General features: G+C 41.8%; 1 protein-coding gene across 2 annotated transcripts; it reads right to left on the bottom strand.

The window, feature by feature from the left end:
• Window positions 1–29,620: 29,620 nt before the first annotated feature.
• On the bottom strand, window positions 29,621–121,045 carry LRIG2 (leucine rich repeats and immunoglobulin like domains 2). Of its 2 annotated transcripts, none has more exons than XM_054979643.1 (18): window positions 120,765–121,045; window positions 69,148–69,219; window positions 66,468–66,542; window positions 65,684–65,818; window positions 64,524–64,667; window positions 60,399–60,542; window positions 58,426–58,569; window positions 58,036–58,179; window positions 47,906–47,986; window positions 47,278–47,349; window positions 46,776–46,844; window positions 43,404–43,567; window positions 40,526–40,846; window positions 39,712–39,993; window positions 37,986–38,435; window positions 37,065–37,214; window positions 33,911–34,195; window positions 29,621–33,316 (listed from the first exon to the last, which is right to left on the bottom strand). In XM_054979643.1, exons 1-18 carry the CDS (start codon window positions 120,980–120,982, stop codon window positions 33,090–33,092), a joined length of 3,177 nt encoding a protein of 1,058 aa, XP_054835618.1. In that variant the 5' UTR covers window positions 120,983–121,045; the 3' UTR covers window positions 29,621–33,089. The 2 variants fall into 2 exon arrangements, with proteins under 2 accessions (XP_054835618.1, XP_054835620.1); XM_054979645.1 differs by lacking the exon at window positions 120,765–121,045 and adding an exon at window positions 67,411–67,499.
• Between the last annotated feature and the right edge of the window lie 23,134 nt (window positions 121,046–144,179).

The raw sequence follows: 144,179 nt of genomic DNA, 5'->3' as shown, positions 1-144,179 counted from the left end.
TAGTCAGCCTCAGAGAGGCAGGATTGAGTGGCAGCTATTTATTCTCCGGGAGGAAAATGCAAGAGGCTGTTTTGTGGACACTGCTGAGGAAGAGGCTAATCCTAAAAAGGATGGAAGGAAACATGCCCCAAGCAATGAACTTGGTGGGGCAGAACAAACATGCTTAGGATCAGGCAGTAAATCTCTCCCGAAGCAGAGCATTGCTTACCCTCAAAGAAGGCCGACTGGAGCGAAATATGCTCAGAAGCTCACATGAGCCTTTCATGTTTAATTATTTAACTGATTCATTTCCTGTGGCACACCAGGGGTTCCCTCCAGTCACACTAGCATGCCCTGGCAGGCAGTTTTGAAACAGCTGCCTTCAAATAAAGGATGGCTGGAAAATACAGGCAAACAGCAGCGGAGCCATGCTTGATGCATCTCTGAGACAGTAAAAGGACATTTAAGAGCCCTGCAGAGCAAATGCATTTTCATTGAGTGTCCAGTCACTTCCCTTTGCTAAGTCTCATATGGTTTGGATTATTTTTGCTAGGCTTGGGAATCTCAGTTGTCATTTCACAAACACCAAAGTAAACCTCATGGGTTTTGGAGAAAATCTTAACAGTGCTGAAGAGACATTAAGGGGGAATGAACATATTAGACAGCCCACTCATCAGGAGGTAGAACCCCCTTGGCTAGGAGCAGGGTTGTCAAAGTTTGTCCTCCACCCTCTCATCCCTCCTTTAACTGGGACTCATACATTATGTCACACCCTTTTAAAAAGTCAGTGACCCGCCCATGACACATAACACATAACATAAAAATGCACATATCCTGCTCTTTTAGGCAGATTAGTGCCCCACTCAGAACAGTAAACAAAGCCAGAGTCATAATTATCCCTACAATACAGCTGGGGAGCTAGGGCTGAGGAGTGGCTTATGAAGTTAAATACATAAATAAATCTGCTGTGTTCGTGGTGGTACAGGGATTCAAACCAGACAAGTGCTGATTCACAATATGCTAATAACATTGCTGCAGAATGAACAAAAAATTTCAGTAGGCAAAACTTTTTTCCAGCACTCAGATAAAGTAAAAGATAAACCTTGAATTGCTGACTTCTTTATATAGCTGTTTTGAAACACAGGAGCCCTACTAGAGAAAGAGGTGGTAACTACCAAAAGTTGAAGTAGAAACAACAGGTAGAGTGTTTGTCACAACAGGGGTACACACAGAAGTCTGGTAGAATAGCTGGTAAAAGGTACATCTCTGACTTGGCAGAAGGATTTGGAGTCCGGAATTAGGGCAGAGTTGCCATATCATGCACCTGAAAAGCTACTGTATCATTCTTTCAAAATTGCATAGAAAGGAGAATTTCAGCAGGCTTACAAAAGCAAAACTTGCCAGAATTTCCTCACATTAAGTTCAGAGGTGACATATCAGATTTCAATGGTGATAAACAAAAGAGATTATAGGGAGGAAAGGATTCAGGGCAAGGTTCAAAGACTAACTCTTGGATATTTGTAAATTTAACTTTGTTCTTGATGCTCCTAATTATAGCTATAGTCTTCTTGTTGCTCACATATAGAGCAGATTCCAGATTTTGGGCCCCTAAAGTAAGATGACGCTCAGTGGTGACTGAGCCCCTCATGAAACATGCTAGCCTTTTTTGCTGGAGCAGGATTTCTCCTGAAATTACAATTTATCTTTGGATGACAGAAGAGAAGATGGCTGCTTTGGTGGACTATATGGTATTATACCCTCTGGAGGTCCTTCCCCTCCCCAAACCTTCTCTTCCTTGGTTCCATCCCCAAATATCCAATAATTTTTTAACCCAGAGTTGACAATCCTATATACAGTTGGGGTTGCCAGTCTCCAGATATGACTTGGAGTTCTCCAGGAATTACAACTGATCTCCAGACTGCAGAGATCAATTCCCCTGGAGAAAATGATAGCTTTGAAGGGTGGACTGTATACATTACAGCCCTACTGTGCTCCCTGCCTGCTCTAAACCCTCGCCTCCCTAGATCTTCCCCCAAACCTCCAGGAATTTCCCAAACTAGAGCTGGTAACTCTAAGAGAAATTGAAGTCTTTGAGCTCTCTTTCCTTCCCAAAGTCTGCTGTCCTCATGTACAACCCAAAATATCCAGAAATTTCCTGAGCCAGAGTTGCCTACCCTGTTTGGAATGTCTGATTCCTATTGCTTATTGCCACCACCACTAGCAGGCAGTGCTGCAGCCAGTGTATAGCAGCTACTCAACAATGCTGGCTTATGTCGTCAGAATGTCCACTTGCCACTGAAGACTTGGGCACGGCCCACTCTTACTGTAGGCACAACAGTGCAGTGCAGGTAAGAAAATGGAAGGTTGGGTAGGGAAAAGGGCTACAAGCACAGATCTCTTGCTTGCGCTTCAATTTCGAAGGGGCATTTCCATGTTGCTATACATTCCATGTAAATTAATTATGCTTGGTTTAGAAAGATTTCATCTCTGTGCTTTGGCTTTATGCTTGTTTTCAAAAAAATTTGCTACCAAACCCTATTGTATCTGTTGATTATATTGTATTTTCACTTGTACTGTGTAATCTGCCTTAGATCTCAGTGAGAAAGGCAATTAACAACAACAACAACAATAATAATTTTAGTTAAAAAGTGGTAATTGTGTAATTCTTCCTATGGGAAAGTAAGTATGAAGAGCAAAGCTATAAGGCCAGTTGCACTCTGAACCTCTGGACCTGATTAGAGATGGGCACAAACCCGAAAAAACAAACCATGCGGTTCGTGGTTCGTCACATTTCATGAACCATGAACTTTCACGAACCTGCCCAGGTTCATGAATCGGCTCATTTTGGTTCGTGAAAATGTCACTTCCGGGCCAGCAAACCACCACTTCTGGGGTCAGCAGAAGGTCACTTCCGGGTCTACAGAAGGTCTGCAGGAAGTCCATCCACTATTGCCTAGGAAACTGATTGATCGGCGCCAGGCTGTCTGCAGTGATGAACTGAAAAACAAACCAAATGAACCAGCCTAAAGTTTGTGGCGGTTCGTCAGAAATGGGATCTGACGAACCACTGGTTCACGAACCATGAACCGGCCTGGTTCATCACGAATTTTGGTTCGTATTTCAGTTTGTGCCCATCTCTAGGCCTGATGTCAGTCAGATGTGCATAGTAGGGAGAAGGAGGAGGAAGTAACACTGTAAAGACTAAACCAGCTTAAGTAATCCTCCAGTGAGCAGAGGTGGCAGGAAGGAAAAAGAAGCCTGGTTTTGGCCTGGGTCTTATGAGGGCTTCCAAGCCCCTGCTGCTGGTTTCCAGAACCTGAGTCTCACCCATATGCCTTGTGGGCAAAACTCACAAAGGAATTATGCAGTTCACCTCTCCTGCATGTTCAGCCTGGAGGAAAAAAATGTCTTGCCACTTCAACAGAGGCTTAATGGGTTGTATTTAAGGTTGCCAACCGTGGCCTGGGAAATTCTAGGAGATTTGGGGGTGGAAATTGGGGAATGCAGGGCTTGGCGGGGTAAGGACTTCCACAAGGTATAATGCCATAGAGTCCACCCTCCAAAGCAGCCTTTTTATAAAGATGGTATGTAAAGGTGGGCTATAGTGGAACAGTTCAGGAAAGTGCTTTTATAAAATGAACGGAACTGTAGTCTGCACTACTGTGTATAGTATGTAGTATCTATTTGTTGTTTGTATTCTTTGTTGTTTGCCCATATACGGACTCCCAAATATTTATTTAAGTAGCTTGCATCTGGACTATTTTAATAACTTTTAAAGATTATTATTGATTTTATGGTTTTGATTGATTCACTATGTTTTATTAAGGTTGTTAGCTGCCCTGAGCCCATTTGTGGGAAGGGCGGGGTATAAATCAAATCAAATCAAATCAAATCAAATCGAATCACTCACTCACTCACTCACTCACTCACTCACTCACTCACTCAATCAATCAATCAATCAATCAATCAATCAATCAATCAATCAATCAATCAATCAATCAATCAATCAATCAATCAATCAATCAATCAATCAATCAATCAATGTATTACCCCACTTATTGCTTATTAGATCTCATGCTATCTGATTGTTTTGTTTTATACTGTGTAATCCACCTTGTGTCTAGTAAGACAGGAAGACTATAAATGAGGTAACTAAATAAAAAACAAAAAACAAACGAGTATCAGCCACTCTGAATTTTGCTACGCTGCTGCTGCTGGGTCCTGTGCCATCATGTAGCTAAACTGGTATGCCTAAGGCTGCCTCAAGCTCTCCCTCCTTGGCTTCTGGTATTCATCCCATCAGCAACTTTGCTTCCTCCATAAGCCAGAAGCAGCAAGCTTCATGTCTCTGACCTGCTGTGTTTATCATCAGAGGGATTGCGCTTCTTCTCTCTAGAGCAGGACAAAGTGGCTGTCAGCCAGTGAGATAAAGCACAGTATGAAATGTTATTGGCAGAGAGGAGGAACAGCCTTCCAGCAGCTGTGATTCGGGATCCCTGTGGTAGCGAGAGTGCTGTGCAGAATCGAGATGAGGGCAAATGTGGAGTTGCCTGCGCTAGCCTTTAACAGCTCCCATCAATATACATTTACGGTTTAATCAACATATGTCCCTTTAACAGAGCAAATCAATAGAGACTTGTTGGAAAGAAAATGAGATAAACAACAGCTCTAATGGCATTACCTTCCTCCCACAGTTCCAAATTCCAGAATTGGAGCAAAGCAACAAGGACCTTCAGGATGAGAAAAGCTATAATGCAGGAACACTGGTTTGGTACTTGCCTAGTTTTCTATCACATTCCTTCCATGATCTTCCTTGATCCAAATGAGGTGAAGGAACTGAATCATATGGGTAAGTACTAGATGGACAATGATAATATTTAAGGTTGCAAATAAATAAGATTGTTTCTTTGCCAGCATCTTCTATAAACTTCTATGAGTACAGGGGATTGAAAGCTTTTGGACTGCACAGAACTCTTTGTTGTCTGTAGCATGGAGCCTGCCTCCCGAAAGGATTGCCCAATATCTTTTAGTTTCCCCTTGCCACCATCAGCTGGATCCAGGGGCAGTACCACCAAGGCTGTTACTTTATTACAGGGAAACACCTTGGCTACCTTCCCTTCTGGTTTTGTAAATGGGGAATCCTCTGGCTCTCTGGGTGCATCAAATAGTGGATTCCTAGAAGGGCCACAGGTGAGGCAAATCCATTCTGTGAATGTCTCCTTCTAACACCACTCTTCAGAAACAGAAGTTGAGGAATAGCATTTTACTGAGGGGTAGAAAACGAGAGTCAGTACAAATCATTATATATAAGTTCCAGGGAGTATGGAGACAGCAATCCTAAAAATGCTTTCCTGGGAGTAAGCTCCACTGAATAAAATGGATCTCATTTCTGAGTAACCCAGTTTAGGATTGCTCTCTATTTAAGTTGTACATCTCACGGTTGCAAAGTTACCAAGGCACCATCAAAACCATCTAACTTGTCTAGCTGACTTTACCCTAACCTAGATACCATTTTAGATACCATCTTAGTATTCTTTGTCACCTACTCTCCTGAAAGTTGGAAGCCAGAATCCACCAAGCCTCCACCAACAGACATAAAAACCGTTTCTCCTCAGTTGTGTCACCACCACTGTCCCTGGGCAATAGAATCTTCACTGTTTGATTTACCTAGAAATGACAAGGAGAATTGTTAGCTTATATAGACAGGTTACAAGCTGGTTACAAACATAAATATGATGATTTACCTAGTGCCATCGAAGTGCATGGTGCTCTGTAGAATAACACAAAAAAGCTTCTTGCTCTGAGGATTTTACAATCTAAAATTCAATAAAAGGGAGGTGATAGAGGGAGAGGAGGAAGAGAAAAGGGATGAGGGTCATAAAGGAAGAACACGTGCTGTAGACTGTTGCACAAACTCAGTTTCAGAAGGAGATGAGAACTAACAAATTAAAGCCAAATGTTTTGTGGAAGGCTTTTGTAAATATGGTTAGCCATTTCCAGGAGTGGCCTAATATGATGTCCCCCCATTTATACACAATGAATACCCTAAATACTGTCATTTACAATGACCCAACAACTGTGGGAACCAGTTTATTCAGCTGAAATATATATGACCACTGGACTCACATGATCCATCTGTTGTTGGGCTGTACCGATGTAGTCTGCAATTGGGGGAGGGGGGCTGTCTATCTGAATGCTCCTTTTATGTGTATCTAATATGCTGCACATGAAAAACCAGCACAGCAGAGAGAAGGCTGGTTAGAACTGACTGGAAAGAGAGCAACATCATACGGCTTTGCCTAGAAGTCTCTAGAGCTGGATCTTTATGAGCCATATTACATCAATCATATGTATACTGATCTTCAGGATAAGGTTGTTGTACTGTTTTAAAGATTGATAAACTTCAGATTCAGTTCCTGCAAACTCTATCTGCTTCCTATTTTGTTTTTGAAATATAACTAAACCTGATATTTTCCCAAAACTGCAAGCTGTTCTCAGCTATAGATGTGATAAGAAGCATTATTTTGTGAGGGGTGCAGGGAGGCTGCTGCACAGTTAAGACTATAACAATCTTTTTAACATTTTCGATTTGGGGGATACCATGGGGTTTTTTTTACATTGAACTGTGAAACAAAAATATTCTCCAAGTGCTTATGAAACAAGAGCAGTGCACAAATCTGTTTGAGATTTAGCTTCGCAGCTTTTTTCCAAGCCTCATCTATCCTGAGTTACAAATGGCCTTAGGGGGTGACTAAGCCACTCACTTGGATGACTGTGGTTTATACACATTGTGATAAATGGAACGACGGCACAGTGCAATGATTATGTGAGCTGCATCCAGCATTGGCTCTTCTGCCTCCTGGAGAAGCTTCTTTTCAATACAGGGAAAGGGATTTCAGCCTCAGAAGCCTAGGCAGTGTGTTTTGACATGACTCTCACGACGGGGCACAAGGGCTAGAAAAAGGGTGTAGGCAGTTTGAAGAGAAATTGCAGTTGTTGAGAACTCAAGTGGCAAGTCCTTTTCGGCTGGGTAATCAGGCTGTTGCATGATGGGATTATTTAATCATGGCAGATTAGAGAGAACATGAAGGGCATAGACGGAATCTGCATAAACATGCAAAGGTTCTAGCTATGTTGTGAACAGTACTCTTGTATACTGGGTAAGGAGAAAACAAAAATAGTCAAGCCCACCAGCTGAGATCTGCCTCTTAAGTAGATATTTTGATATTTGTGGGGGGGGGGGGGGAGATTAGATGATACAAAAAAGACAGAACAAACACCTCACTTTTTTTCTTACTATGCAAGCCCACTCACTCACTCACTCACTCACTCACTCACTCACTCACTCACTCACTCACTCACTCACTCACTCACTCACTCACTCACTCACTCACTCTCTCTCTCTCTCTCTCTCTCTCTCACACACACACACACACACACACTCACTCACTCACTCACACACAAAGCAGCTCTTTACAAATACATTTTCTTGCCAATAATTTAGCAGTAATTTAATTGCACTCCACACCATCAACTTTTTCTGACTTGTAAACTTTTTCATGCGTAATGATTACTCAGTTTATGGGTTCCTCCATGGAAAAAAGTGGGAATCCCAGCACTAGAGGTTTGACTCTTGAAAAGTCATCCTCTGGAAATCAAGCTGGTCTCGAAGGTACTACTGGACCCAAACCTTGTTCTTCTAATACAGACCAACATGGCTGTTACCTGAATTGGTCTCCTTTTGAGTAATACAGAGTGGGGGAATTAGCAGCAAGGAAGATGGCTATGCGAGAGGTGATAACTACAGGATCTTTTCCACCAATTTTTACGGAGTCCCTTCCCAGATAGCAGCCAAAACTGGTGCTTTAAGTTAAAAGAGCAATATTTTATTGAAGAGGAAAAACACACACACACAGGAGTAAATAATAAGAATGGTTACACACTGAGAGAGTCCTAGGAAGCTAGCTTGAAATTGGAACAGAGTGAGGGAAGGGAAGTATATCTACCTATCCTGGAGAGTAGTCCATTGGAGGAAGAGAGTAGCTTCAAATGTCCAGCGTCCTCGGCCAAGAGAGCAAGAGGCTTAGGGCAAGCTCAAGGGAACAGTGCTTGGATCCAGTAAGCATGTACACTTTGAATGGGGAAAGAGGGTTAACTCTTATAGGGTTAAACGTACTGTGAGGTGGTAGAATCCTCCCAACCGTTGGAACAGAGACCCCAACGGTCAGTTCCTGGGAATAACAAAGGTTTGATTACCTTGATTGCTAGCTGCTGGGGTATGTAAAAGAGAATGCAAAGTCTCTCCTGGAACTGCACAAAAGGGGCAGTTAGTTAATGGAGTCCACTGGAGCTAAGTTGATGAATTTACCTGTGGAGTGTATTGTTCACAGGAATTAATTATAAGAGTTTATGAATGCTAATTGATTTTCTCCTCAATCATGGACAGGAGATCTCATCATGGGAGGAGAGAAAGGAATGTGCTAAGTGGAAGACACTGCGAGACCTTTGTTGCTCTGGATTCCATTTGGAGCTGGGAAGACTGTAAACTAATCACTGCTGGTCGCTTTGCATTTACATGCGGCATTCTATTCATGCCTGGGTCTCCCGGGTGGGACTCAGCAACTGCTAGCTGGAATTCCCCTGTTTGCAAGCCAAACTGATTTTAATCCAGGGGTCTTGTGATTTTATATCACAGGTAACTATATTAAATAGCTATTAAAGATGGTGGAAATTGGGCCAACTGCTTACATGGCTACCCACTTGAAACTATCTTCATAGCAAGCTGAGTTGCCATTTTGCCAGCCTAGTCTAGCAGATAACTGCCACTTGCTAGGAATTGCACCAAACACAAGGTCTGTGGCAGCAGACAACAGGAAACAGTGGGCATGAACTGAAATGGAGAGCATCTCAGGCCAACGCTGGAAGTCAATATATATCACAAACATGTCCTAAAAATAGTGCCTCACTCATTGAACACTGGTGGCTGTTTTGTGGGATTTCTGACGTCTCCATTTCCAAAATGGATGCAGGCAGCTTTCGTGATGCAGTGAAAACAGAAGCAAAATTGCCTGCATCTGCTTTGGAAACAGAAACGTCACACATTCTGCAAAAAAGCCACCAGCGTTCAGGGAGTGGGGTGCTATTTTTAAGATGTGTGGAAATGGTCTCAGTTAGGCCCAGACACTTGACATAAGCCAAGGCCACTGAGACTTCAGAAAGGTTTGCAGTAAATATAGATGATTTGGTGCTTGTGAACCCCCACCCCCCCTGCTCCTGTGTGGTTGTGGAACTAGTACAACTGCTGGTATTGTTCTGGAAGTGTCTCAGTGTGTAGTAGCTGGAGAAGCAAGTAATACATGTAAAGAGCCCTTCTGGCACCCGTCCTTGGCAGGGATGGTGTTACTCAGTATTGTTCAGCAAAAAAAAAGTTGCTGCAGGAGAGGTTTGAGACTTAGTGAAAAGGTCAGAATCTCCTTTCCAGAAGCACCAATGTGCCATATAAGAGCGTTAACTCTTGCATTTTTGCATTTGGGCCACTAAGTGCCCAAGCAAATGTAATTGCAAGGGCTGTTATATTGGGACCAAAGTGTTAGAGGTTCATCTTTCAGGGAAAGGAAATTTCCAGCCATTGGAGAATAGAGGCTTGAAAGTATCAAGTAATGACATTTCTAAAATAGGGAGGATCAGTAGATTTCCAGTGGCCATGATTAGTGCTCTGTCTTCTGCTTGAAAAAGAACAAATTATGCAACATAAAAATCCAGCTGTTCTTGGAGCAGCATTCCTGTATGAGATAGTCTCATCACCAGGAACAACCCTAGTTCCCCAGATGTCTGACAATAATGGGGAAAATGGCTTCTTGCAACAGTGAGTGGAAGCCTAGATGATGGATTCAAAGTAGCTTCTTCACTTCTGCACTCTCAGTTAACTTCAGCACACCACACATACATACAATGGATTGAAATGCTAACCCACAAATGTACATGTTGCTCTCCTAATGGAGTCAGTCCCTACTAGCTTCTTCACTTCTGCACTCTCAGTTAACTACAGCACACCACACATACATACAATGGATTGAAATGCTAACCCACAAATGTACGTGTTGCTCTCCTAATGGAGTCAGTCCCTACTAGAAATTTGACTTTGACTCCATTCAAAATGCACGTGTCCTTTCCCAACTTTCTCAACTTGTTTGGGTTTTATGCATTTTGTAGCACATTGCTTCCAGATTTTAAAAAATTGAAGGGTTTTTTTTTTCTTCAAAATTGAAGGTTTTGATTCTATGCTGCGGCAGAGATAGGATGGAGAAAAAGTTATGTTCAATATCGTTCACAAGATGCTTTGAAAATGGGAGGTACTGATGATGTTCACTGCCTTGTGGGCCCAAGTCTGTTGGCTGAAAGAGGTGCCAGTACTGAAGAAAAATGAGCCTATATGGCATTCCAGTGTGTACCGCCAGAAAAAAATGCCCTGATTTTGACCATGGAATAGAAGTTATTGGTTATTGGTTGATGCTTTCTGGAGAGACTGATTGGTCAGTGCTTTCTAAAGAGTCAGTGTGATGTAGCAGTACCAAACTAAGATTTGGAAGATCCAGGTTCAAACCTGCACTCAGGACTAGACATGGGCACGAACAGCATTATGAACAGAAAAAAACCACGAACAGCCTAATCTGCTGTTCTCGAACAAGCAGTTCGTGAGGTCCCGTCCTAAACGAACAGGTGGTCGTTAAAAGCCTGGTTCATTGCCTTCGGCAGCCGTTTGGCAAGCCAGACAGTCTGGCACCTGCTGCAATCAGTTCCCTTGGCAACTGGAGACAGGGAGGGACTGAACTCTGTCTGAACTCCTTCTGGCTTTCCTTCTGGCTTTAACCCTTCAAAGTACTTCCAGCAGAGACTCCCGTTTTTGCCACTGTGAAGAGAAAATGACAGCCAACGGGGAGACCCATGGATCATGTCTTTCCCGGGGTGCAATCTCTCTGAAACTTGGGAGGTCTTCAGAGGACAGTGAGGACTATGTCCCCTGTAAATTTGGTGGGTATTGGACATTGGGAAGGTCAGTTTGTGGGGTGTTTAAAGGGCCCTGCCCCTTGCACGTGGCAGGAAAGGGCCCTTTAAACTACCCGCTGGCAGGCGGTAGGGGGGAATCCCCCCTGTCATCTGCCAGCAGATAGTTTAAAGGGTCTTTAAAGGGCCAGGTAAGTGGGTTCGAGGGGAGGGGGGCTAAGTGGGGGGGTGTTGGGGGGTTCTGGCCCCCATAAACAACCAACAACGAACATGTCCGGGAACAGTTCATGTTCATCCATGTTCATTGTTCGTTGTTCATGGATGGCACCAAACGATGAACAGGGTGTTTGGGGGGGGGGTCCATTCGTGCCTGTGTCTACTCAGGACCAAACTAGACAACACAGCACTCCCAGGTTTGCCCTGGGGACTCACTTCCATTTTGTTGAGTAATTTCCTATTGGAGAACTCCTTGGAAGAGCTCTGCATGGACCTCATTCTAGTAGTATGAGGGAAGTAGAGCTCCTGCATTTCTCATATTGTTTTTCTGACCCAAAACAGCACCGGGGGCATGTTGCGAAATAACACCCCCAGTGCCATTTCATGTCAGAGAAACGGCATGTGAGAGGGAAGGCAGGAACTCCTCCCCCCTGTCATAGTGGTCCCAACCAGAATTGGGCTCCTGTGACACTGTTACAAGGGCACCCCAGTGGGCACTCACTGTAGAAAATGGTGGTGTGTACCCAGGGTAAACTTACGGATACTGTCTCATCTTGTTTGTCCTTCAGACAGGAAGCTTACTGAGTGATCTTACTCAGCTTCACCTCTCAAGGGCAGGGAAGAAAACGTTTGGAACGCACCTGGAGAACTTCATCAGGAGAGCTTTAAACTGATGCCGCAAGGGGCAGGGGACGATCGACATGGCGACTTCAATGATGAAGTGAACACAGTGGGGACCCACCTGGGTAGGAAAGGTCAAACAAAGGTACAAGGCTACAAGTGTCTATATACCAATGCGCAAAGTATGGGCAATAAGAAAGAAGAGCTTGAGCTTCTATTGCAAACAGAGGGCTATGATATAGTAGGAATTACTGAGACTTGGTGGGATGATTCCCATGACTGGAATGTGCTAGTGGATGGGTATGAGTTGTTCAAGAAAAACCGGAAGTGTAGAAGAGGAGGTGGAGTGGCGTTGTATGTGAGGAGAGGGCTTGATTGTCAAGAAGTTATGGAGAATGGGGCGGACAGCCCGGTGGAAAGTATATGGGTAGAAATAAGGGGAGGAAGGACAAAGGGTATTATTGTTGGAGTCTGCTACAGACCACCTGACCAGCGAGAAGAAATGGATGCTGCCCTCTTTGAACAGATTGTCAGAGTATCCAAACATCAGAACCTTGTAATTATGGGTGACTTCAACTTCCCTGATGTGTGCTGGGAGACAGGCTCAGCAAAGCGTCAGGAATCATGCAATTTCCTGACCTGCCTGGCCGATAACTTCCTTTTTCAAAAGGTAGAGGAAGCTACAAGGGGCTCGGCCATACTAGACTTGATATTAACCAACAGGGAAGAATTGGTAGATGAGATGAAGGTGGTGGGGACCTTAGGGGGAAGTGACCATGTCCTTCTTGAATTCCAGTTGCTGTGGGGAGCCAAGGAAGTTCATAGCCAGACTCGTAGGTCAGATTTTCGTAGGGCCAACTTTGATGAACTCAGAAGCTTGATGAGAGTCATTCCATGGGGGAGTGTGCTGGAAGGGAAAGGAGCGAGTGAAGGGTGGGCCATTCTCAAACACGAGCTTTTGCAAGCTCAAGCCCTCACTATCCCAGCAAGATGGAAACATGGTAAGGGCTCCAAGAAACCGATGTGGATGCACAGAGAGCTCCAGAATAAGCTAAGGGAGAAAAAGGAAATGTTCAAGAAATGGAAAGAAGGACAGACCTCTAAAGAGGAGTATATGAGGGTTACTAGGTACTGCAGATCAGCCATCAGAGAGGCCAAAGCTCAGTATGAGCTGGGTCTGGCCAGGAGGGCTCGCTACAATAAGAAAAACTTCTACAGATATGTGAGAAGCAAACGCAAGGTAAAAGAGGCAATTGGACCGCTGTTGGGAGTAGATGGAGAAACTCTGATGCAGGACAGAGAAAAAGCAGACAGGCTTAATGACTTTTTTGCCTCTGTTTTCTCCCTGAAGAACTCAGGCACATCTAGAGATAGTAGAAAATGTGGCAGGACACCTGAGTGGCTAATTGACATTGACAGAGAGGTTGTGGAAAGGCATCTGGCTGCATTGGATGAATACAAATCCCCTGGGCCGGATGGGGTGCACCCAAGAATGCTGAAAGAACTTTCCAGAGAACTTGCAGAACCCCTGTCCATCGTCTTCAAGGCCTCCTGGAGGACTGGAGATGTGCCACAAGATTGGAGAAGAGCAAATGTTATCCCAATCTTTAAGAAAGGGAGGAAGGATGACCCGGGAAACCACAGGCTGGTCAGTCTGACTTCTGTTGCTGGGAAGATATTAGAACAGATTTTAAAGGGCTCAATCTGTAAGCATCTGAAGGACCACTCAGTGATCCGGGGAAGTCAGCATGGTTTTGTTCCTAACAGATCTTGCCAGACCAACCTGGTTTTCTTCTTTGATCGAGTGATCAGCTTACTGGATCGGGGGAACTCTGTTGACGTGATTATCTGGATTTCAGTAAAGCTTTTGATATGGTCCCCCATGACATTCTGATGGGCAAACTGGAAGACTGTGGAGTAGACTATAGGACAGTTTGGTGGATAGGGAACTGGTTGGAGGACCGCACTCAAAGAGTGGTGGTCAACGGCGTTTCATCAGATTGGAGGGAGGTGTCCAATAGGGTGCCGCAGCGCTCGGTTTTGGGCCCAGTACTTTTCAATATTTTTATCAATGATCTGGATGAAGGAGTGGAAGGGCTGTTCATTAAATTTGCTGATGATACCAAATTGGGAGTGGTAGCAAACACCCAAAAAGATAGAATTAAAATTCAACAAGACCTGAATACTCTGGAGAAGTGGGCAGCTGTGAATAGGATGCAATTCAACAAAGACAAGTGCACAGTATTACATCTGGGCTACAAAAATGGGAAGCACAAATACTGGATGGGGGATACACTTCTGGGCAGTAGTCTATGTGAAAGGGATCTTGCGGTAAGAGTGGACTGTAAACTGAATATGAGCAGTCAGTGTGATGCAGTGGCAAAAAGGGCTAAATCAATCCTGGGTTGTATCAAAGGGGCCATAGTGTCAAAATCGCAGGAGGTCATAGCCCCTCTCTATACTGCCTTGGTCAGGCCACACCTGGAGCATTGTGTGCAGTTCTGGAGGCCTCACTTCAAAAAGGATGTGGACAAAATCGAGAGGGTGCAGAGGAGAGCGACGAGAATGATCAGGGGTCTGGAGACTGAGCCCTACGAGGAAAGGCTGAGGGCCTTGGGAATGTTTAGTTTGGAGAAGGGGAGGTTGAGGGGGGACATGATTGCTCTCTTTAAATATTTGAAAGGCTGTCATTTGGAGGAGGGCAAAGAGCTGTTCCAGTTGGCAGCAGAGGGTAGGACTCGAAGCAATGGGCGAAAACTACATGCACAAAGGTACCGGCTGGATATTAGGAAAAACTTTTTCACGGTCAGAGTAGTTCAAAAGTGGAATCAGCTGCCTAGGGAGGTGGTGAGCTCCCCTTCACTGGCAGTTTTCAAGAAGAGGCTGGATGAATACTTGTCAGAGATGCTTTAGGCTGATCCTGCACTGGGCAGGGGGTTGGACTAGATGGTCTGTATGGCCCCTTCCAACTCTATGATTCTATGATCGTGGGCCAGTTTCTCTCTTTCCCCTAACCCTACCTGACTTGTGACGATAAATGTACACTGACTCCTCAGAAGGAATATGTGATAAAACTGAGACAAGACAGATTCTAGGTTCTGTTATTTTGTTGTATTGCTACAGATCCCCTACCCCCTAAAACCAATTGGCTACCGCCACATGCACAAGGCTGCCAGATCTGACACCATAGAGATTAACCCCCTTTTAAAAACTATACCTTATTATTTGTGGTACATGGATTAAATATTCCGAGGCAATATGCAGTGGCACGAATTGTTATCTAGATTGTGCAAGTAGAAGCTAACAGATTAATTGTAAATACATTGCATTTTATAATACCACTAGAAGAAAATGTGTGTATGTGTGTTTATGCAAACTTGGTTGTGCAAGCTCCATTTGGCATCAGATAGACAAATGGCCATTTCCTTGTATGTCTAGAGACATGTTTAATAAAAACCATTCCTCAGAGAAAACTTAGGTCACATCTTGCTTGAATAGGCATGGAGCAGAAAGATGAACCGTGAGTGCAGTACCAATAAGAATATTAGCTAAACATGCTTGTTTGGACTTGACATTTTACATACAAATTGGGTTAGGGTAGAAAGGACTACCAATTAAATCCTGTCTTTCCAGATTGGTCAATACTAGAGACTTTCTTTCTAGGCCTCTGCATATGATGACATATTGATGAATGGTTGAAACATCAAAGCAAGGAAGGACATACATAGAAGAGTCCCTGGGGTAAATTGTAGAGAGAAAGCAATTATCATTGTATAGAGAATGGAGCTTTAACACCTTTTTTGGGATATGCAAAAGGACCCTGATCCCAGAAAAAGTTTTGGGCATGTAGACAAAATAATTTGCAATGAATGGAATATAAATTAATTAAGCTAAATCCATAGCTCCTTTCTCTTTGATATCAAAATGCAACATAAGAAATGGAATATATAATTATATACGATATTAGTCACAGATGGAAACTACACTGTGGAATCCCATAGGGATCAGTCTTGTCCCTGATGCTTTTTTAATGTGTGTGGGTGTGCACACGTGTGCATGTATGTGTGGACGCTTGTGTGCGACCTCTAGCAGATGTTATTAGTAAGTTTGAGGTTAGATTCCACCAGTATGGACATCCAGCTCTACCTTCTACTTGATAAGCAACCAGAAGCAGTTATCTCTTCCTTGGCCCAATGCCTGGATGCCATAGTAGAGTGGCTGAGGGATAGCTGGCTGGTTAAATCCTTTGAAAACTGAAGTCCTGTGGCTGGGAAGGACTTCGGCTGTGGAGAAGTTTGTTACTCCCATTAGTGGACAAAGCCCAGCTTTCTGCTGCACTTCCATGAAGTGTTCGGAGGTTTGGCTTGATTCTAAGCTTTCCATGGACAAATGGGTGTCCATAGGGGTTAGGACAGCATTTTTCTGTCTTTGCTGGGCCTAGCAACTTTCCTCATATCTATTTCAATCAGACCTTGCCACATTGATCCATGCAACTGTTTCCGGAATGGGACTCCTTGCAAGTAAGAGAGTGTGGGAGAATTAGCAGCAAGGAGTATGGCTATATGAGAGGGGCGATGAAGCGGAAAATCTCCACCAATTTCTGTGGGGTCCTTTCCCCAAGGAAGCAGACAAGACTGGTGATCTCAAATAAAGGGCAATTTTTATTAACAGAAGAAAACACACACACAAGAAGTAATGCACAAGCACACAAAGTCCTAGGGAAAGCAGTGGTGAAAGTGGAATAGATTTGAGGGCGATAATTACCTATCCACGAAGAGCCAGGGGAGAGCAGTCCACAGAAGAAGAGAGCTTCAAACATCCTGCGTTCTCATCCAGGAGAGAGAGAGAGAGTCTTAGGGAAGGTAGCCCCAAGGGAGCAGCGCTTGGATCCAGAAAAGTGTGCACAGTTTGAATGGGGCAAGAGCCCTGGTTTTTATAGGGTAAAACATGTCTTGATGCTGGAGAGCCCTTCAGCAGTTGGGACAAAGACTGTAAAGGTCAGTCTCTGGGAATAACAAAACTTTGATTACCTCTTGATTGGTGCTGCTGGTGTGTGTGAAAATATCTCCTACTGCCTCACAAAGAAGCAGTTCGCTAATGAGTTCCACCAGAGCTAAGTTGATGAGTTTAGATATGAAAAATATAGGTTCCCAGAGAGAAATTAACTTATCAATGCTGATTGATTGCTCTCAAGCTTGGGGTGGGAAATGTAATCACAGGAAGAGGACATCGGAATGTGCTAATGAGGTGACACAGTGAGGCCCACTATTGTCATGATTAGAGATAGGCACGAACCAGAAAAAAACCGAACCATGTGGTTCATGGTTCGTCAAATTTCACGAACTGCGAACCACAAACTTTCACGAACCTGCCCCTGGTTTGCGAACCGGTTCATTTCTTTTGAGAAAACGTCACATCCGGATCAGAAAATCATCACTTCTGGGGCAACAGAAGGTCACTTCCAGGCCAGAAAAAGGTCACTTCCAGGTCAGCAGAAGGTCTGCAGGAAGTCCATCCCCTGTTGCCTAGGAAACTGATTGATTGGCACCAGGCTGTCTGCAGTCATGAACCAAAAAACCCACAAAATGAACCAGCCTAAAGTTTGTGGTGGTTCGTCAGAAATGGGATCTGATGAACCATGGTTCTCGAACCATGAACTGGCCTGGTTCGTGCTTAATTTTGGTTCATATTTCGGTTGGGGCCTATCTCTAGTCATGATCTCATGCTAGTTGCTGGGAGGACAGTAAATTCAACCTGTTCAGTCCTCTGCATTGTATCTGAGTCAATCTGTGTAAGACTCAATCTCCTGGATAGGTCTCTGCAGTGCTCTGCCCAGCTGGTTTGGAATTCCCCTGATGCGGATCAAGCTGCATTAATTCAGGGGCCCTGTGATTTTTATATCACAGGCCTGTATTAAAGGTATATTAAATATGGCGGAGGCCAGAGCAGACCATTTACACAACAGTCACCTCTCATTTAGACTACTGCAATTCGCTTTACATAGGGCTATCCTTGAAGATGCTTCAGAAACTTCAAGTGGTGCAGAATGCTGCTGCTAGGTTGCTGATCAAATCACCATGGTCAGCTCATATAACACTGATTTTGAAGCAGCTTCACTAGTTGCCAAGTAGCCTCTGGATCCAATTCAAGGTGTTAAAGCCCTTCACGGTCTAGCACCCTCATACCCTCTCCCATTTTGAACCCTCTCACCTGCTTTGTCCATCTTTGTAGGGCTTGCTGGTGGTTCCTGGCCTTGGGGTGGCATGACTTTCGTCCACCAGGAAGAGGGCCTTTACGATTGTGGTGCCCTCCCTTTAGAATGCACTGTCAGAACACACTCGTGCTCAGCAAGACCTGTTGATGTTCCAGAAACTCTGTAAGGTAGAACTATTCCAGCATGCCTCTGGTATCTAATATTAATTTGTGCATTTTTATCTACCTGCAATTTTTATGTTATTCGCAGGGTTTTATAGGCTGGGGTTGGGACTAGAGTGAATTTTAATTATTTTTATTAGACTGTTTTATTGTGAATTTATTGAATATTATAATTTTGTACTGTTTTTAACCATTGTAATTGTTGTGAACCACTTCAAGATCATAACTGAAGAGAAGCAGTATAAAAAATGAATGAATAAATAAATACAAACACTTGACTTGGCCATTGTGTATAAATGTTTAAAGATCCTGCATCCTATGAAACAGGTAAGTTTCCAGTGTAGTGTTCCTGAGGTTTTGGTTGTATTTGTATGTCACAAAGATGTCTGTGATGAGAATGAGCTAGAAATCCTTTGGTTTGCATGATTCCTTCCTCCTCCATCCCTGCACTGTGCCAAGATCAAAGTCTTCCTAACTTCTTCAGTTTTCAAACTAGGAGGACTTCAACCCAGGATTAAACCATGGTTTAGAATTCCCAGACTAGTCTATCTGGGCCCAGAGACCTTTATGAAAATCCATTCTGCATGTTCTTTGTAACATTTTTGTGCTGTAATGCAAGAAAACTGGCATTCTGGGCTCCCATTTTCTCAAATAGGCCTTCAAGCCGCTCCCATTATTTTCAGTGGGCAATCCTGTCATTCCTTTTTGAACATCCCTGGCTGGCTGGCTGCTGCTGTCCTGCCAACTCCTCCTGAGGGCCTCTCTGCACACTTCTTTCAGATGCCATGCTAGGTTTCCCCCCCAGCCTCGGCGAGCCTCTCCTTCTGGGAACCGCCAGGATGCCTCTGAGGAGGCAGCGGGGTGGCAAACTGTTTTGCCCCTGCTCACTTCTTATCCCTGCGTACTGTGTGCATGGAGTACTGTGCATGTGTAGGGATAAAAAGTTAGTTGTCAGCAACACGCTTAGCCTTTTATGTCTTAGGATTCCATTCATTGCAGATTAGTTTGTCTACAAGTGATGTGCTCAACACTTTGAATATAATATTTGTCTGGACAAAGCTGTGTTAATTAATTGCATCCACTAGTTGGGTCTGCATGTTGGCTGACTGTGTGGGGAAGGAGAGTGGGCAGGAGAGCGCTGGCCCCACCCCCACCTCTGCTGAGTGGTCTGCATGGTGTGAATGCATGAAGGACGTGTCTCCGCGTATGCTCCCTCCCCATCATCAGTGATGCTGTGTTCTGGATATTGCTTATCAAGCAGGAGGCACCATATGCATGGACATTTGGTGATCCTGTGGTGGCAGGGGGCATAGCCGGCACAATCATGCTTGCTCTCCCTGCCCATGTGATCACAGATGGTTGCCTGTAAAGGGCTACTCTTTAGCCTTACTCAGACAGATTGAAAAACCTGAGCATTCTCTCTAGCACTAGACTTGTGCTAACCTTGATACATATGATATCACACTCAGAATTACGTTCTCCTCTGCTAACAGGAGATGTGCACTCCAGTGATAGAAAAGGAGCCCCTATATTCAAGGTATTCAAAGTAGGAGATCATCGCAAAAGTGGGAAGCAGTTGTGCAGCAAGGCAAATTAGCTTCAAAAAATTCTGTATTCCAATTGCTATCATTATTTGAATATTATCCAGATGGGTCAATATTTAACAAGTATTCAACATCAGCATTAGGCATCAAGAATTTTGCAGTCGACATTAATATTTTACAGTGTTTGGCAGATGGTTTGCAATAGCATTTAGTAAATTTTGCACTAATTTCAGCTGCTTTTTAACTAATCAAGAAATGTCCTCTTGAATATGACATTTGACACATTTCAGTCTTGAAATGGAAATGTTAAATTATGGGGTCAAAGGCTCACCATAGGCTCTCTCCCCCTAGGTTTTCCAAATTTTTACTACCCTACCTAGCAAGTGTTTGACAATTTTTCTACTTTTAAAAACTAAACTCTACAAATGCTCTACAAATGCTCTCTGCATGAAAGGCACGGTAGAATTTATGGCCTTTGAATGAGCCATAGCAGCCATAAAAGCCACAACATGGCTGAGTGAGGGGGGACAGAGAAGGTGCTGCTAGTCCTCATTCATGTCACAGTTAGGGTTGCCAGCCTCCAGGTGGTAGGTGGCGATCTCCCGGAATTACAACTGATCTCCAGGTCACAGAGATCTGTTCCCCTGGAGAAAATGGTTGGTTTGGAGGGTGGATTCTATGGTATTATATCCTGTTGAGGTCCCTCCCCTTCCCAAACCCTGCCCTCTCCAGGATCCAACCCCAAAGTTTCCAGGCATTTCCCAGTCTGGAGCTGGCAACCCTAGTCACAGTCCCTATCTATTAGATATCTTTGCTAGTTGTATGAATTTATGAACCTTATGAACCAACCTGACCGCTATGGTTATCTTTGGAGCCCTGCTTTGGGTGCTCCCACCTTACATGATTAGGCAGGTGGCAACCTGGGAGAGGACTTCCTCATCTGTGGCACCACAACTCTGAAACCTCTCCCCAGGGCAACTGTACTTGTCAGTTGCCATCTTCTGCCTGTGGGTGAAGACATTTTGTTTTGTTTGGTGTTCCCTTAGTGATCCCTCTTTCCTGTCCAATGTTTTCATTGCTGCTTTTATGTCTTTGTATGTACTTTAATTCTGCTTTTAATCATTTTAATGATTTGGGGGGAGGGGGTTCATTGGTTTTATTGGTTTTAAAATGTGATTTTATTATGTATGTTTTAAGTTGTTAGCTGCCATGGTGACCCTTCTGAGAGCAGAAAGGCAGAATATAAATTTTGTTAAAAATGATGGATATCTTCTGTGTGTCAACTTGGTTTACATTTGCAAGGAAAACCTGAAACACCCCAATAATGGAAACATGCCTTTGAGAAAATGCATCTGAGTCCTATGCAACTGGTGAGTAGAAATTGCATATTTACAGTATGAAAAGCTGAAGAAGCAAATAAGCTGAAGGAAAGATGAGAATGAAATTCTGCAGACAGGTGCTGGGTGTATGCTTTGGCTGGCATCAAGTCAGTCAAAGGCAGCAGAGAGGGGCTTCGGAGCCCCCTGAGGGATGCTTGTGGTGATCAGAATCCTGGGAAATAATACTGCTCTGATCCAAGATCTCTTCAGCAGTGGCAATCATTCCCACCCTCCTGGGCATTAAATGTATTTCTGTTCTCCTGTTGTCTTAATCCCATGCTGCGCTTACCAAAGATGGATGCGAGCTGTTACATAAGAATGGCCATCAGAGTCAAGCTAGCCCTTTGACAGCTGCATCCGTAGTGCGAGTGCGCCATCTAGGGTCACTGAGCTGTACGTGGAGCATTTTTTCCCCATAGGAAAGGGAGGGTACCACTGCCATTGTTATGTTTAGCGAATAGCGATCAACATCATGAGAAGGAGCCTGTTGCTGGCAGACAGTCTCTGCCACCTGTAGAGACTCATTAATTCTAGAGCATTGCTGTTGAGAAGTTTGTGAAGAGGCCACACGCTGTTCAGGGAGACAACATTAAGCTCCAGCAGCCAGAAATTAAGGACAAGAGAAATGGGCTCTAATGTAGTATCCAATTATCTTTCAGCCACCAAAGGATTAAGGCAAGGATCAGACAAAAACAAAAGCACTAAAAGAGGTCCGCTATTAGGGAAGCCCCAGGGATGAAGCAATTGTTTTCCACTGTGCTGTCCCTCCCTCTCAGAGGCCCAGATCTTTCATCTTGGTCACACTTGGCTGCAATGTTAATTTTTAAATATGCTTGGCAAGCTAGGGCTGTTAAATACACATGACCTTATTTTCAGTAGGCTTGGATTTCCTCTCCTATTCTCTTCAGTAGCTGAGCTATGTGTTGTATTTAGATTTAGATGTACAGGCTTTATTGTCTGCCCTATTCAGGGAGGACAGTAAGGTACTCAGAGCTTTCACATGTGATTTTGGAACCCTAAATTTATATAAAACCCATTTTATTATTGTACTACGCATTTATGTACTGCTTGCAGAGTTCACAGGTCTTCACACACAGCTTGTTGTAATCCTCACAATAGGGTAAAAGACCAAGCTCAATTTAGCCTCCAATTGGAAAAGTACTTGAAAGAATGGTGGCTTATTAACTATAAACATTTTTTGATGGGGCCATATCTAGATTCTTTTCAGTCTGGTTTCTTACCTAGATACAGAACAGAAACTGCTTGCCTGTCCCTGGGTATGAGCTTTGCTGGGAAGATAACAGTGGACATAAAATAAGAATTCAGGAGGACTTTAGTAACTAACAAAATGTACTCCAGTATCAACTTTCATGAATCAGAACTAAATTCATCATATGAAGCTTTGCATCATTGCATTTGATGAAGTCAGCTCTGACTCACAAAAGCTTGTACTGGAATAAGTTGTTACTCTGTAAAGTGCCACTGGTCTCCTATTGTTGCTGCAAACTAGCACCATCTACTCATCAGGAATTATTAACAGTGGAAGTGTGGCCCTGTTGTTCTCCTGAACTTCTCAATGAGTTTTGGTAGCATTGACTATGGTATGCTTCTGAGCTACCTGGCTGGGATCGGCTTGGGAGACACTGTGTTGAAAAGAACACAGTGAACACAGTCAGGTTGACAGTGAACACAGTCAACCTGAACTCTAGCCCAACAACTGTTTCATAGAGGGCTTTCCCCTTATGAACTGGAACTGAACCGAAATCTCAAGTCTCTTGAGTGTCCTGAAACAGAACCAAATCTCTTAACAGGCAAAATCATGCTCAGATTGGGTTCAGTATCAAGGCAACAAGGGCATTTTAGGTTTAGGTTCAGTCCTGGTTCAAAGGGAACTAAAGCCTGTTCAAACTCAGTTTTGTGCTAGTATTCAAGTTTGGTTTTCCCTACCCAGAAGTTGGTGTTAGGAGACTACATTGTCCCATTGGTTGATGGGGTGCTACAGAATTCCAGTCTTCCTCCCATGCTATTTCAGAGCCACATGAAATTACTAGGGAAGACTGTGTCATCTGCATGAGGTTGATATCCAGCTCTGCCTCCCAAATGCAAGTGGTGGAAACTGAACAAGAATTAGTAAAAAACTTCATATGGGAAAACAATCTGAAACTTAATACAGACTAGATAGATATGCTGTAGATAGGAGTAAAACTGACTCAGGAATAAGTATGCACTCTGTTGTGTATCTGTTTACCTTATGGTATTGTATTGAAATGTACTTGATACTGATTGTATTAACCTCATACTATGTAATCCGCCTGGAGTCTCAGTGAGAAAGGCAGACTATAAATGATGTAAATAAATAAATAAAAATAAATAAAAATAAATAAATAGCGCTTCCCTTGAAAGAGCAGGCTCACAGTCTGTGTGGAGCGCCTTGATTCTTCAGTGGGTCCATGGATAAACAAAATTGACAGAAGTAACCAGGAATAGGTTTACCAGTTCAGCTGAGACTGTTCTTGGAAAAAACAAACCTGATTATAGATGCACATACATTGGTAACACGTAGTTTGATTACCACAATGTTCAAAGCGTGAGAGCTGCTGTAGCATAGTGGTTGGGCTTTGAGCCAGCACTCTGCTGGTTTGAATTCCACCACTGCCATGAGCTCAGCAGGTGGCCTTAGGTAAACTCCCCTCAGCCCCAACTCCCCAACTGTGTTGTGGGGATAATAATGCTGACTTTGTTCAGGGCTTTGAGTGGGCAACTAATCTGTCTAAAAGCGTGGTATGTAAACACGCTGTTTGGCTCAAAAAGTCTGTACGTATTGAAGTACTTTGATGTTTTTTGTTCAAGTAGGCATCTATAGCCAAACAAAAACGCTTTAAAAAGGGTCAAAAGAATAATTGACTGTATTCTCCTTTAACCAGATGACCTGCTTATAATGATAACAGTGTTGAGGTACATGTGTCAGTCATCCCATGCCAAGGCAACAATTAGCATGTACATAACATGCTAATGCACAACAGCCATGGATTTTGTTGAAATTCAGCAAGGATATTATATATGCTGAAATATTATGCCCCCAGTTTTTCATTTCCCACAAAAGGTATGCCTATTCTTGTTGCTGTCAAGTGAAATATGTTCTGCTTATAACAGTCATTAAGGTGTCATTTTGAAGCTCAAAAATAAAAAATCTCAAAATGCATAAAAATGTTTTAATAGGATTTTTGTATATGCAAAAGTTGTCTCAAGTCTTTTCAAATAGAAAAGCAGAGTTTAAAGTCTCCTAAATAAATAATAAAAGCATTACTGTAAAAGAAATTAGAGAGAGCGGCCTCTTATTTAATTTGTTGCAGAGCAGAAAATGGAATGCGGAAGGGGTGCGCATCTGGAGGACATACCAGCTCCTAAAATGTAAAACCTATTTTCACTAGTAGACAAATGTTTCTAAATCATCTTACACAGGAACACTCACCAAATTCACTATAGCATAACTGAGATCTATTTTGCTGAAGAAATTTGCCAGCAAACTTCAAAATCAAAAGTAAACAAGGACAGCAGTTACATTTTGATTAAATGCTTTCATTTTCTTCTGCCTAAAATGGCTAATCTAATAGCAATCGTTGGTCCATTTGTATATTTTGTAATGAGAATTACATTACAATTCAGACATGGTGATTATGAGTTTCCAATGCCAGCTACTTGAAAAGATGACATTTTTCCTTCAAAAGGGTTCAGGTGCAGCAGGTGAGACCAAATGTGATCTGGCTTGAAATAGCGGTTGGGTTTAGTTCCTATTGGTCTTTGCATGGACAAGGCATATTGAGACTGTAAGGATGCTACCTTTGCACCTAAAGCTCTTAGCAAGTGAAGGTGCAGCCAGTTCCTAGTGAAGGAAGGTCTGTGTGACATCTGGCAGCAAAGCCTATATGCCCTGCATGAATCTGGTCCGGGCCCTCTCACTGTTGGTATGGCTGCAAAACAGTTCCATGGGTGGCCTGGGAACTCAACTTTGCCCCAGCAGCCAAAAGCAGGGGAAACATTCCCAGAGGCTTCTCCTCTTCTTTACAAGCAGCACAAGGCCAAGTGAGTGATGAACTCTCATACATAAACCATCGCTCTCTGCAGCTGTGCCGCCCTGCATTGCCAGAGCTTGTATAGTTGCAACCTGCCACTTTTTAAAATAGGAAATAAAAACAGGATTCTAATCTAGTGTTCAAGCAGAAAAGGCTAGAATAGGTCATCATTGTAGAGTATTCTACACAGTAGTATGGCAAAAGTGAGAGGGAAGAGTGTTCATCTTCAGAATAAATTATAAACCACTTCAGTCCTACTGACATGGGGCAAGTGTCGGTATTTCTGCTGCAGAAAAATACTAAGGAGTCTCTTATTCAAAGTACTTTATACCATTTATATCCCACCCTTCCTCTCAACAGGCATTTTAGTTTATCTACTGGAAACTATGGGAAATGTCCCTGGACAAATGCTATCATTGGGTGACATTAACATGTATTTTAAAAAATTGGACCAGTTTTTATTAAATAAGCAGATTAATTTATTAAATAAGATTAATTCTATGACTAACCTATTCACAGCCTCAGTTCAGAAGGTGGCAGGCATAGACATATAGCTCAGAAACATCTGATGATTTGAACCAATATATGTGTATGAAGACTTGGGTTATTATGGGCCTGAATTTGTGGGCCTGTGGTATTTACTGTCTCTGCACAAGTTGAAGGAGTCCAAAACATTATCATTCCCTAAGGCATAAGGCACAAATGTTCTAAAAATGAATGACTATAGGTGTATCAGCTTGAATTTGATGGAAAGTAATTGGTTGTTCCAGATGGAAGGCAGAGGCTGGAACGAAGCTGTAGTAAATAAATACTCAATTATCAAATTCTGAATGCCTGCCACAGCACATGCATGCATGCAGTTAGCATAAATCTGCAGAAATGGGATCATTCTACTTCAAATTGTGAAACATCCTCCCCATGACAACCCAGCTGTCTTTAGATTTTTGTTGAATTTTCCTCTATGAAAATTGTAGCCCTCAGTGCATCTTTGAAAATGAATGTGATGTCTGCATAGATCTCATTGCTGGCTATTACTGAAGCCCTGTGGCAATGCGGTCCTGCCCACATCTTCTCAAACCCTTCTCAATTCTGCCTAGGTCCTGTTCAATAGCATATTTGCATTTGGTTTTGTGAAGACTTAAGGGTCACTGGGAGGGAGACTATTTTCACTTCCGCTAGCAGCAGGCTTTGGATATAAAGGTGCCCACAGGTCCATCTCGTCTTGATTATTCAAGACTCCAGACAGCAATCTGAGCAAGCTCCAGTGAAAACAGATGCTAGAGCAGAAAGTTCACCTTCTCCTTGCTTCCATGAGGTAGCAGTGCTGAGGGGTCTGCAGGGCATGTGCAGCTATTTATTCCAGGTAAAAGAAATTTATTTGGAATACAAAAAGGAACAAAAGATGGGTGTGTGCATGTTGAAATAAGTACAGATTTAATTAGGAAGTCAAAAAGGGCTCAAAACTCCACAAATGCAAAAATGAAAGCATAAACACGTCAGTTATATATCATCGATATACCTAATTCTCAACATGGCCTCCTCTGTAGATACTTCAGGCCAGAAACTGGGGTCATGAATAAACAAAACAGATCTTTCTACAGGCCTGAGAAAGGCCCCACATTTATAGAAAACTCTGAAATCTAAAAAAACTAGATGGAGGTGTTAACCCCGCCTCCAATAGAAGCGCCAATAGCTTTAAAAAACTAATGCCCTCAGTGGTCATTGCTAGGCAACCACAACAGTATTGCCAGCTGTCAAGGCTTGATTTGTCAGTGAAATACAGGGGGAGGGCAAAGACCTTTTTGAGAGCTGTTTTGGCCTTTCATGGGGGACTTAGCAGGAGCAGGCATCGCAGCAGCAACTAGCAAGTTGGTTGGTGGGGAGAAGGAAGCAGGGAAAATGGGGTTTGCCAGGAGGAAGGAAAGAGGATATAGTGTGAGGAGGAGGATATAAAGAAAGTGAGGTGTCCCCCAAAAGTTTGCAGGTTTGCTATCACGCAATTGGGCTTGGCCCAGTGTCCAGCACTGCACAATTTTCCCAAGAAGAAGATGTCAGAGGAAGGGAAGGCAGGAAAGCTGAACAAAGTAAGTTGATGGTGGGTAGAAAGGAGGCAGGAAAAGGGGAGAGGCTATTGGGGATTTCACGTAATGGAAAGAAGAAATAGTGAAGGAAGGGAACCCCCACAAGTTCCTGCTTATAGATTTAAGAATTGGCACTAAGTCACCTATTAGCATAATTTCCACAGCAAACTAGCAGGAAATCTTTTCACCTGGTTAGGTAAGGATTCAGGGACCAATCTAAAGATGTGGTGGAAACCATTCAGGGAAACCAAGTCATTGGGCTAGATTTCCCAGTTATGTGTACAAGCAGTTATGTGTGTAAGCTGTCAGATGTGGGGGCATCTCTGACCCTCTTCCCTGGATGGGATAATTGCTTCCCCAGTGAAACTTCCTGCTAGATGGCAGCATCCTGAGGACAGTTTCATTTTTGGATACAGAAGAAAAAAGGGATTTACAGAGAGGTTACAGACTATTTACTAAATATTTTTGCCTTTCCTTACAGCACAGGTGTTCTCTCCTTTGATAAAACTGCTAACAGTTAACTTGGAGAAACAGGTTACCTTAGTGCTCAGCAATTAGACAGTTCTGTGAAATGCACGTTCATTAATCTTATGACATATATCAAGAACTCTTCTATAGCCAATGGCTGCAGGTATCATTCTGCAGAACATGGTGAATAAATAGTGAACCCACACCTATTGACATGTGGTTAAATTTGGTAAGTCCCGGCCCAAATTTGGTGGACTATGTAAGATTCTTCATTGGTTGAAATCAGGCTAATTAGCACCCAGAACAAAAATAAAGCAGAGGATACTTGTGGAGTACAACTCTGCTATACCTGCATGCAACACCGAAGGCCTGTTTTAGTTACATGGCAGTCTGCTTTTTCCCTGAATTCCTGTCCACTTGAGTATGGAATCTGGGATAGAGCAAGACCTTGTATGGTGACATCCAGGAGTGTGCACTTCAGGTTTCTGATTCGGGAAAAATACTCGAATTGGACCCGATCTGGCCCTGGTTTGGAAATCCCAAATCAAAGCTTCCCAAAGCAATTTGGGTCACTTTGAGGCCCTTCCTGGGCTTCAACTGGCCTGTGGGGGGATTCTTCCCCTGCAGGCCAGCTGAAGTTCCAACCACCCCACCAAGTTCCACCCCACTTACCTGGATCTTCCCACTGGCTGCTGTGGTAGCGGAGGTAGTGGCTGAGGTCTTCCCTGCCACCAAGCTGGTTATCCTGGCTGCCTCCTGGCCAGGTAAGTGGGGGTGGGGCAAAGCTTCCCCCCCTCACTTCAGTATGCTCTGAATCTCTACAGAGCATATCAAAGCGATTTCAATACTTGAATCCCAAGCAGCTTGCTGCTTCAGGTTTTAGGTAATACTGGAGTATTTTCCCAGGGTAAACGCGAAGCAGGAAACCTGATTTTTTTCCAGGTGCATACCCCTAGTGACATCTATAGTGTGGCTGTTTTCTTAATATTGATCGTTTCAGAGCATTGCACATCACATTACAGCATCTGTGCGCTATAAATCAAATACATTCTTTAATAGACACCCAATTGGCAGGATTCACACAACAGCATTACAGCAAAAGCCTTTGCCGCAGACCTCAACACTCATATAAAGAGACAATAGATGTAAAGTAAAAGTAAACGCTGCACTCGTTTCCCTATCATATGGATTATGAACTTAGATACTAATTATGGGACATCACCTTATTTAGAACAATATCCAGAGTTCAGTGCCCACTGACATGTATGTTTGCAGAATCACACATCCTGGGTGCTTGTAGGCACAAATGAGTAAGCTGCTCTCATCGTCACATACTCATACCCCAGGGAGATTCATCTGCTGCCATCTTCTGGCAGTGGTGAAAGACTCTGTTTTGTTTGGCAGTCCCTCAGTGATCCCTCCTTCCTGCCCAATGTTTTAATTATTGTTCTTATGTCTTTGTACATTTTAGCTTTGGTTTTAATTGTTTTAATGGTGTGTTAGGTTTTTGAAGGGCTGGTTTTAATTATTTTAAAATATAAATCTATTATGAAAGTTTTAATTAGTTAGCTACCTTGGAGGCCCTTGCGATGACAGAAAGGCAGTGTAGAATTTTTGTAAAATAGATAAGTAAATCATGCTAATATAAGTCCACTGCTGCAATATCAGTGACCAATACTCAATGGTTCTTCTGTTTTAAGGCAGCTCACTATCAAGCCACTGGAAAGCAGGAAGGAACTGGAGGGAAGCCTGAAAATGTTAGAAATATTCCCACTGGACTCAGCTAACGGCAGCAGTATAGCAGTAGAACCTGAACTATATATCCTCTTTGTCCTTTAGAAGACTCCCTGCCTTATGTATCTCACAAAAAAGTAAAGAGATTGACTGTGTGTAGTTTTATTGACTGAAGCATATTACAGTAGACAAACATATTACACATGCTATACAAAATATACATTCTGATAAGTGAGAAAATATAAAAACATACATGGAAAGGACAGCTGCAAGCAAGGAACCACTGGTTTGCACTGCCCTAGAAATGTCCAGTAACAATTACTTTGGCATTGTCAAAAAGAGGAACATCTGTGAAATAACTTCCCTCCCTACAAGCTAAGACACAGATCCCTTGGAGGAAAGAGAGATGAAGTTTGTTTCAAAATAAGTGTTCTTGTTCCAATTCTAAACAAAATCCCATTCAGACCCTTTAGCATGGAAGTGCTCACCTATGAAATCAATGTGGCTTTCCAACGCAAATCTGAATGCTACATTTCATAGTCCTGAAATCTTTACCTCCTCATGAACATGAAGGTACCCCAATCTCATAAATGGTCTAAAGATTCAGCCCTACTAACAAATCCATTCCTTCCTTTAAACCTTTGAATTATTTCACAGGATGACCTCTCAGCTATAGTAGGGCACTAAAACACAGTGACAGGGATTTGGGCTGACAAATTTTTCTATCCTTCTTTCTAGCATTCCAGTTTCTAGAGTAAGCATTCCACCACAACTCATACAATGCACACTTTGCATCCTGACACAGTTCACTCTAGAAATACACAAAGATGTAGGATAAAACTCTGCCTTTAACACTGTCCAATTCTGTCCTGTGCATAATGGATTTTCCATAGGTAGCTCTACTTGAGGCTTTTTTCTCCACCAAGTCCTCATTCACAAGAACAGCTTTACATTAGGTAGTAGTAGTAGTAGTAGTAGTAGTAGAATACTTTAACTGTCCTAGAGGCATTCACTGCTGAACATGCAGAATCAGCAACATGAGATTAGCACTGCAGGGCAGTCATCCCTTGCCGTATGATTACTCACCAAGAATGACATCATGATAATCTTTTCACTTAGATTACAAGAAACTGATTAATGCCACACTGCCTTTCCCCCAAAGATGCCAGGCAGGTCAGTTTTAGTTATTGCCTGACTTCGATCCTTAAAGCACTTAATATTTCACAATAGATAGCTTAAATGGCACAATCATTTCTCCTGCACAGCTTGATCACCTAAGTCGAGCAATTGAGGTTGGTCTCGGGCTATCTGGATAATAGGTTGGTTCTTCCCTCTCCTCTCCAATAGTGCATATTCAGCATTTTCTCTATTTCTGCTCTAGATCAGATACAGGCTATCACATACAATAGCAGCAAGCAGCTGGAAGGAAGACAGTCAGCAGCAAGAATACATTCAGTGCTTTGAAGCGAACACGTGACAAAGATGAAGGAAGAAACCTAACCCCCCTGGAAAGAAGAACTTAGGTTTCTTGTGGACAAGCTGATTTTGCTTTGGATGTTTCAGATACTTCTGAAGGCCTCTGCTTTAAAAGGGAAGGAGAACTGTAAGACTTTTGACTCCAGTATAAAACAGGACTAAGCAGCATGCAAGGTGGCATCTTCCACTGCTCCCCCTCTCCCCCTGCACACAATAAAGAACCACAAAAAGAGTTTTCATTTATATAGCTTTGGTACCTGATTGGCTGCTCAGAGTAACTGGGACAAGCCCGATGAGAAATTGAGCATTCATAGGTAAAAAAATTGACATTGTTTCCAGACAGAACTTTCTGCTTCATGTAACGAGACACATACAGCCATAAGAGAACACTCCGCTCTAACAAGAAACTTGCCATTACACTAGGCAAGCCGGACTGAGTCAACTGTATGCAAATTCTTCCAACTGAATGAGATCACAATTTCCCTGGTAAGTCCTTCTGTGTCCGCATCTTCATAGTGTAAAATGATACAGTTCAGATAATGTCTCTTACTGGACTGTGTGGAAAAGATTAGTAAGCCTTTGAGCTACACAGAACTTAGGCCGTGGTTAATTTGCATATATACACATATATAAGTCAGTTTTTACACATTTTGCTGGAAGAAAGCAAAAGGCTAACATAATTGTCTGTGATGCCATAGTTAGTTTCTGGGATGTCTGCATACTGCTGTCCAGAACCCTGAAGCATCAAATCAGCAACAAACTAATAGTGCAGCCTCTCTTCTTTACCCTGAGATTAATCTTCCTTTATCTGCTGCACTTATCCCATAACTTGGTTAGGATTTTGTGCCATGGCTGATGTTTTGCTTTGGGACACAACAGCATGTTATGAAGTGTGACAAATTCCATTTTGCGGCTGCTGTGCATGCTGGGATGACCAGGAGATCTTCTATGGTTAATTCCAGGTGTTCAGTTAATCGGTTCTTGGGGCCACTTCAGACATACTAATACTTACCTTGAATTCTCAGAGCTGCATGTGCAGAATCCACTGAAAAGCACTGAGTTTGAGGCAACTGCAACTGTTGACCTGCAACGGCTCATTCACATACATACACACGTCTCCAATCCGTAGTCATCAAGAGATTAACATGCACATGTGTACTAGCAGTTGCCAAAATACAAACTGCAGGATCTTTGCATACCTTCTAGGCTTGAGCCTCAAAGACAGTGATGTCACACTGCAACCATGATGTTCAGAAAATGACCCCTTGGCCTCAGAATACCAACGGGCCATACAGGTAACCTCCCAACCCATGTGTGTTCCCCCAAGCTGCCATATACCTAACCCTGTTTAGACCATAATGGCTGATGATATGTGAACTCCAGTTCCCATTAACAGTTTCTGTCCATACTGATGACTACAATGTGCAGAGATCCACACAGAATACTGAAGAGGAGACTATGATAATAATGATCACTGTATGCAAAACATGATAGTACAAAGTGGCCATTCAGCTTTCAATCATGAGAAGTGGAACCCTATCCAGTCTCTTGCAGAATGGTTGGCAGATGCCAGAAAGATTGGCCAGGGTGTAATTTTTGGCATAACAGAAAATTTACATTTCAGCCTGACATTTGTATGTATAGTGTATACAAAATTATATTATTTAAATGTATTTACAGTGAAGTCTTTTAGCCAGACAAGGATAAATAAATTTTTGACTGGACACACTGATGCAAGTTCCTGTTAGTGGTCTGAAAGACCAAAAGGTTCATGCTTATGATTACTAAGGGTCTTGGCAATGGGGCTCTTTAAAGTTGGTTTCTTTGGCAGGAAAGGAAATGTGAAGTTTTCATGGGGCTGTTTCCCATGCAACAACGGTAACTTTTATTAGCAATTACTCTGCTAAGAACAGTATTTGTTCTTTCCTGTCTACCATTCAGTTTGCCATGACAGCTGAGCCTGATAGAAGACAGGATTTCTGTTATTACCTGCCCACTCTTTGCTTGGACACTAGTCACTGGACCGCACAGGCTCTGTTGCAAGCATGGAGCATCTTTGGCCATGAGGCAAATCCTGAGGTAGTGAAGGCATTGTCAACCGCTTCAAACTGCTGTTAAGGCTTCTTGCTTGGATGCCATTTATGTAGTTTCATGATATTCCTGTATATTCCGAGTCCTGTTAAAATTGAAATTATGTTCATGTAACCTGTGGTGAGGTCTGGGGGAAATAACGTGCTCATGGTCATTCTCTGTGACGCCCTCGCTTTGAAGAACTTGAGGCACCTCGTGGGTCTTGGCCTGAGGTGAGAAATGATGTGACATCCCCAGATCTTTATTGATGCCCCATAAAGGCAGCTGAAAAGGATCTGGAAAGAAATGAAAAGTCTGAATTTATGATAAAAGTACCAACACCAGAAGCACTGACACTAAGATTTTCCATGCTTTGCAAGATTTTTGGCAGCAATGCACATTCTTAAGCCAAATAGCTTTTACTGAAGTTAATCCTAGTATAGCAAACTATTACCATAACCAGAAAACACGCTAGAATAGTCATTCCATAGACATCACAAGAAGTTCACTGCAGAAAAATATTCTGCTCTGATTTACAAGAGATTTACAAGTACACTGAAGTACTGTGAAGGGTATTCAGTAAGAAACAAATGTTATCTAGGTCATGCTTTCTGCTGCTGAAAAGGCATTTAGGCTAATGGAAGAAAGGGGTTTTCATTGAGTCCAGACTGCCACATTATGCCCTTCTGGGGCTCAGCTGAATGCCATGGCAGTATTTCAGCAGGTATAAAGGAAAGGAGGAGGTAGGGAAGTCCTAGTTTGCAAGCATAGCTCCACCCACAGCCCGCAGAGACTGGACTTATGTGTGATAGGTATATACCATATCCAGAAGAAAATGGAAGCCATTTTAGCATTAAGATATAACAGCAGCAGAATAACACAACACTTACCACTGCTACAGGGTTGGGAGCAGGGTTTCCTCTCAAGCATTCTGTCATGATTGGTAAGAAAGACTGACATGTCTCTGTCAGCTGAGATACTGTCCACAGCAGGGGCTTCATGCGGTGTGCACACTGAGTAGGGCTCTTTGGACATCTGCACCATTAGGCTGGATAGCGTTTGGTCAAGTGGGTCTTCATCAGTGATGTATGCATAAGGACAATACTCTCTGGTTCTGGAGTAGATGTTGGCATTGTCGTAGCAATCTGAACAGATCACCAATGGCCCGGGGCCACCTAATGTAAGTGCAACATTAACATCATGTCAGGATGCTGGGATGCAACACACATCACCACAGAATCTCCTGTAAGCTGCAGGAGCACAAATATCAGCATTAATATCAATGGGCTGGAAATGTATGCTTGGAAAACAACTCTGCAGGCATGAAAGAGTACTGGTAACACAGTTTAGATGAAAACGTAAGAAAAAAGGTATGTTGGCAGCTCTATGAGTAGCAAGAGAGAAAAGGACACGCAAATAAACCTCTTCTCCCAACCAAAGTAAACTTAATACTTAACTTCACATCAGAGGGCTTGGCTTTTAAAAATGACAAAAGACAAAAATAGTTAAGATAGCTAGGAAATCAGCCAAAGAATGGAAAGCAGGGATAATTTAGTATTTTACAATTGTGTAACTTCCACACATGTGTAACTTCCTACCAACTGGGGTGATATCTTCATGCTATAAGCTCTCTTGAGGCTGATGAAGCTGAGAAGAAGCTTTAGGGATGTGGCCAAAAAGTTCCATCTCTCTACTCACAGGTACTCTGATGTTACACAAAAAAGTAGTCCCATGGCAGAAGGGAAACAATACCAAGAATGTGGAAAATGATCCTCTAGACCTCCAAGGGTTCCATGTCCAGGGTTAGCTAGACAGACAAAGCTCTGTGATCTAAATAGCTGAGATCAGCACACTGGGAGGAAGGAGTAGTGTCTAGGTTCTGAGACAAGCTAAGAAATGTGCCAACCCCAATAGCAATATAGCTGCTGTCTTATTTTGATGGGGTTAATTGCTAAAAGTAAGCTAGAATCACAGCAAGCTTCTTGACCCTGAAGCAGATGCTTTTGGAATGAATGCACTCTGCCATCATAAAGTTGTTCTGGACCACCTGTGAGGCATTTGCTTCTGTTTTTTGTTGTGGCCCCTCCCCCTTCGTTGTTGGAGAGTAGGTAGCACAAGTACTTACATTTAAAAAGGTTACAAAGTAGCTTTTAAGGGGACTTCTGGGGGAAAGCTGACAGAAGTTGAGGCGCTTCTGGTTCAACAAGTCTCATCCTTTATGGATGATAGCTTAAATGTTTCAAATTCTCAAGGCAAGGATGGACAAAACTTGGCAAAGAGCATACCAAAAAAAATATCAAATGATAGTTGTTTATACAGACCAAAGAGCCCTAGGAAAAACTGTTCACAAAAAGTCATTTGGAGAAAGATGTAAAGTGTGCCTACATGTTAACACGAAGAGCCTCAGAGTGAATATTGCTGAGGTAATCAGATAAACTTTTCCTTGTTTTAATGTGCTGCATGGGTGTTTTCACTGGTTAGACCAGTGCAGCAAGACTGGGTGCGTCATTCAGACCAGTTGACTTGGTAACAAGCCAACACCTTCTTCTACCTTTCCAAGCGGGGCTTCATTTCCCTCACTCTGAATTGTGGAAGGAAGAGGAAATACTTCCCCTTTGCCAGAACAATCATATTCCCAGTGTAAGACATCAAAGAGTGGTTGAAAGCTGCTTTCTCTCCCTGAACAATTTCATATCCTCTTGAGTGCCTCTGGGAAAAAGGCAGCAGAGGGAAATCTTTTCAGGGGACATAAACAGTTCAAGAAAAAGCTTTGATTTAGTGCTAGTAGAAAGAAAGCAGCTCTGATAATGAATTAGACAGATATATGGTGTTTTTTTTAAAACTGGGTCTCTGATGCAAAAACAAACTCTGGTGAAACCAATGTACATTGATTCTATAAGGCTTTAAGGTGCCCTTTGATGAAAACAAACCAACAAAAACACATCCAGTACTTCTTTACTATGTCACAAGCAGGAAACCGGTCTGGGAGGCGACTGGCTCATGAGTCTCCCCTGCATTTTATCCTCCAGGGTTCCTTTTTTTGTGTAATATAGTTGCTAGCTGGAAGAAGCTATCCAGGGATCTGAGGTATCATCATTCAGCTTTATTTCTCCTTTTCAGCAGATTCAGGAGGTGCAGCAGATTCTATTAAGTGTCAGAAATCAGTGATGGACTGGAGGAAGGCAGAAATGGAAGCCTAGTCCATATAAATAGAGATTAACTGCATTAGCAGTCTGTCCTTTTCCTTCTCTAGATTGGATCAAACTCCCTCCCTCAAGGCTCAGGTATGCAGCTTGGGAAATTGCCCTGGATCTAGCACTTCATCTGGATGTTCAGATAATGACTGCCATGCTGACTGCCGCTGAAAAAAATGTTTTGCTACTGTCACATGTGCCTTTGTAACTAGACTACTGTGACTGTGCTCTACTCAGGAGGAGGTGGTGATTTTTTCACTGAGTCTCACCCATCTCCCCTCTTCACTAAAGAACCTGTTTTAGGTGGGTAGCAGTGCTGGTCTGCATTAGAACAGCAGGATTTTAATCCAGTGGTGCCTTATAGAGACCAACAAGATTTTCAGGGTGTAAGCTTCTGAGAGTCAGCTGTCTGAAGAAGGGAGCTCTGACTCTTAAAAGCTTACATCCTGAAAACCTTGCTGGTCTCTAAGGTGCCATTGGACTCAAATCCTGTTGTTCTACTACAGAACCTGCCTCACATCGGTTTTATCCATGTAAGTCCCATGATCCTCAACATAACCTTTTTGGGTGGTCAAAGGTGACTCCTTTTTCATCAGCAGACATGCTGGTTGGATCTGCCCCAAGATCTTTTCAAAGTTAAGGCATCACTAATCTGTGTTAAAAAATAGTAAGCTAATTCTTGCTTAAAAAGTATCTTACTGGAACACAGTAAGTTCCACCTAGTTCAGAATTCTTTGGAAGATTTTCAAGCAACCAGAAAACACTGGATGAACCACCAGAAACTGGCCAGTGGGCAGAGAGAAGAAAACACTTTGCCTTTTGCTCCTTTAGCCAAAGGAATGAGACTTACCATCTGTGCCTTTGTGCGCATAACCACTGGCAGGTGGCATCAGCTGTTGATTGCTTCCTGCCTCAGAATTACTGTAGCCTTCCTGTGGCTCTGACAGAGTCCCTTGGGAGGATAAGTAACTAGGAATATCAGCAGGCAAATTTACCTCCTCTGAAAGAGAAAAAACAACCACCAAACAATAGCATTATACTATAAATGTTACTATGGCAACATAGCTACTGAGCAAATAAATGTCCATCAAGATGATGATAATAGGGTATTTCTCCCAGGGAATAAATCTTGCAGAATACAAGGAAAGAGAGGTTATTCAGGTAGGATAGAAAAACAAAATTCTTTGCAGTATTTTCTAATGTTTACCTACTGCCACCTTTAACAGCATCAAAAATTATTACACTTTCCCATACAATGCAACATCTCTTTTGTCCAGCCACAATAAAATAGGAATTCTGCAGAATTGTCAACAATGGCAATTCTTCCCCCAAACATCACAGAACACAGTTAAAAGCATGACATACAAGCAGCCAGACCAAGTCTGGCCCATCTGTATATTCACTGATTCTGCAGTCTTCTCTAGTCACCCTTTCCCTGCACTGTGCTCATTTGGGTGCTTAGATGGTAGATGTTTGGAGCAGAAATTACCTACCCCTGCATTTGTACAGAGGTTTTGACATTTGCACATCACACTGTAGTCTGTATAAAAGAATCAGATCATGAGAAACTCACCTTACTTAGGTGCCAGGCACTATGCCAAACCAAACAGTACAAAGAACATCCTGACAACAGATTCTCATACCTGGGCTACTATGTGCAAAATGGGAGTCTCTTCCCATCTTCCTGCAGCATGAATTACCCAGATTTATTAAAACAAAATACACTGATACTAATTAAACAATAAACTAATCTAAGTCTGAAGGCTCCCACCTGTGTTAGTAATGCTGTAGTCTTCACTCTTCCTCCTCATATGGTAGATAACAATAACCCATACCAGAGAGGTGCCCACAACACAGCAAACCACAACGATAATCACAATGCCAACTGTTGTCCAGCCATCATCTTCGATCCCAATGCCATTCTGGGCTGAGTCACAGTTTGGTGGGGATATGACATGTAGATAGATGTGACCGCGCTCTGTACCAAGTGTATTAGATATGACACAGGTGTATTTCCCAGCATCCTCTAAGCCAGCATCTACAATGATGAGCAGCTGATTGGCAGCAGCAAAGAAATGCCGCTCTGTTACGGTCAGAGGCCCATCATCTTTGGTCCAGTTTAGGCGAGGGGCAGGGCTGCCACCAGCAATGCACTGCAACACAGCTGTTTCTCCTCGGGCCACAGTCCTGTCCTCCAAGGGCCTGACAAATGAAGGCGTTTCTAACACAAAGGGGAGACAAATTTAAAGTTATTTAATCAAACAGACATACAATGAAGAAACAGCACTAATACACATATGAAGATTGTGATTTTTGAAGTGACTTAAAAGATTATAGACAAAAGTGATGTGCTTTTGCTTTACAGTATTTTTCACTTTATGCAACTGGATGGGCATATTCTATTAAATTTAACTGGACAAAGCTGAGATGAAGCAGCCAAAGCCAGCAGGGTACTGGATAGAACTATGCGGGAAACCATCAGTACCAGATGAGTTATTTGATTATTTTCAGGGGGGTATCTTATCAATTCTACAATTTTATTTTTCACTGATCCTTTGCATTGCCTACAAAAAAAATGCTCTAAATTTCTCTATTGTTTCCCATGTCATATTTCTGGTCAAAGCAATTACATAAAGCTCCATACGCATCACTGCCTGATGGGAGATACAAACAGCAACTTTGTTCTTCCAGCGATGGAACACAATAACAACAGCATATAAAACTAGGCATTTTTCAAATTGTCCAAGATAAAGTGGGTCAGCAGCAGGCAATACTACAGAGATGCTCTAAAAGTATTTTCCATAGGAATATCATAAATCTGGGGGGAGAAATATTAGACTAGCTTCTTTCTGGACCATAACTCTAAGTTTAAAAAAGGAAGCTTGTGATTGCTTTTCTTTTCCCCCCAAATAACATGGTTAATGTTCATGCTTATTAAGAAAAAATATCAAAACAGTTCACCAAACTAAATCAATTCAATAAATTATCCAGCCTGTTCAACTACTGCCCCTCATAACTTAGTTATTCATTTTATTTATAGCCCACCTTTCTCACTGAGACTCAAGGAAGATCACACAATATAAACAAGGTAATTAGACAGCATAAGACGTCCAGTAAAGTATGCAGTAGGACTAGCATTGCCGAAGTAAGAAAAACAATGCAAAAAGTAGGAAGGTATATGACATATCATAAGGTGAATTTGAGAACAGATCTCAAGCTTTCCCTGATTGTGTGCAGAAGAAAAAGACTTAAGCAATGAGATCTTATAGTTATCTGAATGTCAGATTTTCTTAAATTTAGATACTGAAACCACTAAATAAATAGTTTTAATATTCACGGGTAAGCCCACATTCTGATTTGGTGTCACATTCTACATGATCTTGAGGCCTGTTTCTGATTTCACTGCATATAGAAGAGAGAAAGTAATATCCAAGCAGGCAATACCAATGGTGAAAGTACTATTTAACCACCACATGAACTTCTAATGCTTTGGTTACCTAACACAGTCAAAGTGGCATTTGCTGATAGACCTCCTGCCACATTTTGGGCCATGCAGCTGTAGATTCCCATATCTTCAATCTTCACATTTGCAATGAAGAAGACGTCATCTTCTGGCATCACATGCATGCGTCTTTCACGAGCAGCAGGAAAATCTGTGCCTCCATCTTTCTGCCAGGAAATCTGAGGTGGAGGGTGGCCTTCGGCAGCACACTCCAGTTTAGCCATGGCTCGAGTCCGGATAGTTAGATCCATAGGGGTTTTCACAAAAGAAGGCAGCTCTAAATGAAGAGACATATTCAAATTACCACATTTTGCAAAAAAGGGATAAAGGGCCCTAATTGCCGGCCGTTAGTAATGGATACAAGTTTACTGTTTCAGGGTTATTTCCATGAGGTGTTTTTCTGAAAATATTTCCAATTCCACTGTGTGTGTGTAATTACTTCAGACAGACAGACTTAAAAATACACAATCATGTTACAGCAAACTTGCAAATGATCACAGTTTTATATTCACAAAGTTAGTGGCAGAAATGTCACATTTCTTTAGAGGTGAAAGATAAATCAGTTTTGTCTCCTAGGACCATCCCAACACTCCTTCTACCCATCTAATGTTCTTTAATGCTAGTTAGAATGGCAAAAGACAATGAAGATTTCTTTCTTCAGGCAAAAGGTAGCCTAGTCTAGCCTAGACAACCTCATGGGGCAGATGTAGTTAGATTAAGGCATGCCAATCATGCTATTCTTCTTTATGAGAACCCAGCTGAGATTTGTTTTCCTGAAGGAAAAGAAAAACCAAAACATCACTGCATACCATTGACAGTCAGCTTGGCCTTGTTGGAATAATTGGATCCAAAATGGTTGGTGATGATACACTGGTACAGTCCTTCATCAGTGAAGTTCACATTGAAAACATGCAGGACAGTAGTGTACTCCAAAACTTCACCATCTTGTTGCTGGTACCTGGCAAAATTTTGTATGTCTGCATCATACAGTATCTCACTGTCTTTCCTCCAGGTAGTGGATATAGGTGAATCACTGCTGCTCACTGCCTTGCAAGTCAGGGTAACGTTGGTACCTCGAAGTGCAATGGTAGTCTCAGGATGTACTCTGATCTGTGGCTTGGGAAAGTCAGCTGTGAAAAAAGATCAAGATTACACTGGTTCTCGCTTTTAGCATGTGATGAAATTGAAGTAACATGGTCTGAAGCAAACTGTAATGCTGTTCAGCTTGTGTCATAGGTAACACTTGTTCTCACTGCTGGTTCCACAAACTGCTATCTCTGCTTCTGCACCAGAACTGGCTGTGTGGGCATAAAGCTGTGAAGCAGGACTGCATCAATGTTAGAGATACGCAACAGCAACAAATATGCTCTAAGAAGATGTGTTAGCAGTCAGACCTGCCCTCATGTTATTAAGAAGGCACATTCATATGGCAATATCATAAGCCCCTCTCTGCATGTGTTTTAAATATAGAAACACTGCCTAGCAAGGCTGGAAATGGCTGTCAGATCCTGTCTGGGAGCTGGAAAAGTACTAGCATGTGAGTCTCCAGGTGAGACCAGCTTTCAGCCCCTACACCCTTGAGATGTGCAAAGACAATAGGGCCTTCCAGGAGTTCCTGAAATGATATCTTTAATATACCCTGCTCATCGTCTCCTTATCCACTCTCCCAGTCTGGGCTATTCAGGGCTCTGACAGCCTTACCTATCCAGCCATCATGGATCATCAATCACTGATAACTTTAGTTTCACCCAGGAAGTCTTAATCAAACCTTCCCAGTTTATTGTCTCATCCCAGAAACTGCTTCCCAATCCTCTGTCTCACTCTAGAGACAGCCATTAAGTTTGTGGGAAGAGGACACAATCCTGCCCCAGGGTATGTTCCATGGTTTAACTGGACTACCCCTCTGCCACAGTTGTGTGCATGCCTTCAGAACTGGCATCCAACCTCAGACTCCCATCTGAGTTTCTTGCTTTTTCTGCCTTGAAGCGACGGTCGCTCAATGCTACTCTCTCATGGATGTCCTCTTCTCATCTGATTGGTAACTATCATCTGACTCTACAATTCTCTCTCCAATTTTCCTCCCTGCTTTTCTAGTTAACTCTACATGTATGTGTGTTGTGTGTGCAATTGATCGTTACTATTTTATTAAAAATATTTTGGTTGAACATCTGGCTGTTTATTTAAAGAGTTTTCTAGAGGGACAATCCCTTGTACACACAGGTATATGATCTTGCAGTTGACCGTCTCTCACTGCCTCTCCTTACATGCTAATTCCTCCAACTCACAAGGAGACCCCCACTAGGGTAACAGATGATGGGACTTTGGAAGTGGTCCTTTTATCTCATGTCTGTGGAATGTACTAAAGAACAAATTTATGGAGGCAAACGTCTTGACAGCTTTAAATTACTGGGGCTAAGGTCTGGACAGCTTTAAGCTTCAGGCCCAGTTTGGAAAAATGGTTGATACATACATGGCTTATTCCTTCTTTCCAATGTTTGGTAACTTACTATATGAATAACATCTATCTTAAACAACTATGACATACTGCCCTGGGCAAGATGAACCCTCTTGCTCAAAACTTAAGTATCTACACAAGCTTATTTCACAGGTGGGGGGGGGGAGGGGGGAGCCAGCATCATGTACTGGGACATCCTTTGGTCAAGGTAGGTGTGCCTAAACATTGACCTTTCCTGCACACTTGTTTGACAGAATCACTGAAAGGAAGAAATTTGAACATAAAGCTCCTCTTGATGTCAGAGTTGCCCAATTCTGTCCATATAGAAGACATATTAAGAAATATTCTCGTCATAAGATTTCAAGAAATATCAAGCTATAACTCTGCAGCAATTGCACAATTTAAATCAATGGTTAAAAACAGAAATGTAAGTACAACACAATACACACTAGAGATAGAGGCTACTACACTGAAAGAATGTCCAAAGGGCAGCATTCACAGTAAGGTACAGTCGGGTAACCTTTTGGCTTGGGTGCCAAAGAAGATCTGCAAATTCCACCTATGAAAATGATGGCGTGAAGGAGAGAAGAAAGTTATATAGTACAGATACAGTGAGAGCAACTGGTGTCTCAGTGGTGCTGCCAGCACCTTAGGGGCTTCCTTCAGTACCTTCAGGGAAGAACCAGAAAAGCTGAACTGTCCAGCCTGTTGCTGCTTAGCCACATTACCTCCCTTGTTCAAGCCCCTCAGAAGTATAAACATTTTGATGTAAGGAAGAATCCTGAACTGCCCTATTTAGCACAGCTTCAGTAATTTCAAAAGAGCCTTTTTTGATGTTCCCTGCCTTCAGTTCTTCTCCTTCCCCTTCTCCGCCACCTTCCCAAGGTTTACAGAGTAACTATCATGGCCCCACAAAAAACCAGTTTCCATGGTTCTTGTAAATTCCTGATGGGAAAAGTCACTGTATTAACTTGAAAGGGTAGTCTAAGTTAACCTGTAAGTATGTTTTTTAATACACAAGAAGCAAGGTTATTTCTTACAGCACAATGAATCCATGGGCTACATGCACTGATGGGCATCATAATCCATATGGGAAAAAAAAACATTCAATTCAACATACAGCTAGTAAACCAATAAAATTCCATTCCCTTTTCTCAACTTCCTCACATAATCCTTTTCAGAAGTCATAAAGGGGGATCCATCACATTTTAAATGCCATTAAAAGTACAAACCACAGACGAAGTCCTCAGGGTCCACGCTGAGGATGTTCCGTCCAGCTAACCATTCGGGATGAGCACAAGCAACACTGACAGCATCCTGTAAATGGTGCTGGGTCAGCCACGGGACCAGCCACTTCAGCTGGCAGTCACATAGTAAGCTGCTGGTGTTCAACACCCTGAGAACATAAAAGTAAATGGAAATTATTTACCTTAGTAATTTATCTTATTTATACAGTCACCAAGCTTCTTTACCTCCCCAGGCAGTATACTTGCTGAGGTATTTAAGCCCACCTTAAAGACATCAAATATCTTCAAAACTTGTAAAAGCTTCCATCTCAATAATGCATCTTTGAACTGCACCGTGAAGTGCTCTAGCTATATTTTGAGCACCTCTAGTGTCCACTTCAATATAGCACATCTCCCTTACGTTCCACTTGTTTAACTGCATTCACATACAGTGTATTGTGCCAGATAAGCAACAATGAGTTGGAAAGATTTGCTCGAAAGTAATTTTATATAACTTCTTATAAGCATCTTGTAGAATCACACTTTCTTCCACTGATATTATACCAAGATTTGGGTCCAGTAGTACCTCAAAGATCAACTAGATGTTCAGGGTATGAGTTTTCAAGAGTCAAAGCTCTCTTTGTCAGATACAAAGAGGGGGTGGGGGGGAAGGTAAGAATCTTTCAGTGAAATTCTAAACAGAGTCACTCCAGTCTAAGCTCATCGGTTTTAATGGGCTTAGACTGGAGTAACTCTGTTTAGGATTTCACTGTTTAGAATCCAGGCAGAGGGTGGGAGGAGTATTGCAAATTAGAATGTCAGGAAGCTAGCTATAATGCATGTTGTAATTAGCTTAATAGAACAGGGGTGTGAAGTGCAGAAAATCAGCATCTGTAGTGCAAGAAAAAGCCAATGTTCCAATCCAAGCCTTGGGAGTCCATTGCTCCAAATGTGCAAATAAACTCACTTTTAGCAATCTCCTGTTCTAATTTCCCTATGGAGTTTCTCTGCTTATTATTGTATTACTCCAGGTTTTTATTAAATAACAATAACATTATTGTTGTTGTTGTTATATCATACCAGGAACAGTAGTTTCATGCCAAAAACAAGCAAAGACAGGGTAGAAAAAAAGATATGCACCAAGGAAAAGAACATCCTCTGCTCGGTTAGGACCACAATGTTTTCTTATAATCCAATTATATTCTCTAGGAAGACTAAGAAGACCACAGCCTTGCAATATTAAATACAGATGAATATATGATCAAGAGATACACTCCAGATCCACATTACTTCTAACTATAGCTTCACAACAATAAATCTTAAAATTAATCTTAAAATTGGTTTAAGATTTTAGTTCAATTTACTGTGCAGCAAAACATTACTAATTTGACCTGTCAATCTTAACTGTGATATTGGTGTGAGAGCATACCAATGCTCAGTGATGCATCATGCATATGCCTTTGGTCACTTCTATACTGAATTCACAAAACCTCAAAATAATAATTTTTTGGGAACAGTGAAATGCAGACAAACTGAAAATCTGAGGCTGCAATCAAATTTTAAGATTTCTATAAACGGCTCCCTTTTTTGAGACTAATTTTCTGAATAACTGGTAAAAAGTCACATCACCAACATCAGGCCATTTTAGTTTCTGATCATGACCTCATGTGTAATAAACCCAAGATACAATGAAAGAAATCCTTCCGGTGGATAATATATGAAGGTGTTGAATTTTCTGAATTCCCTGAAGAGAAGAGCCATTTGAGTCAATTTGGGAAGAATCAATTAATTGAAAAGAGTCCAGTAGCACCTTTAAGACTAACCTTTATTGTAGCATAAGCTTTCGAGAATCACAGTTCTGTTCGTCAGATGCATCTGACGAACAGAACTGTGATTCTCGAAAGCTTATGCTACAATAAAGTTGGTTAGTCTTAAAGGTGCTACTGGACTCTGATTTTGCTACTGCAGACTAACACGCCTAACTCCTCTGCATCAATTAATTGAATAACTGTTTTAACCAATCATATTGAAATACTTTTAGAGAGTTCCAATAGCACAGTCACTAATTTCCACAAGACAGTGACAAGTTTAATAGCACTCAGACTCCCACCCCTTCTTAATTGCACAGAAAGCACTGTGACCTCTGTCTGTCTTTTTTAAGCACATAAGGTCCTCTCATTCTCCTGCAATGCGAGAATTCCTTATTTTTCTATTGCAAGCCTCACATTGTCATTTTTGATTGCAGTGTTCTGTTTTTCCCATTTGTGCATTATTGACAGAAACAGAGTCCACAAAAACCCATGGATAGGCTTATTAGATGCCCCATCAGCTCACCAGCTCATTAGATGCCCTACCAGCTCATGCTCCACAACATTCAAAAAGAAGGCCTGCTAGGAATGTGATAAACCTATTCTTGTCTGAAAGCACGTTGTGGTAGATAAAAGACAGCTGTATGAGGCAGAGTTTGGAGAGCAAGGACCCTGAGAAGTGTGATGATATTCTATATCGGGGCAGAAACTGGCATGTTTGAGGATCTTCAGCTCTGATAAACCATCACAACTTTTAGTTGTACAGTTATCATGCCTGGATAAATGCCATATTTTGGGCAGATTACAGAATTGCTAAGAACCACAAACTTTTTCATGGAATGATTCTCCCCCACCCCCGCCATTTGAATTCACCTGTTCTCAGCTTAAAGGTACATGAAAATACTATTTTTCATTTCAACATGTATTCTATAAGAGACCATTAACTGAAATACAGACTTTCAAGAAAAAGATTCAGAACCAATTATAGCAAACTAGGAAAATTCTCAGTCCTGTCATTGTAAAAATAACCAGTATGTGTAGCTTTGAACAACCAAACAGCTGCTTTATACAGGAAATACTACTTTAGATAACTAAAAATCACAACAGATTTAGCATAGTTTATAGTACCAATGAGAAGCCACGATTTAACTGCATTTCTTGGGTCAAAAGCCCCAATTACACCTGTTCCAAAGTATCAGATATGGAAACATACAAAAAGGAAACTGAGATCCAAAATGTTTATGTTGATTCTTAGTATATTTCAAATTAAATATCTGAGACAAGTGGAATGTTTCATAACACATTGTTCTCCATTAGGGGCCAGCTAATCTGCAACTTAGCAAATGACTGGGAAAGCATGTGAGACCCCTCCTACCCAACTGCCTCTCCACCAGCACCTAGCCACTCTACAGAAGAGGGAGGGAGGAACCAAGGCATCATCTATTTTTATCAATTTGCATTTAACATTGATTTTTGATTTATTGTTAGCCACATTTATGTATTATCAAATAGAAAAGCAAGATAAAAATATAAAACATGGGAATGGTAAAAGGTAAGACTAGGTACTTACAGCTCTTTTAGAAGAGGCTGGTCAAAGGCATGTTCTTGAATAGACATAATTGCATTGCTGTTCAAATCTCTGCAAGTTAAACAAGAGGGTTTTTTTCCCCCAATTTTTATTCCGCCCTCCCGACATTTCCAGCAGGCTCAGGGCGGATTACAAGATACATAAAGGTTAAAATATATAAAACAATTATTATAATTAACGATTCTAAAAACATCTCATTTACACAATTAAAATACAATTATAAATTATAAATATCAGCATAGCAGCACAGAATTCGACTGATCAAAAATTTAAAACAACTTCAGAGCACCTCTGCATTAAAAAGTTTTTTTAAAATGGGGGGTATTGGTGGTGGGGGAGGGCCTCATCAACCAGCCAGGGGGGTTCTGCCTAGCACTGCCTGCATGAGAGTTTGTTTTAGATAGCACCTTTGAGAATTAGGACATTTCTATATTTTTGAAAAGAAAATGTCACTAATAGAGAAAAGGCTGCAAGAAATACTTACAGATATTCAAGAGCTTGAAGACCAGAAAATGCTTTTTTTGTGATTGTCTTAATCTGGTTTCCTTGCAGAATCCTAAAACACAGTCCAAAGAAAGCCTTACTGTTGAAACAAGTCACAAATAATTCCTGAACAAAACAGTATCAGGCAGCATGGTGAATAATTGTTCAAGTAGTTTTTCTAGGGGGACGCATCATTATACGTCTCTTGGGATGTTAGTTTCAAGTCCTATTCTTCTATCCCATTCTTTTTACATAAAAGGGGCAGGGAGAAAAAGGAGTGCACACAGAATCCCTTCTTACCACATCTGACTAGGGGACATTTCCCCTATAAACTGAGAGTCAGAAGTCTTTAGAGCAATCTCTTTAAAAAGCAGTTAAACCATTCCTGACAGTTTCCCCTCATCTGGCAAGAACAAGCCTGATTTTGTATGATATTTAAAGAACTTCTGAAGAGATCCATTATTGAAATCTGTGAAGTTTCAGCCTGTATCAATGGATCATGTGAAATGTTACTAAAATGCTTTCAATTCAGACTGTCACACTGATTTACAAAAGTTTTCCTATCAATACACATACATTGCAGACTTTATTCTAGCAGACATGTCAATCTTACCACTTGTCAGACTTACAATTTGTTGAGTCTGTCAAGCCCTATGAATGCTTCATTTGAGTCTTCTATGGCCCAGGAGATCTCATTATTTCGCAGATCTCTGAAAAACAAAAAGAACAAGCCTGAGAACTTCTTTAAAAAACCACAACTCCAGCACCAGATTACTTACTTCTCCTCTGCAGGATCTGATGTTTTTATACAGCTTTTTGAAATGTAAAGTCTTGCAGTTGCATCCCCTCCCCCCGCCCCATTTTATTACCCAATTGGAAAGCTGAGTCTGCTTCATAGGTTCCAGTCAACATATGAAACCTGAAAAAATTGTTTCCATGTGACAGTGCTCCTCGGGAGCTACATCTAGATACAGTCAGGGTATTTGTTGGCCATGTTACTTAGTATGATATCACGTAAGAGCTGTTTTGGTCTGTTTTCACATGGTACTTTTAAAATATGAAGTGCCCCTAAGGTACAAAGACAAGTAGTGGAATTAAACTTGTCACAGAAAGCCAGAGATGTGCTAGGGAATCTGAAGCCACATGACAATATTTCCTTCTTGGCTGGGATACACTGGTTAGACAAGTGAACAAATGACAAACAGACGCCCTCTTGAATACACTTACGAACTGAGTTAATGTTGCTAGCACACGGCTTAATCTTCTTGAATTGCAAGCTTGTGATTATGTTAGTATATTAAGAAATTATATGTAGGCCAGGTGAAGAATTGCTGGGCATGAAAGAGCAATTTTTCAGAGTGAAGTGTGAGTGTTCACAAATCTTGTTATGTGCTAATGGGATTTCTGTCTGACCTGTACATTATACTACAGCCCCTAGAATACAAGAGAACAATAAACTGAATTCAGCAAGCCCTTGTTCATTAAGGCATGATAGATTCAGCAATGCATTTTCTTTACACGACAGGCCATGAATTTATCAGAACAACCACCCTCACTAGCTTTTTATACCTGGGCAAACATAGGAATTTAAAGCTTAGCCAGCATTTTATCAGTAAGAGTGTGCCTATAAAACAATCAATAATACAATTTAAAATACAGGAGAGCAGCACTTTGACACAATCCATAGGCAATGGGTCTTACACCCCCAAAGTAAAGAACAACGTGCCACACTATTAAACAACAACTCCCATTTGTTGCATTAATGCTGTAAAACCAGCAAAACCCAAATGAGAGTTTGGCTTAGAAAGATGTACAGTTTTATATACTTCATCACATTAATTACACAGACATCTGTGGAGTCCAGTGCCTTGTTCATGATGGGCTTCGGATATTGTTCAATAAGTCCTCCAATGTTTGTTACCCACTGAACTACAGGGAGAAGGTAAGACACTCTGGAATTATTCCCTGTACTAGAGGCCAAATCTCTCACATCTGTGTCTGCAGATATCATTTTTTAAGATTTATCTCTTTTTTTAAAAAAATTTTTTTTTATTGGATTAGACACATATAATATTTATTACAATCACATTCCCTTAGATTTTCCAATTCTAACCCTCTCCCTCCCCCCCCTTTTGTTGACTTCCAACAGTTTTCCAACCCCTTATCTATTCTCCCTCTACTCATTTCAAACTTATTTTGCTTATTGTAATACACTTTCAAACTCTTCTAAGCTTATCTGTAGTAACATATTGCTATCTCTAATTCCCTTCCCAAATGGGTAAAAGTAAAACATTCTTAACTTATCTTCTTCAATAATAATAATAATAATAATAATAATCATTTTGATAACCTGTACTCTATCTTACTCTTTCTAATTACTTCAAAATGGGACAAACAATTTGTCCCTCCTTATGCATAACTTCAAATACTTCTATAAACATTGCATACATTTATTATAAATCAGTCGGTTTGACTTATACTCTATATGTTGCTCTTTGCTTTCTTTTACAAATCTTGTCCATTTTAATTAACTAATTTCTCCATTATAAAACTATCCAACAAAAATAAACAATTCATGTACACGTTCAGCATAAGTCTATCAATTAGACCCACATTCTGTATGCTAATGTATATTCATTCTCCACTGTACAGTTATCTACCAGCATAAAAGATTAATTAAATTCTATCCTTATAATCCTTATAATAATAACACTATTAATACCCAACTATACAAACTAATCAAATAAAATAATTGCTTAGAATTTTTCACTTAACTCTCTCCCCCCCGGTATAGTCACTCCCCTCTCCTTTTGTTATATTTCAGTAATTTTCAAACTGCCACAGTCCTCCCACCTCCCATTTTTTCACCAAATATCATTTCAGCTTCTCCCAGTCCGTGTTAAACTGTCCTGGGTCAAGGTCTCTCAATTTTCTTGTCATTTTATCCATCTCCGCCATGTACAGCAATTTATAGATCCAGTCCTCAATAGTTGGCACTTCTTGTACTTTCCATTTCTGCGTGTACAAAAGTCTAACTGCTGCTGTCATGTAAAATAACAATGTCCTGTATTGAGCTGGAATGTCTTCCATTCCCAAGTTCAGTAGCAGGAGTTCTGGGTTCTTATTAACTTGAAATTGTAAAATCTCACTCATTACTCTTTATTATTTCCCCCCAGTACTGCCTAGCTACCTCACAAGTCCACCACATGTGATACAAAGATCCCTCATGCTTTTTACATTTCCAACATTTATTAGACGTATTCAAATTCCCTAGTGCAATTTTCTTTGGTGTCAAATACCAACGGTAAATCATTTTGTAGAGATTCTCTTTAATACTGGTGCATGTCGTAATCTTAAATGTATTTTTCCACAAGTATTCCCACGCCTCCATTGTTATTTCTTTATTAAAGTTTATAGCCCACTTCACCATTTGCACTTTAACTACTTCATCTTCCGTGTACCATTTTACCACACTTTGTAAATCTTAGAGATTTCCTTTTTATCTTCTTGTAAAATTACTTTCTCTAAGTCTGAATTCTCCATTCTTATCCCTCCCTTCGCACAGTCCGAGTAGTAAAGATCTCTAACTTGTCTATATTGAAACCAGTCATAATTTGGAGACAACTCTTGATGCGTCTTTATTCTTATTTTAGAAGATTCTATTCGCGTTATCTCCTTATACGTTAAGCACTGTTGTTCATTGTCAACCGTTCTCGGATCTATTACTTCATATGGAACCACCCAGGAGGGAATTCCTTCTTGTAGGTAATCTTTGTACTTCTTCCAAATTGTGAAGAGGCTTCTCCGAATGTAGTGGTGCAAAAACATAGAATCTGCTTTTACTTTGTCATACCATAGGTATGCATGCCATCCAAATAATTTTTTATATCCCTCTAAGGCCAGCAATTTGTGATTTTTCAGCGTCATCCAATCTTTCAACCCTACCAAACAAATTGCATCATAATAAAGTCTCAGGTTGGGCAGTTGTATTCCACCTCTTTCTTTTGCATCCTGTAATACTTTCATTTTCACTCGAGGCTTCCTGCCTGCCCACACAAATTCCGATATTTTCCTCTGCCATTTGTCAAACTGCTTAGAGTCCCTAATAATTGGTATTGTCTGTAACAGAAACATCACTCTTGGCAACACATTCATCTTAACTACTGCAATTCTTCCCAGCCATGACAAGTTCAATCTATTCCATTTAATCAAATCATGCTCTATTTGAGTCCATAATTTCTCATAGTTATTCTTGAATAGATCTATATTTTTTGCAGTCAGTTCAATTCCCAAATATTTCACCTTATTTGTTACTTCACAGTCTGTTACTTCCATCAATTGCTGCTGTTTTAACTTAGTCATATTTTTGCACAGTATCTTTGATTTCTTTTTGTTTACATAAAAACCTGTCAAATCTCCAAATTCTTTATTTTTTTCTATTACCTTAGGCATATTTTCAATTGGATCTTCCACAATTAACATTATATCATCTGCAAATGCTCTGACCTTGTAGGAAAAATCTTTTATCTTTATTCCCCGGATTGCATTGTCTTCTCGAATCTGTATCATTAGAATTTCCAAGACCAAAATAAACAACAGTGGAGACAACGGGCAACCTTGTCTGGTACCTTTGCCAACAGTCAGTTTTTTGGTCAACTCATCATTCACCACAATTGCTGCACTCTGGTCTCTGTAAATTTCTTTCACTGCTCTTATGAATCTTTCTCCCATTTGTAGCTGTTCCATAGTGGCAAACATAAAGTCCCAGTTCAAATTGTCAAATGCTTTTTCAGCATCTACAAAGAAGAAGCCAACCTCCTTGTCACAACGCCTATCATAATATTCAATAGCATTTATAACTGTCCTTAGATTGTCTCTGATTTGTCTGTTTGGTAAAAAACCTGCTTGTTCTTCCCCAATAACTTCGGATAACCATCCCTTTAGTCTCTCTGCCAAGATCTTCACAAAGATCTTGTAGTCATTGTTAAGTAAGGAAATAGGTCTATAGTTTTTAACATTAGTCAAGTCCTGTCCTTCTTTAGGGATCAATGATATATTAGCTTCACTCCAAGTGTCTGGAATTCTTTGATCTCTCAAAACACCATTGATCACTTCTTTTAAAAATGATGCCAGCTCATTAGCCATTACCTTATAAAATTTAGCTGTAAGTCCGTCAGGTCCCAGCGCTTTCCCCAAATTTGTTGACTATATTGCTTTCCTTATCTCTTCCTCTGTTACTTCACTGTTCAATTTAGCTCTCCAATCATCCGAGATTACTGGAAGCTTAATTTTCCCCAGATATGTCGCTATTGAATCTTTATTCACTTCTTTTTTATCATACAGTTTAGCGTAAAATTTGTAAAAAGCTCTACTAATAGCAGTCTGTTCCAAATGCACTTTGTTGTCCTCACATATTTTGTTGATTGTCTTTTTCTCCTTTCTCTTCTTCAGTTGCCATGCCAAATATTTCCCAGGTTTATTTGCACCTTCAAACGACTTTTGATTCATTCTTTTAAGATTCCATTCCAATTCTTTATTATTCATTGCCGTCAACTGCTCTTGAAGGATTTTAATATCTTGATAGATTTTCTTTTTCCCTGGTCTTTTCTTTAATTGTATTTCTTTTGCTTTTATTTTTTCCATAATCTCCTGTCTCTTCTCCTCTCTTTTCTTTCGAGCTCTTCCATTTAAGTCCATTAGTATGCCTCTGATTACTGCTTTATATGTGTCCCATACCTTATTGGTTGGTACTTCTCGATTCATATTGTACTGTATGAAGAACTTAGTTTCCCTTCTCAACATCTCCATATTTTCTCCCTCTTGTAACAAGTCCTCATTTATTCTCCATCCTTTCCTCTTAGTTCTTTTTCCAAACTTCCACATTATTGGGTTATGATCTGAGCCTACCATAGGCATTATTTCTACATCCTTAGTCCAAAGCACTAAGTCCTTTGAGGCCCAGATCATGTCAATTCGTGATAGAGTAGAATGCCTTGCGGAGAAAAATGTATATTGTCTACCTGTGGGATTCTGCATTCTCCACACATCTTCCAAAGTTTCCTGTTGTATTAATGCGAAAAAAGTCTTTGGTAATAGTCCTCTTTTCTTTTGTGCAGTTACTGATTTTTTATCTTGTTCTAAATTTGTAACTTCATTGAAGTCTCCTGCAAGGATTATCTGATCATAAGAAAGTTCATCTAATTGCTTCCTTAGATCCTCAAAAAAGCTCTCTTTTGCTCCATTTGGTGCATAAATTCCAATCACCAACACTTTCTTTAAATTCCATGTGCATTCCACTGCTATAAATCTGGCTTCCACATCTCTAGTCATTAGCTTTGGCTGTAGCTCCTCTCTTATGTATAATACCACTCCCCTTTTTTTCTTTTTTGAGGCCGCTACAAACTCGTTGCCCAACTTACCCAATTTAAGATATTTTACATCCTGATTTCTAATATGGGTCTCTTGCAAGCACACAATATCACATTTTTGTTTTAATAGCCAGTGGAAAATACTTTTTCTCTTATGAGGTGAATTAAGTCCATTTACATTCCAAGATAATACTTTACACTCCATATTCATAGCCCTGTTGTTGGTAAGTCTTTTTCATTGTCCCTCATAAACTTTTCCATCTCAAATTCAGATCTGATGCGCTTTTTCACTCCTCCGAATTCAAAGGATATCCCTTCCGGTAATTCCCATCTGTATCTTACTTTCATGTCCTTCAAATTCTGGACTAAGACTGTGTATTTTTTCCGATCAAGCAGCACCGATCTGGGTAACTCTTTCATGATGATAATCGTCTTGCCATCAACTATCAATGGATCTTGAAACTGCTTACTCACTATCATTTCTCTTGAATTCCTTGTCGTAAATTGCACAATCACATCCCTTGGTAATTTCCTCTGGGTCGCAAATCTGGAATTTATTCGATACACCACATCAAGGATAGCCACAACCTCCTCCTCCTCCTTTCCCAGGTATTCAGCTAACACCTCTATAACCTGTTCTTGTGCTGTCTTTCCATCTATCTCCGGCAAACCTCGAAACCTCAGCTGCTTCTCCATGTACTTACTCTCCGCAACTGCCATCCTTCCCCTCATCGCTCTCATATCCGTTCGTTGCATCTCTGTGAGATTCTCCACCGCCTTCTCGACAACATTAACTTTTTGCTGCGCTTCCTGCAAGTCATTTTGTATTGTTTCCATTCCCTTCTTTACTTCTGCCAGTTCATTTTTTACTGTCTCTTTGACATCTTTAACTTCCCTCACCAACTCCTGTTTTGTCTCCTTCAATTCCTTTAACATTTCAAAAAATTTTTTATCCAGGTTCTCTATAGCCGTTTGCCACTCTTTTTTCGACATCGTGGGGCTTGGTTTACCTCGCTCCCACGAGTCTGCACGTTTCCTTAACTCTGTGGCGTTTAAGTTAGTATCCCTTTAAATTAATTTAAATGCCCCGATTCTTAAAAAAAAACGAAAGATGTTTAAAAAATCCAAAATGTCGGGCGTCTTTTCTCTATGGTTTTTCTATAGTCTTTTTGTAATCCAAAATGTCCTACTTCCGCTCCTGTTGAAGTCAAAGTCCTTCCCTTTTCAAAAATGGCGATTCCCTTCTTCCTGTCCTCCAATAAGGGCCATCTCTCTCCAGCAGCTCTATCACTATGACACACTTCCTGTTTCCCGTCTCTCCACTGCAGCTCTCGCGATGATAGAAATTTTCTCACAGCCTGCTATCGCTTTCTGACCACAGGTATGAAAAACAATTATCCAATTTCTTTAATAACTTCGTTTAACTTAGTCCTTTTTCTAAACTATTTCTTGCCGAGTCTTCCCCTCATTATAATCCATCTGTTGCAGTTTAAAAGTTCACTTTAAAAGTTCGTTACTTTAAGCAATCCATCCCGATTCGATTGATAGTGATCTTTACCTTTTCAAGCATCTTTCTGGGTTGTAATCACTGCTTCGATCTCAAATTCTTTTCTACCTTCTTTTCCCCTGTTGAAGCTTGGGCATGTAGGTCTTATGCCAGCCGCACTGGCCCCGGTTCTGCCGCAGAGATTTTAGCCGACCTGTCTTAGGGTGGGACCTCAAGGGACGAGAGTCCTTAGCACAGAACCCCCCCTCGCCCGAGATCAACGCGCCCTGAGGTTCTTGAGCGTTCTTTGCCTGTTCTCCGCCTGAGAGCAGGTGGCCGTGGGCTAGTTGTGCCCCGCCGGCCGCTGAAACGGCAGCCCGGTCAGCTCTGCACTTAGAGCTGCGTTAGACCTCCATGGATCCCAAACCGGAAGTCCATTTTTAAAGATTTATCTCTATCCCACTTCTCTGCCTGAAACCCGACCTTCTGCGGTAGCTTATGTGAAACATTACATATAAGGGCCACCTGTCTGGACTTCAAAATCATCAGATTTCTGGATCATTTGGTACTATCAGAGCAGGGACAAATAACCCTCAAAACCCAAAGAAGAACCTTATTGAGCAGACCTATGCAGCTTGCTCATTATGCTTGGTTCACAAGCAACAAGTCCGGAAATATGCAATTAATGCTGACTTTTATATAAATGTTGCAATAGTGCAAAGTGCAAATAAATAACATGTAATGAATACAATAAATATAGTTAATACAATTCAGTTGTCCAAGTCATAATATAAATGTCCGAAACAGACCCACAATGGGGATATACTAAAGAGGAAGTCACAAGGCAGTCTTATGGTGGTGGCTCAAGTCCAATGAGATGTAAAATCCACAGGTGCCTGTACTCCTCACTATCCGGTTTTCTCCCCTTGTTTGGCTTACTTCATTATGCTTGGTTAGCTATGAATGCTTAAGATTGTATTAAACACTTTCACCCCAAAGTCTGGGAAACAACAAGCAATCCTAAACCAAGAATCATGCTTATGAAATACCCAACATCAGTTAAGATTCCAAAGTCCACTAATTTAGTGCTCCTTTTTCAAGCGATTCATTAAAAGCTTGTCCTACGGCTAACAGAAATGACAATTATGTTGCGTTCTATGAAGACAATATCTATTTTGGCATGCTCTAAAGAAATTGACAGATTTAAAGGCATTTTCATACACTTTCAATGTACTTTGCAACTGGATTTTACTGCGTGAAATGGCAAATGATAACTAAGGTGCATTGAAAGTGGTTTGAAAGTGAATTATTCAATGTGTGAGAAGGCATCTTTAAGGTTACATATGCTAAAACAAAACAGAAAATGGTCAAAGTCTGCAAATAAAATCAAAGAATGCTACACTGATTGTGCTGTTCCCTCCAAATTGCACAAAAGTGAACTTGGTTTGACTTGAACACGATGCACGAAATTATTCACATTAAATTTCGCCTTTTAATTTAAATCTGCTACTTATCTTGTTCTCTTTGATTACCAAAAACAAGTAGTTGCACGCTTTCAATTCTGTCTTAACATTTGAAAATTCAATTTCTTTCAGCTATTTCCTCTTTGTGGAACATAGTGTTTTTCAAAATTTTCAGCAATTTTACGCTCAAAATCTTTTATCACTTCCATAATTCTTCCACAAGTCTCCATCTTATCAAACTGCTGAAAGCCTGACCAGAGGGTACCTGGTTTACTGTAGCTACAGATTATGTTCCTAGTAAGGTAGATGAAAGTTGTCATTATACATTCTGCTATCTCTACATTTATTTAGCATTTACTCAAATAATTCACTCAAACTATTTCCCACCAAATCTTTGCTGTTTAGCCTTTTAAGTGCTGATTCAAAGCAACAACACAATATCCAATCCACTAAAAATAATGGACTGAACTGAAACTGACTAGGCCAGGGCCCCCCCAATGTGGTATCTGTGGGTGCCATGGCGCCAGTCAACATCTTTCTTGGTACTCATCAAATATTTTTTAAAAAGTGGGTTGGGACATGTGGGGCCTCTGCCCAGCAGGGCTTCTGATTAACCATGTTATTTCATTAGCTGAGCAGATTAAATCAACGTTGTTTTAGCTGCAGCTGCTGCCAGAGTGTTGGTTTTATTTTCTCTCAACTCCTCCTTTTTAAAATTACCCCTCTTCTTCCCTACACTTTGGCTTCCTTTGTGTGTATTGTTCACCTCCTGCAGCAGCCACTTTCAACTGCATTCACCTCCCCACCCCCATGTCAGAATTCCAAAGGCGCCCACAAGGTCAGAAAGTCTGGGGAGCCTTGGACTAGGCCTAAGGTAAATTTACAAACGCTTTCTCAATATTTCCATTATTACTAAACTCTTAACGCAAAGTTCTTACTATTAGAAAATGTACAAAGCGATGTCCTGCCTTGAGAACCACATGTTACAGGACTCATGAGAGCAGGCTCTTTTCAGATAAAGTTACACAAGGGTGAACATAGAAAAGCTGTGTTCCTGCTCAGGGACAATGCAGGCACTAACAAATCTCAACACAAACTTACGTAACCCATAGCAACCTAAATTGCAATTGTTCTGCTTGCAAGAAGGGAACTCAAAAGATGATCTTTCCAAAAGATGACTGCTCTTGTACAAGAAAAAAAGCAATTGTGTATGTGCTGCACTATAAAACTGGACACTTGGAAAATAGTAATTTCTAGGCAATATTGCCTGGCTACTTCTTACACAGAGCTAGTACCTTGTACCATTTTAAATAAGCAGTAATCAGACAAGACAGAGATCTTTCTAATGGCATAAGAATATTGCAGCTCTCTATTGGGAGACTGAAATTATAATTTCTCTAGGTGAAATTCTTCATTTTTTCCTCTAAATTATGTGCACTTACAAAGTTTGCAGATTTGAAAGTCCCTTAAAGACACCATCCGCTATGTGACTGACTCTGTTGTCACTCAAGTTTAGCCTCGCCAATAAATTTAGTCCAACAAAAGCAGATTCATCCAGGCGGGTCAATTGGTTGTATGAGAGATCTCTGAAATAAAACATACACAATAAAGAGAATTTAAAAAACCAATGGGATCAGAATGTGGAAATGTGAGGGCACCAGAAAAATCAGTTTTATTCTAGAAGAAGAAAAGGAAGTTTGTTCAAGACAACTGCACAATATTCTCTATCCAGGATTCAAGAAAATCACTATTGCTACTATAATTTTACTTCAGTTTATTATGAAAAAAGTCCAGTTGCAAAAAAGAAAAAGAAAAAAAAGTCTAATACTCACAGTTCTGAAAGCTTTTGGCAGAACTCCCATGCATCTGGACTGATCTTGTTAATGGCATTCTGGCTGACATAGAGCTGCTGTAATGTCCTCAAACCATACAGCCAGCCCTTGTTTACTTCAGTTAGGTTATTGTGCTCCAGGTCTCTGGAGAAACAAAGGAAATGTTTTATACAACGCTTCCAATGAATACTACAGCATTTTTTATGAGGACTAAAAAGTAATTTACAAATACTAAGACCTTTAAACACAGAAGCCACATACAAGAAATTGTTAACTAGAAGAGCAACAGCCAACAGCAGAAGTGTTCAGTGTTTCTTTTCAATGTTGTCATTCTAGGCTTTAGAGAACCCAAGCCTTTGTTCTTTGAAAACTCAGAAGTTACATACAGGTGCTGAACATAAGCACACTCTCCAGCAAAACAACAAGCCAGTATGGCTCAATATAATCAGCACTAGACTTATGTTCAAATTCCAACTTAGCCAGTATCAGAGCTATTCACATCTTTCTCTCATTTCTGTAAACTAGAAATACCAGCAACCAATTTCACAACATAGTTTGGGGCATTAATAAGGTAAGGACAGTAAGCAACCAGCACTGTACTCTATTCCACTGTTTACAGTATTATCCTACTCTTGCCACACTTCTACTTATACAATTCCATTTTCTGCACTGGTTATGATACATCACATCTGACAGAGTGCTGTTTCTAATTTTTGTAATCCTAGTCATATTGCATTGTTTATTGAATGTTTCATGCTATTTGACCTCATTGTTTTACACTGTGTAATCTGCCTTGGCTATCATCAAGACAGATGGGCTATAAAGAAAATAAATGAACAAAAATAAATGTTACGTAGAAAGTAATTAAGAAGAGAACTTACTGCTAACTGAAAACCCAAAATTCCCATGTTCCCTTTGTAAGCTGCATAAACTAAATACTTTTTTTAAAAAAATTAAAATTTTATTTGAAAGTAAAGAAAAACTATAAACAAAGACAATAAAGAATGGATAAAATAATATAAGCAAGATATATAACAATACTCAAAAACAATAAAAACAGAATACATAACATCCTATTATACTACAAAACTACTTCTCCTCTCCATCTCTTTACTTACATAAACTCAATAGTTATAATCAAAGTTTTAAATTGTTAATTGTACAGTCGGTCTACTTTAATAACAGCTATTCTTAGTTTTTCTTAATTTTCAGCTATGTAATCAAAAAAGTATTTTCATTTTTTCTGGAATTCTAAGATTGGTCTATTATGTATATAAGAAGTTAATGTGGCCATAGATGCATATTCATACAATTTGTTCATCCACTCAGTTACATCTGGGCAAGATTCTGTCTTCCATCTTGCTGCATATATTTCTCCTGCTAACGTCACCATATATTTAAAAAGTTCACTTTGTGTTTTTAGAATATTACTAGGTTAAACATTTAATAACATTTTTGGGAGTCAGCTCAAAGTGAAACTTTAGTATCTTTTGCATCTCTTCATGTATTTTTGTCCAATATTTTCTTGCCTTCTTACACATCCACCACACAACAGAATGTTGCATCAGTATATTGACATTTCCAACACCTTCTGCTGCAATCCTTATATAATATAACTAAATACTAATTCTTGTTATACCCATAATACACTACAGCAATAATAATTAATTTTAGGAATCAAAATAAGAAAGGATTGTACGATTCTATGAAATGCTAGTACCAACTTCTATACTAGGGATGTTAACTTGTTCTAGGACAGAAACTAGCAGAGGGGGATGAGCAGAGGTCTCTAGTTCTGTGCTTTCTCGTTAAAATTGTGTTGCTAGTTTCCTAGTACAATGTGAAGACAAAAACTCCAATGAAACGATGAGGAACCATAACTACAGTTACAAGTCAACCCAATTTCATCAGTCTACGAAGCACTGTATCATTCAGGATCTTTAATGAAGAGATCAAAACAACGAAGTACTTACAGTTCTTCCATATTATCCAATCCAAACAAAGCACCATCCATCAGCCTGCTAATCCCATTGCGCTGCATTTTTAGTGACTTTAAGGAGTCCAAGCCTTGGAAGGTAAGGCTTTCGATTACTTTAATTCGGTTTCTTTTGAGTTCTCTAAGAAAAGCCCAAAAACATATTTTAAGTATTTTTTGGTGTAATCAAGAGATTGCCTATATTTCTTCTATGCTTCTTCTTCTAAGGGACAAATAGTATTACAATTTTTACCTGATGTGAAGGATGTCATAATCTGCTATCCAACAAAGGCAATTCAACAAATGAACAAAGGTCAGATGCAAGTGACATCAAAATCCTACATGCTACTGAAAGATGCCTATTATTTCCTCTATGCTACTGCTTCTAAGGGACAAATACTATTTCAATTCGGACCTAATGTGGACATCATAATTAGCTAATCAACAAAGGCAGTTCAACAACAACTGAACAACTGGATTCTAATGACATCAACAATTCATACTCTACTGAAAAATAGACATAAATCTCTAATGAGCATTAAAACAATAAACTTGACCTCAAATGACTCTATACCTAGTGTGATCAGTCCTCGTTATTTTCTCCTCATAAGAATCTTGTGAGATGCAACTAGTACTGAAGAAAGAAAAGTCTTATTGTCTTTTATATGTTCTTCCTAAGGGTTTTTAGAGTGTTGTCTTTGGTAGAAAGAATGCTATAACTACATAAAGTCATACTTGTAAAATTAATCAATATGTTTTTTTTTAAATTTAAATCTTTTTACACCTTGATTTTAAAGATTATTCAACTAAAACAATGTATCATCAACTTGTACATATGACATTTACTAAGAGTTTCAGGTGAGTAGCTGTGTTGATCTACAGAAGAACAGCAAGATTTGAGTCCAGTAGCACTCTGAAGACCAACAAGATTTTTACCTTGAAGACCAACAAAATACCCAGTATCTGAAGAAGGGACCACTGACTCTTGAAACCATATGCCCTGAAAGTCTTGCTGGTCTTTAAGGTGCTACTGGACTCGAATCTTACTTTTGAAGGGGATGCTCTGAACACCTCTACCTGAACAGCAGCTCTGTGTACATATTTGTTGTTGTTATTTATTATTTATTTAAAACATTCATTAGCTGCCCTTCTGCTTTGCAGGAACTCAAGGTGGCTTACAGTATGAATAAAATAAGAATCATAAAATGAATAAAAAAACCCAAAGTTTAAAGGCACAGTATAAGACTGCCATTAAATAAAGATGCAAAGCAAATTAAAAGCAGTCCTAAATAAAAAAAAAATCTTAAGCTGCCTCCTGTGGACTAGCAGTTATGGGGTGAGGCACAGCTCCCTGGGAATGCTATACCAGAATCACAGGATTGCCACCAAAAAGTATGGTAACGGTAATGGACTGATTTATCTATACCTCATTAGAGCTTCAGAACTATCCAGTATAGACATTTAATTCACAAATCCTGGATAGACCCAGAGTTTCAGATAAGGTCTGAAAACAAAGATCTCTCTTTAGAGAATCTGCTTCTCAATACACATTATTAAGACTTCCTTAGATTTTAAATCTTTATTTTTTATTGAAATAATCACTAATATTTTTAATTGAGCAAGATACTAAAATATAAATACATATTAAAATAACTCTAACGAAGAACTTGTGCATGCAATAAAAAGTCAAAAAGAGTCCAGTAGCACCTTTAAGACTAACCAATTTTATTGCAGCATAAGCTTTCGAGAATCAAGTTCTCTTCGTCAGATGCATGATACAAACTGGTCAAATACAGAAGAGGAGGGGGGAGAGGGGAGAGAAGGAGAGGAGGGACAAGATGCAATTAGGGGGGAGGCAACCAAAACATTCCTTTGCTAGTAAATGTAAACATCTCCTTTTGGTGTGTAGTCAGTTTGCCGTGTTAGTTTGCAGCAGTAAAAGCATCCAATTTCTATGTAGTATAAGCCCTTGATAACCACAGCTCTCCCTGCCAGATGCAACAATGTCCTTCTGCTCTGTACATTGGACAAACCAGCCAACCTCTACGCAAAAGAATAAATAGACACAAATCTGACATTAGAAATGGAAACGTCCAAAAACCAGTGGGAGAACACTTCAATCTACCAGGACATTCCACCAAAGACTTAAAGGTCGCTGTGGTTCAACAGAAACCTTTCAAAACCAAAATCCAACAGGAGGCTGCTGAATTGGAATTCATATGCAAATTTGACGCTGTCAAGCAGGGACTGAATAGAGACTATGAATGGTTATCACATTATCACAGGTAACAGATTTCCTTTACAGCGGCGTGGTCTGGGGGAGCTCAGTGACGCCTGGTGTGGGCTTTCGGGGACCACGGTTCTCTTTGTCAGATGCATCTAGCAGGGAGAGCTGTGGTTATCGAGGGCTTATACTACATAGAAATTGGATGCTTTTACTGCTGCAAACTAACACGGCAAACTGACTACACACCAAAGGGAGATGTTTACATTTACTAGCAAAGGAATGTTTTGGTTGCCTCCCCCCTAATTGCATCTTGTCCCTCCTCTCCTTCTCTCCCCCCTCCTCTTCTGTATTTGACCAGTTTGTATCATGCATCTGACGAAGAGAACTTGATTCTCGAAAGCTTATGCTGCAATAAAATTGGTTAGTCTTAAAGGTGCTACTGGACTCTTTTTGATTTTGCTACTACAGACTAACACGGCTAACTCCTCTGGATCTTTGGCAATAAAAAGTAAATCTCTTTTATATTTCTCAATCAAAACTATGAATGATTTAAAATTCGATCATTCTTAGTCTACAATGACATGTGTTGGAATTTTATAAACACATAGACATATACATTTCTCACCCAAAACCTTCTGCTAGAGATTTCCTTTGTCAAAATTCTAGTTTATCTTGGTAACATCCTTTTATACTAAATGACATTTGCTATATATAAAGACATCCTTAAGATCTTTTATATATGATAATAATATAAAAATGTGATTGGCTTTATATTTAGTTGATTAGTTATTTAGCTGACTGTGTGTGTGGTACCCTCAAGTCATAGCTGACTTATGGTGACCGCCCCCGGTGTGGTTTTCACGGCAAGAGACTATCAGAGGTGGTTTGCCATTGCCTGCCTCTGCAACCTTGGTCTTCACTGGAAGTCTGCCATCCAATTACTGACCAACGCTGACCCTGCTTAGCTTCTGAGATGTGACGAGATCAGGTTTACTAGGACCATCCAGGTCAGAGCACTTAGCTGATCAATTTACAAGTTTTGCTAAAGCCAATTTATGATGCCATTATGTACCTGCATAGCTAAGACGCTTTAAAAGATGTGTAAAAAACTACTACAAGCTAGATAAACAGATTACATTTAGTCTTTTTTAGCAATTAAAGAACCATTTATCTACTCTTATTCCAACTACCTTTAACTGACTGCCAAAGATAAAAGAACATGTGTAATTTTCCACAACCTGCTAATGCACTGTATTAAAGATCACACATGGGTATAACTAGAGTATATATGATCAAACTCATATCTCTAGGACAGAACCTCTCTTGTGTACCCACCAGATTAGTTGATGGGACAGTAAGGAGGGCCCCTCCCCATGATCTTAATTCCAAAGCAGGAAAATACAGAAGAATACAGTCCTTTGGATACCCCAGTCCCAAGCCATGCAGAGCTGTAAAGGCCAAAACTAACATCCTGAATTGTACTTGGGGGGCAGATTGGCAGCCAGTGTAATTGCTATAATATAGGGGTCACATGCTCCCGATAGCTGTCCCCAACCAACAGTCTAGCTACAGGCAGAATCACTCTGAACCACAACAGCCTGAGGTGACTGTTGTGTCAAGCAGCACTTCCAAGCTGCAAACCTGGCTTTTAAAGACATGTACAACCCCATCTAAGACAGGAGAGATCTTAAGTTCCTCATCTGCTCTTCTACTTATCCAAAAAATCTGTCCTGTAAGGATTCAACAATGCTCTCATTGTATTTCCACACTATTAGTTGGCCAAATGAAAGCTCCATCACTTGCTCTGTTGATATAAATATTAAAACAACCCTTATACTGACTGCAATCAACATATTCAGCGTTAAGTTTCTGAAATCATTGGGTACTGTCACTTACAAGAATTGCACATGATGCAGTCTGAAGGTCTTTGATGGAATCATGTTGATTCGGTTTCTGTTTAGTTTCAAAACAATTAGTGAGCTGGATATATTATCAAAGCAGCCTGCTTCCAGTGTTGCTATTCTATTGTTGCTCAGATTCCTGTAACAGAAAGTTTTTTTTTAATCTTCAAGTGCTAAAATTTGTATTTGACAAACTAAAGGAGAACTTAAAAGGAGCTAATTTTGGTTTCAAAGTTTTTTCCCCAAGCAAAATTCAGCTTTAGAACACAGGAAAGTTATGACAGGTTATTTCCTTAGTAGCTATGGTAAGACCTGATTAAGCAATTAAAAAGAAACACAAGAGACTGCGTACACAGCCTGTTAGATGGCAATTATGCAAGGATGCTGAATCTTTAACTGCTAATGTTCACTTTTGCCACAAGGCATAATGATACTTTTAAAAGCCTGAATGATAGCATAGGACGAACTAAATCAGATAAATTTGTTAGGAAAAAAAGAAGAAAATTTCAAGTTGCTGTCACATACTGAGTAAGCAGTAACAATGCCCCAATGTCTGCTTACAAGATCTTGGCTTATTAAAACTTTTGAATAAGCCCCCCAAGGTGGGACCTGTGGCTGCCATGATACTCACTGACATCTTTCCTGGCACCAATCAAGTGTTTTTAGAAAGTGGGTGGGGCCAGGTGCAGCCACTGACTGACCACTGCAGATTTGATTTACTGTTCAGATTTTTTAAAAGTTGCTTCAGCAGTAGCTGTCACCAAAGCATAAATTGCTTTACTGTATGATTGAAGGTAAGGAGCATGTGTGCAAGATAATATTTTTTAAACAGTATGCTATTTTTAAAAGACACCTTCTTAAACAGAACATCTGCCTGAAATGCTGAATAGTTACTATGAGAGTTATGCATGGCCTCACTCAACTGGCATCTTGTGGTTGACGCTGTCATTTTTTTGGTTGGCTCCAGCACCTGTGGCAGCTTTTTTGTGGTTGTGCCCCCCAGTCAGTGTCAAAATTCCAAAGGTGCCTGCTGGCTGAAAAGGGTTGGGGGACCCCTACTTCAGAATCAGAACAGTTTTATAACCATTTAAATAGTTGCAAGCACTGTTAAAAATAGACTGCAGATTGAATGTGGTGCAGAACTCTCCTACTTACAGGTACTTCAGTTGCATTCGTGGGAATGAAGAGGCTTTGATTTCAGAAATTAAGTTAGAGCTGAGGTCAAGGTTCTCCAAGGAAACATAAAGCTGAAGCTGTTCAGGGATTATCTCTGGGACTCTATTATGTACTCTAAAAACAAAAGAAAGAAGAACCATAAACGCTATCACTAGGCCTCACAGAAGTTCAGCTGCATTATAAGCTATAACTAAAATGTCTTGTGCTGCCATACAAAACATGGCAGCATGTTTTCATCCCACCCCTTACAGAACTCAAGATAGCTTACAGAGGATTCCTGGAAGTCCTCCCATCTCAGCCACCAATCAGACCCAGATCCTGCTTAGCTTTGGTTACTGTATCATGTGTCCCAAAACTATAACCTGTTTTATCTTCACACTGACCGTAATCTGCTCTAAGAGCTAAGTGAAAATCTGAACCCCATTCTACGGCTGAGACTGTCCAAGGTTAGAATTATTCCATTTAGGAAATGTGGTTCCAGAATAGGCTTCCCCATTGACTGTGTGGACTGTTGCCCTGATGGCATGATTAAAAATCAGTTATCACAGGGTGATTTAAACATTTCTGAACACAATGCCTGTTACTAATTGATCTCTCTTTTGTTCTGCTCAGAGGTATTTAATAATCCATTCGAAGACTTGCATGTAGTTTTCAAATATTAATTCATACTTCATTTCCCTTTAACAACTTTCTCACCAGAAGACTTTTCCTACATTATTTAAGATAAACAGTATTTTTTTAAAAAAACTAAATATTTACATACAGCGAGAGAAGTGTGATGTTAGAAGTCAATTCACCAAAGAAGGGAATGTCAGTTAGCTCGTTGTAATTCATCTTCCTGAAAAAGAGATTTCTTTACTAGTGCTATGAAAACACAGGTCAATGAGACAAGTAGAACATTTCACTTGTGTTTAATGAATATTTCAGCTTAGTAAATGACATCTGCAAGAAAGAAAGCTGGAATATTCCTCAAAAGTTAACAGAAGTCTGAATAGTCAAACAATTATAACGAAGAGGAGAGTTGCTTTACTGAAATGAGCAATACCAGTTTTTTTGGTCATCCCAGTTAGGCGGGAAACTCAGGTAGCAAGAGATGACTGAGATAAGGAATAGTAAACATGATTCCTTATATAAAGAACCCGAGGATGAAGCTAAAAGATTACTATTTGAGTGTATTGCCTTTCACAATGATAATTCCTAAAACAGGAGACCAGTAGTACCCTGAAAACTAACATTTATTCCAGCATAAGCTTTGGTTAGCCAGAACTTACTTCATGCATCTGATGAAGAGAGCTCTGGCTCATGAAAACTTGCACTGAAATAACTTATGGTGCAGTAGTCATGGTGTCACCAGAATCCTGTTTTATTTTTAATTTAGATGACAGATGATCTACATGGTAAGGAAATACAGGTAAGCACAGGATCTCCCACTGCTAGATAGATAGGAGAGCTGTATTGTTGGGAGGGGTTCTCAGATGCTTCGCTAATGAGTTAGGGACTATACACTTCACCACTATGTTGCCTTACATACTATCTGTTGGCTTTAAGTATGTGCTTCTATGTGCTACCTGTGTTTCAAGTATGATCCTACTTGGTAATTATATGTTGTCATCAGTCCTAGCATTGCTTATGCTGTTTCAGTATTTCTTCAACCGTGTATTGGATTCTTACTAATGCTATGTCTTTGTAAACTTGTATTTATTTACCTTATGCCATTACTTATGGAAATGTCCTTGATATTGACTGTACCAATCTTGCACTGTAATCCGCCTTGAGTCTCATTGAGAAAGGTGGACTATAAATGACATAAATAAATTCGGCTTAATGAAACTACATAACATGTTAACTGACTTGTTGATTAATAATCCACTAAGATTCTGCAGCCTAAACAATGGCTGTCACTAGTACTTCATTAGGATGTGGCATACCTGCAGCGTCTCAATAAGCAAAACAAGAACTTTCTGCAATTTAGTGCATTGGCATAGATCTGCACATGGTTGGCACTTGGAAATGATAAGAGGTGACCAGTGACCAGTAATCCCTTTCTGTAAAGCACCTCTAAGAAGCTCTTTAGTTCCAAAAGCATCTTTGGCTGCCATTCACTTTGTATACTGGTTAATGCAGCAGCCCACCTACATTGCTAACAGAGTAGTGATATATTGAGTGGCTTGGAAGTCACATGCAGCTCTTTGACATGCCGCCCATGATTCTTCTGAGGACCATTCAGCAGTCTCGCACCGACCCTATGTTTCAGAAAGGTAGGCAACGCTCTTGCCTGGGGAAAACTATAGTTGTCAGTTGGTTCTCATCTTGAAACAGATGCCACTAGAAGAACAGAAAAGCTGCAAGCCTCTCTGAGTTGCAGGCCTCATGCTAGGGATGGAAGTAAATGTGGCTCTTTTTTGAGGGTAATTGTCAATGTGGTTCTCCATGAACCATGGAGTGAGAAGTAATGCCTTAGAGATTTCATTTTCTTTTTTTTAAAAAGCCTTGTATGGTTCCATATTGAGCCACATTGGGCTCTAGAGCCACAGGCTGTTTACCACTGCTTTAACTGATGCTGCTGCTCACAATGCCCACTCTGAACATATATTATATTCAATGACTAAAAGACTTCAGCCAAAGATTTTGCTAGATATTTCCTATTAATATGAGAAGTACAGTCTTTTTCATCTCTACAGCTTCTGGCCGGTCAGTTTACAAGTTCTCCTTTCCTGTTAGAGAAAGATCAAGATAGGTAGCCACGTTAGTCTGTCTGTAGCCATAGAAAAGAGCAAGAGACCAGTAGCACCTATAAAGTCTAACAAAATTTGTGGTAGGGTATGAGCTTTCGCGAGTCACTTCTTCAGATACAGCTAGAATATGAGTCCATCTGTCCTGGAGAGTGGAGTGATTTCAGATGCAGAACGACAATAGCAGGTAAACGACAATAGCTGGTGAATGATAATAGCAGACTTGATTGGATAAGGTGGGGTATGCAGAGGAGTAGTGGGTGTGGAGATATCAGCATTGGTAATAAGACAGGTCTTGATTCAATCCAGGTGGATGCATTGTCTTGAGCTTTGTTACCAGTTGCAATTCAGCACTCTGTCTTTCTAATCTCCCTTTGAAATTCCTCAGCAGAATAACTGCTACTTTTAGGTCAGCAACTGAATGTCCTGGAAGGTTAAAATGTTCCCCCACTGGTTTTTGAATGTTTTGGTTTCTGATGTCAGACTTAGGTCCATTAATTCTTTGTCAAAGGGATTGGCCAGTTTGTCCAATGTAGAAGGTGGAAAGCCATGGCTGACACGTGATGGCATAAATTATATTAAGAGGATGAGCAGGTGTATGAACCTGAGATGGTACAGCTGATGTTGTTGAGTCTATTGATAGGTCAGTTAATAACTGCCTGTCACCATAAAATCCCATAGAACATAATGGCACAGATAGCTTACACTTACACTTCTTGTAGAGCTTGAACAGATGAACCAATGCTCCAGTTAGAGGATAACAAATGATTATGACTTAAGTCTCTGTAGAATAAAAAGAAAATTACAAGTTATTTTGAAGGTCTGACTAGTTCAATAAGTTTAAAATTGGACTAATAAAACAGCTCTCTCTGAAACACTGAGAGAGGCTATTCCAGACTTACAATTGACTTTTGAATCAGATTTGCACCACACATACCAATATTATTCCATATCATGGACTCTAATTATCTATCACCCTTATTCCTTACTTACTACAGACTGACTGTAAGCATGCATTTAAAAGGTTGCAAAAATTCATACAAAACCTCTGCTGACCTCTGCTCCCTACATCTCCCCGCCACCCCCCCCCCCCCGCGCTATAGTCCCTCAAAGGCCTCATCCAGTGCTGCTCCTGGGGAACAGAGAACCCCCCAGAATAGCACAAGGAAGGAGTAGGAGGTCTGCAGCAAGAGGAGGGAATCAATACAAATCACTTTCCCTCCTGGGCAACAGAAGTCTTCAGCTGGATCCAATCCTTAGTTTGCTTTCAACATATAGGGCATGATTCTGACATGTGGATTAAGTATAGCAAGTAACCAGATACTTGAAGAATGTAAGATACAAGGCCCTTGATATCCGAATTGGTCTCAAATTGAAGATTAGGCTATCAGGCATAACTGAAGTTATGTTATGGATCCATATTTATATTGTTCACAGTCGACTATGTTAAGCTATACAAAAAACAAAGACTGAAGTGTGGACTACTTCTGTTTAAGTTTACAGGATAAAGTCTACAGCATAATTCCTCATACATAATTATTTAGAACACTTATAACTGTACCTTTTCTCACAGAAGACTGGGATTCACAGTGAGTAACAGCAAAAAAATAAAAATAATTCCGAAGTCAACAAAATTAAAGCTGTCAAGAAGCTGACCTTGTCTAGTCCGATTATTTGCTTTTCTAAATTTTTGGTTCAGGCTTTGGGCCTAGTCATGCTGCAGGAAGAGAAATCTCTGGAAATTAGCTGTACTTTGAGCTAGCAATCTCAGAGAGATAAGATAAAATACAGGTGCAAGTGAAATTATGGGATCAGCGGGTTTCAAGACGACAGACCAGGATGGCTCTCTACTGCCTTCCATCTCATCTCAAAGAACACTGGAAGCAGCAAGTTGTTTTGAATGCAAACATGTCTCAGCTGCAGAGAAACGTAGTCACATGTTCTAGTAACACCCCGATTGGTGGAGCAGGATCTGGCCATGCTGCAGGCAGCCTGGCATAAAACAAGGATCTTCATCCTATCTTGTGAGCTGTTTGTGGATACTAGCTGCTTATAAGCCACCTTGAGCCTTTGGACCGTCGGAGTTTTGTTGGACTCTGTGGTTTGACCTGACAAGGTAACATCTGTGGTAGGGAATCATGGCCTGTACGGTATTTTAGGATAGTTACATAGTTTTCTTGTTTTCTTGTATATTATTGTAATCTTTTGCACTATTCTTAATAAACTTTGTTGATTATAATTCTGTGGTGTTATTTGGGTTTGGGGGCTTCAATCTAAAACCGGTACCTCAGCCTAATTTGGCTAAAGCTACCAAGTAATTGTTTTGTTGAACTCAGCATGCAGGAGTCGAAACTTTGCAGGGCTGACTCCTTGTTTAACACCCAGTAGAGATGGAGACTTGTTCCTTCGTCTCTAAGCTCAGGGCTAGTCAAGAGGGACTGGTGGTGGCTCCCATTACCTTGAGAGGTGAGGCTTTCGCCCCCTAGTATTGAGTTTTTGCTCTTGATCTCCTCTCCAACCCGCTCCCCCTGAGGACTCAAGTTGTGACAAAAACCATCTAAAAAGAACTTTAAAATTCAAGGCACACACAAAGCAATCATCTTTAGGAGCTGAAGCCTCATCTAAAGAGTTTTGTTTCACAAGCCCTCCTAAGCAGCAAGAAAGATGTAGATCTTCTAATTTCCTATAGAAATAACTTAACTCTGGAACAGCCACAGAAGAAGCCTTCAGACAGCAGCAGAACATACCCTTGCAGGGGTTGGAACAGCCAAAAGGCACTGCTGCACTAACTGAAGCGAATCTGATAATGAAATCATATCCAGAATGGCAGTTTTTTATGTACGAGGATCCATCTCTTAGGGTCATGAATAGCACACTGAATTGGACTCAGAAACTTTTTTTTATTCATTTATTGTTGCGGTCCTTAGACTAAACATATAAAAAGATATACATGCTTAAAATCCACATTTAGATATAATAACAAGAATATAAAACAGTCACATTACAATCTAAATAATGTAAAATTTCCTTAGCCAGAGTACTGCCATACAGCAGCGGGCTACTTGGTAAATAATCTTGGCATCTCAATCAGAAAGAAGAAACTCAAGTCTAGCTTTTTCTGAGACGCCCGGTTTTTTTCAGAACAACAGGGTAATGATCTCACTGCGTGCTGCCTTATAGTATGGGCATATAAAAAAAAAACGTGTTCCATGGTCTCTATCTCCCTTAAGTGACAGATACAGAACCTTTCAGTAAAAGGAATGCTCTTGTACTTGCCTTCAAGTTTGGTAGAAGGAAGGGCAGAGCACCTTGCCAAAGAGAAGGCTCTTCTAAACCATTTTACTTCAAGAGTTGTTAAATAATTTGCCAGTTCTGCAAAGTATTTAATGTTTACCCAAACCTTGGTGTTTTGTAGGCTGGAGCAGTTGGTTTGTTCTATATCGTCAATTCTTTTCTTAACTGGGGTGGGGTTTTTTTTGCGTGCTCCATTTCACAGGATAGGAGCATTTGAGGTGAGAGACAGATTATCAGCACACAACTTTGAACAGTCTTTAACTGGACCTTCGGACGCTTACCGTGAAGGGTCCTTCTCCTCTGAGGAAAGGAGGACATCTTGGGTGATTCCCACCATCCAATCAGGAAAATCACTAATTTTCTTCCTCTTCCTGTCTGGCGTGTGGGACACCCTCTCAAGTTTAGGCGACTCCACAAAGCAGTAACATTGAATTTATCATTCAGCAACTGTCAATACTAGGAGAAAAAACACCTGTTGCGTTAACATGTACTGCGAATAAAGCATAACCCAGAAGAGGTAGAAGAATGAGACAGTAGGGTAGAGGAGGAAGAAGACACGAGGAGGGCAAGATGTCCTCCTTTCCTCAGAGGAGAAGGACCTTTCACAGTAAGTGTTCAAAGGTCCGCTCTTCCTCTGAAACAGAGGACAACTTGGGTGCTCCCAAAGCAGTTTCCACTTTCTGGTTAGGTTGTGGTCTTCGTCCAAGATCATGCTCTACAGAACTTTTCTACTTCAGGTAGCGTCCGCTGAATCATATAGATTTAATTTGTAGCGTCTCATCAAGGTCAAGACTGACAACTATGTCGCTGCCTTGCAGACTTCTTTTACAGAAGTGTTCCTGTGTAGTGCTCTATTGGTAGCAGCGCTCCTCACAGAATGAGCCATTATTCCATTAGGAACCTCAACAATGAGAGCTTTGTGAGCTTCAACGGTGTATGTTTTGCTATTGGCACCTACAGCAGCTGAAGGATTTTCTTCCCCAAATCGAGGGGAGATATATTGATGAACACTAAGTCTGACTTTCTGATTTGTACTGTTTGGGGCAGATAGGCCTTGAGCTTCCTTCTGATGTCTAGGTTGTGTCAGAGCCTTTCCCTAGAATATTTAGGGTACAGGTAGAAATATGGTAGCCTTATCTCTTGCAACCTACAGAATTTGGAATAGACTTTTGGAAGAAAGGTGGAGACAGTACCAAGTATCACCTTATTGTTGTGAAAGATACAGAGTTCAGGTCTGACTGATGGTGTGCGTAGGTCTGAGATTCTTCTGACAGATGTGACCACAATGAGGAAGATGGTCTTCATACTCAGCCTTCTCAGAGGAACATCCTTGACTAGTTCAAATGTTTGGTCAGAGCTATGTAAAATGTCCAGTGCTTCCCTCCGGCCCCACTGAATGAGGACTTTCCAAGATGAATTGTAAATTCTGACCAGGAACTGTTTTCTGGGATGTTAGGAGTCGGCCACCTCTCCAGAATATTCCCATCTTAGGAAGGTTTTCCTTTCTATTTCCACACAGTTAAGCAGAGTGAGTCTAAATGAGAGTGCCAAATCATTCCCTGTTGTAACATGATCGGAGAGGTCAGTAGGATGAGGGGTGCAGATATCACTATCTGTTGGAATGTGGAAAAGCACAGTTTGCAGGGCCACCAAGAGGCAATCACTAGCACTTCGCTCCCTGTTCCTTGATCCTTCTCAAGAGTTTATTACTGGTAAGGGTGGTAACGGGTAGAGGAGGCCTAAAGGCCACTGCAATGTCAGGGCATCTGCTTGTGGGTGGAACAAATCTTGTCAAGTACCTTGGTAGTTGATGGTTGTGTTGGGACGCAAACAGGACCTTGAGGCGTTGTGAAGTGGGATGTTATCCATTAGATGAGATCTTTCTTAAGGGACTGTTCCCCTTGTTGAATGGTCTACCTGCTCAGCCAGTCTGCCTGGATATTGGATATGCCTTTGTGTGTTAAGTTCTGATCAAGGCTGGGTGACCTTCCTCCCAGGTAAGTATCCTTGTTGCCTCTTTGTGCTGCCTCGAGGTCTTGGATCCCCCCTGCTTGTTTACATATGTCTTGTCTGCGACCTTGTCCATACAGATCAGTTCACTATCTGATCTCTGAACTGGAACAGGACCAGACAAATTGCTCACATTTCCAAGACATTGATAGGAAGACGTGACTAACCTGCGATGCTTGCATCTGTAAATATTTGTTGTCCTCAAAGGGTCATGAATCTTTTGATCTGAAGAGGTACCTGAATGGGAAGATCTGTTTTCTCCATGATCTATTGTTAATAAGATCTGAGAAAGGTCCGAAGTGGTCTTGCATGTAGACGATCCCAAGGTATCGCATTATTGTTGGCCACTAGCAAACCCATCAGTTTGAGTAGCGAGAAGTGATTTTGCACTCTGATGACAGTCTTCGCCAGCTGTTTGGTCTTCCGGACCTTTTCTTTGGTGAGGGATAGACAACACTCTTTTGGTGATCATACCCAGGTGTTCCAGCTTTGTAGGAACTGAATGGTGAACTAAGTGTTGTGGTGAGATTTTTTTTTTTACTTGATCTGATCAGGGGATCATCTGGGTACAAGTGAACCTGACTACCTCTCTCTCTGAGACATACGATGGGGTTGATCAGGAGCTTTGTGAACACTCTTGGCGCAGTGGACAGGCCAAAAGAGATGGCTCAGAACTGCCAATTGATTTTTTTTCCCCCACGGAAAATTTTAGGTATTGTTGATAGGCTGTCAGAATTGGTGCATGGAGGTATGCTTCCATGAAATCTGTAAATATCATGTATTCTTCTGGTTGAATGGGCTCTGTGACTGAGTGCAGAGTCTCTATTCAGAAGTGACGCAATTTGATAAACTTGTTCGAAAGTTGAGGTCTAATAATGCCCTCCAGTCCCCATTCTTTTTAGGGACTATGAAGATAGGGTAGACTCCCTCATCCTCTTTCGTTGTGGGGAACATGCTCCACAGCTTGAATGCCCAGAAGGTGTTGGATTACAGTTTGAGTTAAGATTTTGTTTAGGGGAGAGATGACAAAACATTCTGGTGGGTAGCTTTTGAATTGTATGGAATAGCTTTGTGAGACTATTTCTTTTTTTAAAAAAATATTCTTTATTTAATTTTAAAGTTACATAAAGGATCCAAAAAAAAGCTCCAGTAACAAATTCGTGTACAAGACATCATATCATCAATGCATGAATATAGAAAGCCACTACATAGACATTTAATACCTCTTGTTCCTTCAATCTTCCCTTTTAAGCTCTCCAATCAGTTATTTTATTTCAGTGCTTTTTATCCACTTATCCTATTTCTCATTTCATTTCTCATAATTCTTTCTTTTACATATATTAAGTATAAATCACATTTCCAATCCCTTAGATTTTCGCCAGAATAGTTAATCCCTTAATCAGTCCAGGAGTAGAGGATAAGATAGAAAAACAAAATAAAAAAGAGGAGACAAAAGATATAAACGGAAAGATTAATGCGTCTTACTATATATCAATATAACAATACATTTTATATCAATCTACCCTCATTCTTTCATCAGTTTATACAAGCCATCTAACCTTATATACTGGAGTGAGGCTAGAAAAAGAAAACCAAATAAATATATAAAAAACTTTGGCTTAAACAGTAATTTATATTCTAGAGAAGATAAGCTAAAATCTAGGAATAGTTGAAGCACTCCAAAGATCCAGTTATCACATAATCTCAAGTCTTTTAAAAGTAAATATACAGTATCTAACATGTTATAAAACATCTAGGCTTAAAATAAGTATGCATTACATATCATTAAGCATAGAGAGGAGATTTAAATCATAATCTATGCTCCTCCTTCTTTCTCTCTTTCAAAAGACGCTAATAAAACCAGAAGGCTCTAAGGATCTATCCATCCCCCTCCCTGTTATCCCTTCAGAGCACACTAATAGTATAACATGTTAGAAAAGAAGATAGACATAAAGGATTAAGCCTATACTGTTGGATCATAATTTCAGTTTCATTCCGATTTCTTCTTCTTTCTCCCAGTAGAAAGGTGGATCATTTTCTCTTTCACACTAGATAGCCAACAAGAGCTTTTCTTATTTTCTAGCCAGTTCTGGAGGGGGCCAGTAAAAATATTGCTGTTTTTCTGTTCACTTCTCTTCCCGAAGATACGTTGCACAGTTTTTCCATTGTCCAGAAGCAGCATGCTAAGTTTTCTCATCATAGCTCTGGTTGGTTGGCCCTCCCCTCTCTTCTCTATGACTTGCATTTTCAGAATGGGGTATTGGAATGTTCCTCCATCTTGCAAAGTAACTTTTTTTTCATTCCGCTCTAATTTCCTTTCAACTAACTCTGTCCCTTTAGAAATTTTTTCTGTATCATTTTTCACAATGCCTTTATTCACCTCCACTCCAAGGATCTGATCTGCTTTACTTAACAATTTAGCCATCCAATTAACAATTACTTGTAAGCTGGAAAATATTTTCTCCAAAGAAGCCATTTCAGAGTTGCTTGTAGATATTTTGGTAAAACTCTCTTGAAAGTGGTGAAAAGCTTCGCTTAAAGTATTTATGGTTTCGAGAATGTATTGCTTTCCAGTCTCTTCTGGGAGAGTTTTCTTTACAATCACTCCTTCATCTGTTTCCCTCCTCCCAGAACTTGTAGGGGTGGCCGCTTTGCCAGAGGTTAATAAATCACCTCCTAATGAAATTGGTTAGCTCTCATAAAGTCATAAAACAATCTCCTTACTTGGTGGGAAGATTCAGGTCGCTTTGTTCAGTCTTTCAAACGTCTTTGATATGTCTTGCCAAGAATCTGCTTTGTTTATTCGCTAACCAGACTTCGGCTTCCGCATCTTCGTAGCCATATTGGCTTCTTCCCCGGACCTTGCCTTTCAAGCCAGCATGGGGTCTTCCAGGGGGCTGCCGGTCCCCTTGAGCTCCCTTGCCTTGCTCCAGCCTGCCTCCCCTCTCCGTGGGGGGGTCTTGGGGGCCCGAATTCTCAGGTCCCAAGGTACCAGGAAGATCACGACAGAGAGCTCATAACTCAACTGTCATGCCTCACTGCTTCATTTCCCAGAAGTCCCATGAGACTATTTCTAAGGTCCAGGCGTCCACCTGTGTGTCGACCCAGGCTTGATGGTAAGGAGTAGTTGGCCTCTCACAGGGATGGCTTGCAAGCCCTATCTTAGAGAGCTTAGTATCAAGGTCAGATCTCTTTCCATGTGTGAAGAACTGTCTGTTTGATCTTGGGACAAAGTAAGCATTATCCCCCACAATACAGCTGGAAAGCTGGGACTGAGAGGAATGGTTTACCCAAAGCCATATGTTAAGTTCATGGCAGTAGTGAGATTTGAACCAACAGAGTACTGCATCACAGTTCAGTTACTTAATCACTATACTACAAATGGTTTTTTTAAAGGACCCTCCTTATTAAAGGGATGTCTAGATTAACCCCAGGATGGTTGCTTGGAATCCTGCCTAGACCTTAGTAAAGTGTGTTGTGAATAAAATGGCTGAGGGCCAAGGGATTGCCTCTCAGATTGTTTTGAGTGTTTTTGGCAACACTTCTTTTGTCCTCGGTCTCAACCCAGATCTTTCCCAGGGCATCCCCAAATAGCTTGTCTCTCTGAAAGTGGTAAGCCAGGATGATATTTTTAGAATGTAAATCTGCTGGCCATGCTCTTAGTCAAGGGTGCCTACTTGTTACTGCTGCTGAGACCATAGTCCTGGAAGAAAAGGTAAGTGCATCCAGGATGGTGACTGCCTTGAAGGTACTAGCCTTTAAAATTCTGTTTGCCCCTTCAAGGGGGGCATCTATTGGAGTATGGGAGAAGTGGGATCAGTTTTCTGATCCATACTCCTGATGCTCTGGAGGCAATGGAGACAATGACTGTAGCCTTAATAGCCATGGCCGTGGCCTCATGAGCGCTCTTCAGCATGACCTCTCTCTTCTTGTCTAAGATGTCTCTGACTGATCCTTGCCCATCCTCTGACAGGAGCCCAGACGACTGAAGTGTAGCCACTAGAGTGTCGATCGCAGGTACCTGCAACATCTCATAGCAAAGAAAGTTAGTGAGTACAGGTGTTGTTGTTTTTTAACCACATTAAGGAATTGCTTATTGGCTGATGGTTTAGACCACTCAGTCCTGAGCTGTCTCTCAAAATATTCTGGAAATGAGAGGACCTTTTGTCAGGTCTGTTGCCCACAGTCCCTCCATATTGCCATCCTGCCCTGTGTATGTTGCAATAGCCTGTTTCCGTTCTTCCCATCCAGTTCCCTGGACGGCCGAGCTCTTTTCTTTGATGGCTCACCGCAGGGGCCTTGAGACAGCTCCTTCTCTTCCCTCAGGACTGATTGTGCCCAGCTGGATGGGCATGGAAAGTGGGGGGGGGGATTGTGTAGCAGGGTTGATATAAGGTATCATGTACTCAATGCGTCATTCTTAACAAGGGACCTGTGTACAGCCAGATGCCTTTGCTTGCTTCTGTGTAACCTATGGACATATATATGGTGAAGCTACGATACCTTATTAAAACCCTTTTACTCAAGAGAGCTTGGATTTCTTGCTGAAAGGGGTGGGAGTCATCTTCAACATATCCTGTCTTCCACAGACTGACATATTGTTAAGAATCTACCCTTCACCTCCGAACCTGTACCCCAGAGAGAGGGCTACCGGCTTTTTGTCAACTGAGCCACTCGACCTGGGAACGATGGATGCGGAAGACCTTTGCCTCCAACTGGCCCGGCCCCCGGACCCAGTGCTGACAGCTGGATGGACTTCTGTGAGACCGGGGGTGATTCCCTGGAGTGGGGCCACACAGCTATCGTGGTCCTCCCTACCCACCCCGAGACAATGGACCCCTCGGCCGAGGGAGAAGAAAGAGCGGCGCTGCGGGACATTGTTTGTGCGCTACTCCATGGGGACAGGGCTCAGCAGCTATCCGGACCCCCAATTATCAGCTATACCGGAGACACAGCCGGGGCAAGAGGCCGGAGTGGATTATAGTTGGGAGACATTCCAACTCTCCTTGGAAGTGGAGGGCCCAACTAGTGGCGGCCCAGAGTTATGGTGGGATGAGGCCGCGGGCCATTACGTGGAGGCGCATTATGTGGTCCGTGGGAGAGCTCAGTCGCCTGGGAGCCCCCTTTTTTACCCCTGACTGGTTCAAGCTGGGTACCCCCGCAGGAGCTCCGACAGTGGGAACGTGTTTATCCGGAGCAAGGGCTGCCGGAGCCATCGGAGGGTGCAGATCAGCGAAGGGGGACTGTTTGGATGACCTCATGCAACAGGTCCAGGTGCTGCGATATGACCTGCTAGCGGTGACTGGCCTAACAAGGGGCTGGGGGGATAGTGCCTGCAGTGCTCAACGACTCCCCACGAGCTTGGGGACCCCACGAGTTGGTCGAGCTTGCGGACCCTGGATTATTCACTGCAGCACACACACACCCTGGAGGCAGCACAACTGGTGCTGCCAGATGTACAAATACCTGGAGTCGTGGAGTACGCGAGCGAGGGATCCCAAGAGTCCCGTTCCTCCAGCTTGAGTGAGTAGATCTGAAGGGGAAAAGCCTGCTGTGGAATCTCCAGCCAGGAGGTTGGCATAGGCACATTCACTGTGGCGCTGGAGCTGAGGAGATTCCTGGTGTCTTTTCCCACCAAAAGCCTGGGTTGAGGTAACATGCTGACTCCAGATGCAGAGCAGGAGCATGCAGATGCTTCCATCTCCTGCTCAGTAGGGATGGGCCTTTTGAAGCTCTTCTGTGGCTCTGAGGCTGACTTGTAGCCAGGAGACCACACAGACCACGCAGAGGCATGTTGGTGCCGACTTGTTACCAGGAGCACGTACAAGCCAGGAGGCATGTCAGCACTGGTTTCATCAATCCCCACCACGTTCAATGCAAATACTGGAGAGCATTCCTCTCTGTTGTCTACGAAGCTGTCCTCAGAATCCCTGGCATCCATCTTGTAGGCGGATGCTGTGATCCTCTCAGTCAGCCAGGGAGAGTAGTAAGAGACAGGAGAGGACAGCAAGAGGATATGGAGAAACTATGAAAGTTTAAGTCAACAGAGTTTGAAAGACAAAGGAAAGATTAGAGGAAGAGAAGAGCAAAGGAGTAGGAATGGGAAAGTGAAAGTGAAACCGAAATCCTAATAAGAAAATGGCAGAGCTAGTCTGCTACTAGACTGCTCTCCCTGGAGGCAGGAACAGTATTGAAGAGAGGGTGTCCCACATGCCAGACAGGAAGAGGAAGAAAATTAGTTCCTGCCTCCCTGATTGGATGGTGGGAATTACCCAAGATGCCTTCCACCTCAGAGGGAGAACAGTTAGATTGAAAGTTGTCACAAAATATCAGGGGGAATAGACCCTGCAGGTTAAAATGTCCCTTTAACCACATATATATGGATGAAACACAGACCTAGACTTCGACTTTCAAACACACGGTCTTCAATCTCACCCTTGCATTTGACACACACCTAGGAACCTGTAGAATGGTTCTTAGGAACTTAGATTGGACTCTTTCATGTGGTACGAAACTCGTGCTGGGTGGCCCCATAAAGGAACCATATATCACTTGGGCTAAAGTCATGGCCTTAAATAGTTTAAGAGCTTCAGGGACAAACCAACCCCCTTGAGATTGATAAAATTTTGCAGTACTATTTGCCAATCTGTCTCCTTGGTCCGCAGCGTAATTACTATGTTGGAGCTTAGATTCCGAGGCCTACAGACTCAGAAACTAATATGCAACCAATTGCAAAAATAGCAAAATAGGTGTAAGAGGGGAGGGGGGGATGAAACTTGCCCAGGTGGTATTGTGGGGAGCCACACCGGGCTCCCTTCCTTCCCCCCCACCTGCCCCCATTTGTGTACCTTCCCACAGGCTCATTGCAGAGGGTTTACTCATTTTCACCCAGTTTGTAGCTCCCAGGTGGTGGTCAGGCATCTTGCTGTCCGGCCTCAAACGGTCTCAAATTCTTGTGCAAAGTGATTGAGTGGTGGCTAGGCAACTTAAGGGATTCCTGGTTTCAGGCCTAGTTAGGTGACTGAAACATCCTTGGTTACCCAGGTGCATGAGCTGTGCTGAGAAGTAGGAGGAATGTAACCTTTCAGCGGCTTTTGATACTAATGATCACGGTATCATGCTTGACTGCCTTTTGGGGTTGGGACTGGAAGGCATGGTTCTGTGGTGATTTTGGTCCTACCTCAAAAGTAAGTTTCTGAGTGTGGTGCTGGGGACACTGCCATTCCACCCCTTGACTTCTGGTCTGCGGGATCCAGCAATGTTCTGTCTTGTCCTCCATGCTTTTCAACATGAACATAAAGCAGCTGAGAGGGATCAACCAGAGATTTGGGCTGAGTTCCCACCAACATGCGGATGACACCCAGCTCTATCTTACACTCTGAGCAGATGCCAGGGAGGCTGTGGATACGTGAACCATGAAAACTGGAGGAAGTTTTGGAAGGGATAAGGGCTTAATCCCAACTAATTGGAGGTATTCCTGGTGGGAGATATTGCCTACTCTGGATAGGGTTGCTCTCCCCATAAAGGAGCAGGTTCATAGCTTGGGGGTGCTGCTGGACCCATGTTTCCTGTTGGATAAACTGGCGGTAGTGGTGGCCAGGTGTGCCTTTCACCAGCTTTCCTGGGCAGGACAGATCTTGCTAGAGGTGTCCACAGGTTTCCTGCTTCAAGATTCCCGCTTCAGGTTTGCCCAAAATGGGAAAACAATCCAGAATAATGGTTGTTGTGGGTTTTCCGGGCTGTATTGCCGTGGTCTTGGCATTGTAGTTCCTGACGTTTCGCCAGCAGCTGTGGCTGGCATCTTCAGAGGCGTAGCACCAAAAGACAGAGATCTCTCAGTGTCAGTGTGACACTGAGAGATCTCTGTCTTTTGGTGCTACGCCTCTGAAGATGCCAGCCACAGCTGCTGGCGAAACGTCAGGAACTACAATGCCAAGACCACGGCAATACAGCCCGGAAAACCCACAACAACCATCGTTCTCCGGCCGTGAAAGCCTTCGACAATCCAGAATAACCTGAATCCCGAAGTGGCAAGCCGCGATGACCAGCTGGATGGCAGGAGGGCCCACCGCCGCTGCCACGATGACAGCTAGGTGGTGGCAGAGGCCGCCACTGGCCCCTGTCCTTGCTCCAGCTGACTGATGGAGCCCATGATGCTGTGCCAAAATCAGAAATCCTGAATCTTTGGGTCTGATTTGAATATTTATCTTGAACGGGAAACCTGAATTGCACACTCCTAGATCTTGCCATTTTGGTGCATGACTTGATAACATCTGAATTAGATTAATGCAATGTACTTTATATGGGGCTGCCTTGGAAGACTGTCAGGAAACTACAGTTCATACAGAATGCTGTAGCCATAACGCTGATTAGAGTGGGTCAAAGGGACCATATCACTCAAGTCTTGTTCCACTTACACTGGCTCACAATTTGCTTCTGGGCTCAACTCAAGGTGCTGGTATTGACCTTTTTTTTTTTTTAGAAAATTTTTTTATTGGGTTAGAGCATTATTATTTTTACATTACATTCAATTTTCCCCTAATTTTTCGTTTCTAACCCCCTCCCTTTCCCCCCCTTTTGTTGACTTCCAACAGCTTTCCTACCCTCTGTCCCTTTTCCCTTACTTCTATTAAATTCCTCTGTCTAAAACAAATATACATTCTCCATTATATTAAGCAGTACATCTTTGACTCCTTTACTTATTATACACCCAAACTGTACGTCTTTAAATAAACAATTTATCCCATTTTCCAGTTTTGAATATTTCTATATATCATAAACCTATATATCATAAACCATAAAAATTTCCCATATTTAAATCAAACAATTTGATTTGTTCTCTATATGTTGCTCATTTCATCTTTTTATGGTAATTCTATATAACTCATCACATAATCAATCAATTTAACTCTTCTATGCATTCAGTTTGGTGCATATAAATCTTATCAAAGAAAGAAAATATTGTTAATTACTCAATCCTCATGTTTAAACCTTATCATTAATTATTCTCTATCCATATTCTATCAATTAATCTTTACATATCTATATATATCTCAATCAATTAATCTAACTGCTTATAAATTCACATTTCTCTTCCTCCCACGGTAAAGTCACCCCTCTCTTTTATACTTTTATTATACTTCAGTAGTTCTCAAACTGCCACAGTTTTCCTCCCACCTCCCATTTCTTCTCCAGATATTGTTTCAGCTTCTCCCAGTCTGTGTTAAACTGCCCTGAGTCCAGATCTCTCAGTTTTCTTGTCATCTTGTCCATTTCAGCCATGTACAGCAATTTGTAGATCCAATCTTCAATAGTTGGCACTTCTTGTACTTTCCATTTCTGCGCATACAAAAGTCTAGCTGCTGCAGTCATATAAAATATCAACGTCCTATGATGGGCTGGAATTCCCTCCATTCCCAAGTTTAGCAGCAGGAGTTCTGGGTTCTTATTTATTTGAAACTGTAAAATTTCATTCATTTCTCTTATTATTTCCCCCCAGAACTGCCTAGCTACCTCACACGACCACCACATGTGATAGAGGGAGCCCTCATGCTTCCTACATTTCCAGCATTTATTTGAAGTGTTCAAGTTCCCTAGCGCAATCTTCTTTGGTGTCATGTACCAACGATAAATCATTTTGTAGATGTTCTCTTTAATATTAGTACATGTCGTTATCTTCATTGTAGTTTTCCACAAGTATTCCCATGCCTCCATTGTTATTTCTTTATTGAAATTTATAGCCCATTTCACCATCTGTGTTTTAACTATCTCATCCTCAGTATACCATTTCAACAGTACTTGGTATACCTTGGATATTCTTTTCTTGTCTTCTTTAAAAAGGGTCTGCTCTAGTTCCGAGTTCTCTGTTCGTATGCCCCCTTTTGCAGAGTCCGAGTTGTATAAGTCTCTAATCTGTCTATACTGGAACCAATCATAGTTAGGTGATAGTTCCTCTTGCGTCTTTATTCTAAGTTTAGATACTTCAATTTTAGTTATATCTTTGTATGTTAAACATTGTTGTTCATTATCAACAGCTCTCGGGTCTATCACCTCATACGGAACCACCCACAAGGGAGTTCCTTCTTGTAGGTAAGTTCTATACTTCTTCCAGATTGTATATAAACTTCTCCTTACAAAATGATGCAGGAACATCGAGTTGACCTTTACTTTGTCATGCCATAGGTATGCGTGCCATCCAAAAATTTTTTTATATCCCTCTAGGGCTAATAGTTTCTTATTCTTTAGTGTCATCCACTCTTTTAACCAAACTAGGCAGATTGCATCATGATAAAGTCTCAGGTTGGGCAGTTGCATTCCGCCTCTTTCCTTTGCATCTTGTAAAACTTTCACTTTCACTCGAGGCTTCTTGCCTGCCCAAACAAAATCTGATATTTTCCTCTGCCATTTTTCAAATTGTTTAGAGTCTCTGATGATTGGTATTGTCTGTAGCAAAAACATTACTCTTGGTAGCACATTCATCTTAACTGCTGCAATCCTACCCAACCATGACAAGTTCAATCTATTCCATTTGATCAAGTCTCTCTCTATCTGAGTCCATAATTTTTCATAATTATTCTTGAACAAATCTATATTTTTTGCAGTCAGCTCAACTCCCAAGTATTTCACCTTACTAGTTACTTCACAATCCGTTGTTTCCATTAACAATTGTTGTTTCTGCTTAGTCATGTTTTTGCATAATATCTTTGAGTTCTTTTTGTTAATGAAAAAACCTGCCAAGTCTCCAAACTCCTTGATCTTGTCTATCACTTTTGGCATGTTCTCCAATGGATCTTCTACAATTAACATTATGTCATCTGCAAATGCTCTGACCTTATATGAATAGTCCTTTATTTTTATTCCTCGTATTTCCTCATCTTGTCGTATTTGTATCATCAGAATCTCCAATACTAAAATGAACAACAATGGAGATAATGGGCAACCTTGTCTTGTTCCTTTACTAATCGTCAATTTCTTGGTCAGTTCATCATTCACTACAATTGCTGCAGTCTGGTCTCTGTAAATTTCTTTAATTGCTCTGATGAATCTTTCTCCCAGTTGTAGCTTTTCCATAGTGGCAAACATAAAGTCCCAGTTTAAATTGTCAAACGCTTTTTCAGCGTCCACAAAGAAGAAACCAACCTCTTTATCACAACGCTTGTCATAGTATTCAATAGCATTGATCACTGTCCTTAAATTGTCTCTTATTTGTCTGTCTGGCAAAAAGCCTGCTTGTTCCTCCTCTATGACTTCCGAGAGCCACCCCTTCAGTCTCTCCGCCAATATCTTCGCAAAAATTTTATAATCGTTGTTAAGTAATGATATAGGTCTGTAATTTTTCACGTTAGTCAGGTCTTGGCCCTCTTTTGGGATCAATGATATATTCGCTTCACTCCAAGTGTCTGGAATCCTTTGATCCCTAAAAACTCCATTCATCACCTCTTTTAGGAATGGTGCCAGTTCATTGGCCATTGTCTTATAAAATTTAGCCGTAAGTCCATCTGGCCCTGGCGCCTTTCCTAGATTTGCGGATTGTATTGCCTTATTTATTTCCTCATCAGTTACTTCACTGTTCAACTTATTTCTCCAAACTTCCGAGATTTCTGGAAGTTTGGTTTTCTCCAAATATGATGCTATTGATTCTTTGTTTACTTCTTTTTTATTATACAGCTTAGCATAGAATTTATAAAAGGCTCTACTAATGGTAGTCTGCTCCAGGTACGTTTTATTTTCTTCACAGATTTTATTTATTATTTTCTTCTCCCTTTTCTTCTTCAATTGCCATGCCAAATATTTCCCAGGTTTATTAGCGCCCTCAAACGCTTTTTGATTCAGTCTTTTAAGGTTCCACTCCAATTCTTTATTACTCATTGCTGTTAGCTGTTCTTGAAGAATTTTGATTTCCTGGTATATTTTCTTTTTTCCTGGTCTCTTTTTTAACTGTGCTTCTTTGGCTTTTATTTTCTCCTCAATCTCTTGTCTTTTCTCCTCTTTCTTTTTCCTTGCTCTGCCATTTAAGTCCATTAGTATGCCCCTTACAACCGCCTTGTACGCGTCCCAAACTTTGCTGGTTGGTACTTCTTTATTCACGTTGTATTGTATGAAAAACTTTGTCTCTCTTCTCAATATTTCCATATTCTCACTTTCCTGTAACAAGTCCTCATTTATTCTCCAGGCTTTCCTTTTTCTCCTTTTTCCAAATTTCCACATAATTGGGTTGTGATCTGAGCCTACCATCGGCATTATTTCTACCTCCTTAGTCCATAACGCTAAGTCTTTTGAGGTCCAGATCATATCAATTCTTGATAATGTAAGATGCCTTGCAGAATAAAAAGTAAACTGTCTGGTTTTAGGATATTCTCTCCTCCATACATCTTCGAGAGTCTCTTGTTGAATCAACTAAAAAAAAAGCTTTGGCAATAGTCCTCTTTTCTTTTGTGCTGTTGTAGTCTTTTTGTCTAGTTCCAAATCTGTCACTCCATTGAAGTCTCCAGCAAGAATTATCTGGTCATATACAAGATCGTCTAAGTGCTTCCTTAAATCCTCAAAGAAGCTTTCCTTTGCACCGTTAGGTGCATAAAGTCCGACTACCAACACTCTCTTTAAATTCCAATTGCATTCCACTGCTACAAATCTAGCTTCCACATCTCTCATAACAAATTTTGGCTGCAGCTCCTCTTTTATGTACAACACCACTCCTCTTTTTTTCTTGTTGGAGGCCGCTACAAATTCTTTGCCCAATTTTCCAGATTTTAAGTATTTTACATCCTGTTTTCTGATATGGGTCTCCTGCAAACAAACAATATCACATTTTTGTTTTAGTAGCCAATGAAAAATATTTTTCCTCTTATTCGGTGAGTTTAGTCCATTTACATTCCAAGATAATACTTTACACTCCATATTCATGGTTTTGTTGGTAAGTCTTTTTCATTGTCCTTAATAAATCTCTCCATCTCCCGCTCAGATCTGATGCGTTTTTTTGCCCCTCCAAACTCAAAGGACACTCCTTCCGGTAACTCCCATCTGTACCTGATATTCATGTCCTTCAAAGTCTGAATTAGCACTTTATATTTTTTCCTGTCCAATAACACTGATCTGGGCAGTTCCTTCATTATGATAATCGTCTTGCCATCAATCTCCAATGGGTCTTGAAATTGTTTTGTCACAATCCTCTCTTTCATGTTTCTAGTTGTAAACTGCACAATCACATCCCTTGGTAATTTCCTCTGGGTTGCAATTCTCGAGTTCACACGGTACGCCACATCTAGGATAGCCACAATTTCCTCCTCCTCCTTCCCCAGGTATTCAGCCAACACCTCAGTCATCTGTTCTTGCGCTGACTTCCCTTCCACTTCTGGCAGACCACGAAAACGAAGCTGCTTCTCCATGTGTTTAGTTTCTGCAACTGACATCCTCCCCTTCACCAGTCTCATCTCTGTTTGTTGCGTGTCTATTAAATTCTCCATCGCGTCTTCTACTGTTTTGACTCTCTGCTGTGTTCCTTGTAATTCACTACTAATCGTTTCCACGCCTTTTTTCACTTCTGACAGCTCCGACTTTACTGTCTGTGTAACTTCTTTAACCTCCTTAATAAGCTCCAATTTCGTGTCCTTAAGTTCTTTCATCATGTCTACAAGTTTTTTGTCCAGATTCTCTATTGCCGATTGCCACTCTTTTTTCGACATCGTGGGGCTTGCTTTAGCTCGCTCCCACGAATCTGCTCTCTTCCTTAGCTCCGTGGCGTATAATTAAACGTTTTCCTTTTTTTCAAATGTCCCAATCTTTGCCAAAATTAAATTTTTAAGTATCCAAAATGTCGGGCGTCTTTTCTCTATGGTTTCTCTATGTTGTTGTAATCCAAAATGGCCTACTTCCTCTTCCGCTGAAGCCGCGACCCTTCCCCTTTCAAAAATGGCGATTCCCTACTTCCTGTCCTTCGGCAAGGGCCGCTTCTCTCCAGCCACTCTATTGTTGTTACGCACTTCCTGTCTCCCGTCTTCCCACAGCAGGTCTCGCGATGGTGTCTTTTTCCCACAGCTCCAAAACCACAGGTATTCAAAACAATAGTCCGATTTTTGTAATAACTTCTTTAAACTTAGTCTCTTTTAAAATACAACTCCTGCCGAGTCTTCACCTCCTTTTCACTAGTCTGTTGCAGTTTAAAAATCTACTTTCTTTCCTCTCTGTTTTTGTCAATCTGTCCCGTTTCAAGAGATAGCGATCTTTACCTTCTCTTCAACTTTCTCGGGTTGTAATCGCTGTTTCGATCTTGAATTCTCCTCTCAACTTCCCTCCCCGATCGAAGCTTGGGTATGTAGGTCTTATGCCAGCCGAATTGGCCCCAAAACTGCCGCAGAGATTATAGCCGACCCGTCACAAGGTGGGACCTCAAGGATCGGGGGGGAGACTCATTGAGTAGAGCCCCCCCTCGTCCGAGATCTAGCTCACCCTAGGGTCTTGAGCGTTCTTTGCCTGCTCCCCGCCTGAGAGCAGTCGGCCGCGGGTTATTTTCACCCCTCCGGCCGGTTAAAACGGCAGTCCGGTCAGCTCCGCAAATGGAGCTGCGTTAGACCTCCATGAATCCCAAACCGGAAGCCGCTGGTATTGACCTTTAAAGCCCTATACAGCTTGGGGCCAGCAAACTTTAAGAACCATCTTCCATCTGAACCTACTTGCCCACTCCAGTCATCTTTGAAGTCATTGCTTCAGGTGCCCCTGCCATCTGAGGCTAGACTGGTGGCATTTGAGAAATGGCCTTCACAGTTGTGGTTCCAAGACATTGGAACTCCCTTCCCATGGAGATTCATCTGTCTCCTTCTATCATTGTTTTCTACTAGCAGGTGAAGACTGTCTTCTTTGGCATACCCTAATAACCTCCCTGGTTTTGGCCCACTGCCGCTGCCACGATGACAGCTAGGTGGTGGCAGAGGCCGCCACTGGCCCCTGTCCTTGCTCCAGCTGATGAGTTACAGCCATTCCTCAAAAACATGAGCTGGCTATGATGATTTATGCTCAGATCACATCCAGTTTAGCTTACTGTAATGAATTTTGCACAATGCTTTCTTTTAAAACAGTTTAAAAACTTCAACCAGTCCAAAAAGTACCAAACTACAGAAAATATATCACCCTTGTGCTAAAAGAACTGTACCAGCTGCTCGTCTGTTTCTGACCAGATCGGGGCTTTTTTAGTGGTAGCACCTTGTCTGTAGAATGCTCTTCCCCTGGAGTTTCATCTATCACTTACTCTACTGCATTTTAGGCATCAAGGCAAATCATTTTTATCCAGGCTTTTAATTAATGGGTTGACCTTTTAGCATTTTAATAGTCTGCTTCTAGCCTGGGAACTGTTTCATGAGACTTGTTTTAAGCTGTAAAATGTTTACAGCACTGTGTAGCACAGAGGTTGTGTAAATAAACCAACAGGCTGTGGTATCTGTCACCAGCTGTGACTTCCAGATTACACAGATACCATTATAACTGAAGTATCCACTTATCAGAAAGCAGTGCCCAATTAAGACCTACAAACACTAAAGGAAAATTTCTACATCCAGGGTCAGTATCCTTGCTTGACATAGACCTCTTAAGGCTCATATGCAGCCAAAAAGAGCACTGGGAAGCGAACGAGAGACTGAGAAGCACCTGGAAGCTTCATGAACTCAGCATTTCATATTATGAAAGGGACACTGATGAAGAAAGACACTGACAGTGGAAACAACCAAGGGTGTCACAAAAGGAGAAGGAAGGCTCATGATCATCTTGAGGCTACAGAAGAAAGAGGAGATCAACATCATTTTACTTTTTTTCCCTTTCTTTTTTAGAAAATACGAGTTTGCAAAACTTTTCAAAACTATTTTTAAAAGCCAGACGTTGATGGGAGGCACTTTCTGGTGGAAAAAGAACTTACTGGGTGAATCATTCAAGTTCTGACAAAATCTAAATTAAAAGTTGTCAGCTATTTGAAAACCTTTCAGTTATTATTAATGGTTTAACATACCAATGATGTACATGTTTTATAAAGTACAAGAAAATGGGTCTCTGCTTAAAGAGGCTTTCACTATGAACACTGACAATAAAGAGACAGAAAGGGAGGGGAGGAAGCTAGTCATTAATACAGTAAGAAAGTATGCTCAATCTATTTACATATGCTTAAGCATAGCTTCTATAAGGAAGGGGACTGAGCCGAAGGCTTCATGGAAAAGGTGAGTTTTGAGGAGAGATTCAAAGGGAGTGAAGTGTGACAACATACCATTATTCTGAATAACAACTCCAGGTTTATAAAGAAGCAAGAAAGAACTACAGATGTGAAGGCCTGGAAAAATTAGGGGGGGGGTCCCCCTCATTTTCTCCTGAGGATCTTTCTTTATTTTTTCTGATTGACAAGAAAATTGGGACAGCACTGAAAAACTCCTATGAAATATTTCATCTTCTAGAATGAATAAAATGCTTCTTAAAGCAAGATTTTCACACCCAACATGTGTAGCATTAAAACGTTTGAAGCCTTTTAAAAAAAATTCGATGGAAAAAAACTCCTATGAAATAATTATCTGAGTGAGAAAAACCTTGTTCTATAAAGCATTTCACTCATTCCAAATGTACAGCATGAAGATGTCTGAGGACTTTCTCAACTTTTCTAATGGAAATCATTGAGAAATTTGGTGATTCATTGAAAAACTCATACTGTAGACATCTACAACCTCAGTGATGGGAGCCCTTGCTTGCTCCAGGGCTGAAGAGGGCAGAAGGAAAAGAAGGGGGATGTGGGGAGGCAGGGATGTCCCATCCATGGTAAACCCTGCATGGCCCCTCCTCTTTCTGAGACACCATTAATCATCATGTTTGCCCTCTTCTACAGTTCTTCCAGCTCTACAATGTCTGTTTTGAGATATCGTGACCAGAACTGCAAACATTATTCCAAATGAGGCCACACCATAGATTTAAACAGGGAAATTATAATGTTGGCTGTTTTACTTTCAATTCCTTTCCTAATAATCCCCAGCATAGTGTTTTTAACTGCTGTAGCATATTCCATTGATGCGTTCATTGAGCTATCCACTACAACTCCAAGGTTTCTTTCTGCTCAAGTCTCAGCAAATTCAAGCCCTATTAGCACATATTTGAAGTTGGGATTTTTTGTTCCAATGTGCATAATGATTTCCTCACAGAAGGCCTCATAGACAGTCTATAAGAGAATCATCATGATTGGACAGAGCTCTTTCTTCCTATATATTGTCGAAGGCTTTCACGGCCGGAGAACGATGGTTGTTGTGGATTTTCTGGGCTGTATAGCCGTGGTCTTGGCATTGTAGTTCCTGACGTTTCGCCAGCAGCTGTGGCTGGCATCTTCAGAGGTGTAGCACCAAAAGACAGAGATCTCTCAGTGTCACATTGTGGAGAAGATGTTGGCAGGTAGTTTATATCTACTCAGGAGGGGTGGGGTTGAGCTGAGTCATCCTGTAAGAGTTTCCCAGGGTGTGGAATGCTAATGGAGGGAGGTTTCACTGTATCCTGAGGAGGTTCTTTTGCATATGGATTGGTGCTTGATGTACTAATCTTCTCTGCAGGGCTATTGTCGGGTATAGAGTGTTTTGTTAGCCTGGTGTTTTTCAGGGCTGGAAACCATGCTCTATTCATTCTTAAAGTCTAAAGTACTGAAAGTTCTAAAGTAGAGACCCCCTCACCTCTGCAGGAGTATACCGTATACCCTGCAGCTGTGGACACGTTTACATCGGGACCACAAAGCATAGCATCCAGACAAGAATAAAAGAACATGAAAGACACTGCAGACTTGGCCATCCTGAAAAATCAGCAGTGGCTGAACATAGCCTAACTCAAACAGGACACAGTATCCTATTCCAGGACACTAAAATACTGGACAACACTTCCAGCTACTTTGTCAGACTGCACAGGGAAGCTATTGAAATTCATAAGCATAAGCACAATTTCAACAGGAAAGAAGAGACTTTAAGAATGAATAGAGCATGGTTTCCAGCCCTGAAAACACCAGGCTAACAAAGCACTCTATACCTGACAATAGCCCTGCAGAGAAGATTAGTACATCAAGCACCAATCCATATGCAAAAGAACCTCCTCAGGATACAGTGAAGCCTCCCTCCATTAGCATTCCACACCCTGGGAAACTCTTACAGGATGACTCAGCTCAACCCCACCCCTCCTGAGCAGATATAAATGACCTGCCAACATCTTTTCCACACTGTGACACTGAGAGATCTCTGTCTTTTGGTGTTACACCTCTGAAGATGCCAGCCACAGCTGCCGGCAAAACGTCAGGAACTACAATGCCAAGACCACGGCTATACAGCCCGGAAAATCCACAACAACCATCTCTTTCTTCCTAATTTTCTGCCTGTCACCTCTTCTCCCTCTTTCCTTCCTTTCTTCCAAGACTACAAAATGTTCGGGAAAAAGTTTTTGCAAATGGCTGCCAGTGAGTATGTGCCTTCCTTCTGCTGACAGGTGGATTCTGCTGGGATTCTCTGGTTCTGTTGGGCTTTGTTAGTTCTTTTTCGGTAACTGGTTGCTCTTTGTGGGTTAGCGTTGGCTTCTCTGTCCAGAAGAAAGCAGTGGACACCCCCCCCCAATAATAAACAAGGTAAAGTGTTTGGGGGGACCTTGTTCAGGGGCCTGCAGAACTGGAATCTTGACCTGATCTTTTTTAAACTTGGGAGGTTTTGAGAGGATAGCCAACATTCACTCTGCTGCAATTATGGCGTACTTTCCTCATATCCCTCACAGCCTCCCGGAAAGATTCCCTCATAGGGAATAATAGCGTCAGTTATTTCTGAATATATTTGGAATTAACTAGGAAGCCAATATCAGTCTGAGATTCCTGGATTTGATTGGGCTTCCTAAATATACCAGACTAAGTATACCAAACTGCATACCCCAAGTGAGAAAGGAATGAACTGCCCTTACTTTTCTCTTCTGCCAGGTGAGCTTTTACTGGCACAAGTCATGCCTGGTATAAAACAAGGAAAGAAGGTACTTCAATCAGCTTCTCCTCCTAACTTTATCCCATAGGTCACATGGGCTTCAGTATTTATAGATCTCATGACTTTCAGCAGCACCTTTTCAGGCTTAGTGAGGTGCTGGTGGAAGGAGAAAGTAGGAAAAATCTGTGTTGGTAACCATGTTGATTGGAACTTTCCACCAACTAACATTATCTGTAGGAGAAAACCATTCTGTGTTCTGAAAGATGGATAATGCCAGAACTGGCCTTTTATTTTGTCCCAAAACCTGCTTAGAACTTATACATTATTTGGAAAGGGGAGTAAAGTACTTTTGATTCATGCAAGAGTCATCTTCTTTCCTAGCACCCTGATTTCATAACTGGAGCTTCTAGAACAATTACAAGCAATCAAGACTACTTTTTACCTTGTTAATGTATTTGGCTCTCCTCCAGAAGGGAGATAAAACCCACAATACTTGTACTGACAGCTCAAGCACAGAATGAGAGAATAGGGTTGGCACCTAGAGCAAGTTTTGAAATAGTCCAGATAGCAGAGATGGCAAGCAGTTTATCCTGTGAGCAAACTATTGTTTGGTGCTTGCATATTTGAACAATGCCTCCATTAAAACAGAAAATTCTGCCTGTTACCTAAAGTCATACCTATCTACCAGTGAAGCATTAGCCACTTTCCCTATGTTGCTGTTAGCCACTTTCCCTATGTTGTTCAATTAGTAGAGTTCAGCGGATGTCTGCAACAGCTGCTTGCATTTTCTTGTAGCTTTCTTATAAAGAAAAAAATTACTTTTTTCCTAAAATTGAGGTGTCACACTAACATCAGCTTTTCATTCAAGAAGGAAGGCAGGCATACCAAACATGAAGTCTCACCTTTAAGTTTTTCTGATTTGAACAGTCTCAAGATGGCAGGTTCAATCTGCTATGAATCAGGGTGGATAAAAATCAATGATTTTTTTAAAAAAATCAAAAAAATCAGATTTTTTTTTAATTTAAATCAGATTTTTTTAAATAAAATGCTTTTTGAGGAAAATATATTACTATCCAAAGGTTATTCCATCATGAAATAAAGATTAGTTTTTAATTATGTAGAATAAGGCTGTTTATGTTTAATTTTTTTGGTAAATACATTCCATTAATCCATTCACAATGTCATGCTCTTCCAGAGGTTTTTGTAAGATTATTGGGCAGTTTCTCTGCCTACAAGATATTATCACAGATGCTTGGTTTTGCAGTTCTCAAAACTGAATTTGTGTCAGCTCAGCAGAGATCACATGCCTCTTCTTCACAGCAAAAATGTTATAACATGAACAGAGTTGAGAAAAAGACCTTAATCCTATTGTTCTACAAACCTATGAAGACAGAATCAACCCCTCCAGTGCTAAGTTTCAAGAAGTTCAGTGAATAGAAACAATATTTTTCTGATTGTTTGGAGTGGAATAGATCTGTACAAGAAGAAATTAAGTGTGAGGAGGGAGGGGCAAGCAGTACAAAATGAAAGTGAAACTTTTTGAGCACAATACTGCACAAGTCTTTGGATCTTTTGTGTGTATGACCTGAGGTTTATCACATTCTTTCCTTGGAGGAAAAAACCTATAATGGCAGCAGGCCGTAAAAGAGACCCAGTTTGGGAATGAAGTTCCTTTACCTATCAGTAAGGCAGGCATCTACTTGCATATTAAAGTTATACCAGCAAGAATTAGTCTTTATGTAGAAAACTATGATTTAAATCAAGCCTTAATGACTAGTGATTTAAATCGTGATCTAAGTCGTGATTTAAATCAGTTTGATTTAAATCAAATCCACCCTGCTATGAACTGACATACAGAATGCCTGTACTACATACCTTATAGAAAGGGAATAGGATTGTAAAGGAATAGGATTGCAGTTTAACACACTGTTTATTGTACGTATTATCTTGCTTCTACTACATTTTTTCTACATTTGTAATCTATTTTTTGTGTGACTATGGCATGCCAAATCTTATACTGTTTTTTGTCTGTGTGTGTTTTTCTCTGATTATATAATGCTAATATAAACGCATTGTTTATTGGGTGTCTGCTGTCTGAGAGCATTGTTTTTGTATTTTGTAATCTGCCTTGAATCTCAGCAAGGAAGGCTATAAATGAATGAATTAAGGGAGCCTAGTGGACAATCAGTGCCAGTGTGAATAGTTTAATGCTAAAATTAGGGATGAAATCTATTTGGTGTTTATTTCCTTCTCATTTTTTTAATTATATAAACTCTAGGATGATCAGTTTCACATTCTGTATCTAAAACCTGCTTGGGTATTATGATGTGACACTATTACTCCCTGGATAAAATCAACTATGAACAGATCTTCCTAAGTTTAGCTTCACTACTAGTACTGCAATAGCAAAGTACATGTCTAATTAATCCACAAATAAAGTAGCTGCTTGCAATCTCTTTTGATTTTTCAATTCAGAATGCTCTTTTATTTTTTAAAACCATATATTCAGCCTTTCCACTTTAGAAGTATTTAAGGCAGTTTACAGATAACATTTTTTTAAAAAATCAAACCACCAACACAACAAAAAGTCTATACAAATTCAGCAGTGGCAAAACAAAAAAAATATCATTATTATTAAAATTCAAACCAGACAGACTGAACTTGGGTCTAGAAGACAGCAGTGATGGTATCAGGCAAGCGTCGCTAGAGTGAAAGTTCTAAAGCTGGGTCACCATTTCCACAAAGGCTACCCACCTAGCTTTAGAGCATGACAGTGCTTGGTATACGGCCTTGGAGAAAGGTGTTAATTTCTTGGACAAGTTCATGCATGAGAAGATTTTCAGATATCTTGATGTTATGTCATTTTAGGCTTTATAGGTCAAACACAGAACCCTGAATTTTGTCTAGAAGAAAACTGGAGGCCAAACAAGCTCTTAATACTGGGGTGATATGATTACTACAGCACTAACAACCCTCAGCCAACAATCTGGTCACCATAGTTTGAATCAGATGAAGTTTCCAGACACGTCCAAGGGCAGCTCCATGTATAATGAATAGACATGGGCATGAATAGCATTACAAACAGAAAAAAACCACGAAAAGCCCAATTTGCTGTTCGTGAGCAAGCTGTTCGTGAGGCTCCATCCTAAACCAACAGGTGGTCATTAAAAGCCTTGTTGGTTGCCTCGGCAGCCGTTCAGCAAGCCAGACAGTCTGGAACCTGCTGCAATCAATCTCCTTGGCAACTGGAGGGAGGGACTGAACTCTGTCTGAACTCCTTCTGGCTTTAACCCTTTGAAGTACTCTCAGCAGAGTCCCGTTTTTGCCACTGTGAACAGAAAATGACAACAAAGGGAAGGACCCATGGGTCATGCCTTTCCCGGGCTGCAATCTCTCTGAAACTTGGGGGGTCTTCGGAGGACAGTGGGGACTAAAGGGGGAGAGCCATGAATCATGCTTTTCTGGGGTTCAATCTCTCTGGAACTGGGGGGGGGGTCCTTCGGAGGGCAGTGGGGACTAAAAGGGGAGGGGCATGGATTATGCCTTTCCCAGGGTGCAATCTCTCTGAAACTGGGGGGGGGGAGGGTCTTCAGAGGACAGTGGGTATTGGTGGCTATTGGACATTGGGAAGATTCTCTCGGGTGCGAGAGGGACGGGGAGAATCTCCCCACCTCTCTCGCACTGAGCAGGCAGCCTGGCTGTGCGACTGCTCTCCTGGCCCTTTAAACTATCAGCTGGCAGTCGGCAGGGGGAATCTCCCCTGCCGCCTGCCAGCTGATAGTTTAAAGGGATCTTTAAAGGGCCAGGTAAGTGCGTTTGAGGGGAGGGGGTGCTAAGTGGGGGGGCTTTGGGAGTGGGGGTGGTTCTGGCCCCCACGAACAACGAACATGTCCGGGAACAGTTCATGTTCGTTGTTCATTGTTCATGGACGGCACCGAACGATGAACAGGGTGTTCGGTTTTTTTCCCCGTTCATGCCCATGCCTAATAATGAATAGCAATAATCATATAGATGTAACAAAGCATAGGTAAGTTTGACCAGGTAAGTTCTAAATGGTATTGTTAGCAACTTCTTCCAACCAAACTACAAAGTAGTTGAACCTGAAATTACTGGAGAAGGATGGAAATCAAGTACCCAGAGTAGTTGTTTTTAGAAGAAAAATGTTCAGTTGCACGAAGCTCTCAATAACTGTTATTAAAACCAAATTGACAACCATATTCAAAACATGTCAAAGCTTCCAAAATCAAGCTAGGACAAGTGTAAAAATTCCTAGTAAGCACACATGGAAACAAAAGCTGATTATGGTCTTGCAACTTCACTATTATTTAATCCAATACTTCATTTGATATTTATTTTGTCATTAATTGCAACCTGTGACAAACGTAGGATATGAATCTGGCAAAAAATCATTTTTTCACACAAGTAACTATCCACAACATTTATCTCTGGGTTGTACTGAAAGGAGAAAAATAAGACAAAGGAGGCTGATACCAAGAACTAACTGTATGATCAAGCAAACATATACTGAGTTTGTGCTATGGTAAATAGTGCTTAAACGCTGTATAGAACACAAAAAGAACTATTATATTTATTAAAATCTAGTTCCATATCTTTTCAATGGGTAGATAGAAACAGTTAAGAAAAAAAGAATTTAATGAATGACATGCAGAGAATATCTTCTTTCTTAAGGAGAATGCTACTTCTCCATCACAAACAGGTTTTACTATATAGGAAACAAACCACAGAGGAAGAAGGAAACCAAAATTTGTTATTATTTAATGGAAATCTAACACTATCTGGCACACAAAGATTAACATAGACTGGTTAATATTCTGAATATGCTTGGACATAGTCTAACTATTCCAGGTAAGTTTCCCTCTTATAAAAGAAACTGATCAAAATCAGTTTATAAATAAATAAATTAGGTTATATTAACACTCCTATTAAAATGTCTGTGCCTCATCCCAATGAGTTTACAATATTAATGAGAAAAACATACATCAGTTGCAGAAGAGAAAGAAGAAAGTCTTACTACAGTTATAAACCAAGCAACCACATATGCTAGTCTACAGGGATTCTGTTGCAATAAGCAATAAATTATTTAAAAATACTAGGATCATACAGTCAGAGGTGCTGTTTATGTAGCTCTCCAGTGCCATTAGGCTTTAAATAATTTACTGCAGATAAGCAGAATCACAGCATGTTGATGAACAAGAAGTTAGTCCTGAAACTTAGGCCAAATTCCATGAGAAACTGAGAGATTGGCTCTTCTGCCTTTAAAAAAATGTTATACAAGATGATATATCTTCCAGTTTGTCCCTAAAAGTAGACAACTGTGTATATTATATTGTTTCCCTTCCTGGCAAAGCAAAGATGTATGAAATCCCCTCTAATCTTCAAATATTAGGTTAGCACATTTAGAGCACTAATTGCATGTTAGTGGCTCCGTTAAAATATTTATGCAGAGAGGTACTTGTAACAATGTGCTGCAACATGGAGGATTTGTAAGCGGTAAACTGGGATTCTGTGTCTGTACTCCTTCCATGTCATTAAACTGCCACTGAAGCTGTCCCTTCCTTCTATTTTTTACACCAAAGAGCACTGCAGACAACTAGAGACATATTCATATGTATGCCTCAGGCAAGGACAGAGGAAACAATAGTCAATATTAATCTGGATACTGGTAAACCGGCATGTGTCTCTAAACATTGCTTCACAGGAAACAGGGTAAAAAAACACACACAAGCCCCATCCACCCAAAATAATCTGACGTAGGTTTTCCGGGGTGGGGTGGGGGATATATTTATTTTGCCTTATTGAACAAACAAAATGTAAAAGTACTCCATGTTAGTTTATGCCTCAAAAGCAACAAATGCTACATTTACAGTGAAATCCTAAGTAGAATTACCCCAGTCTAAGCCCACTGAAATCAATGGGGCTTAGACTGAAGTAACTCTGCTTAGGATTTCACTGTTAAAAATATTTTATTATGAAAAAATCAAGCATGGTCTCAATATTATATTCAAACAAATTCAAAGCTTCAGATGGGAATTATTTTTATTAGAATAACACTTTCAAAAATGTAAAGCTAATATGGCATGTACTTATATCGTTTACATTTAAGGGGAAAAAAGATACTGAAAAATGCTGCCACGTTAACAATGTAATCTTAAACAGCCTTACAGCACTCATTGACTCAGAAGTGCGTAAAATCTGCTTAGGATCTTATGAAAAGCGACTCCATTCTAAGTCCATTTAAATCAACAAGCTTAGACTAGACAAATTCCTTACAGGATTGGCCCTGCAATTTAAGCACACCCAAAGAACCATAGGCCCTCCATTTTACTGTCTCTGTCCCTGTTATCACTTGAGGTACTTGTTAGTTCCATATGAGATTAATGATATATGAAGGGAGACACATGAATAAGAATTTTAGTTTTGGTTTCGACTTGACCTGCAGAGCTACTCAGGTGGGTTTAAAAAAACCGATTATACATATTTGCATTTTATATTCCCTCCACTGGGTTTACCAATCAATAGAACATATATGTACTTTCTCACACAATTATTTGGGATAATCAATCACCCGAGAAACATTACTCAAACAGGCAAGTCTTCTCAATGATAATGACAATGGCATCCATTTATCGTTATTAATTTTATTAAACAATCTTTGGAAATGATTTTTTTTCCACTGAAAAAGAAAAGCACTGAAAAATGTGCCACATGGCAATATAATGTTCTGGGTTCAGTGCCACAACTTGATGAAATACCTGCATTTGCAACAAAAGTTCTAAAGGACATCTACAAAAATGCTTCTCTTGAAGCCAACTACACCTTTGTTCCATCAATGCTACTAATGTACTTTAAAGTTTATTGTTTCTTATTATTTCTTTATAATAAAGCAACTCTCAGCATATAAATTCCTGAGGCAGCTTCCAACATCAACAATAAAAGAACTCCAGATGGGTAGTTATGTTATTTTGAAGCAGCAAAATAAAATAGGAATCCACTGGTCCTTCCCTATTACAGAGCTCACTACATCAGATGCATGAAGATTCATTAAGCCAATTCAATGCATATTAAAAGTTTGTAAACAATGGAAAGTCTGGAGGGTCAGTTTAAAACTTAGGCTGCCTAGGGATGTGGCGGGTTCTCCTTCATCAGCAGACTTCAAGGAGCAGCTGGATGAATACTTGTTGGGGATGCTTTAGAGTGCTGCTGCATTGGACAGGGGGTGGGACTTGACAGTCAGTCAGGCCTCTTCCAACTCTATGATTTTATGAAAACAAGATGCAAACGCAATCATGAGTAACCAATCCATTCAGAGTGGGTGAAGACCATTCCTAATTGTTGGCAGGCAGGCCAAGTGATATTGATGTCAGGATGTCTCCTGTCATACTCTGCAAGGCCTGTTTGATTCTGTGTGACTCTAATGTTAGAAGCTGTTCTCTGCCTGGAATGTGACAGCCTGCTGTTATCTCCTTCTCAGCCTGCGGTTACTCTTTTGCCTGAGAAGCGGGGCCTCATGGCCTTGGAGTTTCTCATACATCATCTCTGCTGTGTTCTGCTGCTCATTTATTAAACTTCACAAACTGCTTCCTAAAGTGGGGTGGGAACCTGGGAGCTGGGCTTAGAATCCTATATATGTTATGTGCTTGTAGAACCGCCATTCCTAGAAAGGATTGTAATAGAGAATGAACTAGTAGCTTATCAAATAAAATGCTTTAACTCATGCAGTTCCTGGATTCATGCAGTGAAGTGTTTGAGAGTTACTTGACAGAACCTCACAATTAACATGAAATCTAACTAGAAAAGTGCAGGAGGAAACATGAGAAGCCAATCTAATTAGAAAGTTACAGAAATATAATAGCTGAACTAAACATATCTTTAATGAGCAGGCTATGAAAAAGGTATTAGCACGTATAGTAAAAGCAGTAACAAAGTCCATGTTAAAACAAGATGTAGCACTGAACATCTTGATGAATGCTAATGCAAAAGTGTTTCTTGGATTCTCCCTTTGAAGTTCATTTATAAGGAGAACAACAGCTTTCAGAATAGTGGCAGAATGCCCTGGAAGATTAAAATGTTCACATTTTTTTTAATATGATGGTGATCTTTAAAGTCAAATTTGCATCCATTTATGCTTTTGAATAGAGACTGGCCTGTTTGTACAATACAGTAGAAGGGCATTGTAATGGAAGAGGGTTGTAGTCTACTTCAATGATTATTGTTGGAGTCACCAGCTTTTACTGCATTGTCTTTACCCTGTTTCTGTATTGCCTTAGCTAGCTCACTGTGCACATTTCTTCCTAATTCTGCAATCCTAGTCCTATTTGCATTGCTCACTGGTTGTCTTAAGATATTTGACTGCACTGTTTTATATCCTGTAATCTGCCCTGAGTCTCAATGAGAAAGAAAGGCGGACTATAAACAAAATGGAAAAAAAATAAAATATTACATTGAAGGATGAGTAAGTGAACGAATCTGGCACAGCATATGTTATTAGGTCCTGTAACTGTACTGTTTGAGTGTAATGTAAGGGACAAAGCAGGTATCTAGTTTTGTTAGAGGACCTAACTGCTGTTTATCTTTGTATTAGGAGATCCATTGTTGCAGAGCAGAACACTAAAACCAATTATTAGCAAAACGAGAAAGCCAGCAAGAAAACTGCTCTGAAGTTTCCTTTTAAACAAGGAGAGCCAGTATGATGTAGTGTTTACAGTGTCAGACTAGGATCTGGAAGACCCACGTTTGAATCCCTGTTCAATCATGGAAGCTTGCTGAGTGATCTTGGGCCAGTCACAGACTCTCAGCCTAACTTATCTCACACAAGTTGTTGTAAGAATAAAATGCAGGAATGGATAATGATGTAAGTCACTTTGGGTCTCCATTGGGGAGAAAAGGTGGGGAACAAACAAACAAACAAACAAACATTCTTACAGCAGTAAAATCAATAAAGTGAAATATAGGAACATCTCTGTTAGTCAGTAAGTTTATTCTACACTGATGATGGCAGTGAATAAACATTTCTCCCTCACCATTGCATCCGTACCAGCAGGACTCTTCAAGGTAGTCGGGGGGCCTATTATGTTCTGGCCTACACGCGGTGGTGGACTGCTCTGCAGTTCACTGCAATCATTTTACTAAACACTCTGTGGATAAAATCTCTCATATCTGCTCCAACTTGGATTCTACATTAGCAGTGACAGGATCAGATGGTCCCTGGGTGCCAAGTTGTCCACTCTGTGGAAAAACTTTCACCTTGTTTAGTCTGTGGATGGGGACAAGATTCCGGAAAGTTTGAGATCTGCCACCTGCTTGTAGTACCCTTGCCTCTTCTGGCTGTTTAAATCTGGGGGAGGGGAACAAACTGGGTTTGGAAGACAGTAAATGTCTCCCTGAGTTTGGAACTTCCTCTCCTGCAGGGAGATTTGTTGGTCTCCTCCTATCATTCTGCCAGCAGATGAAGATTTTTTTTTGTTTAGACAACTTCCAGTATCTGTTGTTGGCCCTCCTCCCTTATTGTGTTTCTTATATGCGTTTATATGTTTTTATTAAATTGTTTATTTTATGCATTATTTTAAATGCTGTTGCAATGTGTTAATGTTTTGATGTTTGCTGCCTTTGGGACCCTGTTTGGGTAGAAAGGCAACACAGAAATCTTATAAATAAATAAATAAGAAGGAAAATCAAACACCAAAAGAAGTCCCAGTTCCCTTTCACACTTCATGAGTTCATCCAAAAACTACAATATATACAAGTGTAAGCAAGGTTCAGAGATTATCTTGATCATATGGAAATTCTAACTTTCTTGGCAATTTCCTGTTGTCAGCAGCATCTACAGTGATTAATAGATTCCGCTGCCTAATATCAAAATCTACTCTTTCACATCCACCACCATGGGTTTTTAACATTAACAGCCAGCCAGCAATAGCAAAGCAACCTGCCTGACATATGACATTAGATTAGAGCTAACATAAATGGCTTTCATTTCCAGACCTAACATAAATGACTTTCTAATAACACATTTTCAAGTCAGTGATTGCTGTAGTTGCCACAGAGATGTTATTTTACTATAAACGGGGCAGGGCTTTGAGATAATCTTATTAAGGAGCTGTCTGCATTATGAACTCTGAGAAAGCCTGTTATACAGCATTCATTACATGGCCTTACGAGTTGCTGGCATAATATTCTTCCTTGTTCCTCTGACTTGCTGTGTTATTCTTGGCACTAACAAAAGAATGAGAATGGAAAGCCTTGTGCCTAGGATAGGTATCTTTCACATATCTAGAGATTCATGTGCTACTACAGGAATGCAGGCTAATTTCAGTTTACAACGAAATAAGCTTTTGTGGAAATTTCTCAAGCTCTAGTAGTACAGAACTACCATAAAATAGTTGCTGGGTGCTCGTTGTTTCTGTTCAGCTGTTCACTATATTTAAACTTTCAGATTCTACTTACCCATGTCCATTTTATTTTGATACTAAAGACAATGTAATTTTGTATTTACTGAAAACAGTGCCAGCAGTAGTCACAAAGAAAGATAAGTAATAGCAGCAAAGAAAATGGGATTCAATTTGAGCATGTTTAATATCCCAGTACCCAGCCCTAGTCTTTGTTCTTCTCAGCTGCTGGAACAAACCACCCCCGTGATAGTATCTAACTTGCTGTTCTCAGGACTGAAACATTCATCACTCACGGCCAAAAAATGCCAGTATGTCTTTCAACACTGCCAGAAGAACTGCCAACAAAATCCCTTGCTGCTTTGTTCTGCAAGCTGCAAACTAATGGACAGATATGTGAGGGGCAAAAACAACTCTTAGAACCGAAATTATACTGAGAAGCAAAACATCTGGAAACTCATTTTAGTCTTTGAAAATCAAATATTTGCAGTTCAATTAATGAAATATTAATGCTTGGCATACTGTAACTGGCTATTTGGATCCAGACCAACCATGATGGCAGAGTCCTAAAGAACTCTGCCTGCACCTCTCACACACTGTGTTATAATCCTGCTCAGCTACAGAGAACATATGGATGTGATGATAGTTTACAGTACTCATGAGCTTGTATAATTCTGCAAAGCAATGAGAAGTCTTGCTTCCCACTGTGTTAGCTGCTAAGCGTTTCTCTAGTCTCATCTTGGACAAAAGTGCTTTTGGAAGCTAAAAACCTGCCCTCACTATACAAGTCAATGAAAGCTTATTGTTTTGTTTTCCTGTACAACACCTCAAATTATTCTTCAAGAGGGGAACAATTTTGTATGGTATAATATTATCTACAGATTCTATACTCTGAAAAGATCTGAAATGTTTGTTGCGTTATAAATGTTTAGATAGAGGATACACACACACAGAGACTGAAATGACAATACTTGTCTTTGTAGTTTTCTTTTTTAAATACCCTTTCCCCCATTTTTTATCATACAGGAGAAAACCCCATATGTAGCATATCATCTAACCAGTGTGTTATGAATGGCAGGAAGGTCTGCCTTAATGTCAATAATTTTAAAATATAAGTTTGTAAGGCAGCACCCGTGCAAGTTGCAGTTCTACATCTCCTGTTGTGAAATTCCCACAGTTTCTATAATGAAATTGATTCCAAATGTGGAAATGTGTGAGACTTGTGAAATCCTTTTCAGATGGTTTTTAGAGACTTAGAAATAAATTGAAATATGTTACTATGTATTTGTCAAAGAATTGTTTGTAAATATTGAAAAGCACTGACAGCAATTATCTGTCTGGGTTAATCTGCCTGCTTTATAAAGTGAAAATTAATGCCAGACTATCTTGCTGTAACACAGCCTACGCACAGGGCAAGTTAACTCGGCATGAGGAATTGTTAAGCGTTCGTTAGCCAATGGTTACTCAAGCTTAGTACTGAGGCAATCAACCTGAGTCCAGATGAATTACTTTAGACTGCAGGGGGCTCACATTATTCAGTGCTCCTCTGCACAAAACTTCTCCTCAACACAATAAACGATGAATTCAGAGTTCAAGGCCAGCCTTCTCCTTGACACATTTGATAATAGAGGAGCATTAAAACATGCAATCCCCACTTGCAGTTTGAAGCAGTAAAATCTGTAACAGATTTGCCACCACAGGGCCAAACTACACATAACACTGGAGATCTATAAATGGGAAAAAACCCTCCCAATATGTTATTTTGTCCAAAAAACAGCCACTGGAGGGGGGGGGGGATAAGAAAAATCTGGATTAGGGTTCAGGTGGGTATCAGTGTTGGTTTGTAGTAGAAGAGCAAGATTTGGGTCCAGTAGCACCTTAAAGACCAACTAGCGAGCTCTGACTCTTGAAAGCTCATGTCCTGGAAATTTAGTTGTTCTTTAACATGCTACTGGACCCAAATCTTACTGGATTAACAACAACAACACCCGATTTATATACTGCCCTGCAGGACAACTTAACACCCACTCAGAGCTGTTTACAAAGTATGTTATTATTATCAACACAACAATCATCCTGTGAGGTGAGGTAGGCTGAGAGAGCTCCCAGAAGTGGTGATTGACCCAAGGTCACCCAGCTGGCTTCAAGCAGAGGATTAGAGAATCAAACCTGGTTCTCCAGATTAGAGTCCTGCCGTTCTTAACCAATACACCAAACTAGCAGTCAATCTTTCTTCCAGAAAGATTTAAAAACTTTGTAGTTTGGGGAGGGGAGGAAGAAATCATTATCAATCAGAGAAATGGTTTAAGATCATTAAACGAGCCCCGCTGAATCAGACAAGTGGTCCACTGAGTCCAGAACCCTGTTACACACAGAGGCCAACTAGTTGTCCTATGAGAGTTAAACAGGGCATAGAGGGCTTCTCCTGATGTTGCTTCTGGGTCCTGGGTTTCAGAGACTTACTGCCACTGAATGTGGAAGTTTCCTTTAGTCTTCATGGCTAGCTAGCAGCCACTGAAGGCCCTATCCTCCATGAATCTGTTCATTCTCCATAAATGTGAACCTCCCCTCCTCAACACTGTAGCCTTGATCCAGGCTATCATGGCTCCTTTTTTCAGGCCCAAACACCATTATCAGGGTGTTCTAATCAACAATAATAACTAGACTGCAGACTGCCTGTGATTCTCAGGTAGTTAATTTAAACAAGATTGTGGAAACTTAAAATGACTCAAAAATCTTCCGTTCGTGTGTGACCAAGATAAACAGCAAAAATGTTCATTTAGAATCAACAGTAACACACGGACCCCCCCCTTCATGTAACCTGGCAACATTCTCCCATTCTAGAGGGGAAAAGGTTAATTTATGTGGTTGAGATGTGAATCAGCACTCTGCTGGTTTGAATCCCACTACTTCCATAAGCTTAGTAGGTGGACTTAGGTAAACCACTCCTTTTAGTTCAGTTCCCCAGCTGTATTGTGGGTTAATAATAACACCGACTTTGTTCACTACTCTGAGTGGGGCACTGATCTGTCTAGAAGAGCAGTATATAAGTGGCTATTATTATTATTTATTATTAATTACACATAATTTTAGATAGCCAGTTTAATTCAAAGTTCAAACTGGCATGTCCATTTTAACATGTCTCCATCCAAAGGATTTCCACCCAAGGGATTTCAAAGTCTTTCAACTAAAGACTTTAGAAGTACCAAACAACTGAACAGCGTTATAATCCCAAGCAAGTCAGAATGACAAAGAAAAGAGGGATACATGTTTCAGAGCACCTTGCTGTGCCCTATGGACAAGACCAAGCTCTCCTTGGACGTTTTACCTACCCTTTTTCCAGGTAGCCCTGCCTTCTCCTATACAGGACACATTTTCTTACCAGGAGAGTTGGGTAAATGCAGTAATTAGTACAACGAGATGACCTGTGCCAAACATCTAAAAACAACAGAACAATGACTGCTGCCAGTCTCAACATCCTCTCATATGCTTCTTGAAACTATTTCCAGCATTGTTTTATGAAGAGAAGAGTAGCAGTTGCTGCCACTCTCTTCTGCTGCATAAAAATGAGTACAGGAAACATAGCAACGATGCTTCTAGTTATAGAAACATGGTACAGGATCTTGGCTTGCTGCATATTCAGGCCCCACATGACAAGAGAGAAAGAGTGCTCCTGGTGTGGCTGTGCTGGTGGTATGGCTGTGCATGGATATATCTTTTTACTGTCCAAAACTGACCCAAAGCTGGCCAAACACCGCCAATACAGCAATATTAATAATATTTGATAGCATATTGAACAAAGGTAACACAATTAACACTACTAGGCAGTACAAGGTAATATCACGAGCAGTACACCCTGCTCAGTGGAGCTTTTCTTTAGTATTTTCCCCTTCTCAGCTAACTCACAAGAAGATTGTTCCTCTCCAGTGCAGCATCCTCAAAGAAGGCTGGAAATTTACCAACATGAACTGTTAACATAAGAATAGTTAAAAATTTATTTACTTAGAAAATCTACTGCCATTCCAGAGAACCTACTTGATGATCTGTTAATCTTTGCTGCCTATTTAGAGGACAGTTATGTATTTATTTGCCACGAGACCCATAAGAGCCAGTTCCCATTGTTACCAATTATGTCTTTAAGCACACATTTAATTTATTCTGTGTACATGAATTGCTGCCACTTATGCCTATGGGACAAAATAAAGTGTGCATTCAAGCACACTGCTGAGTTACTGTGGTGTTCACTACAATGGTCAGGTATTCAATTAGGATTGGAAAATCTGGGTTCAAATCCCCATTAAATTTATCAGGTGATTTTAGGCCTTGTGAAAGAAACTCCAGAAGTTAGTGAAGTATGCGATATCGAGAAGGAAAGCAACAAAAGCTGTGGATGGGAGAAAGAAGCAGGAATGTTTTTGAGATGAAGATGCTGAAGAACTCAACCTAACCCCGTCCCAGAAAATATACTGAAAACTTTAATGACAACAACAACATTTGATTTATATACTGCCCTTCAGGACGACTTAACACCCACTCAGAGCAGTTTACAAAGTATGTTATCATCATCCCCACAACAAACACCCTGTGAGGTGGGCGGGGCTGAGAGAGCTCCAGAGAGCCATGACTAGCCCAAGGTCACCCAGCTGGCTTCAAGTGGAGGAGTGGAGAATCAAACCCAGTTCTCCAGATTAGAATCCTGGACTCTTAACCGCTACACCAAACTCTGCCAGTGTTATGTAGTGGTCAGAGAGTCAGACTAGGATCAGATTCGAATTCTCACTCTGCCATGGCAGCTTGCTGGGTGATCTTGGTCGAGTCATATACTCTCAGCCTAATATACCTCACAAAGTTGTTGTGAGGGCAAAATGGAGAAGCTGTTTTCAGTCCCCTTGGAAGGAGAAGATATAAATCAAGCAAATAAATTGTATTTAATATTTTCTGCATGTATTGTATTTGAATCATTTGTATTTAGTGGGGGAGGGGCAGTGAAGATCTACAACTGCCTGTACCCTCTGTTGATAGATCACTGGATCCAACTTCGTATATCTAAGGGTTGCTTCTACATCTTTTAATTCCCTCGATTTTTGCAGTCATTTTAACAACTAAAATTGCTAAACTGTTTTTTAAAAAGAAGCATCGCAAGGATTTCTCCGACATTTATCAGCACAGTCATACTATTATTGCCACTATCAGGTTGGTGATTTATCAGGCCACTTATTGGATAAACAAACAGGGGACCAAGGGGAAGTCCCTTCAATTTCACATTAAGTAATTGTAGTGCTCATGACTAAGATTGATATTAGCAACATTAAAATGTAATTAATTTTATTCCGGTGGCTTTTAATGGGCAAGTTAATACTTGGCTGTAATAAAAACTATTAGACTAGTGTGACCTAGTCTAATGCCAAAAAGTTAATATATTTTAAGAGTTCTTGTTCACCTTCTCATAATTTAATTCACCCTCTTTTTTCAGTGAAACAAGGAAAACACACACATAGGATTGCTGCCTTGGTTAATATGCACCCTAGTACCCTGCCAAAAATGTTGGCCAACATAATTATCTCTTTCTGTGAACTTTGGGAAGGGGTGGTTTTGCGTCTGATGCCATGTTTCCAAGAAGATATGAAACATGGCATGATTGCAGGAATAATTCCATATCTTTCTTTGCAGCTTCAAGGTGTTTTCTACATGGGGACAGGTATGTGGAGTTTTCCTGTTACTGCATCGGCTGCCAATAAACCACAGCAGCAAGGAGGCTTCCACACAGCAAGTTTCTTCTAAGGACTTATGTGTGTGTGATGTGCTGTCAAGTCACCTCCAACCTATGGCGGTCCTATGAATAAGAGACCTCCAAAATGTCCTATCATTAACAGACTTGCTCAGACCCTGCAAACTGGAGGACGTGACTTCTTTTATTGAGTCAAGCCATCTCATTTTGGGTCTTCCTCTTTTCTAACTGCCCTCCACTTTAAACTAGCATTATTGACATTTTCAGAGAATCTTGTCTTCTCAAAGGACTTATGGCAGAAGCCACTTCATTTCTATCCTTTTCTGAGTTTGCCTTTTTGAGTGACACTATTCAGCAAGATTGTTTCAGGTGGGTAGCTGTAGTGGTCTGCAGTCGAAGGTCCAATAGCACCTTAACAATCAACTAGATTTCCAAGATATGAGCTTTTGAAAGTCAAAGCTCCTTTTGTCAGATAGGAGGAGTGGAAAAAGTAAAGAATCTTTATAATTCAGACAGAGGGTGGGAGGGGTATTGTAAATTAAGAGTGTCAGGAAGCTAGGTATAGTATATGATGTAATTAGCTTCATAGAACAGGGGTGCAGCAAACTGCAGAAAATTAGCATCTGTAATGTAAGGAATTCGTTGTTGCAAAATGGCAAATAAACTTAATTTCAGCAACCTCGTGTTGTAATTTCCCTTTGAAATTTCTCTGCATGAGAACTGCTAATCTTAACTCAGCAGTGGAATGTCCTGGGAGATGAAAATGTTCTCCTACTGTTTTTGAATGTTGTGATTTTTTTTAGATCAGATTTATATCCATTTACTCTTTTGAGAAGGGACTGACTTGTTTGACCAATACAGAGAGGATAAGAACATTGCTGACACTTGCTGGCATATATAACGTTGGAAGATGAATAAGTGAATAGTGTGTCGTCCCTCAGGAGGCGATACTCTCTCCAATGTTATTTAACATCTACATGTGCCCCCTTGCCCAGCTGGTGCAGAGTTTGGGGTTGGGTTGCTGTCAATATACAGATAACACCCAATTTTAAGATGACCTCCTATTCAGATGACCAGTGTAATCCTTTGCAGAGGCTAGTCTAAACCCACTGTAATCAACAGTAACAATGCAAATTATTGGACTGCCATGTTATACTGAAGCTTATACTGAATCAGTCCCTCAGTCCAACATGGTCAATATTACCTGCTCAGACTGGCAGTGGCTCTCCAGGGTCTCACACAGAGATCTTTCACATCACATCCTTTTTGATACTTTTATCTGAAGATGCTGTGGTTTGAACCCGGGACCTTGTGTGTGCCAAGCAGATGCTCTACCTCTAAGCTAAGACCCCTCCCGAAATTCTTCCATCCTGTTGCAGACTTACAATCCCCCCCAACAGTATTCCTCAGAATACAGTATTCCCCAACAGTATTCCTCGGAAAACATGACCGGGGGGGGGGGCTGCAGTGAAAGGAGGAAGGTGCCTTTCTCTAGCGTGACTCTGCTGGCACAGCTTAGGATCCAAATCAGAGTCTCAAACATTCTAGTAATGAGCAATCTAAAATCAAAAATTTTATTAAGCCATTTGGAATGCAAGATGGCATCCTATGTGGTTTCCTTATACTGATTAAATAAAACCTATACTTAGTAGCACATTTTCAGAAAGAGGAACCATAAGCAATGATGGCACTTTCCAAAGGCACTAAAAGCAAAAGCCTTTTTTCCAATTAAATTTAAAGAACAGCTGGCAGCTGTTCAACAGATTTACCGAATCAAACAGGGCAGAAAGTATTTATCATGCTGTGCTCTTATGGCTACAATTCTATGCACACTTACATTGGAATAATTTCCACTGAGCTCAGTGGGACTTTTCTTCTAAGTAAATACACACAAGACAGGCTTCAAATAACCTATTCAGAGCATCAAATGATAGATTTTAAATCAGTCATATGCAGGGCTAACATATATCTTTCTGTAAGCATAAGCATTGTCTATGTAAAAAAGTAATCAGGATTCAGACACTTACTTTGCAGTCAGAGGCCACTTCTAGAGGAAATGATATGTTGCAAAACAAATCACAATCCCTTATTCAATAGCATATTCTAGACAAGTCATGTTAGTTTGTTACAGCAGACACACAAAGAATTGACTTATGTTACTTTAAAGACAAAAGATTCATTCCAGCACACAATTTTGTGCACTAAAGTCCATTTTGTCAAATGTATGTAATGTTATCTCCAATTTGCAAATATGGATACAGAGTTAAAAATTATAAACTATGAGGCCAAAAGACATTTTCATGCAAAGAATATTCTCTAAATCTTGCACAGAAATGACACAGCCTTTTATTTCATGGCCTTTTTACACAACTATTTACAATTCCCCCCCTCACACACACACACGCATAAAGCTTGCATTCAAGCTGATAAGAGGATGCACAAAGGATATGCAACACTTACACCAGAATTGTTAAAGTGCCATGAGACACTTTCTTATTTAGGAGGTTACTTTAGCCTACCCAACAACAACAACAACCACCTATTTATATACCACCCTTTAGGACAACTTAACGCCCACTCAGAGTGGTTTACAAAGTACGTCATTATTATCCCCACAACAAACACCCTGTGAAGTGGGGCTGAGAGAGCTCCAAGAAGCTGTGACTGACCCAAGGTCATCCTGCTGGCTTCAAATGGAGAAGTGGGAAATCAAACCTGGCTCTCCAGATTAGAGTCCTGCACTCTTAACCACTACACCAAACTGGCTCTCTGTTCCCTGATCAAGTTTAGAGGCATAACAAGCGGGGACGCGTGGAGGAGGGAATTTCAGGGAGCAACATTGGGTTCCCTGCTTCCCCACCATCACTGGCACAGCTGGAAACCCCTCACCCCAATTCTTGGATGGGAGACTCACTGACGCCGCAATGCAGCATGGTGGTGGATCAACCATATCACTTCAGCGTGAGTATCACAGAGAGAGGGGTGGCTCCTGGCATCTACCACTAGGCCCAGCATGGCTCCCAGCCGTAACATCTTCCCTTGGTGGCAATAACATCTCACCAACTGTCCACCCCCAGCTTTACCCCCTCAGCAGCAGCAGTGATGACAATGACTCCTTCTGCATCCTTCTTCCAGTTAACCTTGCTGCTGCTACTGAGGCTGAGTGTTTTGTTGCTACAGCTGGTCACCTTCCTCCTTGCCACTGTCACCCCAATATGCTTTCTGCCCCTTCCCCAGGCAGAGGGTGGTCAAAAATGCTCTCCTGAGCTCTAGCACCTGTGTGCCTGACTTTACTGATTCAGCAGCAGTTCCCTTTAAGATAGTGATGTCAGTGCAGGTGCAAAGAGTAGCAGTGTATCTGAAGGGTTTTGAAAGCCCTCCTCCATCTTTGCCTCTCTCTCTTAATTTATTTCATTCATATACTGCTTTTCTCCACAATGGTGACCCAAAGCAGTTTACATCATTCTCCTTGCCTCCATATTATCCCCACAACAACTCTGAGAGGTAGGTTAGGCTGAAATTCAAACCTGGGTCTTTCAGATCCTACTCTGAAACCACATTACATTGGCTTTTCAGGGAGTGCTGGGTGAGTCAAGCAAGTCATGTGGTATCAAATTGCCCTGACGAGTTCAAAGGCCAAAACAACCCTAGAAAGGGTCCTACCCCTTCCCCCCTGCCTTTTAGTGACAGAAACCAAGCCTGGAATACTGCATAAACTGTTATGGTTGCCTAGATACAGCACTGAGGGCACCTGGTTAAAGCTTACAGGTGCTTCTTTTATCCTTTCAGGTATTTATTGAACCCTTCAAGTTGTTTTTTCTTTAAGATTTCAGATTTTTTTGAAAATCAGGGGCATTTTTCAGGTGTGCAGGAAGATCGGTCTTGTCTATTTATGGTTCCAATCTCTGGATTTAAGTATCCTCATATGAGGGCCATGTCATATAAAATGATAATAAAAACTACAGTCACTTGGTTTGACTAACATTCCCAGGGAATATCAGATTTGTTTGAAATCTAACTAGCAACTAACTTCTTCAGTTTGTGGCAGGAGAAAAAAACATTATTAAGAATCAGTCTTATAGTTTTTTACATCACTTAGCATATTTGATCCTATTCATTAAAGCGGAGTATAAAAGTTCAGGAGTACAGGGTCCATGACATCTATCTAGACAGTATCACCAGAAACAGATTAATTGACAAACAGCAATCTGCAGGAGAAGTATGAATACCATGTAACACAATAGAAAAAGATTTCATCCTTCAGTGGTGAACAGATACAAATACACTAATCTACACCAACACTACTGTACACTAGCTTCCTGTACCATATTTAAAGACATTATTCTGTATTATTCAATAGTACTTAGTGTATGACTCTTTTAACCACTAATGAGACTTCAACATCATTCACAGAACAGGTAAAACTCTGGGCACATACTAATTTAACAGTCATTTCCTCTCCTCCAGGGAATCCTAGGAAAAACAGGGTTTCTCACCTGTAACTGTTGATCGTCGAGTCTCTTCTGTGCAGACACACATTGGGACTGCGCAGGCGCAGGCCAGCCGCGGAAAAGATTTTTCTAGCTCTAAGAGATGTGAGGGGGACGTTCGGATCCACCGCGCATGCGCGCCGGTGTTCCCGCCAATTTTGAATGCATATATATCCGAACGTCCCCGGCATTCCCTCAGTTCACCTGAGCCGCCGGAGAAACAATGGAAGAAACCAAGCACTCACAGCGGGGCAGGCGGGAGGGAATGTGTGTCTGCACAGAAGAGACTCGACGATCAACAGTTACAGGTGAGAAACCCTGTTTATCGTCTTCGTCCTTCTGTGCAGCCCCACATTGGGAGAGTAACTAGCATCTCACCAATGGGGGCGGGTGTGAGTGTCTACTTGAACAAGGACTGCAGGACAGCTGTGCCCACAGCCGAGTCACGTCGTGCATGCACATCCACAGAATAGTGCTTGATGAAAGTGTCTGCAGTGGACCATGTCGCAGCTTGGCAGACGTCCCGGAGCGGCACTCCTCGCAGGAAGGCAGCAGAAGCAGCTTGCGCTCGAGTGGAATGAGCGGTAACCAACAAGGGACACTGGACTCCAGCATGCTGATAGCAAAGTTTAATCGTAGACACAATCCAGCGAGAGATGGACTGGGCAGAAGCAGGTGAGCCCTTGCGAGGGCCAGAGTAACACACAAACAGGGCAGGAGACTTCCTGAAACATTTGGTGCGGTGCAAATAAAACAATAAAGCACGCTTTACATCCAATGTGTGTAGTGCTCGTTCCCCTGGGGATGAAGGTGTTGGAAAAAAGGAAGGGAGGAACACCTTTTGCTGTAGGTGAAACCTTGAGACTACCTTGGGCAGAAACTCCATGCTAGTGTGGAGCATGACAGTACCAGGGAAAAACTGCAGGAAGGGAGGGTCACACCGCAGGGCAGACAGCTCTCCCCAACACGCCTAGAGGACGTGATTGCTACCAGGAAAGCCACCTTCTGAGTGAGCAAAGGTAGGGGACAAGAAGATAGAGGCTCAAAGGGCTGGAGCATCAGCCGGGAGAGAACCAGGGAGAGACTCCATTGCGGAATGGGATGGGCCCTAGGAGGGAAGGTCTTGAACAGGCCCTTCAGGAACTGCTTGGAAAGCCAGTGAGTAAAAACTGTCTTCCCATCAATCTGCTCATGGAAGGCAGAGATTGCAGCCATGTGGACCTTAACACTGGAAAACGCAAGGCCCTGGGAGCAGAGTTCCAGGAGGTAGTCCAGGATGACAGGAAGCGGGCAACTAAAGGGAGAAACCCCCTTCAGGGCCAACCACCTGGAAAAACGTGACCACTTCCTCTGATAGGACAACCTGGTGGACGGTTTCCGGGCATTCAAGATCACCCCAAGCACTCCAGAAGAGAGGCTCACTCCCGGGTGCCCAGAAGCCAGGCAGTCAGATTCAGTACAGCCACATCATGATGCCACACCCCGTCCCTGGTTAAGAGGTCCGGGGCGTGAGGCAGGGGGAGGCATCGCCCCTGGGACAGGGAAAGTAAAAGGGGGAACCAATCCTGGCGAGGCCACCGAGGGGCAACGAGGATACAGTGGGTTCGGAAGGCCCTGACCCTGGAAAGAACCTTGTACAGGAGCGGGAAGGGCGGGAAGGCATAAAAGAGCCCTGGGGACCAAGGTATTTGGAAGGCATCCCCTAGGGAGTGGCGGCCAATGCCGGCCCGGGAGCAGAACAGCGGGGCCTGTTTGTTGCGGGCAGTGGCGAAGAGGTCGACCAACGGCGTGCCCCATGTGCGGAAAACCTGGTCGAGGTAAACCCTGTTTAGGGACCACTCGTGCTGAGGCAAAAACACCCTGCTCAGCGCATCCGCCGAGGTGTTGAGATCCCCGGCAATGTGCACGGCTCTGGGAAGGACGTTGTTGACCATGGCCCAATTCCATAGAGTCGTTGCCTCCTTGCAGAGCTTGAGCGAGACCGTCCCTCCCTGCTTGTTGAGGTAGTAGCAGGCCGTGGTATTGTCCGACAGGACCTGAACCCTCCTGTTCCGAATGGCATCTGCAAAAGAAGCGAGGGAGTAACGGATCGCCCTAAGCTCAAGAAGGTTGATATGCATGGATGCCTCAGATGGGGACCAGATGCCCTGAGCCGAAAGCTGTCCACAGCGCCCCCCCCATCCCAAGTTGGAGGCATCGGTATAAACCGTGACCTCAGCTAGGAAGGGGCCGAAAGGACAACCTTCAGACAGGTTCCCAGGGACAGTCCACCAGGCCAGAGAGCGCAGCACCACCCTGGGGATGGAAAACCTCTGGTGCTGACCCATGGTGAGGGGGTTGTACCTCCGGACAAACCAGTTTTGCAGAGGCCTCATACGCAGGCGCGCAAAGAAAACCACCCCTGTGGTGGAGGCCATAAGGCCCAACAGAGTCTGAACCAAAAGGGCAGTCTGATACCGGCAATGCATAAAATGCCGGGCCAAAGCGGAAAGCCTGGCCAACCGGTCTGGGGGCAGGTAGGCTCTACCCAGCAGGGAATTGAAATGGACCCCAATAAACCTAATGGCCATGCCTGGGGTCAGGATAGACTTATCCCCATTAACCACCAAGCCCAGCCTAGCCAGCACGGACAAAGTGAGGGCAATATGGGCCTGGAGAGAGTCAGGCGAGGGTCCCACCAGGAGCCAGTCATCCAGGTACGGATAGATAAAGCAACCCTGGGACCGCAGGTATGCCACTACGGTGGCCATGCACTTTGTGAACACTCTGGGTGCAGAGGCTAGCCCGAAGGGCAACACTGTATATTCATACACAGAATTCCCATACACAAACCGCAGGTATTTCCTGTGGCCCTCAAATATAGAAATGTGGAAGTAGGCATCCTTCAGGTCTAGAATGGCCAGCCAGACGCCCACTTCCAGGAGTTCCATGACTCGCGCCAGGGTCAGCATGCGAAACTTCTCAGCCTTCAAATAACCATTGAGGCCTCGAAGGTCTAAGATAGGCCGGGAACCTCCACCCTTCTTATCCACAAGGAAGTATCTGGAATAAAATCCCCATGGGGAAGTAGAGACATTGACCACCCGGACAGCACCTTTGGTAACCAACTCCATAACATTATTGTGTAACACAACATCACAACATGGAGAACAACGGGGAGGGAGAGAGAGAGGGGGTGCATCCGTAAACATTAACTTGTAACCATGGGCCACAATGGACAGGACCCAAGCGTCAGAAGTAACACGTTGCCAACAGGGCAAAAAAGGTCGAAGCCTGTCCAGAAACTGGGCAGCAGAGGAAGCACCCTCGGAGGCCAACGGGGGAGCGTTCAGGCGCAGTCAGAAGACCGAGGGCTTCTGCGCCGAGGTCGAAGGCTTGGGTGAAGAGGGCTGTTGCCTGCCCTTGGACCGGCCGGAGCGCCTGGAAGGGTGACGCTGCTGGGCAGAGTAGGATCGGTGACCGTAGGACTGGCCCGAGAAGAAGCGCCCTTGACGCTGCTGGTAAGGCTGGTAAGGGGTCTGGTAGGATCGGAACCGACCATAGCGATACCTCGGACCCGACGACTGGGCTGAGGGGGCGACCCCGAGGGACTTGGCCGTCTGCTGATTCTTCTTCATCAGGGAGAGGGACTCATCCGTCTTCTCCGAGAAGAGCTGGGGCCCCTCGAACGGGAAGTCCTCCACCTTCGCCTTCTTCTCTGGAGGCAGGGCCGTGGACCGAAGCCAGGCGTGCCGACGCAGGACCACCGAAGTTGCCATCGCTCGCGCTGCAGAGTCGGCGGCGTCCTTGCCAGCTGTCATTTGCTGTTTTGACAGCTTCACGGCCTCGGCTTGGAGGGCCTTAACCAGGTGGCGGCGATCCTCCGGGAGGTCGGAGAGGTAAGAGGACAGCCTCTTCCACAGGAATAGATTATAGGATCCCATTATAGCCTGGAAGTTGGCAATACGGAATCCCAGAGACGCGGATGAGTAGAGTTTCCTGCCCACGCCATCCAGCTTTCTGCCTTCTCGGTCCGCCGGGGCCGACGAGGAACCGGAACGGAACCGAGCCTGACCCTCCTCAGCCACGATCGACGAGGGTTTCGGGTGATTGAAGAGGTACGGGCAATCATCTTGCTTTAAACGGTAGTACCGTTCCACCTTCTTTGCCGTCGCGGACAGGGACGCCGGCGTCTGCCAGAGCGCGAGAGCGTTATCAACAAAATCCTCCACAGGGGGAAACGCCACCGACGCGGGGGACCCGGAATACAGCGCCTCCAGCAGCTTACTCTTGGGCTTGGAGGTCGTGGAGGAGACGTCTATCTCCAGCGCGGCGGCCATCCGCACCATTTGTTCGGAGAATAGCCTGTAATCGTCATTCGGGGACGATGAGCGGGGCCCACCCACGGTGTCATCCGGGGAAGGATCCGAGGCCGCGTCTGAAGAGCACTCCGACGGTGACGCCAGACCTTCATCATCCTCGGAATCCGAAAACTCCGGCGAGGTTTGCGTCGGAACCGAAGACCGGTGAGCGGTCGGGGCCGACGGATAAGTTGCAGGAACCGGCGGTCGCAGAGGCAAGCCCAGAGGTGGAGGAGCGGGTGCTGGGAGCACGACTGGCTGAGCCGGAACGGAGACCATCGGAACCGACGGATGTTGCAGGAAGGGCAGCGACTGCTGGAACCACGCCACAAAATCCTGCCAGGAGGTCATGTTCCCAACCCCCGCGACCGGCTGGCAAGGGGGCAGAGGAGCAGGCACCGGGGCAGGCCAGCGAAGAGGCATCGGAACCGACGAGGTAGACGGCAGTGGAACGGAGGCCTCTGAAGGCGCCGGGGCGGACGGCAGGGAGCGCTCAAAAGATTGGAACGGTTCCGGGAAAGGCGGAAACGGCATAAATTCCTCGGGAACCGACGGAGGAGGCGTGCAAGGAGGCGACGGGGTGTGGAGACTCACCACATCATCGGGTATCAGGACTGGTTCGGCCGGAGAACCAGGCAGCACAGCCGGAGCTGGGGACAATGCACGGCCCTTGGCCCTCGACTTCGCCTTGGCCTTCTTGGACGGGGGCTCCGAAACAGCCTCCGGAACCGAAGGCTTGGAGGAGGACTTCGGCTTGGGCGCGGAACGCTTCTTGGCCTTCCGGCTCGAAGGACGATCCCCGGAGCCGGAATCAGGTCGGGCCTCCGGAACGGGTTGCCCCGTCGGTTCCGAGGGGAGCGGCTCTGGCGACTTACGAGACGGCGCCGGTGATGGAGCGGCGGAGCGCGGCCTATCTCCCGAAGAGCCCGATGGCTTGGGGGGGAGAAGGTTGGCATCCCACAAGAAGGCACGGAGCCTGGCCTTCCGATCACTCCTTGCCTTCGGAGTGAAGGACATACAAATGGAGCAGCGCTCGACAACATGCCCCTCGCCCAGGCAGATGAGGCAGAGCTCATGGCCGTCCGAATGGGTCATCTTAGTGCCGCATTTATGACACTTTTTAAACAAAGATGTCTGCGACATAATGAACGGTATCTCCCGACAGATGACAAGGGGAAAATACCGACCAGCAGAAGAAACGATCCAAAACTCCGAAGAGACGCTGGAAACGAACGCTAGACAATAAGAACCTTTTCGACGGCGGCGAAAAAGGAACTGAGGGAATGCCGGGGACGTTCGGATATATATGCATTCAAAATTGGCGGGAACACCGGCGCGCATGCGCGGTGGATCCGAACGTCCCCCTCACATCTCTTAGAGCTAGAAAAATCTTTTCCGCGGCTGGCCTGCGCCTGCGCAGTCCCAATGTGGGGCTGCACAGAAGGACGAAGACGATCTGTAGTTTTGTGATGGGGATTAGAGATCTAACAGAAAATTAATAACACCTTTACTAAACTACAGTTCCCAGGATTCTCTGGGGAAAAGCTTAGACTGCATAAAACATTGCATGACCAATCACTTGGATATCATTTGAAAAGCAGTATAGAAGGAATATGTTTCTTTCAAAAATGCTTTAAAACGTATCTTTCAGGGACATGGAGTCAAAAAGGGGCTTGAATTAGAACCTCACAAGTAGAAGCACTGAGTGCAGAACAAGGCACAAGATACTTTATTAAACATTCTTTAAAGGTTGGAGCAGGGGAAGAGACCATGATCTATACCAGTATCCCATTAAATAAGACATCCTATGCCTGAAGTGCCAGTAACTGATGGTATATCTAACCTGCACTCCAAGTCGTGTGACAGACAAGAGCCACTGTAGCAGTTAGTGTCAGATTACAACCAGGGTTCAAATCCCCACACTACTGTGAAGCTCATCCAGTGACCTTGGCCAATCACAGACTCTCAGTCTTAACTTGCCATAGCCACCTAGGGTTGTTGTGAGGATAAAATGAAGGGGGAGAACCATGTTACCATCCTCAGCTTCTTGGAGAAAGGCTTATTTAGGACATTTGTATGCCACCTCCTGCTCAAGGAAAACAACAAGTCAATGATACAGTGCCCTACTCAAGCAAAAACACTGTATGTGGCGAGTGAGGGTGGTCTCCACGCACACGCACACACTTTCACAACCCTTGCCACCCATCCCAAACCTCCCTCTTTACAGGTTTGGGGCTTCCAGGCAGTTAAAGGCCAGGAGTCCACCGCCACACATTACCAGTCTAGCCTCCACTACAGCAGAGAGAGAGCCCTGACTCAGATGCTCACAGGGCCCCCCTCTGCTCTTCCAGAGGCTCCACCATAGTACCTATTTAACTAGTTGCCAAGCCTCAGATGACCTAATATACTTCAGAGTAATAACCTTACCGACATCCAGATACAAACACATTATTTGTTCTGACCTCTTATACTTGACAACAAAGTCACCAGGTAGCCTCGACTTACCACTGACAGCTACCAACCAATAGTCAAATACTTCACAACCCCGCAGGAAAGAACAGCGCGTTTAATTTCAGGATACACTACATCTCAAATCAGTGCCAACAAGCCCACCGTGCATATATGATCTTTTACAGGGAGTGATTGCAACCTGATCGTCTGAAAGGTTCCAAAGAGCAATGACAGATGGATACAACACAACTATTCTGTTGCAACATATTCAAAGACTGCTGGATTATTAGAACCTTTCAGATAAACTAGTTTAATTTAAGCACCCCCCCCCCCTCAATGCAGAACGAAAGGAAGGCTCCATTCTTTCGGAGAAAGTTGTCACCTGGCACTAGCTATCTTACCCTCGACACACCGAGGCTTTATCCGTACAATTGCCTACTTGCTGTGCAGTGTGTATGAGCGCAAACACACACACTCCTCTTCCCTCAGTCTTGTCCCCCAAGCGAAGACATCAACAACGGTCAGAAGGCTGTTTCACTGACCGCGACTCTGCTTGGTTGGGAACGGCACCTGCCGTGTTGACGCAGCCCTCCAGGTAAGAATCCCAGCGCCTAGCCCAGCCAGAGGACAAGGGACCCGCGGCTGGCAGGAAAGATACTCACAAGGCGGTCGTGCCGTGAGGCAGGGACGAGAGCAGGCCCGGTTCCAGGCTCCGGCCCGACAAGCGGAGACGGCTACAATCCAACAGCCCGCGCCGGCAAGAGCAGGGAGAGGCGGTGGCGCAGGGCTCCCCTGCCGCCTCCCGGAGGAGAAGCGGCAGCAGCAGCGCCAGGAGCGGCGGCACGGGCACCCCCAATCTGGACCCCGAGCCCAGCCGCATCTTCGCTCTTTCTACCCCGCACCGAAGGCCCAGGAAGGCCTCAGAGCTCGCCTTCGGCTCCGGCTCCGGTCCCCGCCCCCTGCCTATGCGCAGAGCGAGCACCGAGGGCAAGAGACAGCCAGGACCTGGGCCGGTTCTGCGCACGCGCACCAGGAAACGGTAGACGGGATCGAAAGAGAACGAAGGTGACCGTGGGAGTGGTTGAGGGAAGGGGCGCGGCAAGGCGAATAGGGCCGGGGCGTGGAAAAGGGGGAACGTTCTCGGAAGGGGGAGAGATGGGCCAATTGGCGGGCCTTGTTGTAGGGTCTGCTGCTTGCATGTTTACTCGAAAGCAAAGTCACCATTTTTGAGGAGCCGGTCTTCGTGAACGCTTGCAGAGGACTGCAGACCTATTTTTTCTAATTATATATTAAGAAGGAGGGTTGGTATAGTTCAGGGGTCTCCACGCGTTTTGAGCTTGTGGGGGTCTTTGCAATTTGGAGAGGAGGTGGTGAGTACTGGCCATCCCAAAATGGCAGTCGCAGGAGATGGAGCTAAACCTCAAAAAGTTACACCAGGAGGTAGAACCAAACACACTATCTTCCTCTACATGGTCCTGGAAGGAAGGGGCGCCTGAAGAGGAATAGGACCATACACACTGGTTGAGAAATACTAGGTGCTTACCAGTCCTTTAGGCTAGCCCAACCTTCCCTAGCCTTTGTGTAACTGCCCTAGAGCTGCTGTTCTTCTTATAACGGACATTGGAGGGTGCTAAACTGCTCAGGTTTGTTCTTCAGCCTAAACGTAGGGAGAGAAATAATGGAATCAGTTCAATGCGTCAATAGAAAAGATGGGAAAGTTGTCACCAAGCATCGTATTTTTAAGTGAGCCTTGTTACTCTTCTGTTGTAGAGCCGTGGAGACTTGTAACACCTTGGTAGTAACCGAATGGTAAAACTTTTCATGGCCCAGAGCCCCAGTGCAATAAATTTATTAGTAATTAAGGTTCTGCAAGACTGTTAGGTTGGAATAAAATCCAATTGAACTCAGGTGGGTTTGCTTTATACTGGCTTTCTGCCCAAAGGTGCTTACACTCTTCTTCACTCTATTTTATCCCCATAACAATCACCCTGTGAAGTAAGGCTGAGAGTGTGTGATTGGTCCAAGCTTCCATGGCAGAGTTGGGATTCAAACTTGGGACTTCCAGTTCCTAGTGCAACACGTAACACTACATCACATTAGCTGTCTGAGTAAACGGTTGTAGGATTGGGTTGTTGGAATCAGCCTGCACTGCTTGTCTTAGCCATACTTCAAAGTCAGGCAGCTGATCCTAGAGAAATGACTACTTGGTTAAGTTGCGTTATAACAAGCAGAGTCATGTAGCTCTGGTGTTTTCACTGTTATTTGCTCTGGATGCAAGCAGAAGGTCAAAGTTTGTGGCTTTAAACTAATGTTGTAATTATACTTTGCTGATGGTGAGAAATACTGAGTGTACTCAAGAAACATGAGACAGCCAGTCATTGTCCCTCATACTATAGGCCAAGGAACCTACCCAACAAATGATATTGTCAACTCCCCAGTCTCAGTGGTAGCTGTCCTTCAACCATGCCTCAAACCAGAACCTTCTGTACTCTTCCAATACAACAGATCTTCAGAGTTGGTAACTGTAAGGAAGCTGCCTTGCACAAAAGTGCCGTGCTTGTTGCTTGTGCTCTGCCCACCACACTAGACTTATTTAGGCTTGGATCCACCAGAGATTTCTGTGGATGGAAGGGATGTTAAGCCATGGGGTCGGACTTCCCCACCTCCTGCTTCTTCTACAGCCCTGCTTCTTCTATCACCGCTTCCATTGTTGGATGATGAAAACACATCCAACAATGGGATTGGGAGGAGTTCCAAAAGGACCTTCTCAGACTAGACAAAGACACGCACAGTCAGCAAAAATCCCTTTTTACATGTATGCTGATGTTGGCTGAACTAGTGGTGACAGACCAAGAAAAAGACCTTGGGGTTCTGGTTGGTATCTTTATGAAAATGTTAATATGCAGTGTCAGTTTTGAGAATAAAACTGTTGGTATAAGAAGGCTCTCATACAAGGTGTCATTTGTAAAAGGGGTCATGTGGGGACTTGTCTGCTATGGGTGCCCCCTCCCAAGGGTCCTTCAGCCCCTCCACACCCTTTTCCCTTCTCCTCCCTTCAGCAAGCACAGGCTTACAGGCTGCCACCACTCTGGTCTGAGAGCTCAAGGAAGGTAGTGTATGCTTTGTAGCTCTGGGTCCCAGGTTCGTGACACAAGATATGACCAGATTTAGAATACTGTGTATTGTTCTCAAAAAGAATATTGAAGAGAGAAGAAAAGTGCAGAAAAGGGTAACTGAAATGATGATGAGGTTGGAACGTCTACCCTCTGATGCAAGGCGTAAAGCACCTGGGATTTTAAAATTGTATAAAAGGGTTAATGAGGACTGACATAGAATCATAGGGTTGGAAGGGACCTCTAGGGTCATCTAGTTCAACCCCCTGCACAATGCAGGAAATTCACAACTACCTCCCCTACTGCCCTAGAGACCCCCTCTCCATGCCCAGAAGATGGCAAAACACCTCCAGGATCCCTAGCCAAACTGGCCTGTGGAAAATTGCTACCCAACCCCCAAGGTGGTGATCAGCATTACCCTGGGCATGTAAGAAGGCCACGAGAACTAAGCACTGATATAACCTATTCTGCCCTCCACTCAAGTTCACAGGATCAACATTGCTGTCAGATGGCCATCTAGCCTCTGTTTAAAAACTTCCAAAGAAAGAGAGCCCACCACCTCCCGAGGAAGCCTGTTCCACTAAGTTCTTCCTAATGTTTAGCAGAACACTCTTTTGATTTAATTTCAAGCCATTGGTTCTGGTCTGACCTTCTGGAGCAGTGGAAAACAACTCTGCGCCATCCTCTATATGACAGCCCTTCAAGAACTTGAAGATGGTTATCATATCACCTCTCAGTCGTCTCCTCTCCAGGCTAAACATTCTGAGCTCCTTCAACCTTTTCTCATAGGACTTCATCTCTCCAGACCTCTCACCATCTTCATTGCCCTCCTCTGAGCATGTTCCAGCTTGTCTATATCCTTCTTGAATTGTGGTGCCCAAAACTGAACACAATACTCTAGGTGAGGTCTAACCAGAGCAGAGTAGAGTGATAGCATCACTTCTTGTAATCTGGACACTATGCTTCTGTTTATACAGCCCAAAACTGCATTTGCCTTTTTAGCTACCATACCACATTTCTGACTCATGTTCAGCATATGGTCTACTAAGACCCCTACTACTATTTATTTATCCATTTGTTTGTTTGTTTATAGTCTGCCTTTCTCACTAAGACTCAAGGCAGATTACATAGTGTGAGATCAGTACAATCAGTAGCAAGGATGAGGGTAGGCATTTCTATACAGTGTCAAGGCCATTTCCATAAACAATGTCACAGGGTAGATGAATACAAGTTTACAGAGAAATAACATTACCAACGATCCAATACAGGGTTGAAGGATTGTTGAAACAGAACATAATCAATTCTAGGATTGACATTAGACAACATGAAGCACAAGCAGTATATACGAGTACATATTCAAAGCAACAGATAATATGTAAAGCAACATAATGGTGGAGCCCAAGGTTCCCAACTCATTGGCAAAATATCCGAGACCCCCCTCCCTACAATACCGCCCTCCTATGAGCGAAACATCCAAGACTCCCTCCCTACAATACCACCCTCCTATCTGAGTAAAAAAGCCTTTCTGAATAATTCAGTTTTGCATTGTTTGCGGAAAGCCAAGAGCGTGGGAGCTCTCCTGACCTCCTCAGGCAGGCTGTTCCATAGGGTAGGGGCCACCACAGTAGCTGATAAGTAGCCAATGGAGTGACTGCAGGATGGGAGTCATGTTCATGTTCCTGCTTGTACCTGCTAACAGTCGAGCTGCAGCGTTTTGCACCAATTGGAGCCTCCTAGTTAATTTAGATGGAAGACCAATATATAGTGCATTGCAATAGTCAAGTTTTGATGTTACCATAGCATGGATCCAGGTGGCCAGGTCGGCTGTGTCAAGATAAGAAGCCATCTTCTTATCTACTGTCAAGACTACTACTACTACTGCCAAGACAAGCCTCCCCCATCCTATAATTATGCATTTGATTTTTCCTCCCTAAATGCAGAGCTTTGCATTTGTCTGTTGAAATTTTGTTTTAGTCCAGTTTTCCATCCTATCAAGATCATCCTGTATCCTTACTCTGTCTTTGAGCATATTTGCTACCCCTCCCAATTTAGTATCATCTGCAAATTTAATAAGCATTACCTCTATTCTTTCATCCAAATCATTTATAAAAATGTTGAAAAGAACAGGTCCCAGGACTGATCCCTGAGGAACTACTTGTCACTCTTCTCCAAGAGGATGAGAAACCATTAACTAGTACTCTTTGGGTGTGATCTGTCAACCAGTTACAGATCCACCTAATAGTAATAGGATCAAAACCACATTTTACCAACTTGTCAACAAGGATATTATGTGGAACCTTATCAAAAGCCTTACTGAAATTGAGATAAACTATGTCTACAGCATTCCCCTGATCCACCAAGGTAGTAATTTTCTCAAAAAAAGAGATAAGGTTAGTCTGACATGACCTGTTCTTGAGAAACCCATGCTGGCTCTTAGTAATCACAGCCATCCTTTCTAAATGCTCAAGGACTGACTGATGATTTGTTCTAAGACTTTTCTAGGTAGAGATGGAAAGCTGATTGGTCGGTAGTTACCTGGATCCTCCTTTTCCCCTTCTTGAAAATGGGGACAACATTTGCCCGCCTCCAATCTTCTGGCACCTCGCCTGATCTCCAAGAATTCTCAAAAATAGTGGACAGAGGCTCAGAAATTACATCTGCGAGGTTTTTTAAGTACCCTTGGGTTGCAATTCATTTGGCCCTGAGGATTTAGTTCCATTTAAAGAAACTAGGTGTTTACATACTACCTCTATGCTGATCCTAGGCTGTAACTCCCTTCCCCCATCATGTGTTCTGTTATTGCCATGTTGAGCACCATTTTCCTCGCAGGAGAAAACTGAGGAAAAGTAGGAATTGAGCAGTTCTACCCTCTCTTCATCGCCTGTTATGATTTCACTGGTCTAACCAGAGCAGAGTAGAGCGATAGCATCACTTCTTGTAATCTGGACACTATGCTTCTGTTTATACAGCCCAAAACTGCATTTGCCTTTTTAGCTACCATACCACATTTCTGACTCATGTTCAGCATATGGTCTACTAAGACCCCTACTACTATTTATTTATCCATTTGTTTGTTTGTTTATAGTCTGCCTTTCTCACTAAGACTCAAGGCAGATTACATAGTGTGAGATCAGTACAATCAGTAGCAAGGATGAGGGTAGGCATTTCTATACAGTGTCAAGGCCATTTCCATAAACAATGTCACAGGGTAGATGAATACAAGTTTTTTTTTCTTTTTTTTTTGAAAAATTTTTATTGGGTTAGAATCCATTATTTCCACATTTACATTCAATTTTCCCCAATTTTTTCATCTCTAACCCCCTCCCTTTCCCCCCCTTTTTGTTGACTTCCAACAGCTTTCCAACCCTTTGTCCCCTTTCCCTTACTTTTATTAGCTTCCTCTATCTAAAACAAATATATATTCTCCATTATTCTAAGCAGTACATCCTTAACTATTTTTAACATTATATGCCCAAACTGTAAGCCTTTGTTTCCATCTTAGATAAACAATTTATCCCAATTTTTCAATTTCAGGTATTTCTATATATCATAAACCATATAGATCATACATTCGTTTATATCAAACAATTTGACTTATTCTCTATATATATTACTCATTCTATCTTTTTATAATAGTTCTATATATCTCTCCTCACGTAGTCAATCAATTTGACCCATCTATATCTTCAGGCATTCAGTTTGGTACAAAACTTGTCAGAAAAAAAAAGAAAATATTGTTAGTTAATCGCTCCTTATATTTAGTCCTTATAATTAATTATTTTCTCTATGTTCTGTTTGTTAACCTATATATATCTATATATATGTCAATCTATTAATCTGACTGCTTATTAATTCACATTTATCTCTTTTCCCCCCGTTAAAGTCTCCCCCCTCTACTTCAATACTTCAGTAGTTCTCAAACTGCCACAGTTTTCCTCCCACCTCCCATTTCTTCTCCAGGTATTGTTTCAGCTTCTCCCAGTCTGTGTTGAACTGCCCTGAGTCCAGATCTCTCAATTTTCTTGTCATCTTGTCCATTTCAGCCATATACAGCAATTTGTAAGTCCAATCTTCAATAGTTGGCACTTCTTGTACTTTCCATTTTTGCGCATACAAAAGTCTAGCTGCTGCTGTCATATAAAATATCAACGTCCTGTGTTGGGCTGGAATTCCCTCCATTCCCAAGTTCAGTAGCAGGAGTTCTGGGTTCTTATTAATTTGAAATTGTAAAATTTCACTCATTTCTCTTATTATTTCCCCCCAGTACTGCCTGGCTACCTCACACGACCACCACATATGATAGAGGGAGCCCTCATGCTTCTTACATTTCCAGCATTTATTAGAAGTATTCGAATTCCCTAGCTCAATCTTCTTTGGTGTCATGTACCAACAATAGATCATTTTATAAATGTTCTCTTTGATATTAATACATGTCGTTGTCTTCATTGTAGTTTTCCACAAGTATTCCCATGCCTCCATTGTTATTTCTTTATTAAAGTTTATAGCCCATTTCACCATTTGTGTTTTAACTATCTCATCCTCGGTATACCACTTCAACAGTACTTGGTATACCTTGGATATTCTTTTCTTATCTTCTTTAAGAAGGGTCTGCTCTAGTTCCGAATTCTCTATTTGTATACCTCCCTTTACAGAGTCCGAATTATATAAGTCTCTGATCTGTCTATACTGGAACCAATCGTAGTTAGGTGATAGTTCCTCTTGTGTCTTTATTCTAAGTTTGGATGCTTCAGTTTTAGTTATTTCTTTATACGTTAAACATTGTTGTTCATTATCAACAGCTCTCGGGTCTATCACCTCATATGGAACCACCCACAAAGGGGTTCCTTCTTGTAGATAAATTCTGTACTTCTTCCAGATTATGTATAGACTTCTCCGAACAAAGTGATGCAGGAACATCGAGTTGACCTTTACTTTGTCATGCCATAAATATGCGTGCCATCCAAATATTTTTTTATATCCCTCTAGGGCTAATAGTTTCTTGTTCTTTAATGTCATCCATTCTTTCAACCAAACTAGGCAGATTGCATCATGATAAAGTCTCAGATTGGGCAGTTGCATTCCGCCTCTTTCCTTTGCATCTTGTAAAACTTTCACTTTCACTCGAGGCTTCTTGCCTGCCCAAACAAAATCTGATATTTTCCTCTGCCATTTTTCAAATTGTTTGGAGTCTCTGATGATTGGTATTGTCTGTAGCAAAAACATTACTCTTGGTAACACATTCATCTTAACTGCTGCAATCCTGCCCAACCATGACAAATTCAATCTATTCCATTTAATCAAGTCTCTCTCTATCTGAGTCCATAGTTTTTCATAATTGTTTTTGAATAGATCTATGTTCTTTGCAGTTAATTCGACTCCCAAATATTTCACTTTACTTGTTACTTCACAATCCGTTGTTTCCATTAACAATTGTTGTTTCTGCTTAGTCATATTTTTGCATAATATCTTTGACTTCTTTTTGTTAATGAAGAAACCTGCCAAGTCTCCAAACTCCTTGATCTTATCTATCACTCTTGGCATGTTCTCCAATGGGTCCTCTACAATTAACATTATGTCATCCGCAAATGCTCTGACCTGGTATGAATAGTCCTTTATTTTTATTCCACGAATTTCCTCATCTTGACGTATTTGTATCATCAGAATCTCCAATACTAAAATGAACAACAATGGAGATAACGGGCAACCTTGTCTTGTTCCTTTACTTATCGTCAATTTCTTGGTCAATTCATCATTCACCACAATTGCTGCAGTCTGGTCTCTATAAATTTCCTTAATTGCTCTGATGAATCTTTCTCCCAATTGTAGCTTTTCCATAGTGGCAAACATAAAGTCCCAGTTTAAATTGTCAAACGCTTTTTCAGCGTCAACAAAGAAGAAACCAACCTCTTTGTCACAACGCTTGTCATAATATTCAATAGCATTGATCACTGTCCTTAAGTTGTCTCTTATTTGTCTGTCTGGCAAAAAGCCTGCTTGTTCCTCCTCTATGACTTCCGAGAGCCACCCCTTCAATCTCTCCGCCAATATCTTCGCAAAAATTTTGTAGTCATTGTTGAGTAGCGATATAGGTCTATAATTTTTCACATTAGTCAGGTCTTGGCCCTCTTTTGGGATCAATGATATATTCGCTTCACTCCAAGTTTCTGGAATCCTTTGATCCCTTAAAACCCCATTCATCACCTCTTTTAGGAATGGTGCCAGTTCATTAGCCATTGTCTTATAGAATTTAGCCGTAAGTCCATCTGGCCCTGGCGCCTTTCCTAGATTTGCAGATTGTATTGCCTTACTTATTTCCTCGTCAGTTACTTCACTATTCAACTTATTTCTCCAAGCTTCCGAGATTTCTGGAAGTTTGGTTTTCTCCAAATATGACGCTATTGATTCTTTGTTTACTTCTTTTTTATTATACAGCTTAGCGTAAAATTTATAAAAGGCTCTACTAATGGTAGCCTGCTCCAAATACGTTTTGTTATCTTCGCAAATTTTATTTATTATCTTCTTTTCCCTTTTCTTCTTCAATTGCCATGCCAGGTACTTCCCAGGTTTATTAGCACCCTCAAACGCTTTTTGATTCAGTCTTTTGAGATTCCACTCCAATTCTTTATTGCTCATTGCTGTTAGCTGTTCTTGAAGTATTTTAATTTCCTGGTATACCTTCTTTTTCCCTGGTCTCTTTTTTAGCTATATTTCTTTGGCTTTTATTTTCTCCTCAATCTCTTGTCTTTTCTCCTCTTTCTTCTTTCTTGCTCTACCATTTAAGTCCATTAGTATGCCCCTTACAACCGCCTTGTAAGCATCCCAAACTTTATTGGTTGGTACTTCTTTATTCACGTTGTATTGTATAAAAAACTTTGTCTCTCTTCTCAGTATTTCCATATTCTCTCTTTCCTGTAACAAGTCCTCATTTATTCTCCATGCTTTCCTTTTTCTCTTTTTTCCAAATTTCCACATAATTGGGTTGTGATCTGAGCCTACCATAGGCATTATTTCTACCTCCTTAGTCCATAATGCTAAGTCTTTTGAGGCCCAGATCATATCAATTCTTGATAATGTAGAATGCCTTGCAGAATAAAAGGTAAACTGTCTGCTTTTAGGATATTCTCTCCTCCATACATCTTCAAGAGTCTCTTGTTGAATCAACTAAAAAAAAAGCTTTGGTAATAGTCCTCTTTTCTTTTGTGCCGTTGTAGTCTTTTTGTCTAGTTCCAAGTCTGTCACTCCATTGAAGTCTCCAGCAAGAATTATCTGGTCGTATGCAAGATCGTCTAAATGCTTCCTTAAATCCTCAAAGAAGCTTTCTTTTGCACCGTTAGGTGCATAAAGTCCGACTACCAACACTCTCTTTAAATTCCAAATACATTCCACTGCTACAAATCTAGCTTCCACATCTCTCATAACAAATTTTGGCTGTAGCTCCTCTTTTATGTACAACACCACTCCTCTTTTTTTCTTGTTGGAGGCCGCTACATATTCTTTGCCCAATTTTCCAGATTTTAAATATTTTACATCCTGCTTTCTGATATGGGTCTCTTGCAAACAAACAATGTCACATTTTTGTTTTAGTAGCCAGTGAAAAGTATTTTTCCTCTTATTCGGTGAGTTTAGTCCATTTACATTCCAAGATAATACTTTACACTCCATACTCATGATCTTGTTGGTAAGTCTTTTTCATTGTCCTTAATAAATCGCTCCATCTCTCGCTCAGATCTGATGCGTTTTTTGGCCCCTCCAAACTCAAAGGACACTCCTTCCGGTAACTCCCATCTGTACCTGATTTTCATGTCCTTCAAAATCTGAATTAGCACTTTATATTTTTTCCGGTCCAGTAACACTGATCTGGGCAGTTCCTTCATTATAATAATCGTCTTGCCATCAATCTCCAATGGATCTTGAAACTGTTTTGTCACAATCCTCTCTTTCATATTTCGTGTTGTAAACTGCACAATCACATCTCTTGGTAGTTTCCTCTGGGTTGCTATTCTCGAATTCACACGGTATGCCACATCTAGGATAGCCACAACTTCCTCCTCCTCCTTCCCCAGGTACTCAGCCAACACCTCAGTCATCTGTTCTTGCGCTGACTTTCCTTCCACTTCTGGCAAGCCACGAAAACGTAGCTGCTTCTCCATATGTTTAGTTTCTGCAACTGACATTCTCCCCTTCACCAATCTCATCTCTGTTTGTTGCGTGTCTACTAAATTCTCCATCGCGTCTTCTACTGTTTTAACTCTCTGCTGCGTTCCTTGTAATTCATTTCGTATTGTTTCCATACCTTTTTTCACTTCTGACAGCTCCGATGTTACTGTCTGTGTAACCTCTTTAACCTCTTTTATCAGCTCCAATTTCGTGTCCTTAAGTTCTTTAATCATATCTAAAAGTTTTTTGTCCAGGTTTTTATCCAGGTTTTCTATTGCCAATTGCCACTCTTTTTTTGACATCGTGGGGCTTGCTTTAGCTCGCTCCCACGAATCCGCTCTCTTCCTTAACTCCGTGGCGTAAAATTTAACGTTTTTCTATTTTAAATGTCCCGGTCTTCTTATAAAAATTAAGTTTTAAAGAGTCCAAAATGTCGGGCGTCTTTTCTCTATGGTTTCTCTATGATTTTGTAATCCAAGATGGCCTACTTCCTCTTCCGCTGAAGCCGCGACCCTTCCCCTTTCAAAAATGGCGATTCCCTACTTCCTGCCCTCCAGCAAGGGCCGCTTCTCTCCAGCCACTCTATTGTTATTACGCACTTCCTGTCTCCCGTCTTCCCACAGCAGATCTCGCGATGGTGTCTTTTTCTCACAGCTCCAAAGCCACAGGTATTCAAAACAATAGTCCCATTTCTTTAATAACTTCTTTAAACTTAGTCTCTTTTTAAATTCGATTCCTGCCGAGTCTTCCCCTCCTTTTCACTAGTCTGTTGCAGTTTAAAAATCTACTTTTTTTCCTCTCTGTTTTTATCAATCTGTCCCGTCTCAGAAGATAATGATCTTTACCTTCTCTTCACTTTTCTCGGGTTGTAATCGCTGTTTCGATTTTAAGTTCTCCTCTCAGCTTCTTCCCCCAATCGATGCTTGGGTATGTAGGTCTTATGCCAGCCGAATTGGCCCCAAAACTGCCGCAGAGATTATAGCCGACCCGTCGCAAGGTGGGACCTCAAGGATCGGGGGGAGACTCGTTGTGTAAAGCCCCCCCTCGTCCGAGATCTAGCTCACCCTAGGGTCTTGAGCGTTCTTTGCCTGCTCCCCGCCTGAGAGCAGTCGGCCGCGGGCTATTTTCACCCCGCCGGCCGGTTAAAACGGCAGTCCGGTCAGCTCCGCTAGTGGAGCTGCGTTAGACCTCCATGGATCCCAAACAGGAAGTCGGTAGATGAATACAAGTTTACAGAGAAATAATATTACCAACGATCCAATACAGGGTTGAAGGATTGTTGAAACAGAACATAATCAATTCTAGGATTGACATTAGACAACATGAAGCACAAGCAGTATATACGAGTACATATTCAAAGCAACAGATAATATGTAAAGCAACATAATGGTGGAGCCCAAGGTTCCCAACTCATTGGCAAAATATCTGTGTGAATGAGTTTGGATGAAACAACTAGAAGAACTAAGAACTACTTTTATGTAACCAATACGCTTCTTAAAAAATAAACTTTTATTTTGTTTTGTTATATCCCAGAGTAGCAGTCATTGTTATCTCCCATTCCTATCCTCAGGGCCACATAGAACCACGAAGGAGCCTGATGCATAAACACGTTACCAAAGGGAAAACTTAAATAAAATATATTGGAATTTAATATTCCTGGTGGCAGCTAACTACCCAGAGGGTGTGAAGGGAAAGATTAAAGCAAAATCCACCCTAAAGAAAGTATAGGTCATAACAGTGAGTATCAAGTCCAAGATAGCAGAACCCTGTTTCCCTCTTTCTGAAAAATGGAGTTGTCAGCAAGACAAATCAGGAATTTATTTGACCTTTCATTTTTAGCAGAGTTAGACTTCCAACAGATATCTGGGTAATTGAAATATCCCATGACCACTGTGTCCCATCTCTGTGAACTTTGTAATTTGTTCTAGGAGTTTCTCATCCAAGTCTTCTGCTTGGCTTGGTGGTCTATAGCAGACCCCCACCATAGTTTCACGATTATTTCTTATTCCTTTTATTTTTACCCAGAGACTCTCAGTTGACTTCCATGCTCAGATACATGTATTTCCTCACAAGTATATACATCCTTTACATATAATGCTACTCCTCCCTCCTTCCTTATTTGTCTCTCTCTTTTGAACAAGTTGTATCCCTCAGTCCAAGTATTCTAATTGTGAGTGTTATTCCACCAATTTTCAGTAATGCCTATTATGTCATAGTCTGGGGGAGTAGCTCTTGATCTAGTGGTCCAGAATCAATATCTATGGGGAGATCCTGGAACCAATTGCTTAACATCAGAGGCTCAGAATGTCTCCTGATGATCCTGCTCCTGTGGGTTACTTTCTTCCGTGTGCCCGCCTCTTGTATTGAGTGCTCTTCCAAATCCTAAGATACCTTTCCCTTCTCCTCATGTTGCCCTCTGAAAGGTGCTTTATGTGTTCTATCCATGTACTCTTCACCTTCCATTATTAAATTGAGTGTGGACAAGCATGACTCAGGTCCCTGTATCTTCTCCTCCAGCAGGGCTACCAACTTACACTTGCTGCATGTGTAGTTGCTGTTACTCTCAGGTACAGGGATCATTTCATAGAAAAAGAGCTGCAGGAACTCATTAGCATAACATATTAGCATAACTCATTAGCATATGCCACGCCCCTTGACATCACTGGAATTGTGTCATTAGCATAATTGATTTGATCGGGCCCAAAAGGGCCGGGGTTTGGCTACTGCCAGATGGGGGAGTGTTCTCCCACCTGGCAGTGGCCTGATCAGGGCCATTTTGGCCCCAATCCAGGCTGAAAAGGGCCCCAAATGGCTCAAAATGGCCATTTTGGGCACGTTTTGGCCTGGATTGGGCACAAAATGGCCCAGACTGGGTTGGTGCCTGGCAGGGGAGGGGTTCCCTGCCAGGCACCGACCCAATCCTGGTGGTTTGGGCCCTGATCCCAGCTGAAACAGGCCCCAAATGCCCCCAAATGTCCATTTGTGACCCATTTGGTCCCAGATTGGGGCTGAAACGGCCGAGACCAGGTTGGTGCCAGGCAGGGGAGGCTGCCTGGTACCCTGCCTGGTACCGACCTGATCCCGGCCATTTCAGCCCCAATCCCAGCAGAAATGGGCCGAAAATGACCAAAAGTGGCAATTTGGGGCCCTTTTGGGCCTGGATCGGGGCCAAAACAGCCCAGATCGAGTCGGTGCCAGGCAGGAGAGTGTTCCTCTGCCCAGCACCAATCCGACCCAAGCTGTTTAGGCCCCAATCAGGGCTGTTTCAGCCCCAACCCAGCAGAAATAGGCCCAAAATGGCCAAAAATGACCATTTGGGGCCTGTTTGAGCCTGGATTGGGGCCAAAACAACCCGGATCAGGTTGGTGCCAGGCAGGGGAACCCTCCCCTGTCTGGAACCAACCCAATCTGGACCATTTTGGCCCCGATCTGGGCTGTTTTGGTCCCAATTCAGGCAGAAACGGGACCAAAGTGGCCAGAATGGCCATTTTGGGCCCATTTGGGCCCGGATCGGAGTTGAAACAGCCAGGATCGGGTTGGCACCGACCTGATACGGGCCGTTTTGGCCCCAATCCAGACCGTTTCGGCCCCAATCGAGGCTGAAACAGCCCAATATGTCCAAAAGTCAGGTAGGTGGCGCCAGCTGACACGTGACCTGTTGGAGGAACTGCCGGAACAGCATTCTGGAGTGTTCCCCCTCAAAATGAGCCCTACTCAGGTAAGAATACAAACATGCCACAGACTGAGTGTACATGTCCCTGCCTCAGCTCTCTCACCAGCCGTGCTGCTGCAATGCATTTTAGAGGTAGTTCAAGTTTTATAGACATGATACAGGTCTATAAAATTACACATGATGTAGAGAGAGTGGGTAGCCAGAAACCTTTCTCCCTCTTCCATAATACTGGAACTTGCAGTCACCCTAAGGAAGTAAATTATAAATACCTGACAGACAAAAGGAAGTATAAGCACCAAATAGATAAAAAGAACACACAATAGGTAGTCAAGTTGTTGAACTTGTTGCCATGAGATGTGGCAATGGCCACTGACACAGATGGATTTAAAAGCACTGGACAGATTGTTGAAGGATTTATTGTTGGGTTTTAGCCATGATACCTGAATGGGACCTTCAGGTTCAGAGATAGAAAGCTTCTGATTGCAAGGTGCTTGGGAGCGGTCAGCAGGTACAGGTGATTGTCTATGGGCTCTGCTCATGACTTGCTTGTGGCATCTGACTGACCATTGTTAGAAACAGGATGCTGAACTAGAGGAACTGTTGGTCTGACTTAAGAGGACTACTCATGTTCTTATGGAAGATGCCCTGAGAGAGCAGCATGCTATGGTTGTTATTTAGATCTAGTGTTTTTAAAAGGGGAGAAGCAGCAGCATGCAGAATAATTCATTACTGAATCAGGAAAAGCAAATGGTGCCAAATGGATACAGCAGATTAAACACAAACACTAGATGTGATGCAAAGCCTTCACCTGATTTGGAAGTCATCTGAAGGTGGGACCTCATTTAATATTTCAGCTGCATCGAAGTAACGTGTTCCAATAAAAGTGTGATGGAATGAAATCACACTGGAACATATTTGATAATTCTTTGAGTTTGGTTTTAAGCCCTTGGATACAAGCAATGTTATAAAAGAAAAAGGATGTATCTTAAATTAAGGGGTGAGGGGATTATCATCTTCCAGGTTGCCTAGATTAAGAACAAAACCTGTGCTAAGAGTTGGCAGGGCTCACATGCCTTTAATTGTTGCATGGCAGTAAGAAATATAGCAGATAACTTTCCCCATCACAGTACACTTATGCCTGAATTTGTTAGATCTGTCTTTGTTAAAAGCACAGAAGCCCTACTAGGAAAACAAAATGGTAGCCATTATGATTACAGTGGTTGAGGATGAATGGGTAGACAAAATTGAGCTGATAATAATACCTACCCACACAAAGCTGAACACTTCTAGTTCCTGTTGACTTCAGTGGAAGAAAATGACATTTTTTTAATGAATTCAAGTGCTTTGGTTTTGTTATATCATGTTCAGTGATAATATAGAGAAACGTGTAGGTAGGTCACCAAATATTTTGGTTTTGGACATGAACATCTAGCTTTTGTGTCACTTCTATGATGTCAGAGGTATAGCTTGAACTAATATTTGACATGAGATAATGCAGATTCTCTGGGCTTACTTAAATATTTTCTGTTTATTTTCAACAGAAGCTGTTCTTGGCATTATTTTCTCACTGAGTAATGGTACACTCACTTTTACTCTTGGTGTACAACTGTTAGCAGGCAAACAGTTGTCACTAGAGACAAGCATGAACTGGGAAAATTCCGAACCATGCGGTTTGTGGTTTGTTGCATTTCAGGAACAATGAACTTTCATGAACGTGCCCTGGTTCATGAACTAGTTCGTTTGGTTCATGAAATGGTCACTTCCGGGTCAGCAGAATGTCTGCAGAGAGCCCATCCCCCTGTCGCGGGCTGGGACAGCCCAAGCAGAGTTGTCCATGTCTGGTTTGAGGTCAGAACACAAGTCCAAAGCCGGGAGTGAGTCCAAAGTCCAGAATCCAAAAGCCAAGTCAGGAAGTCCATAGGTCAGTTACCAGTCAGAGTAAGGGCAATCCAGAAACAAGGTCAAGGCACAGTCAAGGGGTCACACGGCAAGGCAAGATCCGGCAGAGTTGTTGCAGTCAGAGCAAGATTCTGATGTGTTGCTTCCACACCTCCTGGTCTTCTGTGGCTGGGTTTCATAGACAGGCTGGGCTTGAAGCCAGCTGCTTGGGAGCTATCCTGTGCTCACTCCTTATCACTCTCAACAAGCATCTGGCATCTGGCCAGGAAGTGTGCAGTTTGCCACTTCTCCTGCAGCTCCACATGCTGCTTATGTCTGCGGCACTCTCTGGGTGAGGCTGGAGGTCTGGGCATCCTTGGCTGCGCTTCAGCAGTGGTGTTGGAGCTGGAAGGCATTGGTGCTTCTGACTCAGCTGCTGACTGAGGACTTTGGGCAACTGGTGGCTGGGCTTCACCGGTGGTGTTGGAGCTGGAGGGTGTCGGTGGTATTGGATCTGGCTTAGCTGCTGTTTTTCCTGATTGCTGGTTTCTGCTGATTAAGGGCTGGCTATATGGAGCTTCTCTTCTGAGGAGTCAGGGCTGGCTACACGAGGCTCCTCTCCTGAGAAATCCTCACTTTCAGTGAGCCCAGGCTGGCCCATGACAGCCCCCGTTGCCTAGGAAACTGATTGATCAGCACCAGGCTGTCTGCAGTGACAAACCAAAATACAAACCAAATGAACTGGGCTAAAATTCATCACGGTTCATGAGAAATGAGCTCCCACAAACCGCCGGTTCATGAACCATGAACTGGCCTAGTTTGTGACAAACTTTGGTTTGTATTTCGGTTCGTGCCTGCCTCTAGTTGTCACTATTGGGCAAGTGCTTTCTGACAGGTTTCTTCCCAAAATGGTTCCTTTGCAACTAAATCAGCTTCTTTCCTTTTGCCAAATTTCTGTGTTTTCCCACTCATATTTTAATTAGGATCTATTGTGATTTCCTGTGCTAAAACTGCAGCAGATGTGTTTACTAAGAAAGGAGTAGTATGAAGGGTGCTACAGTTTTTTTCATGGAAGAACTCTGCCATCTGCATAGGGTTTAAATGTTTGGTATTTAACCTAGCAATTTCATTAGTGTTTTGGATTTTCACAAATGTTCATTGTGTCCTAAAACTCACGATTCAACAATTCAAAGTAATAACATATGATTAAAATATTACTATCTTCTTTTTTTCAGTAACAACATCTTAAAGCAATTTACAGATAATATTATGATGATGAAAACCAACGTCATGAGAAACAGTGCTAAAAATGGTACTGCAAAAATATCATGGCAGAGCAGCCAATAACAGGGAAACCATCTAACAAGACCAAAGGACAAATTGTGATACAACTGAGGAACCATCTAACCCAAACTCTAGAACAAACTGTATTTGAGGAACTAGCCAAAAGCATTATTTAAAACTTGCTTAAAGGTCAATATTGGATGGTGGCTCCAGGCAGATCTCTCTAGGGAGGGAATTCCAACAGTGTAGAACAACAGCAGCAAATGGTTCTCTCTCTGGTTACAGCTGCCTCATCTATAATGCTGGACTGGGACAGTTAGGGCCGGCACGCCCATAGAGGCCAGGTAGGCGGTGGCCTCAGGTGCGAGGGCACTGGAGAGGCACCGGAGGGGGTGTCGGGGGCGTAGGTGCGCGCCGTGGAGCTGGCGTGGCTGGCCCGCAGCTGCTGCAGCCAGCCAGCCCTGTTCCGCTGCCACCGCCGCCGCACAACCCAGCCACGTGCAACAGCCACGAGCCGCTGCTGGAGCAGCGTGTGGAGCGTGGAGCAGCCTCCGCCCGCCACCCCAGCCATCCGCCAGTGAATGCCCCTGGCTTGCGCTGCGTGATGACATCATCGCGCAGTCCGTGGCACACGTGCACTGCGCACGAGAGGGGGGAGCCCCCGCAGGCGCCAGAAACCCTGGCGCCGGCAGTGGGGATAGTGGTGGTGCAGAAAAGAGCCTCTGATGAAGATCAGAGTTAATAGCAAAGTTCAGGTGGTGGAAGTTCCTTCAGACACCTTAGGCTCTGGTCATTGAAAGCTACAGGCCAAAGCCAGCACTTTGAATTGCACTTGATGAAAAACTGGGATCCAGTGTAGTTGTTGCAAAATTGGCACAATCTGTCTACTGTGATGTGTCCTTCTTAACAGTGCCTTCACTTACATTTTGTAATAGCTGAAGTTTTCAAGTAGCCTATAAAGGCAGCCCAGCTAGGGTTGCCAAGTTCCCTTACCCTCCCAGTGGGAAGTAGGAGACCTGGCACTCACGTCTCTGGTGGAGCGGTATGTGCGCTCCTAACCTGCGCAGTGATGTCACTGCCGACCCTGGGAGCGCGCCACGTGCCACCCTTTTTTTAAAAAAAAAATTTATTGGTGAGTACATAAAATATTATTCAATACACAAATTCCCCATCTTATCTAAATTATAACAGCCCCCCTTCCCCCCTCCTTATTGACTTCCAACAGCTTTCCAACCCCTAACCCATGTTATTACTCAAATTACTCTTAACTATAATTTTTCTAAATCTTATATATATTGTATCACTTATTCTAAACATATTCAAATTCTTCTGTATCTCCAATTTTCTAAGATATCGATCTACATTTCACTGTTTAAACTATCTATTTTTAATACAATCTCCTTATTACTACTATTAGCTTAGATTAATTAATAACTAAGTTTCCCCATTAATGGTAAAGTTACTTCTCTCTCCCCTTTATAAAATCACATATTAATAATTCTCAAACTGTCACAGTCCTCCTTTCACATCCCATTTTTTTTCTAGGTATTGTTTGAATTTCCCCTAATCTGCAATGTATTCTCCTGGATCAAGATCTTTAAGTTTTCTTGTCATTTTGTCCATTTCAGCCATGTACAGCAATTTGTATATCCAATCTTCTATAGCTGGTATTTCTTGCACTTTCCATTTCTGCGCGTACAAAAGTCTTGCTGCTGTAATCATGTAAAATAACAATGTTCTGTACTGCATTGGGGCATCTTCCATTCCCAAGTTCAGTAGCAACAGTTCTGGGTTCTTATTTATTTGGGTTTGCAAAACCTCATTAATTATTTCTATGATATCTCCCCAGTATTGCTTAGCTACCTCACAAGTCCACCACATATGATACAATGAACCTTCAGGCTTTTTGCATTTCCAGCATTTGTCTGACATATTTGTATTTCCAAGCGCAATCTTCTTAGGCGTTAAATACCACCTATACATCATTTTGTATACATTCTATTTAATATTGGTACAAGTTGAAATCTTCAAAGTATTTTTCCACAAATGTTCCCATGATTCCATTGTTATTTCTTTATGAAAATTTATTGCCCATTTCACCATCTGGACTTTGACTGTCTCGTCTTCCGTATACCATTTTAAAAGTATTTTGTATATTTTCGAAATATCTTTTTTACCTTCTTGTAAGATCACTTCTTCTAACTCCGAGTTTTTCAGTCTTATTCCTCCCTTTAAGCAATCCAAGTTGTAAAGATCCCTGATTTGCCTATATTGAAACCATCCATAGTGAGGAGATAACTCTTCTTGTGTCTTTATTTTTGGTATTCTGTGTTCTATCGACATTATCTCTTTATAAGTTAGACATTGTTGTTCATTATAGACAGTTCTCAGGTCTATTACTTCATATGGTACCACCCATGAAGGGATACCACTTTCCATGTAATTCTTATATTTCTTCCAGATTGTGAAAAGGATTCTTCTAATATAGTGGTGCAAAAACATAGAGTCCGCTTTAACTTTATCATACCACAAATAGGCATGCCATCCAGTTTTTTATGTCCCTCCAAAGCCAGCAGTTTACGGTCTTTTAGTGTTATCCAATCTTTTAACCATGTCAGACAAATTGCTTCATAATATAATCTTATGTTTGGCAGTTGCAGCCCCCCTCTTTCTTTCAAATCTTGTAATACTTTCATTTTCACTCGGGGTTTCCTGCCTGCCCACACAAAGTCTGAAATTTTTCTTTGCCATTTGTCAAATTGTTTGAAGTCTCGGATAATTGGAATAGTTTGCAGCAAAAACATCACGCGTGGTAACACATTCATCTTCACTGTTGCTATTCTTCCCAACCATGACAAATTTAATTTATTCCATTTTATCAAGTCTCTTTCTATTTGTTGCCACAATTTCTCATAGTTATTTTTAAATAAATCTATATTTTTTGCAGTCAACTCAATTCCTAAATATTTCACTTTATTAGTTACCTCACAGTCCGTTATATCCATTAATTCTTGCTGTTTTTGCTTCGTCATATTCTTACACAATAACTTCGACTTCTTTTTATTCACATAAAATCCTGCCAAATCGCCAAATTCCTTTATTTTATCCATTATTTTTGGCATATTGTCTATTGGATCTTCCACTATCAACATTACATCATCCACAAATGCCCTGACTTTGTAGGAAAATTCCTTTATTTTTATGCCACGAATTGTATCGTCCTCTCGGATTTGAACCAGCAGAATTTCCAAAATCAAAATGAACAACAATGGAGACAATGGGCAACCTTGTCTTGTACCTTTACTTATTTTCAATTTTTTAGTCAAATCATCATTAACTACGATCGCTGCACACTGGTCTTTGTAAATTCCCTTAACTGCTTGTATGAACTTTTCTCCCATTTGCAGTTTTTCCATAGTGGAAAACATAAAATCCCAGTTCAAATTGTCAAACGCTTTTTCCGCGTCCACAAAAAAGAAACCAACTTCCCTATCACAGTGCTTATCGTAATATTCAGTAGTGTTTATTACTGTCCTTAAATTGTCCTTAATTTGTCTGTTAGGTAGGAATCCAGCTTGTTCTTCTGCAATAAATTCCGACATCCATCCCTTTAATCTTTCCGCCATAATTTTCACAAATATTTTATAGTCATTATTCAGCAGCGAAATTGGCCGATAGTTCTTAACGTTGGTCAAATCCTGTCCATCTTTCGGGATCAATGATATATTAGCTTCATTCCATATGTCAGGAATCTTTTGGCCTTGTAATATTCCATTAATTACCTCGCTTAGAAACGGTGTCAGTTCATTGGCCATCATTCTATAAAACTTTGCTGTTATTCCATCTGGTCCCGGTGCTTTCCCTAATTTTGTTGATTGTATAGCTTCTTTTATTTCTTCCTCTGTCACTTCCCTATTTAACTTCTCTTTCCATTCCTCAGAAAGTACTGGAAGCTTTACTTTCTCCAAGTATTCTGCTATTGAATCTCTATTCACCTCTTTTTTTTGGTACAGCTTTGCATAAAATTTTAAAAAGGCTCTACTAATGTCTGATCGATCTGTCAATGTTTTATCCTCCTCTCAAATCTTAGTTATGGTTTTCTTCTCCTTTTTTTTTTTTAATTGCCACGCTAAATATTTTCCAGGCTTATTTGCACGACTTCTGTTTCATTTTTCTCAAATTCCACTCCAATTCTCTATTATTCATTGCCGTCAATTGTTCCTGCAGGATTTTCATATCCTGAAATATTTTCTTTTTTCCTGGTCTTTTTTTAAGTTCTATCTCTTTGGCTTTAATTTTTTCCATAATTTCAAGTCTCTTTTCTTCCCTTTTCCTCCTAGCTCTTGCATTCAGATCCATTAGCGTTCCTCTAATAACAGCTTTATATGTGTCCCATACCTTGTTAGTTGGTGCATCCTTATTCAAGTTGCACTGTATAAAAAATTTGGTCTCTCTTCGTAACAACGCAATATTTTCTGCTGTTTGCAGCAAGTCTTCATTTATCCTCCATCCTCTTTTTTTTGTATTTTTCCCAAATCTCCACATAATTGGATTGTGATCTGAGCCTACCTTGGGCATTATTTCCACATCTCTAGTCCATACCACCAGATCTTTAGAGGCCCAGACCATGTCAATTCTTGATAATGTAAAATGTCTTGCAGAGTAAAATGTGTATTGTCTATTTTTCGGATTTTGTCTCCTCCACACATCTTCCAGACTTTCTTGTTCCTTAATCGCAAAACACGATTTCGGTAGAAGTCCTCTCTTTTTCTGTGCACTTTTAGATTTCTTGTCTTCTTCCAAGTTTGTAACTCCACTGAAGTCACCTGCCAGAATTATTTGATCATAAGTCACTTCATCTAATTGTTCCTTTAAGTCCTTGAAAAGATTTTCTTTTGCCCCATTAGGCGCATAAATTCCAATCACCAAAATCTTCTTAGAATTCCAAATTATTTCCACTGCAATATATCTAGCTTCTGTATCACTTAAAACCAATTTTGGCTGTAGCTCCTCCTTTATATATAATACAACTCCTCTCTTTTTCTTTTTGGAGGCTGCTACAAATTCATTTCCAAGTTTTGCAAGTTTCAAATATTTCACATCCTGTTTTTTGATGTGTGTCTCTTGCAAACACACTATATTACATTTTTGTTTTAAAAGCCAGTGGAAAATAGTCTTACGTTTAAAAGGTGAATTTAGTCCATTTACATTCCAAGATATGATTTTACACTCCATAATCAAATTTTAGCTTTTTTTGGTAAGTCTTTTTTATTGTCCCTGATAAACATTTCCATCTCCTGGCCAGATCTGATGATTCTCCTTACACCACCAAATTCGAAAGCCAGTCCTTCAGGTATTTCCCATCTATATCTGATTTTCATGTCTTTTAGCATCTGGACCAGCTCTCTATACTTCTTTCTCTCCGACAACACCGATCTGGGCAGTTCCTTCATGATTCTCACCTCTTTCCCATCAACCTCTAATGGGTTCTGAAATTGTTTACTCACAATTGACTCTCTTGTCTTTCTAGTTGTAAATTGCACAATCATATCTCTTGGTAACTTCCTTTGAGCTGCAAATTTTGAGTTAATTCTGTATGCCACGTCCAGAAGCGCTGCAATCTCCTCTTCTTCTTTTCCCGGGTATGCTGCCAAAATTTCTGTAATCTGCTCTTGGGCTGTTTTTTCCAAAACTTCCGGGATTCCACGTAATCTCACTTGTCTTTCCATTTGTTTACATTCAGCTACGGCCATTCTTCCCTTCACACCTCTCAGCTCCATTCTCTGCACATCTGCCAAGGTATCGGCCGCCTTTTCTACTGCGTTAACTCTCTGCTGTGTAACATGCATTTCTTTTTGAACTTGATCCATATTATTAACTAGTTCAGCCATCTCCGATTTAAGTGCCTCTTTAAAGTCTTTCAAATTTTTCGCCATCTCTTGCATCATATCTTTAAGCTCTTTGTTCCCTTC

The sequence above is a fragment of the Eublepharis macularius genome, chromosome 5 (assembly GCF_028583425.1).
Source record: "Eublepharis macularius isolate TG4126 chromosome 5, MPM_Emac_v1.0, whole genome shotgun sequence".
NCBI classification, from domain to species: domain Eukaryota; kingdom Metazoa; phylum Chordata; class Lepidosauria; order Squamata; family Eublepharidae; genus Eublepharis; species Eublepharis macularius.
This window is presented reverse-complemented; position numbering and strand designations above follow the sequence as displayed.

What these genes read in the sequence shown, in the direction of transcription:
- LRIG2 (XM_054979643.1), bottom strand. Translation starts at nt 120,982, where the DNA reads ATGCGGCTGGGCTCGGGGTCCAGATTGGGGGTGCCCGTGCCGCCGCTC. An exon ending in CGAATGCAACTGAAGTACCT is followed by an intron (nt 64,668 to 65,683) that starts GTAAGTAGGAGA and finishes TTTCTGTTACAG; the next exon opens with GAATCTGAGCAACAATAGAA. An exon ending in CAGCCTCTTCTAAAAGAGCT is followed by an intron (nt 43,568 to 46,775) that starts GTAAGTACCTAG and finishes TTATGTTCTCAG; the next exon opens with GGTGTTGAACACCAGCAGCT.